At 40.3% G+C, this 144,179-nt stretch overlaps 2 protein-coding genes across 5 annotated transcripts; both read right to left on the bottom strand.

Annotated features, from left to right (window-relative positions):
• Window positions 1-913: 913 nt before the first annotated feature.
• On the bottom strand, window positions 914-19,770 carry C3H5orf47 (chromosome 3 C5orf47 homolog). Of its 2 annotated transcripts, none has more exons than XM_036848663.1 (5): window positions 19,474-19,770; window positions 7,190-7,275; window positions 5,321-5,420; window positions 3,813-3,851; window positions 914-973 (listed from the first exon to the last, which is right to left on the bottom strand). In XM_036848663.1, the coding sequence occupies exons 1-4, from the start codon at window positions 19,763-19,765 to the stop codon at window positions 3,832-3,834; spliced, it is 498 nt and encodes a 165-aa protein (XP_036704558.1). In that variant the 5' UTR covers window positions 19,766-19,770; the 3' UTR covers window positions 914-973; window positions 3,813-3,831. The 2 variants fall into 2 exon arrangements, with proteins under 2 accessions (XP_036704558.1, XP_036704559.1); XM_036848664.1 differs by having other exon boundaries at window positions 921-973; window positions 3,783-3,851.
• A 19,788-nt stretch (window positions 19,771-39,558) lies between these two features.
• On the bottom strand, window positions 39,559-103,349 carry CPEB4 (cytoplasmic polyadenylation element binding protein 4). 3 transcript variants are annotated; one of them, XM_036847101.1, is made up of 10 exons: window positions 100,840-103,349; window positions 84,065-84,146; window positions 65,634-65,684; window positions 56,605-56,628; window positions 54,689-54,862; window positions 50,182-50,271; window positions 49,691-49,809; window positions 48,179-48,293; window positions 46,450-46,631; window positions 39,559-43,973 (listed from the first exon to the last, which is right to left on the bottom strand). In XM_036847101.1, exons 1-10 carry the CDS (start codon window positions 101,962-101,964, stop codon window positions 43,746-43,748), a joined length of 2,190 nt encoding a protein of 729 aa, XP_036702996.1. In that variant the 5' UTR covers window positions 101,965-103,349; the 3' UTR covers window positions 39,559-43,745. The 3 variants fall into 3 exon arrangements, with proteins under 3 accessions (XP_036702996.1, XP_036702997.1, XP_036702998.1); XM_036847102.1 differs by lacking the exon at window positions 56,605-56,628 and having other exon boundaries at window positions 100,840-101,964; XM_036847103.1 differs by lacking the exons at window positions 56,605-56,628; window positions 65,634-65,684.
• Window positions 103,350-144,179: the final 40,830 nt, after the last annotated feature.

Here is a 144,179-nt window from a genome sequence, read left to right as displayed (position 1 = left end):
GAGGAGGCTCACCTTCTCAGTACCCTCAAAAATAATGGATGTCACTGTTATCATCCTGGATAAAAAAGGAGGACCTTTACCTCAAGGAAAGAAGCAAGGAGTGCACGTGGAGCTTGATTAAGGGAAAACCTTTTGTCTCCTCCCTCCCACACTTTCAGTTCCAGCCTTTGATACAATTTAGGGAGAGAGACTGCATCAGCAAAAAGCAGAAGAACTTATGGAGGTACTAGATGATTACTGCTAATATTGAGGAGAAAATAAAGGAACTTCACTGAAAAACACTTCTAAATTATTTTCAGAGTTCTGAATCTCTCATTTACTGATATAAAAATAATGTATCTAATTAAAGGCCTGGAAAGGAGAATGTCTCCTCTGATCTTTATCCAGAAATTTCCCTAAAATACTCCACATTATAATATAGACTGCATAAATTTACTAACTTTCCCTAGGATAAAAAGATGGCTTAAATAACTATTAAACACCCAAAATAATTGTTGCTATGTAAATGGTAGGTCTTTATCATAATTGAGAAATTTAGAAAAAGTGAGGAAGCCAAAAATAATTTAAATGAATCCAAATTTAACTTAAAACAATTAAATCTATATGAAGGGATGAATAAAGCAGTGGATGCAGACTCATTAATAAAAGGGAAAAGTTGGCAATTTTAAATGCATGCAATTATACTGATATGCTAATTTAAATTTTATGTAAAATATTAATTTGAATGAGTATGGAATAAGTATTCATTCTAAAAATAACACTTGTATGCATATAATAACAATATTTAACTAAAATTTTTATTAATTTGCAAAGAAACACTACTAATTGATAAAGAACATAGTTTTTTCTATTCAACTATTAAAGTTCCAACAAAACACATCAAAATTAACATATAATTATGATTCAATTTAAAGTTCCATCTTTAAACTCTTCATAATCTTCTTTGGTAAACAGATCCAAAAATAGGTTAACCCTAAATAAAAGATGACAAAATTGAATCTTGTCAATACAAAATGTCATAATCAGTAGTCACTGAAAAATTTTAACATTTCTAAAACTGCAAAGCAACAGTTAGCCACTCCCTGCCTTTACTGTTTTGATTTTTACTTTCTCTAGTTGACCATAAAAAGCTTCTGATGGACTCAGTGTGTAACTCATATTTTCTTCTCCACTCCAACTCCTGCCAATACCCTTGGTGACTTCAACAGCCCCAATTACAAGAACGGTGCCACAAAAAAGACTATATCACAGGCCTTTACCTCCAGGCCACTTCAGCCACTCACAAGCAAAGTCATTGCTTGGATGGTCACTGTCATCACTTGGAACTTCTACTTTACTTCTAAGTGCCGGAACTCCTAAAATGTTCCCAGCTGATATACATATACTTCTATACCCCTACTTTTTTGTACCCCTATACTCTCACTGAACAAGTTCACTGTCCTCCTTTAAACTGTTGATCCCTTGATCTCCCACAAGCTTCATTTGTATCCCCCCAAACCCACAATCATTTCTCTCATTACTCCTAATTAAGCCCCTAGAATCCCTCTTCGAGGGACTGAGACTTCCTCTTCATCCTAGACGTTGCCTGACATTCTGTTCTCAGTCCTCTCCTCTCCCTCCATCCCCACATTGAGGTTTCATCTGCATCTACTGCTAGAACTACATATGACCTTTAAGCAGTATAGATATCACACTGGATCTGATATGACACTTCCAATTGCTTACAATTTTCAGCTGAATACCTATTGTCTAAAATTGTACGTGCCAAAATAAAACTCAGTAGCTTCACAAAACCAGTTCTTTCTCTTGACTTCCTTATTTCTTATCTGCTCATTCTCAAACCTTAGTATCATCTCTCATATTGCCCTACATCTAGTCATTTGTATCCTCTCCACTCTCATTAAGTGCATTTCACTTTTCCCTTGGACTGCTGTTGCAATCCCTAGATTTTCTTGTTCACCTCTTATCTTGCCTCTATTCCAAACCTTTTTATAAAATGACACTGGATTCTTTCTAAAATGCAGATCTGATCAACCCACTGCTTTAAAATGTTCTATAGTGATGATATACAAGATATTTGTGTAGTTTCTAATTATCTTTCCATAAAATACTTATTAATTACAAAAGGAAAAATAGTAACTATATACAGTGGAGAAATGGACATCTTAACCAATAGATCAAAGTTAACATCCTCAATAAGGGATAAATGAAAATCACATGACTCCAGACGTGATGTTCTGAGAAGGAAGTAACATTACTTATATAATGTTCCAGCCAAAAATGCAAAATATGAATCAAATCATGGGAGGTATCAGCAAGTCCAGAGGGATAGTCTGAAAAATAATTGGCCTGCATTCTTCAAAAATGTCAATGTCATAAAAGACAAAGAAAGGTTGAAGAACTGTTACAGATTAAAGAAGACTAAAGAGACATGACAATTAAATACGATACATGACACTGGACCAGACCTGCTATCAGGAAAAAAATCCCATTAAAGACATTATTGGCACAAGAAAAAACTGGAATATAAACTATAGATTACATAAAAGTTTTATACCAATGTTAAATTTCCTGAATTTGATAACTGTAGTGTAGTTATAAAAAAGATATCCTGGTTCTTAGGATATACACACTAAGGTATTAAGGGGCAATACTTGATACACATAACACACAGAGAAAGAGAGAGAGGGAGTAGGATAATGATAAAGCAAAGTGGCAAGATGTAAAAATCGGTGAACCCAGGTAACAGGTATTCTGGAGGTCTTTGTATTCTTCTTGTGATTTCTATGTACATTTGAAATCATTTGGAATAAAGGGTTAAGAAAATGTTCCATGTTTCTTCATTGCCTACTGAACTGAGTACATATCCTTGGCCAAGTATCCATGTGAGACCATTTGAAATACAGTCTCAGTACACTGTATACCTTTCTTCACTATGACTACCTTAAACAAGCTTTAATCAAGCTGTATATTCCTAAACATTTTCTGTGACTCCATGAATTTTCTCATGTCCATGTCTTAAAGTATACTCCCTTCCCCCACATTCCCACTTATAAAAGTCTAATTTCTTTTTTCCAAAGCCCATCTTACTTACCTTTTCTACTACTTTCCAAACCCCACCAAACTGGGTGTAACCTATTCCTAAGAATTGAATGAGCCCAGATGATTAGTAAATCAGGGCACAATTGAAAAACAAAAAGTGGGGGGATGACATGCTCAGTTTAAACCATGTGGCATTTAAAAGTAACTGTAGAACAGCCTAAAGAAATTCAGAGGCACATGACCAGAGGTCAGAAGTAGGATAGAGATTTAAGGGTCATACACCCAGAAAGAGTAACTGAAGTTATAAAATGGGTGAGTTATCTCAGAATAAATATATAAAGAGACAGCAGGACCAACAATTACTCCTAGGGAAGCATTTGTTATTAGATGGTAGCAAAAGGGACAAATAAAAAATACATAGAAAATATGGTCAGAAAGGTAGAAAGAGAACCATGACATAGTCTTCAGGATAATAAGAAGAAAAATTTGAACAAGTAGTAGTAAAACAATATTAAATGTGGCAGCATGTTCAAAAAGAAAAGAGAACTAAGCAGAGATATGAAAAAGAAAAAACACAAAACTTGGACCATAGAGAGAGTAGTTTCAATAGCATTGTGAATATGAGGTCCAAATGAAGCTTATTAAATTTCAACAAATATTTCAACAGGCTAGAATTAGCAATGGGTATACACTAAAGGTTGGAGATGGTAGGATGTAAAGGGGAAGGAAAAAGTCTATACCTTTTAATTGTTATCTAAGTGGATTCTTACCAGAAGATGACAAGAAGATTCATCTTGTGTAATTTGAATCTAGGAACAACATAAAATATAAAGAAAATTCAAGTTGGTCTCTGGCATTGGCTTTCCCATTAATAAATATATAATAAGGAACAAGAATTATAATACATTTTAAAAATATAATTATTAGTTTCTATAATCAGTTTTAAAATTGTAATAAAAATAATGAATTACAAGGATACCTTTCATTTATAAGAGGCTATTTCTGGAAAACACAGCACATTATTTTAAATTGCTAAATAATCCTTACAAGATCACCTGATATTTAATAGAAGGCCTATTGCTGAGGCACAAAAGAACCCGACAAGTTCAAGGTAATGGCCAGAGCAAAATTAGATGTGATCTAGTATGTTTATTAGAGTAATTGGATCTGGATTAACACTCAGAACAATGTCCAGGGTTTTTGCACATTTCTCTGCCTGTTCAAACATCTTTGTCACCTAAGAAACCACTGACAACTTTTTTCCTCTTAATGCCCTCTGCCTCATTCTCCTTCTTAATTGGATAAGAAAAATAAAAGAGTATCACTAATGTGAACATTAGTTCATATGCCATTATTGCAAACAATTTATGCTATTATGGATGCAATATTACAATAACAGTAATGAGTTTCCAGTGCTACACTGCTTACAAAATGGCATTGTTTTAATTATCTTACAAAAATATTCTTCACAAAATCAAATTCTGCAGATTTACTGACTGTCAAAATAAAAGTTGTCCTTGAGTGACTGTACTAAAAACTTATAGAAGCATTCAGCATGGTAATATATGTATTAGGACATGCATGTAAAGGAAAGAAAATGCCTTATGATTTAGCAATTCATGTTACATAAATTTTATCCAACTTAATTGTTTGAGAATCCAGAACTTCCAATTACTTTAATAAACATACTAGATCACATCTAATTTTGCTCTGGCCACAATATCAACTCACTGATGCAGCTTAAAACATGGTTTAATTTATGAATTGTTTTCCAGGAATGAAATAATGACATCAAGGCCATAACTCAATGGCAGATTTTGCTAAATGTATTAAATTGGACTGCAGCATCATGAAAAGGAAGTGACTGTATGAAGCAACACAGAATGTATACTTTTATAATACAATTAAAATGTTTTTCTTCATCAATATGGATGAGTTTTGTAATCTGTATTAAAAATTTGGCGTTTAAAACAAAAGTTGGCATTAAAATCAAATTTAATAGACAAGCGTGTTCCCTTGGCTCAGTCAGTTCCAGTCAACATTCACCTTCTGCACTCTTCCACTCACACATACACCTGTGGTCTACTCTACACTTAATGCTTTACAATGCTTTGACTTTTCATTACAATGAACAGTGATAATATGGTAGCCTTTTTTCTATAGCTCTATACATTGAATGTGACAATTCGGAAAACTACTGGTCTAATGTAATCCAAAGGTAACTAAACTATTAGAGAAGCCAGTTCTCTTTAATAAAATGAAAATTGTGTTAACTTACTTTCACTAGGTAATTGTTGGCATTTCAGCCTAAGTCTGTATTTTTCATTTTCTTCAAGCATTTTAGAAATGACTTTGTACACTCCATTCCATACTGAAACCTTAAAAAGGTAAGCACAGTTAAGGAACACTGGGCAGAGAATCTGAACTATATTGTGATGTAGGCAATTGGGAGTAAGCCAACTGTGTTGCATGCCAGTTTGATATTATCATTATAAAGCAATATTATACTTAGAGATCTAAAAATTAAACATGATTGTTTTCCCATATTCAGTGAATTCTCTGATATCTTTTCCCAACTTCCTAGCATTTCCTCTCTGCAGTATTTAAATTAACTGTCCTGGACGAAGGCAATGTCTTTCAAAGGCAATATCTAGTAAGTCCTATGGTTTCAACATACTCAATTTTGTTTTGAAAGGTAGTAAAAATAGTGAATTTCTATTCCTATGTCTATGTCTAAACCACTGGACAATGATATGATTCTTAATGTATTTTATTCTATTTAATAATTAAACATTTCTCCTAGGACATACCAAAGCAAACTTACTAGAGAACATGAATATACTAGAATAGGAAGAATGGAGACTATAGAAGCAAACAGATAGATCTAGGCTCAAATTCTGGCTTCACTTAACCAGTTGCTTGACATTGGGCAAGTGTTTTAATCTCATCTAGGAATAACTTCAAATATTGGATTATTAGAATTAATGAAAAATATAGGTAAAGCACTTACCCCAGTGTCTGGCACAAAGTAGTTACAGGTAAATATTGGCTATTGCCCAAGAGGAATTGGCTCTTAGAAGAAAAATTTCTTAGTATAGTGAGAAGATTAAATGCTCACTCAAAATACACTTGCTGCAAGGATTAGTCACTTTGAATGCTATTTTATACTATACATGTATTAGAAATCAAACAAACTCAAAGCTCAAAAATAATATAATTTTATGTGTCATTATCAACTAACAATTTCTTTAAACGGAAGTGTAAAACATATAGTGGTAAACAAAGATTAGTAGAGTAACTGATCTTGAATATGTTTAATTAATTTTATTTATTTATTTATTTTTGGCTGAGTTGCGTCTTCATTGCTGCGCGCGGGCTTTCTCTAATTGCCGCGAGTGGGGGCTACTCTTTGTTGCGGTGCGCGGGCTTCTCACTGCGGTGGCTTCTCTTGTTGCAGAGCATGGGCTCTAGGCACACGGGCTTCAGTAGCTAGCTGTGGCTCGCGGGCTCTAGAGCGCAGGCTCAGTAGTTGTGACGCACGGGCTTAGCTGCTCCGCGGCATGTGGGATCTTCCTGGACCAGGGCTGGAACCCGTGTCCCCTGCATTACAGGCGGATTCTTAGCCACTGAGCCACCAGGGAAGTCCCTTGAATATGTTTAAAACACTCAAAGTTACCATGACATTTGGACAGCCAGACATGAAAATGGTTCAGCATAAAGTTTCATGCTTGTCAGCTTTCCTGCTAGAAACTTGTACACCCCTTGCTTTAAAAGAGCAATGTGACACCAATATAGATACCTTTTTCTTTTCTGTGAAATCCATGATTTTCTTATGTAAGAATATCTGAGTTTGTTATATTCTATGGAACATATATTTTCATGCTTTGAAAAAGCTCACAGTCAGCTACATTTTGATTAAAATGTGTTTCATATCTTCAAACACTGGAAGGACTATTCTTTATGGTTAATAAATATTTCCAAATCCAGTTTCATTACTGCTAAATTAATTTTATTTTCTCATCTCAGTAAATTAAATTTTTCAAAAGATGGCACTATTTTTAATGTCTTGAGTATCTTCACACGTTTGTATTTAGACAGGTTAATCTAAAATTCAAAATACCACTCATTCCCCTTTACAATAATATACCTTTTTCTTTTTCTTCATTATTTTGGAAGCTTCATTCAAAGGTATGGGGAAGTCAAACTTTTTAGCTAAATTCTTCTGGGTCAAACCTAATTAAAAAAAAAAAAAAAAAAGAGCCACAAGGTAAAATATCAAGGTCAGCACAGACTTTAAAGGATTCACTATCCTGAGAATTGACAATTATAAATGTCTCTTGAGGTCTCTTTGGGGATTTTTACACTTGTTGGTATATTTCAGATCACTAGATAATACCAGTTTACCAATTAGCTAATACTATATTGGAAAAAAATAAAACAAGAAAACTAAGGATAAACTACCTTGGCGGTGCCTAGGAGATCTCCCTTTTCTGATTTGAAAGGTGAGCCCCCAAAAGGTCAGCAACAGATCTTGTTCTTTACCCCTCCCAGTCTTTGCACATGCTACACACCTGCCAGGCAAATGTCTACCTGCTCTTCAAGACTCAGCCCACACATCACCTCCTCTCTACAGCCTTCCCTCAATCACCCACAGCCCCACAAACAGCACTGGTTCCAGGAACAGGTTCCAGGGACACTTTGTTCACAGCACTCAGCACACTTTTATAGCATGTATTTATACTGTTTCCTCCACTAGGCTGTGACCTCCTGGAGGGGCAGTGTCACCATGTGCCTTATTCATCTTTCTATCTATGCTACCAGACACAGAGTAGGTACTAATAAAGGTTTGTCAGAGTGATAAGCTTCCTGACTCTACTCACTAAACCATGCTGCCTTCCCAAATATTAACTGTGAGAAGAAAACCTAAGGGATTGTGTGTCCAAAGACAAACCCGTACAACAATGAGCATGTGTTCCCTGAAAGCCTTTATATTTGGTCTCCTTTCGTCTGTAACACTCCATACGTACCCCAACCCTTCCCCACCTCATTCCTGCCCTACCACCACTCTATACCTGGCTTTCTTCTACTCCTCCAATATTTAGCTTTCCAGGGGTGGAGGGCCTTCTCTGATTTCACAAAGCACCCTATGCTCAGTTATCACAGGACTTATCATGTTGTTTACTTGAGGAGTATGTTCTAGTCTTCATTAGAGGTCCAGTACTGTATAAATTATATACACAATAAATATGCTGTTTGCTGAGTGAAATAGATTATGTTCTAAAACGGCATGTCCCTATTTAAAGTGATGAAGGGGAAAAACCTACAACCAAGATTACTCTACCCAGCAAGGATCTCATTCAGATTTGACGGAGAAATTAAAACCTTTACAGACAAGCAAAAACTAAGAGAATTCAGCACCACCAAACCAGCTTTACAACAAATGCTAAAGGAACTTCTCTAGGCAGGAAACACAAGAGAAGGAAAAGACCTACAATAACAAACCCAAAACAATTAAGAAAATGGGAATAGGAACATACATATTGATAATTACCTTAAATGTAAGTGGATTAAATTCTCCAGCCAAAAGACAGAGACTGGCTGAATGGATACAAAAACAAGACCCATATATATGCAGTCTACAAGAGACCCACTTCAGACCTAGGGACACATACAGACTGAAAGTGAGGGGATAGAAAAAGATATTTCATGCAAATGGAAATCAAAAGAAAGCTGGAGTAACAATTCTCATATCAGAGAAAATAGACTTTAAAAGAAAGACTATTACAAGAGACAAAGAAGGACACTACATAATGATCAAGGGATCAATCCAAGAAGAAGATATAACATTGTAAATATTTATGCACCCAACATAGGAGCACCTCAATACATAAGGCAAATAATAACAGCCATAAAAGGGGAAACTGACAGTAACACAATCATAGTAGGGGACTTTAACACCCCACTTTCACCAATGAACACATCATCCAAAATGAAAATAAATAAGGAAACACAAGCTTTAAATGATATATTAAATAAGATGGACTTAATTGATATTTATAGGACATTCCATCCCAAAACAACAGAATACACTTTCTTCTCAAGTGCTCATGGAACATTCTCCAGGATAGACCATATCTTGGGTCACAAATCAAGCCTTGGTAAATTTAAGAAAACTGAAATCGTATCAAGTATCTTTCCCGACCACAACGCTATGAGACTAGATATCAATTACAGGAAAAAATCTGTAAAAAATACAAACACATGGAGGCTAAACAATACACTACTTAATAACCAAGAGATCATTGAAGAAATCAAAGAGGAAATCAAAAAATACCTAGAAACAAATGTCAATGAAAACACGATGACCCAAAACATATGGGATGCAGCAAAAGCAGTCCTAACAGGGAAGTTTATAGCAATACAATCCTATCTTAAGAAACAAGAAACATCTCAAATAAACAACCTAACCTTACACCTAAAGCAATTATAGAAAGAAAAACAAAAAAAGTCAAAAGTTAGCAGAAGGAAAGAAATCATAAAGATCAGATCAGAAATAAATGAAAAAGAAATGAAGGAAACAGTAGCAAAGATCAATAAAACTAAAACCTGGTTCTTTGAGAAGATAAACAAAATTGATAAACCATTAGCCAGACTAATCAAGAAAAAAAGGCAGAAGACTCAAATCAATAAAATTAGAAATGAAAAAGGAGAAGTAACAACTGACACTGCAAAAATACAAAGGATCATGAGAGATTACTACAAGCAACTATATGTCAATAAAATGGACAACCTGGAAGACATGGACAAATTCTTAGAAAAGCACAACCTTCTGAGACTGAACCAGGAAGAAATAGAAAATATGAACAGACCAATCACAAGCACTGAAATTGAAACTGTGATTAAAAATCTTCCAACAAACAAAAGCCCAGGACCAGATGGCTTCACAGGTGAATTCTATCAAACATTTAGAGAAGAGCTAACACCTACCCTTCTCAAACTCTTCCAAAATATAGCAGAGGGAGGAACATTCCCAAACTCATTATATGAGGCCACCATCACCCTGATACCAAAACCAGACAAAGATGTTACAAAGGAAGAAAACTACAGACCAGTATCACTGATGAACATAGATGCAAAAATCCTCAACAAAATACTAGCAAACAGAATCCAACAGCACATAAAAAGGATCATACACCATGATCAAGTGTGGTTTATCCCAGGACTGCAAGGATTTTTCAATATATGCAAATCAATCAATGTGACACACCATATTAACAAATTGAAGGAGAAAAACCATATGATTATCTCAATAGATAAAGTGAAAGCTTTTGACAAAATTCAACACCCATTTATGATAAAAACCCTCCAGACAGTAGACATAGAGGGAACTTATCTCAACATAATAAAGCCCATATATGACAAACCCACAGCCAACATCGTTCTCAATGGTGAAAAACTGAAACCATTTCCACTAAGATCAGGAACGAGACAAGGTTGTCCACTCTCACTACTATTATTCAACATAGTTTTGGAAGTTTTAGCCACAGCAATCAGAGAAGAAAAAGAAATAAAAGGAATCCAAATCAGAAAAGAAGAAGTAAAGCTATCACTGTTTGCAGATGACATGAAACTACACATAGAGAATCCTAAAGATGCTGCCAGAAAACTACTAGAGCTAATCAGTGAATTTGGTAAAGTAGCAGGATACAAAATTAATGCACAGAAATCTCTTGCATTCCTATACACTAACAATGAAAGATCTGAAAGTGAAATTAAGAAAACACTCCCATTTACCACTGCAACAAAATGAATAAAATATCTAGGAATAAACCTACCTAAGGAGACAAAAGACCTGTATGCAGAAAATCATAAGACACTGATGAAAGAAATTAAAGATGATACAAACAGATGGAGAGATATACCATGTTCTGGGATTGGAAGAATCAACATTGTGAAAATGACTATACTACCCAAAGCAATCTACAGATTCAATGCAATCCCTGTCAAACTACCACTGGCATTTTTCACAGAACTAGAACAAAGAATTTCACAATTTGTATGGAAACACAAAAGACCCCGAATAGCCAAAGCAATCTTGAGAAAGAAAAATGGAGCTGGAGGAATCAGGCTCCCTGACTTCAGACTATACTACAAAGCTACAGTAATCAAGACAGTATGGTACTGGCACAAAAACAGAAATATAGATCAATGGAACAGGATAGAAAGCCCAGAGATAAACCAACGCACATATGGTCACCTTATCTTTGATAAAGGAGGCAAGAATATACAGTGGAGAAAAGACAGCCTCTTCAATAAGTGGTGCTGGGAAAACTGGACAGCTACATGTAAAAACATGAAATTAGAACACTCCCTAACACCATACACAAAAATAAACTCAAAATGGATTAAAGACCTAAATGTAAGGCCAGACACTATCAAGCTCTTAGAGGAAAACATAGGCAGAACATTCTATGACATAAATCACAGCAAGATCTTTTTTGATCCACCTCCTAGAAAAATGGAAATAAAAACAAAAATAAACAAATGGGACCTAATGAAACTTAAAAGCTTTTGCACAGCAAAGGAAACCATAAACGAGATGAAAAGACAACCCTCAGAATGGGAGAAAATATTTGCAAATGAAGCAACTGACAAAGGATTAATCTCCAAAATTTACAAGCAGCTCATGCAGCTCAATATCTAAAAACCAAACAACCCAATCCATAAATGGGCAGAAGAAAAAAAAAAAAAAACAAAAACAAAAATGGGCAGAAGACCTAAATAGACATTTCTCCAAAGAAGATATACAGATTACCAACAAACACATGAAAGAACGCTCAACATCATTAATCATTAGAGAAATGCAAATCAAAACTACAATGAGATATCATCTCACACCGGTCAGAATGGCCATCATCAAAAAATCTACAAACAATAAATGCTAGAGAGAGTGTGGAGAAAAGGGAACCCTCTTGCACTGTTGGTGGGAATGTAAATTGATACAGCCACTATGGAGAACAGTATGGAGGTTCCTTAAAAAACTAAAAATAGAACTACCATACGACCCAGCAATCCCACTACGGGGCATATACCCTGAGAAAACCATAATTCAAAAAGAGTCATGTACCAAAATGTTCATTGCAGCTCTATTTACAATAGCCAGGACACGGAAGCAACCTAAGTGTCCATCAACAGATGAAGCGATAAAGAAGATGTGGCACATATATACAATGGAATATTACTCAGCCATAGAAAAAAACGAAACTGAGTTATTTGTAGTGAGGTGGATGGACCTAGAGTCTGTCATACAGAGTGAAGTAAGTCAGAAAGAGAAAAACAAATACCATATGCTAACACATATATATGGAATCTAAAAAACAACAACAAAAAAAGGTCATGAAGAACCTAGGGGCAAGATGGCAATAAAGACGCAGACCTACTAGAGAATGGACCTGAGGATACAGGGAGGGGGAAGGGTAAGCTGGGACAAAGTGAGAGAGTGGCATGGACATATATATACACTATCAAATGTAAAACAGATAGCTAGTGGGAAGCAGCCCCATAGCACAGGGAGATCAGCTCAAGGCTTTCTGACCACCTAGAGGGTTGGGATAGGAAGGGTGGGAGGGAGGCATACACAAGAGGGAAGAGATATGGGGATATGTGTATATGTATAACTGATTCACTTTGTTATAAAGCAGAAACTAACACACCATTGTAAAGGAATTATACTGCAATGAAGATGTTAAAAAAATAAAAATAAATAAATAAAATGGCATGTCCCATTTTGTGAGAAACATGCCACTGATCCTGAGTGGCGCACAGACATAGCACTAAAGAATATTAACTCACATGGTGGGAAACTCATTCCCTTTCGAATTCTTTTTCAATCTTATGATTACAGCTAGGAGAAAGTCTGAGTTTGGAACTAGTGTGTCATTACGACTTTTCTAAGACTTGCTAATCTCTATAACTGCAGCAACCTCCAGCAGACAACCTATTTGGCTAGAATTTAATAATATTGTTTTACCTTTATTAGATTGTTTTTAATTAATTTCTATTTGTGGAAAATGATACATGTTTTCCACTGAGGTAATGATGTAAAGTGTTCTAAAAAGAAAATTAGTTGGGAGGAAAAAAATGCACCTATTTAAATAAATATATTAAGTTAATGATAGTGCAGATGATGTGCAGATATAACATAGGAAAATAACTTAAGTTTGGGAAACTCTGCCCTTCATATACCCATAGGTATCCTTCCCTCTAAGTACCTACAACCTGTGGAATACTATACCTGCATCACTTCCAAATGTTTTCTGTTTGTTAGTCTTACATAACCTACACATATACTCCTTGAGGTCAAGATAGGAGCCATCACGTCTATCTGTATTAGTTGGGAATATAAAATATGTCAAGAAGTATAGAGGATGGGAAAAAGAAAAAAGGCAAAATTATTTCTTCCACTTATTTTGTGTATTTTACTGAGTCTATGGCTCCAGTGTATACCATAGATTTTTGTCCCAGCTTATGCTTCAAATCTGTCTCTCCTCCTCTTTCCATACACTCTGACCCAGTCAAAATATACTTCTCCTTCTTCCCAAATCATTATCCATCCCTGATCCATACAAAGTGCTTCACTAACATGTTTTTCCTACCTGTAATCCCCTCCTATCTCAGGAACATGTGTAAATCTCATGGAGCTACTTCCACCACCATGAAGCCTTCCTTGATTCCTTCATCCCCAAATTATTCACCACCTCCAAAGCATTTATTTGTACCTCCACAACAGCATTCAACATCCTCTACTATATATAAATTATGGGTATGTCTCTCAAGTTCTGTGAGAACAGGGAACCAGCTTGACTTATTAGTCTTGTTTGAAACATTAGAAGAGTTACCTGACTTGGCTGCCCCTGGATTTCTAAACTATAAGACATCTCACAAATGGCTTAAAAGCTTATCTTCCAGAAGTGTCTGTATCTCTGATAACTTGACTCCACCATTCAAAAATCTGCAGTGACTATAAAGTTAGAGTCCCCGAGGCATTCCACAATGTGGTCCAAAACTAATTTTTCATTCATTCAATAAATATTTAGTGTATGCACTATGTGCTAGACACTGGGCTGACCACCTCCTCTTCCCTTAAGCCATTTCTGCTGAGTGTGCCAACATATACTGGGCACCAACTCTACACCAAACACTGTGCTAGGCATTCTGCATGCATTACTTCATTTAAGCTTCACAGTAACTCATTAAGGTAGGAACTATTATCCGCATTTTACAGAAAGGGAAACTGAACATCAGAATAGTTAACTAACTTGGCCAATATTACACTGCTAGTAAATGGGAAAGCCAAGATTATGACTTTCTGACTTCAAAGCCAATGCTCTTGATAATATCCACTGTCTCACTAGCAATTTCTCCATTCATTACCTTGATTTCTTCCTTCTATGTCTCCCTTTTCCTGAACTAGCAAAGTCCTTCTAAGTTGTCTCTCTTACAGCACTGATGCCTACTAGCTTATATTTCCATTATTCACATTATTCATGTATAAGTCCCTTGAGAAAAAAATATTTGTCTGATCTATCTGTGTCACTAGCACCTGACCTAGTGTCTACAGTATGGTAGATGTTAAATAAATGTTACTGAATGGATAAATAATTCACCTTTGTTTCCAACAGAGAGCCAGACAAAAGTATGCAATGAATGTCCACTTAATGTTAATACTAAATACATCCAAGAATGAGTAAAATCATTAAGCACTTAGTGGTTTTACTCATTTTACTTAATGAGTAAAATCATTAAGCACTTAAGCACTTTCTAGCTTGATTGAAATATAAGTCTACCTCAGGACCTCCTTCCCTTGACTCTGTTCTTGGTTCCACAAGCACAGCAGAGTGGTCACCAAAGTTAACGGCTCCATCATCCACCCAGCTGCCCAGCACGTAAACTTCAGACTTGGCCTCAACCCATCCTTCTCCCTCTTCCAGCCAGTCATCAATCCTGTCCATTCTGCCTCCATTGCCACTGTCTTAGTTCAGGCTTTCTATCTTTCCACTTTATTACTGCCTCAAAACTGGTCTCTGGCTTCCAATCTCTCCCAATCCCACTCTCTCCCCGTTATCCTCCCTCCAGCTCTGATCATGTCACCCCTGCCACAAAGGAATGGCAAAAAATTCCAAAATTTCAGGACCAAACTTCAAAACAAACTGCATTATTGTTTGTTTCCCAGAAGAGAAGCCAACTAGAGGAAAGCCATTCTAGGTCAGCACAAACCAGTTACAAGAGCAGAAAGCTGGTTTCACAATCTAAGCTCTTTGCCGTCCTGTTATTTCTACCTGACTTATGTGGGGATCTCCAGCACTAATTCATGCATCCTTTCCCTTCCCCCATGAGCTTCTTCATCTGTTTTTCAATGTTCTTCATTTCCAATCCACTATCTTAGTGCTGGACTATTATTTGTCTCTTTGATCTGTTGGTGCTAATGCAATACCAGTTCCATTTTATTCTTTCCTCACTTCCTGCTCTCCCCCCTTTAGAGGTGAAGAGCTCACCACCACCACCACCATACTCTCTCCAATTCCCAGAGTAAATCTTTTAACTGTCTTTATTAGTCAAAGGAGCTGGAAACCTAGTGCTAAAGTGTCTTATACTACCCCTAAATTTTTTAATCACCAGCACAGGGGTCAAAAAAACCTGAGTGCCTTTTAGCAATGGGACCTTTGGAGGAGCATGAAGTCTAAAATAGTGCCCCTGACGAAGGATCTCTGAAAAGCTTATTCTCAGGAGTCAATCAAGTTACACAGAGTATAGTTTTATACTTCCAAATTATCAAAGTAAGTTTAAGTAAGTTAAATTATCAAAGTAAAATTAAGTAAGTTCTGAAAGGATACCAAAAAAAATATTTATGTATTTTTCAACTTGAGCTTCAGTCTTGCCTGCCTCCAATGCGATCTCCCCTATACAGCATGAACTAAGTAAATCTGACCCTATTACTTCTCTTGTTCAAAACCTTTCAAGGCAGAACTTCTGGGTAGCTCTAGACCATGTGACGGGGTCAGGGTGGGGAGAAGCAGGGTATAGTAATCAACTTCCCAAAATTTCTCCCCAAACAACTTTACATTACAAAAATTCTACATAAAACCACACCCTCAGCATTACTTGAAGACAGAGAATGCTGAAAATGCAAAATAAATGTAAGTACAATGAGAAAAGTCATTACATCGTGGCACTATGATCCCATTTGCTCCAACCTCACCCTAAGCAGGGCTTTGTGGCCAGCAAGGAAGAGAAAGGACGGACTCTAGAAAAGGTGGCTGCGGGAGAGCTGGAGCAACCAACAGCAAGATGAAATCCACCCTAACTCTGAAAACACTAGAAGATAACCAGGCAGATCACAGCACAGACTACAGGAAATAATTTCAATGTATGATTTAAAGGGCCAGACACCAAAAACGTGCACTTTAATGGGACTGATTTGGTTAAAGGGGCAAGCATGATTTAAAGGGATAAAAACAACTTAAAGGGACAGTCTTCCAATCTCTTGGCTTATGGAGGAGAAAAAGAACCAAAAGGAAAGCTCATAAATTAGGTCCCAAAGAAAACATCAGTAACATCCATAAAGTGGAGACATTACAAACAACACTCTGATCACATGCAATAAAACTAGAGTTTACTAGGAAAAAAGAAAAAGAAAAAGTCCTGGAAATTTTTGAAAAATTAAATCTATCAAGCAACTCTAGAGTGAAAGTGATAATACAAACTTAAATTACAAAAAAATATATTTTTAAATAGTGACAATAAAACCACTATATATTAGAATCAATGGGATTTAAAGTAGTGGTTAGAAGAAAACTCATTGCAGTAAACACTTTTATCAATAAAAAGGAAGAAAAAAATTAATTAAATTTCTTGCTCAAAATAAAAGCACAGAAAGAACAAAGTAAACCAAAAGAAAGTACACATCAGGAAATAATGAAGTTTTATCTTTTATTATTTACCTTTATTATTGAGGAAGAGACTAGAAAAACAAAATACCTAATCAACAAATCAAAATCCTGTGTTTTTAAAAAAATTAACAAAACACTGGTGAACCTGATCAAGGACAAGGAAGAAAGCACATACATCAAAAAAAAAAAATGAAAAGGGGGAAATAACCATTGAAACACAAGGAATTTTGAAAAATCATAAGACACTACTTTGCAGACCTCTATGCAAATAAATTTGGAAACCTAGATGAAATGGATAATTTCCTAGGAAAATACAGACTACCAAAATTGACCCATTAGAGTTGGAAAGTGTAAAGAGACCAATTTCCATAGAAGATACAGAAAAAGTTATTAAGGAATTATCCCACAAAAAGCACTAGACCTAGATGGTTTCACAGAAGAATTCTACCAAATCCTCAAACACCAGATAGTCTCAATGTTCTATAAATTATTCCAGAGCACTGAAAAGGAAGGAAAAGTTCCTAATTCCTTTTATGAACTAAGTATAACCTGATACCTAAACCAGATGAAGAAGTACAAAGAAAGAAAAACTACCCTGTCTCAAATTCCAATGCAAAAATCCTAAACAAATTATTAGCAAAGAGAGTCTAACATTATATTAAGAAAAAAGTACATCATAACCAAGTGGGATTTATTTCAGGAATGCAAAGTTGGTTCAATCTTAGGAAATCCATTTGTATCATACACCATGTTAATAAATCTAAGGAAAAAATATTATCTCCATAGATTTAGGAAAGCCTTTGACAAAATTCAACACCCATTCTTAGTAAAAACATTGAATAAAATTAAAATTGAAGAATACATTTTAATGTTTTAAACATACACCCCCTTAGTCTTAAAGCCAATACCTTATTTAATGGGGAAATACTAGAGGGATTTCCCCTAAGATCAGGAACAAGACAAGAATACTCACTATCTCCACTATTATTCAACATTCTATTCATGGTATTAACCAGTGCAATTAGACAAAAAAAAAAAAAAAAATCAATTGCAGGCATAAAAATGGGTTAAAAAGAAATAAAATTATCTCTACTTACAAATAATATGATAGTATACCTGGAAAATCATGAGCATTAATGACAAAACTAACACAAATAATAAATGAATTCAGTGAAGTACTAGGATCAAAAATTAACGTACAAAAATCAATAGGCTAAGTGAAAGAAGCCAGTCACAAAAGCGCCAATATTGTGTGATTCCATTTATATGAAACAGGCAGAATAGGCAAATCCAGAAATTTGCAAATTTGCAAATTTGGTATTTTCCAAATTTGCCTATTGTCCAGAATAGGCAAATCTATGGCGACAGAAAGTAGTTTAGTGCTTGTTTAGGGCTGGGGTTGGGGGCAGTGAGGGGGCATGGTGAATGACTAGTCGCTAATGGGTACAGGGTTTGTTTGAGGGGGTAATAAAAATGTTCTAAATTGATTTTGATGATGGTTGCACAACACTGTAAAAAAAACATTGAATTGCCCGTTTTAAATGGGTAAACTGAGCGGATTGTAAATTACGTCTCAATAAACTTTTTTTTTTTTTTTTAAGCATAGGTAGAGGGATGGGCCCTCAAAAAGAGGTAGGACTTTTCCAGGTGATGGAAATGTTCTAGATCCTGATTCTGGTGGTGTATTACCAGGTGTATAACTTTGTCAAATCTCCTGAAAGTTGTTGGGTTTGTTTGTTTGTTTGTTTTAATCAAGAGGCTTTATATACACAAACAATGAACATCTGGAGGACATTACGGAAGAGGAAACCCCATTTACAACACAGGGAAGATCAAATACCTAGGAATAAATTTAACGAGATACATGAAAAACCGATAGAAGGAAAAATTTTAAATATAAAACATTCCTGAAAGACACAAAAGTAGAGTGAAAATGGAAAGACATCCTCCCCCCTCTTTTCAAAGAGGAAGTGACATCATTAAAGATGTCGGTTCTCCTCAGGCTAACTTATAAATTCAATGAGTCCTGAAAGGAATATGGACACACACGCCAAGGCCCCCGTCATTCTGAGGGACTTCAGTGGCTCCGTCCAAGAGCCTCCCCTCTCGGATTCGGATCTCGGGCTGAACTCAAATGACCTTCGCTTGCACTTCAGCGCCCTCTCGGGGCAACACCGAAGCGCAGGTCGGGCTTGTCTCTCAGGCCCCCGGACGGACAGGAGGGCCGCCCACTGCCCGCGGCCAGGCGGGGGCTGGGCGCGGCGGCCGCTGAGCGACACTACGAGCCCGGAGCGGCCCACCGGGAGGGAGGCTGACCGGAAGCTGACAGGGAGGCCGCGAGCTAAGAAGCCGACCGCCCTGAGACTCGGACCCCAGGCAGGACGGCTGCCGAGGAGGACGGAAAGGCGGGCTGACCAGTCGGCACCCTCCACAGGCAGGGGGCCCCCTCCCGAGTCCCCGCCCGCCCGGCCCTTCGCGCCACCTGCATGTGCCTCCTGCCGAGGCCGGCTCCGCGAGCTCGACGCCCGCGCCGGAGAGGAGGCCGCGGGGGCCCTGGGCGGGGAGCCGGGACACAGCTCCCCGCCGCCCGCGGCCCCCGGCACAGCCGCCCGCGGCTCCTCCCGGCTGCGGCCGGCCCCGAGCCCGGGGCTACACGGACCCTGAGCCCGGCGGCCGCCCAGCTGAAGGACGGCGCCGCACTGGTGCGAGCCGAAGCGAGCCACGTAGACGAAGCGCACCCGGTCCCGCCTCTGCTCCCGGCCCGCCGCCACCATCGCTGCCTTCTTCGCGCAACCGCCGCGCGGTGCCCTCAGCAGCCAGTCCAGCGCGACTGGGGGCGGACGACGCGCGGAGGAGGGGGGGCCTGGGGGCCAGACCACTGTGTGTGTGAAGGGGGGACGGGTAGAGCTGAGGGGCTGGACCACTGTGCACTGTGTAGGGGGTGAGGGGCGAGCTGTGGAACAGGACCCCTGGGGGCGTGGGGGGCGGAAGGTGGGTTGGGGAGAGATGAGGGATGAGGGATGAGGGAACAAGTAGGGGAGTGAGAGAGGCTACAGAGACCGGTCATCCCGTGGGCAGCGGGAAGAGGGGAGTTTGGACCACTCTGCACGGAGGGGGGAGCAAGAAGGTGTTTGGTTGGGGGGTGGATGATGGACCACTCATCTGAAAGGTGGTGTTAGAGTTTGGAGACTAGATCACTTGGGGGTGGGGAGCAGACCATGACGGGCAGATCTCTCTGAGGAAATGAACTGAACCAAGAACAAGGTGAGGGAAAGAGAAGAGACCAGGTCAAGTAGCTTTACCATGGACCATCTCTAAATCCATACAGCATTTTATAGCAGAGGATCTGGGGCTCCAAAATGTAGAGTGACTTCCCCAAAGTAATAGACAGTGACAGAGACATACTCTCTTAAACGTCAAGAAATTGGATTATAAATATGTGCAGAAAAGTGCACGAATCATCAGTATACATATGGATAGATTTTCACGCAGTGAACAAACCCACGTAGTATCCGCTGAGGTTAAGAAATGGTGCACTGCAGAAGCACATCACGTCCTTGCCCAGTCCCAATCCCTTTCCCTTCTTTCCTGATTATAAACAGCATCAATTAGTTTTGCCCATTGTGTTTGCCTTCTTTTACTCGTTACGTTAATACAAGATATTGCATAAGTTTATACATCATTTGAATATACTACCATTTATTCATTCATTCCACTGTAGGTGGAAATTTGGTTGTTTCCAATTTAGGGTAATCATCAATCAGTAGTGCTGCTGGGAACAACTATATATATATAGTTGAATATATGTTATACGATATGTACCTTAGTGTGGAATTGCTTAGGGTATTCATATGTTTAGCTTTAGCAGCTACTGACAGACAGGAATCTGAATTGGTTGTACCAGTTTTCACTCCCACCAGCGAAGTATGAGAATTCCAGTTGCTCCACATGTTCACCACCCTTTGGTGTTGTCAATCTTTTTCATTTCAGCCATTCTAATGGGTGCGTACATTAGGACTCTCGAGAAAAAGAACCAATAGGGTGTGTGTGTGTGTGTGTGTGTCTGTGTAGACAAGTCCATAATCTTCAGGATAGGTCAGCAGGCTGGAGACCCAGGAAAGAGTTGATGCTGCAGTTCAAGTCTGAAGGCCTTCCGCTAACAGAATCCACCCTTCTTCATGAGACATCATTCTTTTTCTGTTTTTCCTATTAAGGCCTTCAACTGAGACCATAATGAGGTCCACCCACATTATGGAGAGTAATCTGTTCTACTCCAAATCTACTGGTTTAAATGTTAATCTTCTCTGAAGAATACCTTCACAGACACACCTAGCATGTTTGACCAAATATCTGGGTACTGTGGCCTAGGCAAGTTGACACGTAAAATTAACCATCACAATGTGGTATTGCTTTCTTATAATTTGCATTTTCCTGATGATGTGTGAAGCTGAGCTCATTGGCCATTTGGATATTATCTTTTGCATTTTAATCTCTTGCCTATTTCTCTTTGTTTTTTTTTGGCTGCACTGGGTCTTTGTTGCTGTGCGCGGGCTTTTCTCTAGTTGCGGTGCACGGGCTTCTCATTGCGGTGGCTTCTTTTGTTGCAGAGCACGGGCTCTAGGCGCACAGGCTTCAGTAGTTGTGGCATGCAGGCTCAGTAGTTGTGGCTCTCGGGCTCTAGAGTGCAGGCTCAGTAGTTGTGGCACTCAGGCTTAGTTGTTCCACGGCATGTGGGATCTTCCCGGACCAGGGCTCGAACCCGTGTCCCCTGAATTGGCAGGTGGATTCTTAACCACTGCACCACCAGGAAGTCCCTCTTGTCTATTTCTATATGGGGTTCTCATAATGTTCGCATTCATTAAGAGGAGTTCCTTACATATTCTATATATTTGCTATTTGTTAGTTGTATGTATTGCAAATTTTCTTCTCAATTGTGCTTCACCTTTTTATTCTCTTTATAAACTCAATAAATAAAAAAGTTTAACTGTAACGTAGTCCAATATATCAATGTTTTTCTTTAGTATTATACTTCTTGTGTTTGGTTAAATAAACCTTTGACTATTCCAAGATGTTCTCCTCTGTTATCTTCTAGGAGCTTTACTGTTTTATCTGCACATTTAAATACTCAATCCACCTGGAATTGATTTTTATGAATAGTATGAGGTAGAGGGACAAGATTAATTGTTTGTCTGTATGTATATCCAGTTGATTCAGGCTAAAACTTCCAATATAATATTGAATACAAATGATGATAATGAACATCCTTGTCTTGTTTCTGATCTTAAAGGAGAGTTTCAGTGTTTCACTATTAAGTATAACATTTGCTGTTTGTTTTTTGTCATATCATTTAACAGATTAAGGAAGTTCCCTTCTATTTTTAATTTGCCAAGAGTTTTTGGTAATAAATTGGTGTTAAATTTTATCTGATGCTTTTGCTAAAATCTATTGAGACAATTCTTTTACTTCTTTATTCTGAAAATGTGATGTATTACATTGATTGATTTCTAATGTTAAACCAAACCTGCGTTTTGGAATATGTCCAACTTGTTTGTAACATATCATCAATTAATATGTTTGACATACCTCTAAATTTGATTTGTTTGTGTTTTGTTTAGATTTTTTACTTCTATGTTCATGAGAGAGAATGGCTTCTTATGTATTTCGTAGAATTCATCATCGAAGACATCTAGGCATGGAGTTTTCTTTGTGAGTAAGGTTTCTGGTAATCATAAGATTATTCAGATTTTCTATTTCTTTTTGGGTCGGTTTCAATAAATTGTGTTCTATGAATTTGTTCATTCCTCCTATCCTTTAAAACTTGATGGCAAAAAACATGTTCAAATATGTTTTCATTATCTTCTTAATGTTTCTAGGAGCATTGTGATATCCCTTTTCATTCCTGATACTGTTAATTTATGCTCTCTTTTTTTAAAATTTGATCAAGACAGTAAGTTATCAATTTTATTAATCTTTTCAAGGAATCAACTTTGACTTTGTTGATTCCTTCTATTGTTTTCTAATTATTTTTATAATATCCTGTGATGGATACTTAAATCATTGATGTTAAGGCTTTCTTCTTTTCTAATGCAAGCAGGTAACGCTGTACATTTTCCTCTGAACATAGCTTTAGCTGCATCCCACAAGTTTTGTATGTCATATTTTCATTACTAGTCAGTTCAAAATATTTTATTATAATTTTTATAAGACCTATGGGTTATGATAAATATATTGTTTCACTTTCAAGCATTTAGGAACTCTCTACTTTTTGTTATTTATTTTTATCTTAATTCCATAGTGGTTAGTGACCATACTCTGAATGATTTCAGTCCTTTGAAATTTTCTGAGACTTGCTTTAGGACCCAGCATGTGGTCCACTTTTGGGAAATATCTGTATGCATTTGTAAAGTATGTGTATTCTGTAGTTGTTGTGTCTAGTGTTATATATATACAAAATTAGTTCATATTTGTGAAGTGTCTTATCTGGGTTTCCTATTCCAAGTATACTTGTTGATCTTTCTTTGATCTATTTGCCCTATCAGATTGTTCTATCAGTTACTGAGAGGGGTATGCTAAAAATTTCCCTCTACGGCTCTGAATTTGTCATTTTGGTTTTATCAATATTTACTTTATATGTCTTTAACTGTTGTTAGATGCCTACACATTTAGAATTGTTTTGGTAGTTTGACTCTCTTATCTTTAGGAAGTGTTTCTTTTTCTCTAACGCTGATTCTTGTCATATATTCTTGTGGTTAGTGTATCATGGTGTTATCTCTTTCATTCTTTTACTTTCAACCTTTTTCATTCTTACGTTTATAATGTGTATTGTAAGCAGCATATAGATGTTTTAAAATTCTAGAATATATTTTAAACACCATGAGACATTAAAATTATTATTGTTTTATATAGTCAATACTCATTTTGATTTTCTGATATATTTACACTTTTCATTGTTTTTTATTCATTCTTACATATCCATTCTTCCAAATGAGGTTATTTTCCCTCTACCTAAAGAACAACCTTTACACATTACACTAGTATAGTTCCACTGGAGATGAAGTCACTTAGTTTTTGTTTACTTGATATGTCTTTTTTTATAACTGTATTTTTAAACAATATCATTGCTGGGTATAAAATTCAAGGTTGCCAGCTATTTTCTTTCAGCACTTTGATACATTCTGTCTTATGGCTTCTACTATTTCTATCAAGAAGTCAGCTGTCCGTCATATTACTGCCCCACTTGAAAGTAATACATTCTTTTTCCCTCTGCCTGTTTTTCAGATTTTCGTTTTGTCTTTGCTTTTCAGACATTTTACTATGATACAACTGAGCATGATTTTCTTTGCATCTATCTTACTTAGACTTCATAGTGCTTCTTGAATATGTGATTTGTTATCATTTATCAGTTTTGGTGAATTCTACTCTAGTCTTTCCCTTCTTTTCTGAGACTCCACTACACATGTTAAATCTTTGTACTCAGTTCCATTTATCTCTTTTGCTCTCGTCTGTAGTCTCTGTCCTTGTTTCTCTTGAAGCTTCTGTCTAGTTATTTTCTACTGATCAGTATAGCAGTTCACTAATCCTCTCTGCAGTACCATCTAATCTGCCATTAAACTCCCTTATTGAGTTCTAAATTTCAAATATTATATTTTTCATTTCTAGAATTTCCATTTCCATTCTGCTGAGTTTTCTTCTTCTGAATTTCTTCAGAATATTTTCTAGAAATGTTGATCAGAGTTATTTTCAATACCATTATGATAACTGTAACAACTTTTTTCTCCCTTGTGTTTTGGTTATCTGATATTTTTTTAATCCTGGTGTGATGGGGAATTTTTTTTAACCAAATGCCAGATATTGTATAATTAAAATTGTAGAGTTTATTGGAGGGTTGGGATGATATTATCTTTTACAATTTACTTTTGTTTCTGGCAGGCAGTTAAGGTAGGGGGAGTTCATCTTAATCCTATCAGAAATTGAGTTGTTTATAGCTTGGCTTCAATCTTTTTTTTTTTTTTTTTTTCACACACACACACTGTATTTTATTTTTACAAGAGATAAATAGACTGACACCAAGCATTGTACATGGATGACCACAACAAAAGCAACAATGATTGCAATTACCAAACACGAAACACACTCATACTATGTCATAATATTGACATTCAGTCCGGTAATCCTCCACTGTAACAGCTCCTTTACTTTGCAGTGAAAATTGATTTGTATATTCTTTTTGGCTTCAGTCTTTACATAGGCGAGTATATATCTTGTTTGGTCTTACTCTTTAGTGCTTAGATCTTCAGGTCTCCCAACTTAAAGTCTAGGGCATTTACTAGGACCTTCCTTGGCTGGCCCTGGACTCCAGGGTTTGTTCATTTAGCCCATAAGTCTGCCTGTAGTTCTTCTCAACTTCTCAGACTCTAGGCTGCCACTCATAAACCAGCAATGTCTGGTGGGGGAAAGCTATGCTGAATATTGAGTCATTGCAGTGCTTTTCTTGTCCCTGGAACCTTGGCCCCTCAAGGTCTTACCACCTCAGTAGCTTTCCAATTCTTTTGAACAGATTTCATTTCCTTTTTCATTCAGAATTTGATCTTTTGCTTGGTGGAAGAGTCAACAGATCTGACACAAACTAGTTCCCCCGGCCAGAACAGGGATGGGACAAATGTAGGGAAGTCTGAATCCACTGCCTCATGAGCCTACTCATGTGGAACAATCACAGAGCTCACTGTCACTGTTCCTGTCACCCGGGGCCTTCGCAGCGCTCCACCCGAGATCAGCATGGATGGGTACTGACGGGACGACCAGCAGGATGACAAGAGAGCCTGGTGGGTGAAAGGGGTTCACATAGCCGGAACCTTCTCACCGTTCAGTTCTCAGCCTATAAGCCCCTCCTGAGAGCGCCCACCCTGGGACCCTCTGTCCAAAGCAGCCCCTGTCCCCAGTCCCTCCTTCATACATGGTCTCCACCATGGCCTGAAACTGTCTTTCTCATTTAGTGGTTTACTTGTTTATTGAGTGCCACCCTCTCCCCACAACCCCACAATTGCTACATGAGAGTGAGGACCTTGGCCCTTTTGTTCCCACAGCATGTACCCAGGTGCCTAACACAGTGCCTGACACACACAGGCCTTCCACTTTCATTTGTTGTATTAATAAAGAAGTACAGGCAGACCCCAGGGATATTGTGGGTTCAGTTCCAGACCACCGCAATAAAGCGAATACCGCAATAAAGCAAGTCGCACGAATTTTTTGGTTTCCCAGCGCATATAAAAGTTATGTTTACACTATACTGTAGTCCATTAAGTGTGCAATAGCCTTGTGTCTAAAAAATGTACATACTTTAAAAATACTTTATTGGTCAAAGTTGCTAATCCTCTGAAGCCTTCAGCGAGTTGTAGTAGTAACATCAAAGATCACTGATCACTATAACAGATATAATCATCATGAAAAAGTTTGAAATATGGTGAGAATTACCAAAATGTGACACAGAGATAGGAGATGAGCAAATGCTGTTGGAAAAAAAAGGGAGTGGATGGACTTGTCCGAGCAAGGTTGCCACAAACCTTCAATTTGTAAAAAAAGCAATATCTGTGAAGCGCAATGAAATGAAGTGCAATAGAATGAGCTCTGCCCGTAACTAAATGAATGGCCAGACAAATTACAAAAGGGCAAGAGTAGAAGGAATGTAGGGCAAAAATCCCACAGGAACCATCTCTTCCACACGAGACCTTTGCAAAGGGCAAGTTTCCTCCCTTCCTGGGTCTTGCTCTCTTCCAGCCCCACCCCTCCCTGTATGCAGCCTCCTGCATACCTCCCAGAACTCACCTTCTCCCTCAGAAAACTCCACCCTGCCCAGGAGGAGCTTCTCCCTCGGTCCCTTCTCGTGTCTTGGAATCCCAAGCGATGCCTTTGGTGTCCGCCAGGCAGGCGGTGGCCTTCTCCGCTCTGTCCTACCTGATGGGGAGGATGGTGGTTGGACTTGAGTCCTAAGAACGAGGGTGGATGGGCGTGTCCCAATCCCAGTTGGGTCTCTCTGTCAGCGCAGCTGTTTCTCTTTATTAAGTCACTTAGCGAAGATGAACATTCATTTTCTGTGGCTACATACAGGTCAAAACTCTATGGAGGAAGAGCTGTTTATTTCCCCTGCTAGCATTAGAGGCCAGATCTCTAATTCTCTCCTGTTCTCCACCTCACCTTGTTGGTGCCATTTCAAAAGAAGCCACCCCTGTCGTTAAGTGTGTTTCCAAGGGATGGCACCAGCTTCCCCACATCAGCTCCACCAGCTTCCTTTGACTTTAGTCTTCTGGTAACAGGGGGAGAGTGTGCTCGTTCATTCCACCATTTACCTAGCCAACATTTCCTCCTGCATAATCAACCCTTTGTACCAGGGTGTCCCACCTCTGCCATTCCACTGACGTGACAAGGTCATTCTCCACTTCTGACCTTGCTCTCCCGACTTAACCTCACCATGGCTCCCCGTTGCTCTGAAGACAAAATGCAATCCCCTTCAGGGGCCTCGTAGGGCCCTTGCGGAGCTGGCCCCTGCCTGCATCTTCACCCTCATCCCAGCTCTCCCTTGGCCTCCAGCCCTACCCAACCTCTGTCAGTTCCTCAAAGGCACTGAGTCTGATTTCACTGTGAGCCACTGCAAGCAGTATTTTAACTCTGCTCGAACCCTCTTTTCCTTGCCTCCGTTGGCTACTCCTTCTCATCCTTCGGAACCCAGCTTACAGCCTCCTTCTTCACAAGGCATGCCCCTCCCCAGATGGGTTAGTTGCTCCTTATGTGCTCCTAGGGCACTGAGGACCATCCTGGAATAAAGTTATTACAAATTATAATCACCCGTTTACAGGTCTAACTCCCCAGCTAGACCCTGGGGGTAAGGACCATGTCTATTTTGCTCTTCGTGTGGTTATTTGCTTGCTTGTGCCTGAATCCCTCCAGACAATGAACTTGATGAGATCAGGGCAATGTTTCTGCTCACCATCATATCCCCAATGCACCACAGCGTGCCCAGCACATAGTAGGTCCAAAGGTGCCCACAGCCCCATGTTTTTCTCCACACCATACCACCAACTAACTTTAACTGAATGCTTTCTGTGCACCAGATTTGTGCTAACCATTTGCATGGAGTGTGTAGTTTATGTCTCACAATCGCTCTATGAGATAGGAAGTGTTAGCCCCACTTCACAGATGAGGAAGTAGAGGCACAGAAGAGGTTTAGCAGCTCAGCCAAAGTCACAACAGAAAAGTCTTAGAGCAGGGAATCAAACCTGGGCAGTGTGGCTCCAGCACTCACGCCCTTAACCCCTACTCAGGACTGTCCCTATCACAACATCCATCCCACTGTGCGGTGGCCAGCCCTCTCCTCCCCTCCACCGAGCTTCTCCGCATGAAAACAATTGAGAAGAGGGAAGAGATGACTGAATGGCTGACTCATTAAAGTCAGCAGCCCTTTTAGTTGCTCAGTCAGCATCAGCCACCAGGTGGCAGTCGCACCTCCCAGATAAAATCATCTCTCCCTTTATTTCCCCCCATTTCCAGAACGAAAGAACTCAATTTTTATATTTACCAAGGAATGAATAGTCTGAATTCAAACCTCGACTCTTTTCGGTTGAGCTTTTTGAAAATGGTGCTTGGAGAAAGTGCGTTTCTAATCCCTAGGCGCTGTGGAGTGCGTGGCCCCCGCTGCTCCGCCGGGCTGGTGGAGAAGTTCAGCGCCTGCCTGGGGCGTGCCCTGCATAGAAAGACCGGGAGCAACTGTGCAAGACGTCTTTTCAGCCAGCAAAAGAGATGATTTGCTCCTCCCTCCCCCCACCCCTCATCAAACTGCTGCAGGAGCAGAAAAGCAAAAGATGCATATTCCTAGTCTTGAATTCCATTTGGCCAGCAGCAGGCATGGGGACATATGGTCCCCTGAGGAGATAGCCACAGATGACTGTCAGAAAAGGGCCTTCCCACCTCATCTGCGCCTGAAATGTTGTTCCTTCCTTCTCCACTGGCTCTGCCACACGCTTCTGGCAGCTTCCACCGTGTTCCTGAGAGGGGAATGGGTTTGGGGTCTGAAATGGTTCTTGCTGCCAAGCCCACCCTGACTTTCCAAAAGCTAACCCCAGGACTTCAAGAAAGAAAGAAGCCCAGGCCCATTCCATAGCAGGAGGAGGGAGGCAAGGGAAAAGGTATACTTTATTTTTAAATGAAGAAATTGTGATACGTTTTAAATGCTTACATCAAACAAATAAATGCTGTTAACCCCCAAAATACAATGTAACAGAATTATGCTTTTCTCCAAGAAATCCCAGGAGTTACTTTTAAGACTGGACTCTTTGTGTTACAAGCAGAGGAATGGCCCTGAGCTTAAAGGTGTGTGATGGCTCGATTCTGTTCTCCTACTTGTCACTGGATCTCTATGGCCATTGTTTAATGTCAACTGTCTCCATTTTTGGCCCTTTGTGAATGAGAGGATCTTGGGTCCCAGGGGACCTAGCCTAACACTCAGTTTGTTGGGACCAAATGGATGGGAGGACTCCACCCTATGGGGAATTGAGAGAGAATCCTCTAGACCTGGTAGCAGGGAAACTGAGCCCTTTCCCCCTCCCCTGCTGCCTCACCACCACTAAACCAACACACACACACACACACACACACACACACACACACACACGCCTCAGCTCTTGGTTTTTGAGCCTGATATCTAAGATTAGTTATCTATGTCCTCCATCTATCTTGTCTTCCTTTCATATACCCTCTCCGAATCAGAATAACGCTTAATCAGAATTAGAGCCTGTTCAATGCCACTAAGTGCCACTCGTTACTTGTTAAAGCAGGATCTCTAGTGCCCTTTCATACAAGCCAAGCATTTCAATTAGACTTCAGAGGACAGGGAGGGGACTGGGGTAAAGACTGCCCTTTGTAATCAATACCCTCCTTTCTGAAGCTTCTGTGTATCTGGGTAGCATTAGGATGGGCCTTGTTTCCTCCTGCTTTCACAAAGGTTTTGCCTTTGCCGAAGTGTTCCAAGGGAGTGGGGTTAGTACTGCATGGTAAATTGTATCTCCTCCAAAAATAGTGCAGCATGTGGGATTTTGCCAAAATCCAAGTCATTCTCAGATATCTTTCTCACTCCCCACATTTTCTCAAGCCAGTGTCATCCACTGACATCCACTGACATTCACCGTCATCCACAACCATCACTCACGGAGATCACTGCCATCCCCTTCCAAATGGTTCTTCTCCCACTCTTGCTCCCCTACAATCTATTCTCCATGCAATTGCCAGAGTGATCACTGATCACTTCCCATCCCTCTGCTGCAGCAACTCTTCAGTGGCTCTCCATCTAATTTAAAATAAAATCCAAAGTTTTTACCCTGGCTAACAAGGCCCTGCCTTATCTGGCCCCTTGACCTCTCTGAGCTCATCTCATGACCCCTCCCTCTTGTCACAGCCTTGATATATCAAGCTCAGTCTTGCCTCAGGACCTTTGCCTATGCTGTTCCCCCTGCCCAGAATACTTTTTCCTCAGATTTTGGCATGGCTAGTTTTTCTCGTATTATTCATATCTCAGCTTAAATCTCACCTGTCAGAGATGCCTTCTCTAATCTCCCCAGTTCAAGTAGCCCCTTCCCAGTCTCCACCATATTATCCAGTTTCGTTTTTCTCATAACACTAACAGTAATAACATTTTCTTGTATATATATGTGCTTACTTGGCGATTGTCTGATTTCCTCTTCTGAATATAAATGCCAACAAGATAGGGACTTTCATGGCTTTGCCCCCATAATATCGCCAGAGTATAGAACAGGGCAAAACAGGGCAAACACTTGGATGAATGATTGAATGAATAAGAAAACTTCTTGATATGATTCTCCTTTGCAGATTGCCACCTTTGGCTAACAGAGAGCAAGTTCAGAATTCAGATTAGTGGTTCTGAGAATAATTATAATACCTTATCTTTGTAAGGCATTTTCTCCTGAGATCCACCCAACAACTCCCAATGCTGGGTGTGGGCATCACATTTCACTAGGGCTCAGATTACTGAAATGACTCACCAAAACCACATAGACACACACACACACACACACACACACACACACAGCTGAGGGCTCAAATCCAGGTCTTTGTCCCCAGAATGTAAATGCCAAGAGGACAGAGACTTTATGTGTCTCATCCCCACAGTATCCTCAGAATAATGTGCAAATATTTGTTGACGAAATGAATGAATAAATGAATGAGCAAACTCCTGGACAGAATTCTCGCTCTGGGACTGAGGCAAATTCTAAAACATAGCAGCTCCCAGCCTCTCGCTGTATCTGGCTGGTCTGTTCTAGCCTCAGGAGAGACCAGCTCTTTGCTCCTCCCCCTACCTCCCCCCGGGGGCCTGGGTCCCCCAGTCTCCTGTCCAGAAGCTGCCTCCATTACCCAGCCAGACTCTCTTCTCTCAGCACACACACTATCCCTGTCCTTGTTACTCCAAGGCTTCCACAGGGACTTGCTTCTTTCTCCAGCCTCCAGCGTGGTCTGAGAAACTTGTTAGAAGTGCAGAGTCTCAGGCTCCCAGGGGGGCTGAACCAGAACCCACATTTGAGCAATATCCCCAGGTGAACTTGGCGCCCGTTAGCATTTGAGGACTCTGAGCTGCCTTTATCGAGCATTCCAATCTCTATTTTGCTTGGGAAATACCTTAGGCTTGGGGCCCCATTGCAGCACAGCCATCCTCTTAGTGGCAGTTTTGAGAGCCGGCCTGGGAAAGAGAACTAACGTCAGGATCCTGTGCGTCATCCACTCAGCAAACATTTATTAAGCACTTACGATGTGCAAGGTGCGTGACAAGTCCTAAGGACACAATATGATTAAGACAGCGTTTGTCTCCCCTACCCAAAAACGCAGGTACACAAATTATATAGCGTGATAATTAGACAGTGTAATAAATGCTAGTCAGAAGGAGCGCTTCTGATAACAAATCAAGTGTGATGATGGTGAGTCGGGGCGGGGGGAATCTTTAGAAAGAGTGATTCAGGAAGTTCTCTCGGAGGTGATGTTTAATCTAAGTCCCAAAGGGTGAATGAGGACCCTGGTCTGTTCTGAGTCGAGTTGAAGCGCGGAAGGAGGCAGAGCAGGGCAGGTGGATAATTTCTCACAGGAGGAAAAAAACGAGCGCGATGACCCTGCGCGAGGAAAGGGGGCTTGCGTTGGAGGAAGGAGAGAGGTTCGTCCGCTGCGTGGCTGGAGGGCATGATGGAGACGGAGAGAAAAAGGAGAGGAGGTTGAGGTGGGAGCCGGGGCTAGAACACGCTAGGCGCCCGGGCCTGGGGAAGAGCGCGGATTTTATCCCCAGGGCCAAGGGAAGCTGTTGGAGGGTTTTAGCAAAGCCTGGCAAAGCCAGATTTCTGTTCCACTCTAGCTGCAGGGGGAGAATTGCAGCAGGGTGAGTGTGGCAGCGGGGAGGGGCCGCCAGGAGGCGCTGCTGCAGCCCGCGGGGCACTGGGCGTTCACATCTCTTGTTCCTCACCATCCCCTCCATACAGAGATGGGTGGGGTAGGGTGTAATATCGCAGAGGGGAAGGGACCTTCCCGAGGTAGTTGCTGCCAGCAATGGCCAGATGTGGGGCAATAATGGTGACGATAATGAGAGTCTCTAATGTTTATAGCTGGGGTGTGTGTGTGTTTATGATTGCCTCATTTAATCCTCACCTCAACCCGATGATGGAGGTATTATTATTTGTCCCTTCTGATGAATGAGACCACAGATACTCAGAGGTTACCTGCTGTGGCCAACGTCACTCAGCCAGCGGTGGCAAAGGGACAGAAATCCTGGGCGTCTCACCCCAGAGCCACGTCCTTAACCCTGGTGGCTCCTGTCTTTGGGGTTTGAGCCCAGCTTTGCCTGACTTCAAAACCTATGTGGTCTCTACTATCCCACTCTGTGCCTGGGTCACTTTGCCTACAGTTTGCCGTTCATTAGGGCAAAGGGGAAATAATCAAGGAACTGAAAATCGTATTTTCTCAAAAGCAGTATAATGGAGCTGTCAGCTGAGAGACCCAAGTCCTCCTTTCCAGCTCGCACTCCTCTTTTCCTGCTTCTTTCCCTAAAGAGAAAGATTCCAGACAACCAGGGTCCCAAGACATAGGCCCTTGGAGTTCATGCTCATGTTGGTAGCACAGACTCAGCCCCTCTTTTGCAGAGTGTGGTCGCCCCATGGGAGGATCCCTGTTCCTAAGATGGGAAGGAAGATAGCAGGAACTGAGCACTGCAGCAGTGGGCACTGGGCCTGGAGTCTCTGCTTTCTCCGTCACCATGGCAACTCTGCCAGGCTGGATCTGGTTGAACCGTGAGAATAAGCAGGAGGTGGGAAAGCAGCATCAGAGGGTCCCACCTGCTGCCAGTGACCCTGCAGCCCACTCCTGCCCCCCACCTAGTACAGGGACTGGCATTTCGTAAGGGTGTAGATAATAATAATAGCACAACAACTGTCATTATGATGCTACTAATAACAGGTAAACGGATTGAGTACTTACTCTGTGATAACACGGCACTAACTCCTATCAAAAAAAGACGTGGCTAGAACCCAACTTTTGAGAATTATGGAGCTCCACTCTCCATATGTAATTCAGAAAAGAAACCATTATGATATAAAACAAGTATAAGGAAAGCCACAAAAGATTCCAATTTCCCCCCTTTACGGGGGACTACAGCGTCACTACAAAATTGCCTCGCCCTGGGAGAGAGAGAGATGAGATTGTGATCAGGAGTGTGGGACGCTGTGTCCTGGCTATGGGGTGTATGGGGGTGGAGGGAGGTGCCAGTGGCTTCTGGACGCTAAGTTGCACCTGACAGCTGCATTCCACTGCCCTTCTCCTCCCATCCTTCCCATTCCCTCCACGCCCCCCTTCACCTACCCTCCTCCCCGCCACTTTCTGACACCGCTCAAGGAGGGCTGCTGACCCGAATTTAAGTCAGACTCTTTTTTTTTTTTTAATTTTCGTTGTGTTGTTTTTTTTTTTAATTATTTATTTATTTATTTATTTATTTTTGGCTGTGTTGGGTCTTCGTTTCTATGCGAGGGCTTTCTCTAGTTGTGGCAAGCGGGGGCCACTCTTCATCGCGGTGCGCAGGCCTCTCACTGTCGCGGCCTCTCCTGTTGCGGAGCACAGGCTCCAGTCGCGCAGGCTCAGTAGTTGTGGCTTACGGGCCCAGCTGCTCCGCGGCACGTGGGATCTTCCCAGACCAGGGCTCGAACCCGTGTCCCCTGCATTGGCAGGCAGACTCTCAACCACTGCCACCAGGGAAGCCCAGTCAGACTCTTTAGGGCACTAAATCTGAGTCCCCACTTGCATCTCTTCCAATTTTTAGAATTTTGCATTTGGTCCTTGATTTGAATTCTTTGGGTGGCAAATAAAAAGGAAGTTACTGATGACTGTATTTGGCTATGGCCTTAGTATCTCCCTCAGAAGGACCGTTGTGCTGCAAATCTATGTTCCAGAATTCTAAGTTGGTTCTTCCAGGCTCCACAGTGTCACATCTGTTCAGGAACAGCTGTTCAGGCTACAGCAATGATCAAAGCTCTACATTCCAGAGCTCCGGTGCTCTAAAAATGGCAAACACTTCTTCTTTCTTTCTACATATATATAAAAATCAGGAACATAAATTCTCTGTAGAAATCTATTTTAATGATTCTGACATCTCAGCCCAGAAGCAAAATATTCAAGTGCTGTTCTGAAATTCAACAGGGCACACCAGTAAGAAAGCCTCTCCCCCGCTCCTTTGGGTTTTCAGGACTATTTTTGTTCTGATTACAGAGATGGTGCAGAGTCTCAAAGGATGAGATTCATGAGGAGGCTTGATTTCTATATAGAATGTGTTGTTCAATTATAGTTCTATAGAAAGAAGTAAAACCCTTTCTCTTTGGTGGGATTTTCCTTGAATCTAAAAGAAAATCTGATGTATAGTTGTATACATGTATACCTTATCTGCATCTATCTGTCTGTCTGCCTACTTACCTACCTACCTATCCGCATAACCATCCATTCTCCATCCGTTCATCCAACCATCTGCCCATCCATCCATCCAGCTAACTAGAGATCCTTCCTTGGCACCCGTGTGATGATGATTGGTTGGACCACTTCTTCGTCACCGGACAATTTAGCGGACAACATAACAACCACAGAGAATAGCCATTACCTTATCGTTAAAGACATCCTTGTCAAACAAAATAAAGGAAAATAATTTTTTGATGGGTTTCTAAAATGGTATGTATCCTTTCGGTATAACGTCTTGGTGATCTCTTAGTCAATGCGGGGCGGGGAATAAATTTTTACTAAAATTTCTTTCTTGTTGGAAACTTACAAGGGGTGAGGAGAAACAGCACCTGGGTGTGAACCCTGATTTTGAAAACTGGTTAACCTTTCTGAGTCTTGACCATGTTTAAAAGGGGCATGCTAACAGTACCTGCCTCATAGGACTGTGGGCAGAGGCAGAGAGGCACGATGCCGGCACCTGGTAAGCACTCCATCGATGCTAGTAGATGTTATCATTATCATGATTCTTCTTCTCACTCCCAGAGCTGCTTGTGTTTCTGGGATCTGGGGGTTCACAGTACTAGAGAAAAGGCCCTTCCTTTTTCCTTGTTTCCTGCCCCCCAAACTGATACGTGTCTTTTCCTGGTGGTGAAGTCAAAGAGAAAGGATATGCACTAAGGAGTCTGTAGTTCCTTGAAGTGAATAGAAATGACATTTCAACTCCCTTGCCCCTACTCCTGGAAATGTATACCCCAGTCTGGCTGCTGAATCACAGACACACATTTAAGGGAGGCCAGTGGAGCAGACAAGAATTGTAGAGGTAAACGGGAGCCCCCCTTGGCCTCACAGAGGGAAGAGCTTTGGCCTCCTTACCTGGCCTCCCCTACCCACCTATATGACCTTGAGCAAAATCCTTTAACCAAGAACCAGTTCTTGGGGAGCAAGTGACCTCATGTGTGGACTCCAGTCAAAACTCACCTTCTCTCTAGTGAATTGCTTCATCACCCTATCTCTATACTTTCAAATACGAGAGCTTGCACCCGGGTTAGGTTTAGGAATGAAATTTTTTGTTTTGAAAACAAACCTAACTTAAAAAAAAAAAAAAAAACCTGTCCATTGCTATTCCAGGGGCAGTGAGGTTTATAGGGGAAGAAGGGATGTGGTAGGTGGGGATTGGAGTCCAGGCTTCACCACATACTAGCTGTGTAAGCTTCCAGGTCACCCAACTGCTCTGGGACAGGACACAGTTCTGTATTCTGTTCAGTGCCTCGCGGGGGGAGGGGGGGAATGGGGGTTAACCTGCCTAAGTACGTAAGTGCCTGATGCACCACAGTCCATCAGCAGTCGCTAGCTTCCTCTTCCAGAACCAAACCATCGATCGCCCTCGCGGTCATGAAGCCATTCCACATCCCCTCCCCCACCCCCCGAAGTTAAACACACAAGGGGCCACTTGTCTTTTCCCTCCAATATGAGAGGTGAATTATGCTTCCATTCGTTCAAATAAGGAGGCTCAAGGCTCAGGTCTTTCCTGGATTCTGTCTAAAACCTTTTATGGTTTCACAGACTTAGGTTACTGCCAGTTCCCTTCCTGCTAACAAGTTTTAAATGCCCTCTTGTGTTTAGTGGGGATCCTTCCTGGATATGTTTGGTTCTTCTCTCTTTTGGTGTTGGGAGTAGGGTCGGAGAAGCGTTGAAAATAGTCTCTTTAAAAATGGTGACATCTGCTTTGATCGCAGTGACATTTTGATGGTGTCAAAGCCCTGCTTACTGAAATAGAACTGCAATGAAAAGGATGAAGAAAGCGCAGGCTGAGCTTCTGGCATTGTATTCACTGATTCACCACCCTCCGCCTCCCACCTACCCACAAGCAGGTTTTTACCGACGCTTAATCAGATTATCTGCAATAGAAAACACTGCGGGTTTGGGCACACATTGGATTTTGACGCTGCTGTTCATTTTTAACTTCCTTGAAACAAACTGTACTTTGCCAACTCTGGTCACCACAGTGAATCACAGTAAGACAAAACAATGACACCCAATTTGACTAGAAAAAGATTCCAAGTTAAAATACACCAAGACTCAGGCAAGCCAAAACAAAACGTTCTCTAATAAAAGAGACTGAATGGGTACTGCTAGATAAGGGGCTCATAGTAGGGTAGAAATATTCGTTTTCTGAATTCTTAGTTTATTTGAAGCCTGTGGTCCCTATTCTCAGAGCATGGGGTGTCGGGTGTGTGCTGGGGGAGGTGGGCAAAGGAAATTTTTGAAGGAGGGAAATGATATGCGTTATCAGAAAGGTAGACAGTGCACCACAGAAGGCAGATTCAGAGCACACGTTGCTTGGGTGACGTGGTATTTGTGGCACTCGTGAGAAATAAGGGCCGATCTGAGTCAGCGAGGAGCATAATGAAAACAGCATTGCAAGGTGATAGTTTCTGCTGCAGAGTAAACGCCTCTTTTTCTCCTGGGGTGGGAGCAGAGGGAGGAGGGAAGAAAGGAGGTGAACTGGAAATGGGACAGGGGTTAGAGGCTAGGCAAGTATGTCAAACCCAAGTTCAATGCAGACCATGGCAACAGCCCAGGATATGACTCAGGCGGGGCAGGAACAGGAGCCCTTGCAGAATACAATCCAAAGTGGGGCTCTAAGGCTGACACCAGCAAACGTACTAACAAGTAGAGCAGTGCACCCCAAAAGTATGTGCCATATGGGATCCTGCATTACCTGGAAACAGAGTCTACGGTCAAAGCAACTCAGGGGGAAAACACCTGAAACAAAGCCAATAGGTTTCTTCACTGTAGAACTTCTCCTTAATAAGCCAATTGCCTATTTTCCAAGAAACAGGATGCTTTATTTTCGATGCTAATTTAATGACAGAACTTTTTATTTTTATTTTTTTTGTCCTTTTCTCGTGGTAAGGACTATCTTAGTGCTCTGAAGATGAGAATCTGGGAAACAAATATTAAGAGTTTCTTGTTTATTATTCTGTCATTACATACTTCAGAAAAATCATTACCCTTTCAATGTGTTTAACTCACTTCATTGACACCTTCAATGTTCCTTAATTTTTAAAATCAGGAACTTATTTTCCCAATGACTTTCTTTCTCTCTGACTTCAAGTATTTCTCCAACTTAAAAAAAAAAAAAAAAAGACTTATTTTCCTTCTGAACTGTGTATGAATACAAACCCATTACCAAAAGAAGTTATGAAATAACTTCATTGTTAAGGACCGTTAAGAATGGAGTAAAGAGCTTTCCTTGTTGGGTGGGTTTAGGTAAGCTACCAGTGAATAAAATAAGAAAATGCAGCCCTTATAACCTCACACAACCTTTCCAGATTCACCATTCCATGACTTAAGACACCAGAAGTACTGCACCTACATATTATTTCAAGATACCATTGTTACATCACTTATAGTTGATATATCACTTGCCTAAAATAAATATTTCCTCAAATAAAGAAACTAAATCTACTCATGTTTTTTTTTTTTTCCCCCCCTCTCCTACAGTGCTGAAACCATGCCAGCATGCCCAGGGATATAGCAGAGGTGGCAACCAAATGTCACCCACATCTCCTATGTCCTTGGGGCTTTCTCAGGGGCCCTTCACTGAACTCTGAACTTAAGTTTTGGCTACTGCCAGCCAAAGCTTCTGTGACCTGTTACTCCTGGGGGGTCCTATGCACTGCTGGTTCAGCCTGAACTCTCAGAAACCCCTACAGTTGGAAGAGTTGTATATTGGGAATATTTAGACAACTTAGAAGCAAAAGACCTCCAGAGTCCGTTTGTCTCAGGACAAGAACTGTTTCTTCTAGTCTTAGGAATACTATACCCAAGGTAGGAAAGAGCAGAAATTAAATTTGACAAAACAGGATATATTCAGTGTTATGTTTTATGCTATAATAAACCCTTAAAAACTTGAAAATGCACTCTAAAATACAAATGACTAACACATCACAGTATTCAGTAGTCCACATGATTTATGGACCAACCCAAAGATAATAATTTCAATTCACATGCTCTACTGATTATAATCCCAGAGGCCACATCCTGTGATGTCAGGATCTAGGGAGGAACCGGGTGGTTAAAATTCCAGAGAGACTTGTTAACAACCCAGATCCTCTTGTTAGAGTGGCCAGAAATCAAGGTTCTTCACTGACAAAGACCCAAAACCAAACCTCTCAAATACTGACCTTTCCTATTAAGTAAACATGTGTTCCCTTACTTTCACTGGACATTTGGCCTTAAAGCAGATGACCGAACGCTCGGATCCTGGGCTTAGGCCTCACACACATGCTGAAGGCTACAAATGAAAAGACCTCTGCAGGGCAGCGTGTGAACTAACAGTGCAGGCCAAAGACGACCACCACTGACATTTATGGGTTTACATAAGCAAGGCACACTTGCCAGGAGTACTTATATGACCGGACATCTTTTCATTTCAGTTTCTTCTGCTTTGGCCAAAGAATACATTCCTCATATTTTTTAAATGTTATATCCCCAACCATGGAAGCATAATCTACTTATGTTGAAAATAAATAAGTATATTAAAAGAAAGCTGAGTTAAAAGTTTTATTCATTCAACATCTCACATTACAAATATTTAAAAATTATATGCATACTGGTATAAATAGTCATTTGCAAACTATTTAATAACATTAATTTTCCACTAGCACTTCAACAAATGAACTCTTTTAAAAAAGGAACTGTGTTATATAACTTAAGAGTAGAACATACAAAAATAGGAACTTAACGTGAAAATGACTTTAATAAAAAATGAATTACCCTTATTTAAAATGCTATAATAAATACTACAACCTCCCCATACACAGTAAAAACTATATGGAAATTCAGCCAAGTAGTACAATTAACTGACATACTTAAATAACTTTTCCTTCTGATAATATGAGCAATACACTGGAAAAAAAAAAATTAGGGATTAGTAAAAACTAGACACCCACTTGCTAAAAGTTTCACTTCCAAAAAATATAACAAAAATCTGATGAAAATTATAAAAACTAATTATACTTTAAATTTTAAAAATATAAAAAATAAAACAGTTGAATACAATATTGTCCCAATTCTTACAATGCTATCAATCACAGTAGCTTTAAAATAAGATAATAAAATAAAGCAAATGACCAAAACCTCTTTTATTCCATTTTTAAAAATAATCTCAAATTTACATTAGTAGAAAGATTGAGTTCTGATTCTTTTCTTTAGAAACACCAGCAAGAAAGAGGATTACTCTTAACAGTAGAAAATGACATTTTTAAATGTCTGTAATTAAAAACAAAGAATTACACTGCAAAGATCTTTCAAAAGTTTGAAATAAGTATTGCACATAACTTGAAGTTAACTTGCCACAATTCATCACATTCAAGTTTTAAATCACCTTTTAACAGAAGATTCAACTCTTCAAAACAAAAAGGGTGAATTATCAAGTCTTTCCAACAGCACTCTCATAAAATGCTAAATTCATTCACTGCAAGTTTTATTTTGCATTCTGCAGAGGTCTGTGTATGGAGAAGTATATATATTTTACCAAAGCTTGGGGACCAGAAGGGGAAGGGAGAGGGTTCCTTTACATAGAAAATAATCAGAAACACTTTATTTTACATTGCAAAAATAACCATGTAATTACTCTGTAACTACATTGTAAGTACATGGCTGGTGCCATGCTAGTGCGCTAGAACTACATGCTTGGTACATTGAAGTGATACCCTAAAATCTGTAAACTAATTACATGTTAATTATGTTTTGAGTTACATGGTAACTCCCAACTACAATCCCATGTAATCTGAAGGACATGTAATCAATAAAGTCCAGAGTAATAGATAATAATTGTTTATGCCCTGTAAATTGAAGTGTAACCAAATAATCTGTAAACACGCTTGTCACACAATCACAAGTAAATATTAGTAGAATAACAATTTCTTACATTAGTCATGCATACTAACATTACACACCTGTCCCACGGCAGGCTATTTTTTTTTCTTTATATATAATTTAAAAGAGCAGACATCTCTGAATCAAACACTTAACACCAATTTATTAATATTAAAAATGGCTAAACATTCACCAAAAATGTCTGCGTTATGAATAATTTTAAAAACTTAGTAAGAAGCTGTAGACAATTTTGTTATTTTAAATTTCTACCCTATGCTTATGCATTTAATTTTTTTTTTTTTTTTTAGGAACTACAGTGTTATCTGTCATTTTCATGCGAATTTTTTTTCATTAATTTGTGACTTTACATAGACTATTTCTTAAATTATAGGTACACCAATAGCTGGTGCTGGGGAAGGATGTTTAAGCAACATGCTTTCTCTTCTCTGCAGACTCTAAAATAGCATTGCCAGTGCACAACATTCATAATTTAAAATGTATGCAGAGCACTGAAATGTATAAAAAGCAGAATATAAGAAAATAAAATTTATTAAAATTATTTATATTAAAAAATGAAGTATATGAAGATCTCTCAGTAATAAAAGTACAAAAAGCTACTCTTTGCAATATGAAAAATTGAGGTATTGCATAAAGAGATATCCCGTCAGTGAAAAGTGTGCCTAAAAATGTTCACTGTTGGAAAAACAAGATATACAAAAGTAGTGCATAACAAATATACATTATGTGCATGACAAAATAAGTTAGCTACAAAAACACTGTACCGAAATTCAGCAGGTCATGTACAAAGGGAAAAATTATTATTCAAAGCTAGTTCTTATTTCTTGTTAGCTCATCACACCTGTTTACTGGGTAGGAACAGCACGATAGCACACCCCAAGCCACCTACAAGCACTGAAAAGAATAAAAAGAGGCAAATGAACATTCCAATTAGAATTATGTCATTCAGGAGAAAAGAAAACAAAGTCCCTGACCAGCTACGCAAGAGCACCCTCCTTTCACATGACCGCTTTCAATATTTGCAGGGGATTCTTTAAAAGCAGCTCCCTTTCTGTATCTATTAGACAGCAAATGCCTCCATTTTGACCTTTGGAACTTAACAGGTATATAGTTCATTAAAGCCTGGATTAAAAATAAAGGACTGCTTTTCCTAAAGGTGATCAGTAGGGGTCATCAGCCAGGTGGTTCCACCGCACTGCTGGGGCAAGTCTTTGGTTTTGAAGGATCCAAGATAGTACTGTTAGGTAGCACAACTAGCAAGATTGCCATTAGATTTTTTTTTTTTTAATGTTTTGCACACTGATGATAATCCTTTTCATGGTGGATAGGGCATTTCATAAGAGAATGTCCATTAAAATAAAAGTTACTTCCATGACCAGGGCTTCAAGAGACTATTTTCAATTTACCCCTGAAGCATACTGTTCAACACATCATAACGCCTTTCAAAAGCTAGTTTTATTTATAATAAAGCATGCATTACTTGATGAAGTTGGCACTTCAAACACTGACTATGTCCCATGCTAAGTTCTGAAACTGTAATGTTATTTTATTTTATAGGAAGAGTAAGATAAACATACGTACCTTTGCACAGATTTACACAGTTACTTAGTTCAACAGTGCAAAACACTTTGCAACTACTTAACTTTTTTTTTAACTTTTTTTTTTTCATTTTCTATGTTACAACTAAATTACAGGATACCCAAAGTAACTTTAAATCTAAAAGTAAAGCCAATCAGCAGCCAATTTGAATATTGGTTTTGTCTTCCAGTTTTGGCTACACATGGTAGTCTAACACAAAATCAAAAATGATATCCTTGAGGTATCTCTAGATCTGTTTTTTTTTAACGTCAAAATGGAGAGCAAAGGCTGACACCTGATGAGTGTTAGTAAATTAGGATATAGAGTTTATATATAACATCAAAAATAAAATTTATATATTTGTTCTTTAGGAGAGGAAATGCTAGTTTTCCCACCAGTTGTCATTAACTCTAGCTTTGGTAGGTTTCCTGGGGCTGTGACCAGATAAGTAAAAGTTTAAAAATAAATAAGCGCACTCCCCTCAGAAGTAAATGTACCCAATTTTTATATTCTAAATTTAAAAACCTGTTTAAAAGAAAATAAACCTAGCTCTGCCTACTTTACTATTTTTTTTTTTCTGATGTGGTAGTAACTTTGCGGCATAATGAAATTACATTCCGCCTCTAAACCCTTAAAATTAGTTACAATGCTGCTTCAATCTTGCTCATGCATTTGTGTTTGCTTTAACACGCTCTTTCCTGTTAATAATTGTTAACTTCTTCCACTGCTGTTAAAAGAATAAAAAGGGGACGGAAAAAAAGAGAGAGGCAAAAAATATGAAAGAAAAGAAAGAGAAAGGCAAAAGCACTTCCCTGGGGGAAACCCCGCGTCAGGAGAGACTGATAGTGTTATTGTTATGTGGTTATTTTAATAAAAGTATTCTTATCTGTTACATTATTAACAATAATTTAATTAAAAACCCAAAATACTCTATTGTTTCATTTCTCTTTTAATATTTCTCTCTCTCCTCTAAGAAAATGTTGCGGGAAGTTTGGATTCTCTTGGACTCCAGCAAAACAAGAGAATGAAACTTCCATGCAACATGATGGCAATACGAAAAAGGAGTTCATACATATTGTTTTCAGTGACACAAGAATCTACAAAACGCCTATATTATAGGTCATTCTTTCCGTTAGACTTATTGTTAAGTTACAGACTGCACAAAAGGACATGCCAGCATGAAGAGGTTGAGGAAGGGGGCAGAATTAACAGAAGAGTGCACTTATTCTGAGGCCTGAAAATGAGCACTGTAGTTATCCTTTAGTTCCAGCGGAATGAAATATGTCGAGGACGGTCACCGCCTTCCTTCACCAGGGGCTTGTGGAATTCCCTGCCAGCGCGAGAATGAATAGCAGCCCAGCAATATTCACAGTAATACTGCAGACAGGTAACATTAGCACAGAAAAATGGAGCAAATTTTCCCCCACAACGGGCCCCCTGACATTCATCACACAGCTGATCGTCCAAGACATATGGCTTAACTTCCACCTGCAATCAAAAATAAAACAAGGGTGTTTACATTTCTCAGTGAATGGACCAGGCAACTCTTATACCGTGTATGTACGTTTCCATCCACTGTCTGAATGAGTCTGTGCCAAGGTACCCCAAAGGAAGGGTCAATGACTCTTTTACTGAAATTAGCTATCATCTTTTAAGAAACTGGTAAGGCTTTTATGCCCATTGTTTTACATTTTTGTCTTATTAAATAAACAGTTTTCAAATGAAAAGCAAGATCCCAGCAGAAAGTTAAGAGTGAAGCCAACTTAACGTTTAAGAACATTATGAGGTTAAACCCACAGGAGAGTTTTCACAGACACAAACCGTCACTTTAATTAGTGGATCTGGATTCTTGTCATATGTGGAATTATAATTTACACAAGACCAACTAAGAGATTCCCAGTGCCACAAAATAGCACTTCAATGTACAAATCAGAGGGAAGCTGCCTGACTTCTGCATCACAAGCCTCTGAGCTGTAATAAGGTTTGGGTCACGGTTTCTATTTACAGTGCACACATCTTGGGTTATAATCACAAACCCCGAACTCCAGGACAACAAGATGCAGCCGTAGCACTCATGATCTAAAACCTTGCTTTGTTCTTTGTCAGGAAGAACGGCTTACTTCAGTCTAAAAGTCAGAGGTGGATTTATAAAACTGGGTCTGTTCCAGTGTTCAATAGGCCAATGTCATTTGAGCCCCTCAAGCATTAAAAATAACCTGGCTATTAATTCTCCAGTGAGAAAAGAGTTGGTTATTTTTAGTCTTGGAGAGACTCATGATTGAAACTCCCTTACACCAGGCTATGACTACCACTGGTGCCATCCACTTCTGACAAGGAATCCTGAACAAAGGTTAGCTGTGAACAAAAAGAGAAGAGTGATACGGAAAGCAGGAAGAGCAGACGTAATCAGAGGATTAGGCTTCTGGCCCCGAGGCCATTCCATAACATCTACAGAACGGCAGGAACACCGGTCAAAGAACTGGATCGTAGAGGAAAACAAATTAAGTCTGAATTTCTAATGGCTAACCTTACAACTCTGAAACCGATATGATGGAATGAAGTGATGAGGCGGGAGTGTCCGTTTACTCAGATGTACATATTTTTTCGTGTGAATAAAAAACAAGGAGGCATGTTAACATATACTGCAACTAATCCTGCCCCCTTCCTCCATGTTTACAGTAGAATCTACACCTTTCTCCTTAATATATTCACAGTATGATGACCACTACCATGGGAAATTTTCAGCTGCCACTGATGTGGAATATACATGAAATGGAACATAAGCAGTAAGTGTAAACCACTAGTGACCTGATAGTTTCTACATACTGAATTGAGAAAGGCACAATACAGTCAATCAACAAAGACTTTTCTGAGCACAATGCCTTGGAGTGTTGGATATCGAAGTCAGCCCTAATGAAAGTGCCAGTCTGCCATGAAATGAGGAGCTGACACGAGAATGTAAATCAACACATTGCTTTCTTCATCAAGAAGGTCTTTCTATGAAAAAATCTCAACTGAACTATAAACACTGTGCTTACTAATGCAGCAGATTCACATTCTGGTGTAAATTCCTATCTCACCACAAACTCCTAACAAACCGTTTACCAACTGGCAGTCGGTTCACAAGCCGCATTTTGAGTAGTACTGGTGTAGGATAGAGTTCCATCCACCAGAACATAAATCCATGAGGACAGGGATTTCTTGCCCTAGGCACTAAAATGTTTGTTGAATGCATGAAACACAAAGATAAGAAATTCGTGAATGCAAAGAAAAAAGACATATAATGGAACACACAGTCTCAAATACAACAGATTAAAAAACAGAAGAGTTAACTTTGAGGGTTTTTTTCCAGCCTTTTGATGCAGAGGATAAACACAACAAAGAGGAATATAAAGTGTGAAAATAATGTTAATCAACTACTACCTAATTTCAGGCAGTAAAATAGATTACAGATGAAAGGATTCTGAGTTCTTCTACTTAATCTGTTACAATGAAATATTGCTTAGACATGCCGTCCTAGAAATGAATTTACTCAATCATTTGTTACATAGGAAAATAGGGCTTGCTGAGGTATTTTTGATACCCCAGGTTTAAGAAAAAACCGTGAGGAGATCTCAAGGGTGTTCATGTTTGTATAGTTGATATAACATAGTACAAAGGATTCGGTAAATATGCACTGAATGACTAACTGAATAAGTGAATGGATGGAGGTGATACCCTAGGAAAGATTAAATGGACTCAAGCAAAGTGACTGTAATGTTCTGGTTAGGCTATTCAGAAAACTAAGAGACAGAAGAAATTCATATGAAGCTCTTAGATGTATTCTAGAGCATGCATCTAATGGGTCCTACAGGAATAACTATCAGCTGTCAATTTATTGTCACATAAAATTCCCCCACTCCAAGCTTGGTAATGACATAGACGGCCATTTCTAGAACTTCCCAGAATGTAGTCCAGGACTTACCCGTTTATCTATCTCTCCATGCTGCAGCTGCACGAAGCGGGCACTGATAGCAGCTATGTAACTCTGTTGATTAGAGAATGCGACTCGCCCAGCTCCTTTTGGGTATTTCAGCTCAGGGTCGGTATCAATCCCAGCATAGCACACGCCTCCATACAGCCGGTCCATTATCATGGCAAGCTCCACTACATACGGAAGGAGCAAATAGGACATTTGGAATCAGGAAAATTCATCTGGCTCACCAAATCAGGAAAATTCATCTGGCTCTTACATCAAAAGCAGTTCATCTGCCTGTCATTACAATAATTATTAAAATTAAACTAGTTATTATAACCAATTGTCCATGTGTTCGTCTTTAACCTGCTGTAACTAAGGGCAGGGACTCTGCTGAGTATTTCACATATGTTCACTTTTAATCTACACAACAACCCTATGAAGTAGGTAGTAATTTTCTGGGGAAACCGAGGCACAGAGAGGATGATTAATCTGTGCAAGGTCATGGGTAGTTAAGTGATTGTACTGCACTTGGCACCCTGGTCTATCTGCTCTACGCCACAATGCACCATATATTTACCAGTTAACAATGTACTGCTTAATATAAATAATCATTTGAACACTAGAAAGCTGATTGGCAGGCTCTTTGGGGGTCCTTCAAGCATATTTCCAACAAAATCCTTTTTACCTTTCCTTACCGTGTAGCTATTTACCAATTTTTCACATAGAAGCTTCAAGTAGGGCTTCCCTGGTGGCGCAGTGGTTAACAATCTGCCTGCCAATGCAGGGGACACGGGTTCGAGCCCTGGTCCTGGAAGATCCCACATGCCGCGGAGCAACTAAGCCCGTGTACCACAACTACTGAGCCCGTGCCCTAGAGCCCGCAAGCCACAACTACCAAGCCTGCGTACCACAACTACTGAAGCCCGTGCGCCTAGAACCCGTGCTCCACAACAAGAAAAGCCACCGCAGTGAGAAGCCCATGCACCACAGCGAAGAGTAGCCCCCCTCGCTGCAACTAGAGAAAGCCTGCGTGCAGCAACAAAGACCCAACGCGGTCAAAATTAAATAAATAAAAAATAAATCAATTTAAAAAAAAAGAAACTTGAAGTAATAAATGTATCTTCTTCTCCATGAAATGTTACAATTTTGAAACTGCATTCATGTTCATTTTATGTTCTTTATCTCACTTATACTATTAAACCTCAAATTATTTGAAGTTGGGGATGAAATTTCTTCTGTAAGCACTGCTCTGAAAACACAATGCACTGCTGAGAACGCTGCTGTATTTCAGAGCTCAGTAAGCAGCTGTTGAGCACATGGGGACGTGGGAAACAAACAGCGAACATCTCGATACCTAACCCATCCCTGAAGGGTTTTTTTCTCTCAGACGATGATGGGAGTGATGAGCATTAGCATTACGAGACCGTGCACTAAGCACTAGGCATCCACAATCTCATCTAATCCTCAGAACAACTCTCCATAAAGGACACACTTATAACTCCACTTGACAGATGAGGAAATGGAGAATTAGAGAAATTAATTTGAGCAGGGTTACTCAGCTATTAACTGGAAGCAGAGCACATGAATTCAAGCCCAGACACTTGGATTCCAGAACTCTCGCTCCTAGACATGAACTCAAATGCTTATGGAGAATCTATCCTGAAAAATCTGTATATTTCTTATGCTAACGGATAAATAGGGTTTTTTGTTTGTTTCTTTCTTTGTTTAATCATACCAGCTCGCAATGGTCGGGGAACACCACCAACAAATATAGTTTTTCGTGGGTCAAGAGGCTGTGAACCATCCATCACAAAGTCACTGTCACTGAGATTCCAAGGCCGAATCTGTACCTAGAGAGTGTGCAAACCAAAATGTCTCATTCTCAACACAGACAATTTATGGAGAAAGGAAGTTTAAAATTATTACAGAGTATTTTACTTTTAAAAGCAATAATCCACGTCATTACAAATCAAGAGAATTGGAAAACTAGAAAAGATTTACAAGTAGCATATTCCAACCTTTCATTTCATATTTAAGAGTAAACTAACCAAGGTGGAAAGTTCAATTTAATTGCCTGTTGTAACCCAAATCACTTAACATTAACATGCCCTTAATTATCTGTAAGTTAATTAACTATTTTACAGCTTATTTGGGCCCCTCTCCTACGCAACATCCCAGTAGCCATATAATTTAAATTTAGCACGGTATTATTGGATGTTGATCAGTATTCAGTGCTATGTGAACTAGGACTGTCTGTCCAGTCCTATGTCCAGGAAATGCAAACTACTCCTGATACTAACCAATCTGTTACACTGTTTCAAAAAGCATTTCAAAATAAAAATATTGATGATATCTGCAGTAAGCTTTTTATGATAAAACACATCAGTGTGTCCATTACAACAACCAAGGATCAAGTACCTCAATTCAATTGTTTGCGTGTATTAACTGTTACCAATGCCCACACCAAAGGCTAAGGGGTTGATAGTGGGGTATTCCCAACAGGTACACCAAACCAAGTCCCAAGGCCAGAATGTCCCAAATTTAAATACCTAAATTTAGGGACTGGCAGGGAACAAGCAAGTCAAATAGAGACTAGCCACATAAGAATTCTGGGACAACCCTAAGACACTAAGAGGAGCTCCACAAATCACTATTTGAGCTGAGCCCACTGGCGCCTCCATTCTGAACTGGACCCCGTCACTAGGTACTGGCTGAGCGATAAAAGATTGTTGGTTTGCCAGATTTGTCAAAACAGGCTAGTTGCTGCTATTCCTAAAGACTAAATTTTATAATAAAGAAAAACTTCTTCAAAATGAAACAATATGCAATGTACATTTATGTATATACGTAATTCATTTTACTTGGCGAGTACCATATGCAAAAAGTTAAGGATAGTATTGGGTAAAATCTTGATCAAAGAGAGGAAAGAGAAAGACCTATTTGTGATTTGAGTTCTATTATTCAGAGGAAATTCAGCTACTTTATATTTATCAAATGCATTACCAGGTAAAGTCTTTTAATAGAAAGATTCATCAATATTTTAACTAACCAAAAATTCAATGTCAAAATAATGTGCACAAATATACAGAATGTCAATGTTAGGAACCTGACAGAAACAAAACTTTTTCATTTCGATTCTACTTACAAACGTGTCAATTAACAGAAACATTAAGATGTCTGTGGGTTTTTCAGAGCTAACAAATAGAGGCAAAAATGAGAAGTTATTTTCATGCTAGACTGCACTTACTGGCTTGTCTTTGATAGTGGGACTTGATACACACAGGTAGAGTTTTCCATCTTCTTCAATACATGCATCAATGAGAGCCTGAACAGAGCTTTCATCTTGAAAGAGCAGGAATGCATAGCCTAATAAAAAAATTATAAAAAGGCTTATATTTTTCCTATTTTTAAAATAATTCTTCGAGGGAAAGGAAGCATAAAACTAAGGAAGGGAAAAGGTGTAGAAAAAAATGAAAACAAACAAACAAACAGAAACCTCTAAAACTTAAACCTCACCCTAAATCTGATAATATCAACATTAAGTTCAGTTTGGTATTATCTTGAAACCTCTTTTAGAGTAAAATTAAATCTGAATTGAAAGTACATACTAAATACAAATTTTAAAGACATATTTAGGAAAATGTAAGTTTAACAATGAAAAACTGTACGGTGAAGGTAAACATTTATGAAAAGAACATAAGGATAAACTATGCATGTATATTGAATATTGAAAATTACCTTTAGGAGGAAAATAGGATTTGCTCTCTGCTTTATGAGGCCAATCCACAATCAAAGGGCCAAAGCGACGAAAACTAGCTGTGATCTCATCTAATGAACAACAAACCAAAAAAGTAGATTTAAATATTTTTATGTTCATTTTTGGGAAATAGTTTAGAAAAAAGTTTCCAATCTACTATTTACAAGAATAGTACACCAAGACCTCCCACATCTCCTTCATCTGGATTCCCCTTACTGTTAACATTTTGTGCGTTTGTCTTCCGCCTCTTCCCCTTCTATCTATGCACAAATCTATCTATCTATCTATCTATCTATCTATCTATCTATCTATCATCTTTTTCTGCCATGATGCTCTATTACCCCCAAACACAACTACTGGCACCTGCTCAAAGCAAGGTCACTCCCTTATGTACCACCAAACAACGCCGCTTCCAATCAGGAAATCAACATTGATACAACACTCTTTCCCAATTCACAGACTCCATCCCAATTTTAAACTATCACAATATATCTCTTTTTTCCTTTCTGATCCAGAATCCTATCCAGAACCATGCTACATTTAGATGTCATGTCCCAGGTCATCAGTCTTTTTCAGTTTACAGTAGTTCCTCATTCTTTCCTGTCTTTTACATGCTTAGTAGCTTTAAAATATACAGACCATTCATTCTGCAGGATGGCTCTCAAGCTGGGTCGGTACTGTTTCCGCATGACCTATGCATTCCAAACAGGAAAACCACCATAATGATGCTGTCATCCTGTCCTTTCACTAGGTATGTTAATGTTGATCAGCTGGTCAAATTGACACCTGCTTAGTTTCTCCACCAAAAAGAAACCATTTTCCCCTTTGAATTTGATTAGTATTTTGTGCGGGAATATTGTGTTATCCATCAATATCCTGTTCCCTCATTAGACTTGGCATCCATTGAAGACTCCTACCTATATCAGCTACCACAATGATTACTGCCAAATGCTGATTACCTATTTCTATCGATCCTTCTACATTTACTAGTTAGTATTATACAATAAGGAAGAGTTTTCCCTTCTCCCCCATTTATTTAGTCATGTATTTATTTATATCAGTATGGACCTATTTTATTCAATGGGTTGTAATCTGATTCTCTCCTCATTTATTTTGATGTTCAATTTGTCCTCAAAATTGTCCCTGATTTGGCCAGAGGGGGTTCCTACGTCCTTTTGACCTATCCCCCCATCATCCTTCAAGGGCTTCCATACTTCCTGGCCCAAGAAGATACTCCAGGCTTTCATCTTGTTCTTTCTCTGCCCTACCCTTAGAATTAGCCGTTTCTCACCCCCCGCCCACTGCCCCTGCCCAAGAAATCCTCATTCCTTTCAGTGACAAATGGTATTTAGAAACTAAGATTTAGGTATTCCATATAGTCATTGCTAGTGGATATTTATTATTTCTAAGACTTCTCAGAGGACAAAGCTAGAAAATATATGAACATACACACAGATATATTTATAACTGTTTCTATATCTGTGTACATTTATAAAAATGAGTTCATACTGGTAACTGCAAGTCCACTCCAACATCTCATGTTTTTTTCTAGCCTTCCCCCCTTCCCATGTTTGTAAATTCCCTTCTCGCTATGAGAAACCAAGTTCTCATTATCCTCAATATGTTGGCTTCCTTGCTCAACGTAACCCATCTTTCAGCTAGCTGCCCTGGCAGTCTCCTCTACCTTCCACCTCTGCACCCTAGCCCTTATTGCCCTGATTTACTGGGCAGCATGCACGCTGCTGCCGAGGCCTCTGAGCAGGCCCCCTCCATGTGTATACCTACACACGCCCTCCACTTGGCACCGTCTTCCCCCTCACCAACCATCTTCCTTGGACACCAATATCTCTGAGCCTTATGAAGAAGGTAAAGGAAGCGCACATGGGATGGACAAGGAAGACTTGATCATATTTTCCTATTAATGTAAACGATACCAGTTATGCTATATTATATATTTGGAGAACTACTGAGTAGACTATAGGAAAATAAATTTCCAGGGAACTTCTAGAAAGAGTAGGTAAGCACGTGTAGATAAGACCTGGGAGTAGGGCAGGAACAGAAAAGAGAGATGAGAAACACGTTCAAATTTCAGTCTGGTAGAACTGTTCTCATCTCCTCCAGATTGTGAACCAGTAGTCTGTTCGAACAGCTATGATGCCTGTTGCTACGGTACCGTTCAGCTCGTGTGAGATTGATAAATAGGGGAATGATGTCAGTGTAACCTAGACATTATACTGGTTCACAAATGACTTTTCCTAAGCAAGGTGAGCTAGCATAGTGGGAGAACCATAACCTTCGGCAGGAAAGGAAAAAGCCCCCAGCTTGGGTGATGTGCAGGCAGAAGCCCCCTCAGCTCTATTATAAGAAAACTAAAAATGAGCATAGCAACCAAGCCTCTCTGGTCAGAGAGGTGTCCCCCCAACCTTGCAGGGCTCTTATGTCCTGAGAGTTTGCATTCCTCAGCTGCTCAGAGGTCCACTTTCATCTGCATTGCCTCCAAGATAGCAAGCCAGAATTTCTGCTCTATTGGTTTTGTGCATTTTCAATATTCCTTGAGGCAGTCTCTAACCATACTGAGCTGCTTGCCTGAATTGTCCAAGTTATTTCCAAGGTACTAATTCTCTTTTTGTTAGTGCTTCTGGTACAAAATTCATTAGGTTCTAAGTGATCTGCCTCTAGCCCCTTTTGCCCCATAAACCCTGTGATTCTTAGTGCACAATTCCGCAGAACACAGTATTCTTCAGGAATACATATTTCACATTTTAATAGAAAGGGCTGCCTGCCTAAATTGCTACCGACTTATCATCATACGTGGTCTTGAGGATAAAGCAAGATGACTAACACAATTCCCATTAATTTTGCTCAGTGTAAACCACCTCCTTTGCCAACTTGGTCAAATTTACCTGTGCCTCTAAGAATTTTAGGAACGATACATTTAAGATTGCTTAGTAATTTTCCTAAAAGATACAGACTAACTAGGCCAGAGAAGGAACTTATCCCAAGCAAGGTCAGATAAAATTCAGTCTTCTCTGTCTGTATATAAGCATATAATTTCCTCATTGAAGTCCATCCAGGGCTCAGGAGTGTTAAAGATTTGACCTCTAAAGGCTCATAAAACCTAGAATCCATGATGCTAAGGAAAGTGAGGATTCCAGCTAGAGAAAAGAAAAGGTCACACCCAGGAGCTTACTGGAGTGAACAACATCATGCTGAGGTGTTTAGCCCAGGATGAACACTTTGAGCAGAAGCTATGCCTTCTGACGACAGAACGGAGATTGAGCCAGTCTGGCCTGAAATTTCAGCACAGCTTCCTCCGGGACGTTTTATCATAGACAAAAAAAAAAAAAAAAAACAACCCTGTGTTTATTTCAATCTTTGGCTGTTTTGAAGCCATTGTTGTCTCAACCTTCCAAAAGACTGATCATCTTAAGGAAAATGTAGTGGCTCAGTAAGTTTAATCTCAATCTAAATGGGAAGTTATTAAACCTCATTATTAGACCTTATAGATTTTTAGAGAAAACTCTTCTATCCTCCGTAACATTTCTTTCCATTTCCATTCAGGAAACCAAGACAAAATAGATTAGGAAAAAAAAGCAAGCAAGGATATGTGGTTGCTATATGGTCGCTACTTTGATTTTTGTCAGGGTCACTTAGACCCACAGGTGAATAAAATACTTCTGGACAATAGTCCTCTATGTCTTTTTGCATGACTGGCTCCTTATTCAGGTCTCAGCTCAAATATCACGTCCTCAAAGAGGATTTCTTTAACCACCTAATCTCACAAGTCTCCCTTCTGAGACTTCACTATATCACATCAACCTGTTTTCTTTTCAGTACTTATTCTCTAATATTTTCACACATTTTTTATCTCCCTTCCCCCACTAGAATATCAACTCTATGCGAGCAGGGGCTTTCTATCTTGTTTACTACTCTAAACAATCCTAAGAACAGTTTATAACGTTCAGAAAGCATGTAAATATTTGACAAGTGAAAAAATACTCAGAAAATGATATAACTCTTAAGATTCCCTAAGACTCTAGGCTATATTTTTCAAAAGTTCAGGCTTATTCTAAGATTTTAAACTTTTAAACAATTAACTGTACATTTACAGAGCACTCATAAAAGGTAGAAAATAGGAAAATGAATAATTGAATTTGGCCAAGGAAGGACACACAGACAAAAATGCAGTTAGCGTCTGTGTTTGCCCACAACAGAATCCTTGAGAAGTTTTCCCAATGATGTTTAACTCTTTTTGATTTAGTCCAGCCACTTGCTTCAGCTGGTTCCCAAAGTCCCGCTCCCTTTCCTTCTGTGAACTAACCTTACATGCTGTGTTAGGAAGACAGGACAAGAGAACAATGCAATCACAACTGAACACTTGGAGCCAGATAAGACTGTTATTATAATGACAGCAACCATTACCTATGCATTACCTACTATGCACCACAGTCTGGGCACCATGTTATAAACGGCTCTTTCTAAATATACCTTCATCGATGTCAGGAGGTAATCCGCCCACAAACACCTTGCGAGAATATCGTTCTACTCTTTCTCCATTCTGGTGAGTAAAGCAGTGAGGTGAACCCAGGCCACTATGAAGAGGTTGATCCCCACGGCCATCATCCAAGAATCCATCTTCCATTGGAAACAGTGAAGACTGACCTGGAACAGAAAGCAGGAAAAAAAAAGCTAACAGAAAATGTTCCTTGCCACTGATTATCTTACACGAGAAACAAGGAAAACAGCAGATCCAATAAAACTGCTGCTTTTATTTTTCTCACTGAACAACAAATCACTTAGATATGCTCTTGAATTTCCATCACCTTAAGGTCCCAATTGAGTCAGGGAGAAAGTACATGGTTAAATAGAGGGCTGCTCAACCATCCCACTGGGATCCAGAAACTTGAGCGAGGTGAAAGTACAATAGGAGGGAGCACTCTTTTGAAAGCAGTTGGCAGCAGACTGCACCACCTTGGCAGGGCCCCATGGCCACTGGCAACCTACACATGTACACTAAGTATTAAATTTGACTATCAGATGCTAGATCACTTAAATTTCTTTAAAACATCATATAATATAGCCTGCCCAATTTCCTCTAAGAATGTCCCTAAAATGAACAAGTTGATTTTTAAAGTGAGCACTCAGTTTACCTTAACTAATGGGATGCCATCAAAATCCACTTGATGCTGTTATCCAATTTTGTTGGCTAGTCTTACAGAATTTAAGATTTTTAGGCATGCTAAAGATAAATTTTCTTTTAGTTGAGTAATTATCAGCTGGTACAGGTAGTGTCTAATTCTAAAAACTAGTCATTACGTTTGCTGTTAAAAAATCCTATCATTCAGAATATAAAAACAGAAAAGACCAGAGATGCCAATGTGGTTAATATTCTTCCCATACTTACCTGCCAGTAAAATATGAACTTATAAATCATAAACAAAGCAAAGAGCTACAAAGAACTGTAGAATCTCTCAAGCACTGTATTGTCACTTTTCAGGCTGCCAATTTACTTCTAGGTACTACATAAGGAATTCGTTAATGGATTCTGCAGAAACATATCTTAAGTGCTCTTCCTTTACTGAAACATTCCAATATCCTTTTGTCACCACACTTGTCTTCCTTTCAACTTTCATTATTAAACACAATTGACAGTATATTTGTTATGAATTTACCCTATAAAACCACAGTTCAAAAGAGTTATATAATGAAGATAAAAAATGACTCTAAAATTGGAGGTTATTTCTGGATCTTCAAAAGTCACTTATATTTTAAAGCTACGTTATTTAACTGTCTAACTTACTTTCTTATAAAAAGGCAAAACTATAGTACAGGAGGCAAAAATAAAGTTTATTCAGGCAGACACTCTAGGAAATGATTCTTTGAAATTCTCTAAACTGTGTAGAGCTTTACCCCCCCCCTCAATGTTTGAAATTTATAGGATTAGTCATCTATTTAGTCTCATTTTAAACAAAATGCAGTATTATGCTCAGTAATAAATAGACAAATATATAAAAATTTTTGAAAGTAGATTTAAGCTATTCAAGCATAACTGAACCTCCAATATAATCAGGTATTTTGGGACCAGTCATACTATATTTTCCTTTTTAAAGATTCTTAATTTTGTTCTCCTAAGAAATTCCTTTCACAAAGGAAAAAAGGGAAACAAATCTTCAGATATAAATAAGGTGAGTTTGAAATTATTTCAATTCAAATCCAAATCCTACCATTCTGACTCCTTCAAATTAGAATGTCTATAATGTTAACTATAACACATAAAGTATGTATTGATCACAGCTATGTTTCATTCCCCCTACCCGCTTCCCAACAAGGGTTAGAAATTGAGCAAACTTGGGTCCTCTCCAAATACAACTGATACATTCAAAAGTTAGAAACAATAATGTTACCTCTCCTTCGCCCATATGTCCTTGCTGCATGTCAAATGAGAAAACAAAAAAAAACAAAAAAACAACCTTTCAAACATTGTCAAAAGAATCAACTGTGATTTCATCTACCAGCTTTAGAAACTGAAAAAAATTGGCTATATTCCTCATTTCCTGGTAAGCATCTCAAAAAAATATGGAATTTCGATGGTGAGAGGTCAATTTAATGCATTATTTTTTTTTTAAGTTCTTCAAGGACACTGTAAAAAGTGTATTGAGCCTTACTTGTTTTAAGGGAAACTTCCTGCTCTGTCACCCAAGGTCCAAACTAGTATGAAACTAAGGGATATGTAACATGATCTAAACCAACTCCTACCATATTGATCTTAATTTCTCCCAGAATTCCCTGCTAACTAGCCATTCAGTAGATATTTCAATATTTAATTCATGACTTTTTTGCCACTACAGGATAAACAGCAGTTTTATACTATTTCTCAATTATTCCCTAATAAAGAAACTCATAACAAATGAAGTCTTTAGGAAATTTATAAACTTCCTTTTAGCCAGTTTCTTGTCCCTAATCAAATCTTCCACCGTGGCCCAAATGTTGAAAAGTAAAAAGTGTGGCATTTTATCACAAAGTAGGTTCCAACCAAGAAGAGAAGAAAAACAATATAATATAATATAATATAGTATAATACAATATAATATAGACTTATATAATTATTATATGTATATACTTGAATACTCAGAAAATGGCAGTATAAATTTCAAATCAGAAAACTTTTGAGAAAATGTCTTCCCTCAAACAAACTGGAACTTGTATGTGCAGTTTGGCCAAATACCCTAATTCTATTCAACAAACATTTCTTGAATGCATGCCTGATCTTGCTAAGCACATGTGCTTGCTAAGCACATGGGTCTGACTACATGGAACTTAAAGGCCAGGTGGCCACATAAGCAAATAACGGTAATGTAACCATTACAGCAATAGGCATGTTAAGTGTTAGGTGCAACAGAAGCAGAGGAGGAGGAGAAACTCGTTCTGATTAAAGAGACAGAGAGGGGAGGGTATGGCTCTGAGATGGACCTTAAAGAGAAAACAGAGAAAAGGCACTGCAAGACCTGGCAATGGCATGAATAGGGGTGCTGTAATGCTCAAGGAAAGATGCCGAGAACAGCAACATATGCAACAAGTGAGGTCTCTTGACTGGAGAGGAAGTTTAAACAGGAAGCTGGGATAGGTTTTCCAGTTAGAAATTATAGCACATTTTAAGAGATCACTACACGAACTGGTCAGGGTTTTCATTCTTAGCCTTCTCGATAAATGCTAAGTAAGTACAGCTTAGTTATAACTGAGTTACAAATATAACTTAGAAGTACCATGTACCTATTTTCCAAAATAAAATTATGTCTCATACCAAAATAATGTCTATCATTACTAGATAACATTGAATTTCACCAAAGTACTTAGGCAAATGGATTAAAACCAGTAAAATCTCCCTCAGCTGTTAGATTTTCACTTTAGTAGTTCTTAAATTTGGGGTGGGGATGGACGTATTTTCTCACTTAGTGAACCTGACAGAGGTTAGAAAGACAAAGATGTCACAGAAGTAGTTGTTTAAGAACATTCTATTCATACAACTGCTTCAAAGACAAGGGAGTTTGGGGAAATTAATTATTTGAATATCTTGGTTCTGTCAATCTTAAAAAGTTGATTGATGCTGCTTGGATTTCTGAGAAAACAGATATTTGAAAAGAGTGGGCTTTTAAAAGCTACAAAATTAACATTAAAAAATCTCATAGCTTCCGCTATTTCAATAGTAAGTACAGTTTCAGGAACAGTAAAGGCTATAGATCAAAAGCAAAAATCAAATACTCTCAAAGTCTTCAAACATGGACTTTCAAACTTTGATTCTGTACCACAAAATTAAGCTGGTTAATATAAAAGAATCCATGATCAAATTCCACGATTAAATTCTAAAAACTATATTTAGAAACATTTTCCCACATTTAGGGAAAACAGGTTACAGGTGTACAATGCTTATAGCTACAAAAACTGCCTAATCAAATAGGCAAATTAATATAAAGTAGTACCAAAAAATAAAAACAATGACATTCTGGAGCACAGAGAATGAGAATGTTTAAATTTTTTATTTCCACTTATTATAATGCTATACATTATTTTAATATAGATTTTGACATATGACATATATACAGGAAAGTAGACAAATCATAAGTGTACAGTTCAATGAACTTTCCATAACATGAACACACCTATGTAACCAGAACCCAGATATTAACAGAATGGTAAGTGGTGCCACTTCATCTATGTACAAAAGAGGTACTTAAGCACAATTCTCTCACCTATTTCAAATTATACTTGGGGAAGCATATTATGATGAAATAGTTATAATACAGAGCTTCACCACTTTCCTGAGGAAAATGTCAGATTTCCAATCTCATGATTATCAAGTGTTGCACATTATTTGATGTTTTTCAAATACTGGAGGAAGCGGCAGTTAAAAAAAAAATCACTTTAAATATGTTTAAAGAAATCTATATTTTGAAAAACTTCTGGCTAAGTCAGCTGAAATAAACCCTGCTTAGAATTGTTCTTGAATTACCAAAGAGTATACACTGTTAAAAGTTTTCAAAAATGCATACTATTATTGAAGAAGAATCTTCTAGTTCCCATCAGAGTTAAGATTAATACTATTTATATGTTTATCTTTTATATTTATTACTTAGTTTTGATTTATATAATTTAATGTTCAGTATTAAAATGATTCAAGAATTTTTTAAATGGGCTGGAAACATTATGGCTATAAATTTTTATAACTTCTGGATGCATGTTGTTATTAGATCTATGATAAATACTTTATTTCCAAAGTGTCTTTACAAGATTGCTTAAAAATGCCCTATATTCATCAGTAAATTCCCTCTAGTAAAATTCCAGTAGTCTGGCATTCTAGACTTGCAAAAAGGTACAGAAAGACTGACCGGGTCTTTTTCAATACACATTATATATATATATTTCATTATAAAAATGAAAATATCATTTATTTATCTCTTTAAAAGTATCTTTTTCTCATGTTATAATATTTGTTAGTCACAAAAGGAACAAATTATCCATAATAGTGATATATTCATAACAAAAAATGCAGCCATTTAAAAAATATGGCACATATTCATGTGTTCATATTAAAGCTCTCTAAAATGTAGTTTGCATGAGGTGCCAAAGTGTGTATTGTATGATTCTTATTACGTGAACTTAAAAATAAAGGAAATATAAACAGATATGTGGGAATATACACAAATGTTTTTTCTAGAAACAACCACAAAAACCTTTGAGGATAGGGACTGGGATGGGGAAAGAAGGAATGATTCCACTTCTTGTTTTATCCTTTTCTGCACTATTTAAATTTATTACTACTGTGTACACTGTATTACTACTGTGTACACTATATTACTATATTTGCTAATGGACCCTTTTGGGTTTTCTTCTTGGTACTTACATTAAAAACAAACAAATGATATATTAAAGAAAAGCATCCTTTCCTACACGAGGGCATCTAATCAACTCTGTAAATAATAGGACTTTAGGCCATAAGGAGTAACATATGACTAGCTTTTAGTGGGCAATGAAAGACTGATCCTATTCACACTACCTCTGGCCTACCTCAGGCTCTCCATCTACCTCTCACTGCCCCCATGTTGAGAAGGCAGATAGCAATGCTACTTGGAAAAACAAGGGGAGAGGGCTCAGATTAAAAGATGTTATCAAATAACTGATTTTTCCAGTGGAACCAAAAAAAAAAAAAGTATGTGGGGGAATCAAATTAGTAAGTCAGTTAAAAAGCTATAAATCAAAGGCTGGAAGCTAAAAGGAGTTGATCTGTTAACAAAAGAATAAAGGTGGTAGAACCCAAAAGCAGACAATCATTACAAAGACCAAAGCATACAATTCAACAAAGATGCGAAGAATCATTTTAAATGATTTTATAAATCACCTCCTAATTTATTAATGGGCTCATGGTCACAACATTACTTTAGATATATGCTTAAGAGAATTTCCTATGTCACATTGGCTTCTGTTTATACTAGCCTGCTGGCATTAACAATATTCAAAGAATGTTGATAAGGTATAATAAAGATACGAGAGGATTATTTATCAAGAGCTATCTTACAGAAGGGCAGAGTATCAATGTAATTCTAGTTTCTGTATATCCCTAATCCTCAGTTTCTTATTTATAAAAATGGAGAAATGAAGAGAGAATCACAAAAGATACCACATGTATATATGATGGTCAGACAGTCAGACAGACGCTCAGTAAATAATAATTTTCTTCCTCAAAAGTAAACTCATATGTATAAATTCTTAGATTAGTGTTCAACAGTTACTTTCAGCTTTCCATTACTATCCCAAGGCTAACAACTGTAGAGCACTTTAGAGTTTACAGTATGTTTTCATATTGTCTTTTTCAAGAAGGGATCTCTCAACATGCTCCTTACTGTAGCAACTAGAACCATATTATATACATTTTCAGCAAGTGACTATAATCTACATTTCTCCTGGGTAAATTTTCCCCTCCCTTTTCATAGATTTCTGTCCCCCGTCCCCTTTAAGCAAACAATCTTCTCCCTTTCCTTCCAAAGAACTATAATTAAGAGGTGTTGTTCTACGCTAACCTTTACTAATCTTCTCTTCTGGGACGAGCAAATATTTTAGCTGATGCTTCTAAGGGAGAGACATACACAGAGGCTAGGAAATACATACATACATGCATCTGTTCGAAACTAATTTACTGGCTTGGCCAAAAAGTTCGTTCAGTTTTAAGTAAAAATGAAAGATGCATTTTTCATTTTCACGAAGAACTTTATCGAACAACGTGTTCACTGACTGAATGAACTTTTTGGCCAACCCAATATTTTGCTGTTCTATAACTTTCCCTGCCACAAGGTTCATTTTTGAAGCAGCTAATCCTAAGGGCTAAAGCAGTGAAATGGGAAGTTAGGGAAAAAAGTACCATGCACGAGCACTTTTATACAGAGGTAGTGGTGGTTAAATGTTAGTTTTCTTGGACAAAATAAAGCTTCAGGTTGGGTAAAAAGAATATTAATCATTTAATCTGATATCTATCTCAGAGCTAAACCAAGACACACCAGAGGAATATAGGGTGAGTTTGGCCTATGCTTAGCACTCCTTTCGGACTTAGCTGAGAAACTGAGCAAGTTTCAGCCTTGCTTATCGTAACATAAAATGGATATTCTAACTATCTTCCTACTATGTATAAGATTAACTAGGAAACGGCATCTGTTACGGGATGAATAGTGTTCCCTCCTCAAAATTCATACGCTGAAGTCCTGAACCCCAGAACCTCAGAATGTGACTGTACTTAAAACAGGGCCTTTAAAGAGGTGGTTAAGGTTAAATGAGGTCACCAGGGTTGGCCCTGATCCAATATGACTGGTGTCCTTACAAGAGATTAGGACACAGACTTGCACACAGGGGAAAATCATGTAAAGACAAGGAAAAGACAGCTATCCTACAAGCCAAGGAGAGAGGCCTCAGAAGAAATCAACCTTGCTGACACTTTGATCTCAGACTTCCAGCCTCCAAGACTGGAAATAAATTTCTGTCTAAGCCACTCAGTCTGTGGTACTTGTTAACGGCAGTCCTAGCAAACTAATACCATATCCAAAAAGCAGCTAGAAAATTGCTTTTTTTTTTTTTTAATCATTTAAAATCCAAGGATTTTCCCCAAGAATGCCCCTCAAAAATATCTCTATGACTAATAGCAACAATAATAATTCCCTAGAACATGCAATTATTATTTGTTGAATTATACTGGCAGTGTCTTTTAAAAGTCATGAGTGGTAATATGAAGGTAACTGCATAATCTGAAAACTGATGACTGAGCATAGCCAAGGGGAAAAAAGAAAGCAATCTGAATCTGATCCACTGGATAAGTAAGCTCTTTTTATCTTTGTACATGCAAATTCCAATATTATTCCAATATAAACTGCTGAAGCTAGTAGACTAACTACTCTGAATCTTTTTTTCTTTTAATTTATTTAGGATTTAAACCCCACTTCTTTCCAAAAAGCTTTGTGATTGCTTGAAATTTTCAAAACAAGTTATACAATAAAAATCATGTCAAAATTCAAATGTGCATGTGAGAAAGAGAAGAAACAGCTCTTTCACATTTTTATTCAAACAAAGCAAGAAATGGTTCTCAACTCAACAGAGGCTTGGAAGAAAAAGCTCTGAAACTTATAGTTGAAGCAAAGTAGAGTATAGCTATATAATCACCTTTCTAAAGGTTTTTAAAAGGCTGAGTAGACTATTTAGGTGGACAGGAAAGAACAGCTCCTGATGGTTCCTTAAAGTCTTAAAATGGAATAATGAATATAAAGCAACACAACATATTAGGCTTTTATTTTCAGTTTTAAGAAAAAGCTGAATGGATGTAAGATGCAAAGGGACTGTATTTAAAAGTAAATAAAGTTTCAGGTTATCGCTCTTAATAATAGACAAAGAAAGCATGTTCATTCATAGACAATCATAATCCCTTGTTTCGTGTTTTTTTCCCTTGTAAATTTTTAGCACTAATATTCCCAATCCCCCCAAAATGACATTCTAATTATTTAATTTGACTACATGCCAGGTGCTATGCTAAATGATTGTACATGCACTTAAATCTCCACCACAGTCCTATGAAATGGGTAGCATTTGTGATTTTTGAGTTTATCTTCATTAAACACAATTAATGGATCACACTAGATTTTCAATATGGGGACCCCCAAAACCTGAGCTATACTGAGAACAAAGCTACTAAGAATCAACATATGAATGAGATCAATTTATCTATAGAAGCAATCCACCATAGAAGATGGTTCATAAATTTGACTGAAGAGAATGGGCAATGCCTAAGCCTAAATCAAGGTGACTAAAGAATTGTCTTAACATCCCTCCACCCCCACCTTGCTTTAATTTCAAGATTTTTAAGCAGTCTTCCAAAACCTGGACTTTGCTATCAGAGAATGGGTCTATCAGTAAATTCTAGCATCTGGTCTACCCAGAAGTTGTACTCCTCATTATGAATGCATAAATTGGCATCCGGTCCTAGTTGGCTTGTTATTAAGAACTAGCACTTGATCAAATCTGACAAAATCAAGTTCCGGGACCTTGCAAAGCTGAATACTGGATCTGAGAGCATGGCAGCCATAACCCCATATTCTGGGTCTTGCCTGAGGAGCCAGCAAGTTTCCCCTCTTTGACATCTTTTTGTTCTTTATCATCCTATCTTTCAGTCTGAGGTAATGTTAACCTCAGTCAGTATACTTCTATAACAAAATTTCCATGTCTACAACAGTAAAAACCATCTAGTCTCCTTCTAGAATCTATGGGCCAATAAAATTTCAAAACATAAACATTCAGAGGGGAAAGTTATCTTTCTTTTTTCTTTGCCAAGTAAGGGTTGTTAAAAAATAATCTATTCTTAAAAGAAAGGATATTAATGGGGGTGGGGGGGGAGGTAAAAGGAAAGAATCTCATAAAAGACTCAAAAAAAATTAAGTGAATTGGGCTTTAAGGAAAACCCACTAGAGAGTGTTTCTTTTTCTCATCTCAACAAAGATGACCCCAGGGGCAACTGGTCTAATTTAGCGACTTCATGAAGCAACTGGGACAACAAAGAGTTGATCACTTTGCCTAAGATCACACAACAGTATCTCAAATCTTGGTTTGCTGCAATTTCCAGCACTTGACTCTGGAACTCGTTCCACAGGAAAAGATGAAACCATGCTACAATGGCAAGCCTTATATTACTCCCCCTTATCCTGATGTCACTGTCACCACTGTGTTTGGTTTTCGGTCTACACACATTTATGCTGAAATATTATATTTTGGCATTATTTCTGACAAATGTAGCATGAAAAGACGAAAGACTAATGAACAAGTGAGGTTTTTACAAACCATATAGTCTCCAGAGGATCTAATGCACCCAGTAACTCTCATAAATCAAATCTCCTTCTAACATTTCTTGGCTCAACAGTCTTACATTCTACAGAACACTGATTTTAAACACTAACCAAAAAGAAATCCAGTCATAAAAGCAATTTTTAATTCCTTATTCATACTATAGCATGGACAAGGAGTAGGATTTTTTGGTTTTGCTTTGTTTTGGGAATGAGCAGAATATAGTTATTTGGTCAAGAATAATTCATAGAAGTGGTGGGACTTAAAATGAGTTTTGGCAAATGGAAGGCATTATGAACACACAAATTTGAAATCCATATTCAACAGTAAAAGAGTGGTAAAGAAGTAAACAAGACTTCTGTATTCCACCCAATTATTTTAAACTATAGTACTACAAAAAAGACAATTTTTAATTCTTTAATTCCTTCTGTGAGTAGATGGCCCCTCCTTCCGTGTGAAATTTAGTTTGCTTCAGAATACGCACATAAAAAGAGAACTCAGCAGCGCAGTGGTAATATTTAGAATAGGCAAGGAGAATTTACAGAAGGCACTGCAAAGGCTAATAAAACTTCATTTTTCTTGTTGTCATTAGACAGCAAACAGTGAATGACCTTGTCCTTTGCAGTGTCAAGCCCTGTGGTCTCAGGCTGTTTTGTCTGACTTTCGATCTCTGATTACCTTGCCTTTCTCCTGGAACACTATTCCAGCTACATGGAAATGGTTTTTATGTTGACATTTCAAAGGTCTTCTGTAGAGTGCTACAGAAGCTAACATTGGATTAAGCCATTCTTTATGTGTCATTATGGGAGTCTCATTTATTCTCATTGTCACCAGTTTCAAGACAGCAAATTAGCTGGCTCTCAAAGTTTAAAAAAAGTTCCTGCTCTAAGTTGCAGGAATAATAATTATTCATAAAATAGGTGATAGATTAATAGCAACTTGCATATTCATTACAGAGCAAACTAATGTCATTTCTCCACCTGCTGAAGCTTAACTACTGTATTTTCTACCCAGTACTAACTTGTTACAGTTCTATGAACTTCACTAAGGTGAATCAATTATCACTTACCATTAATAAGCAGAGAGCTATCGGATCCTGGATATGAATAGTTTAGACGACCTGAGGGTAAAAGAAGGCCGTTACTAAATTTATTTTTTTTCATAGATGGTTTAAATGTATTCAACAACAAAGCTGAATTAATTGCTTAATAGGTATTTAAAAAGCCATATTATGAAATAAAACTTAGCTGTGCTAATAAACACAAAGAGTCAGTTGACATATCAAAACAGCATGTTCACAAACATTCAAAAAGGGAAAGTTTCAAAGTGGGAAAATAAAATATCCCTTATATTTTTAACTATTCGGTTATTCTAATTTCCAAATCCCCATCCAAAGGAAATTTTTTATACCATTATGTTCTAATACCAACTCATAATAACAATCTTCATATTTTTTCCCCATAAATGTGCAATTTTTCTTTCATGTGCAGTTTTTCATAGCTTTTTAGAAGTATGTAGTTAGCAGTAGCATTTTTTTATATAATTCATAACAAAAGTGCCAGTCTTATGCCTACATGTACAGACACACTAATGGGTTTAAATGCAAATTTCGGGGAATAAGTACAGAAGGTAAAGAGACACATTTCATTGTACTTACACATGAAGAAAATATCAAAGCACATAGCACAATGCCCAGAGGCACAGTAGCATTCAATAAATGCTGGGTTAATTTCCTTCGAATTTTGAACCTAAAATGGGCACCCAAGATACCCTCGAGAAAAGGGTTTGTGAAAGTCTAAAATTTTGGGAGGATGCTCCATCTTCCAAATTGGTAGCCACAAATAAAGGGGGGGAAATGCATTTCTGTTTTGGAAGAGTTTCTACATGCAAGTTGAGGTAGCTAGACCACACACCATGTAACTAGTTCTATGCTGTAAGTTACAAAACTCACTATGACAACATTTTCATGTCTCCATATTCCCCATGCCCTTCATAAGAATGGTGGAGAACCCTCAAGTCTTATTCATCTAAGGAATGGACAGGGGAACTTCACTGTTAACTACCCACCACTATCTAGCACTCTGCACATCAGGAGTAGTGTGAGAATTTAAAATTGACTCAGAATTACAAACATTCCAATTAGGAAACAGCAGTCTAAACTCTGACCCCACAGAACCACAACAGACTCTGTAAGACAATGAAAAGGTGGGTAAGCAGAGGCTCTCCTAGGCCTGGAGGCTGGGGCAAGCCTTTCAAGATGCCAGGAAGACTCCACCTAGTTCCAGTGAACACTGTGGGAGCCAGAGGTAATATGTGGTCCTATCAATCCACCAGCCACACATTTACAACTCTTTAAAAAGGAACTTTAGACCACAACTATCCTGCAGTCTCTCAAAATCCTACTTCTTTGAAATAGTCTCCACAGAAATAAACTCATGCCATGAAAAGAGAAAACTGTTCTCTGTTGCTAACAGCTTTAATTAATCCACGTGCAAACCTTGGAGTCTCATGTGAAACAAAATCTGAACTTAATTTTTCTACCATTTAAAACCAAATACAAGGATTTAAAAAATTAAGTTGTTAATTGCTCCACTTAAAACTTCACCATGTTCCTATTTAGGGAGGAGAGGTAGGGATGAAGACGGGCAAGGAGGAGGTGAAAATTAATTTTGATATTTCAATTTCTTCCTAAAAATTGGCTTCATTATTTAATGCTCATATACACACAGTCAAGTATCCAAATCCAGTGAATTCCAGCTGAACTGCTTTAACTACAAGCCCAGATCATATGACCTGTCACAAGTATTATCTTTAAAAAAGCATAGACTTGAGTTGCTGGAACAAGAACATGACCTTAACTGTTAAAAACTTGGGAGGGAGGGAGGGAGTGCTGTTTCTGAATCACTTAACTCAAAGTAGCAGCTGATTTTCCATGATGGAACATTTGCATTAATTTTGTAGCTGTAAAACCCTCTGGTAAATGAATTAACAGCTATCACTCATACCATTTTTATTTATCATAAAACATTTTTTAAAAAGACGATATAAATCAACACAGAAACAAAAATATTTAACAATATTAACTGAAGTTAAGAAAATGTTTCCCTATTTCTAAGAAGATACTCTAATTGAGTATCTAATTGAAGATACTCTAACATTCCAATTGAAACCAGGGCTGTTCCATATGAACTATAATGCTTCTTACTTGATACTAAGGAAGGATAATTAACGATGAGGATCCAGAAAACAAAATTCCCAAACTAGCTGGCCCAGTTTAACAAATCAAATTCCACCTTATCAGAAACTCACCTTTGGGGTACCTTTTAAGGAGAGAGAGATAAGAATATTTCAACTTGACAGGCACAAAAATATCCCTTAACTCAGTTCTCTCAGAGTCTGCCTCAACACACACCTCCTAAAGAGATGCCACCCTCCACCTGCAAGGTAGGTAACCTTTGAGACTTTTTCTGATCCTTAGACTTCTAAATACAGTAGTTCTAACCTTCAGCTAAGACAATAGAGCACTGAAGAATCAGTGGCAAAATTCACAGCTTAACTCTCAAAGTGATACTTGTTTTTATTTTTCGACCTGTTCTTATGAGTCCTGTTCAGGCTGGAATCAGTTCTGGCCTCTGAGTAGTAAAGATACCTATAATATTTTGTTAAACCAGCAGCAATGCTTTCTAGTTCAATTTTAAAATATTAGCAGTGACATTAAAAAACCTTTGAAAAAAACTTTCATAATGCTTCCCATCCTACCTGCCCTTTCCTTCTATAAATTTTTTCTGTAATTAAAATATCTAGAGTCATCCACTCATGACATCTATTATGGAGAACATATATTACTTCCTTTCTGGAAATTCTCTGAAAGCTCCCATTTATAAGTGCCACGGGACAAGTGCCCTGTCTTCTACAAGCCTTTCACCTTCTCCTTGTACCCCTTTTATTTCTGCTCTAATATTCTCTCTGCTCTACGGATGCTAATTTTCACCGGCATTTTTGCATTTTCTATTCCATGGCTAGATTACTGACAATCCCCTCCCTCCCTCTGAGACAGTGGTCCTCTTTCTTTGTTTCCAATGGAGGATATTTTCAAATCTTTTTTTGTTTGCTTGTTTGTTTTTCAAATTTTTTTCCAGGGTGCCTTTCCCCAAAAGGAAACCCCCTTGTTATATTAACTCACCAGATTTTATTTCTATCTATATTGCAACAGCCAACCTTCTCACGTAATCATTTCAGCTACTGGCTAACTTTCTTATCTCTTTTAAGTAATAGCCCCCTTTAGGAACTAGAGCTTTTTTTTTTTTTTTCCCGGCCACGCAGCTTGTGGGATCTCAGTTCCCCAACCAGGGATTGAACCTGGGCCACGGCAGTGAAAGCCCAGAATCCTAACCACTAGGCCACCAGGGAACTCCCAAGAGCTTTTTTTTTTTTTTTTAAATGTAGGTACTTCGAGTTTCCTGTTTGGGCACCAGGTAAGCATTCAATTAGTTCATTCTCCTGAACTTAAAACACCAGCACTTCACAAATGAATAAAGTGAAGTAAAATAAAAATCCCTGAGATATCTAAATATGAATATAACCCAGTGTTTGTGGGTTTTATTTCATTGGTTTTTTTGATAACTCATCTATCTATAAACATAACTCAGGTTTGGGCACATTTAGAATTGAATTCCTCAAGGGAGAAGGGAGGCATTAGGATTTCAGGCAAGTGAACCTGTTTAGTGGATAAAATTCAATCTTTGGAGGCTCTTGGTATTGATTGTGTTATAAATGCAAAGACATACTGCCAGATCAGCAGTCCTAACCTTAAGGGACGCAATGACAGGAAAAGCAGTCATCTCTGGAGGCCAGCTGTGGCATTTGGAGCCAGAAGCCTGGCATACATCATGCAGAAGGCATAGACTATATTTGGTGACATGACTCAACCTAGCCAAATATAGGCAACTGATACAGTGTGACTCTGGGGAACTACACTACCAAATTCTACAGCCTAGAAAAGATTCAGACTCGAACTAGGCAATTCTATGCTAAGTATTTGCGAGTTGGAAAGAACCAATATTTATCAACCAGAATGACTAAGGATTGCTGGGGGGAGGAGGTGCTCAAAAGAACAGTGTGTATTATCATATTCTTTTAAGACACTAACGAAAGTAACCGAGTTAATGAGATGAAAGGAGAAAAGACTAGAAAGAAATACTCTAATATGTTTCCATAATTTTCAAAATTAGGTAAAGTAAGTTGTTTTCTAAAAATTAACCCAGATACTATTGCTACTGATGATTCAGCAGGAAATGATACAATAAATGTTGCCATTTCAAACACACAAGCAATGAAAAATATCAAATGGACTATAGTGCTATTAGATTTCATGCTATGGCCTTCTCTTTTTCAGTCATGCCAGCATTGTTGGGGTCATGGTACAGGCCAAGGAATGATAACAGGGGATAACTGCAAGGTTGTCTAAAATAGAGCCATGCAGTCCAAAGAAGTGACAAGAAGCATGAAATTCTGGGTTAGTATTTTTATTGACTCACAGTATAAAAACCTAGATACTCCAACGAAAAAGGAGAGGTTTTCAGTGGACATCGTTAAAAATTTCTCATAGGGAAAGGATAGGCATGGACTTAGGTCCATTTCTAAAACAGATTAAAAGGTTTATGCACACGACACAACACACACACACACACACGTACATACATACACACATATACATTATTTGTTATTGTTTAACTAGAGATGTTTCTCCTGATTCTGCTCCTGCTAATTTTATTTAGTTCATATCTAAGTAATCCAAAGCTATACTGCCATAAATAATTTTTTAAAGGAGGTGCTGTAACTGCCTTTCTGCATCTGCTGTTTTTACCAACACTGCCTGAGACTTGCAGCAAGATGGCGCTGTGGGGGCCTGGATGACGCAAGCAAGGTACAAGAAATGTGGAATAAATTCAATTTCTGAATACCAGCTTTATACTTACACAAACGCAGAACATGTATCAATGTGAACGAATAAAAATGTGTTCATTATGTTCTATCATTTAATGATACAAGGATAATCGTTTTTAATAATTTCTTCCAATGACCTAAAAGTAACTCCCCAAATCATAATCAGTAACCTTATTCTACCCCCTGACCTATCTGTGATACAACCGACTTCCAGTAAAGACGTTTCCACTCAAAATTATGAAGGAGACACTGGCTGGGACTGACATCAACTGGATGGAGAGTCTTGTCCCCTCCAAAAGAGCGATTTAAATTACACACACACACAGTTTAGGCTACACAAAACCCCTCTCCAGGACAGATTTGGCTTTCAGTTTAAAGACCGGGGCTTGTAAAAAAATACTTGAATTCTCTTGCTTACCTCTCTAGGTTCATCTCTCACACTGCCATTTCCCTTCCCACGTGAGGTACTCTGCACGTTCAGAACTACTAGCCCATTAACTTTTACTTCTGGGTCCCTCCGTCCATCTGAAATGCCTTCCTTTCTCTCTGCCCCCAGTGTTTCACCACTCAAGCCTCCGCCCTTCTGTCCAGGTAGCTTCATTCTTAGGCCTCACATCCTACGGAAAGTCCCTGCCTCAAGCCACCTGCTCCCCGGTTCAGACAGCCTTATGGGCTCCATACAACACGCTTTACACTTATTATACTATATTTAAATCACCTATCTCTAAACTCTCTTCCTAGTCTAGAGCAACAAAATCTTTGAGGATAGATTTTGCGTCTTGCATCCCAGAACTTAGAGCAGAGAAAGGTACTCAATAAATAGCTGTTGAATAAGTGAATAAAACAAAGCTAGCAGCTGGTGGTCTCTCTGCCATGAAACACCCAGTGAAAAGTGTAGAGCTGGACCAATCCCATCTTGTAAGCTAGGTCAAATTACTACTTAGTTTCTCTGAAGTAAAACAGAGATATTTCTATTTACATGTGACAAATTCATGAGATAATTTTTGCAGAATGCCCAGAAAACTCTCCCAGTATAGAGTATGTGCTCAATTAATATTAATTCCTTTTCCCTCACTAACTTATAAGCCACAGATAACCAACAGCTTTCTATTTGTGAGAGAAAGAAAGAGGAAGGATTCCTCTTAGCCAAATAAGACCCAAACTGGAACCTTGGAGAAGGGAGTGGCTATCTGTGGGATTTTTGGCTTCAGAGAAATGAGAGTTTGCTAATGTTCTGAGTTACAAACAAGGATATCATTCTTCTCTGGGGGAGAGAAGAGAAAAAACCTAACTCTTTACTTTTATGATAGCCAAACAGGCAAAGTAGCAGAAGTATTTTAGGAAATGAAAACTTTGAAAATTCAAAGGAACTTAAAAGTGTTCCTTTTAACAAAAGCCAAGGAGGATCTCTCTTCTGTACCAATAGCTTAGATCTAATTTTTCAATTGTGATATGATAGCTGAAAACCAGAATGTATAGTGGCCAAAAAAAAAAGAAAAGAACTTCTATCTTTAAGGTAAGTAAAGTCAACGGGATATGTTTCTACAGGTTGAGGAAGGGTTCGTAATAAAAGAAGGTTTCATAATAAAAGAAGGTTTGCTTTGACTATAACTCAGGGCAGGTGCAAAGATGGAAGATCTAAAAGCATCTAAGAATTTCAGGCAGAGGGGAATGTCTACAGAGACACTAGCAAAGAGCTGACCGAATTAAGGAATTTGAAAGATTTCCTACTGCCAGTAAATCTAACAACAAACCAGCAAGCAGGAAGGCTATTTTTATCCCTGCCAGAGGCCTTCTGACTCTGGATGCTACATTTAGAGGACAGAGCAACAAGATAACTTGCCTTAAGAGGATGTTATGATACCAGTGATTAATGGCAATATTTTAAGCTTTAAAAAATTAGGCATAGTTTTTATCCACAGTAAACCAGCCAAAGCCAGTTAAAAAAAAAAGAAAGATAATATAATGGAAAGAAAAGTGGAAAAACAGACCAATGGATAGCAGAAAAGCTTTAAGTAATCCAGAAACAAAGCCAAGGCAGTAAATTAAAATTCTACCTTGCAAAAAGTTTGATCAAAAGAAGCATGTGTGGGCTTCCCTGGTGGCGCAGTGGTTGAGAGTCTGCCTGCCAATGCAGGGGACACGGGTTCGAGCCCTGGTCTGGGAGGATCCCACATGCCGCGGAGCGACTGGGCCCGTGAGCCACAATTACTGATCCTGCGCGTCTGGAGCCTGTGCTCCGCAACAGGAGAGGCCGCGATAGTGAGAGGTCTGCGCACCACGATGAAGAGTGGCCCCCGCTTGCCACAACTAGAGAAAGCCCTTGCGTGGAAACGAAGACCCAACACAGCCATAAATAAATAAAAATAAATAAATTTTAAAAAAAAAGAAGCATGTGTTATAAGAGACATATTTTAAAAGAACCAGTGAATAAAAATAAATAATTGTAGAACTGGCCAGAAGGTAAAGATGATGTTGAGAAATGGCTCTCTGTACTGACATGAAGAAGACCAAGACGAACTTAAGAAATCCTTAGGTACTATAAACTAAGTTGCTTGCAAATGATTGAGAACTTTAGAGATGAGATAAGCCATTCTTAAGGCTGGTTACTTAAGTCCAAACCCCTAAAAGCAATCAGCAAAGTCAGTAGTTGGCTTTCTGCATACATACCTATCATCAACCCTAATCACTTACTTAATATAAATTCTGATGATTTTATTGAACCTTCATGAAGAATGCACTTGGATTTCATACCTAATCTGATTTCATCTTTTGTTGTCTCAAAAGGCCAGTTCTTATTTTCCTTTATCAATACTAAAGGCACTGAGTCTTCCTCTTATTAATTAGCCCTCAAAACTAAAAAACAGGCTGTTCAAAGATATCTGCAAATTATTTGGAGGATAAGTTGCATGAGGCCAAGAGTCTTAGTTTTTATTTCCTGATATATCCCAACAGCCTAAAATAGTGCTTGATATTTATTTGTTTTAAGAACAACCTCCCACAGCTTCAGACTTTACATATGTATCTAAAGTGGTTCTCAAAGTAGAGTGAGGCTAGGGGTGAGGAGGGAGAGAGTCTATCTGAATCACTTCCAGAATACATATGCTTAAGTCTCATGACAGACCTGGTGAATCAGAATCAGTGAAAAGAATAAGCCAGCTTGGAAAAGTTCCCTCAGTGATTCTATTTTGACCTCCACCCGCCAAAAGGCACCCTTCAATAAGAAATCAGCAGGTGTGAGATCTGAATCTTTTACAGAAGATTATGATAAAAATACAGATTTTAAATTCTGTCCCCAGTCTCCTACAGAGAAATTAAGAAACCTGAATGCCTGCTCTCTGTCTAAAGTATACTAAGACAAACTTTTTTAATGTTTGTTTCCCTCACAAATGCTACACAATAAATACCTAAGCTATTGAACCAGAAGCCAGAGGCTATGTGTTCCTATCTTGATTCTCTAGGCACCAGTTAGTCGAGTGACTTTACAAAAGCGGTTGTATCTCTCTGAACTGCAGTTTCTGCAGCCGTAAATTGGAGATTACAAAACTCACATGGAAGGTTATTATAAGGATTTAAATTAGAGATAATTCTCAGAAGGGGCAAAGAATAAAAGCCAGAGAAATGGTATCAGAAGTAACTGCCCTTTCACTTGAAACTGGTTGTTAACACTGCTTCCTATACAGAATGTCCAGGTCCACCTCAAAAAAGAAATATGTAGCTCAGCATCAAATGTGTCCTGTGGTCTACTACTACTCGGGACATGGAATACACTCAAATGTGTGTGGAGCTGGAAGATAAGCAGAAGCTAAAATGTAAGGTACTTCCAAGCCATGTGGCTTGAAGAAAGCCATCTCCCCCTCCTAACAAGGGCTACCATGTTACCCCACTCCAGGGTGCACCCCTCCTGTCACAGGGCTCCCCCTGCCCCCTGGCACTGTGCCAGATATAGCCTGACAAGTCCACACTCCTAGACATGCCTCAAAAGGCAAAAAGATGGCTTCAGATGCCAGAGACAACATTCCAAAATGCTATTTGGTGGAGATGATAATCTAGGATGGGATAAGTGACTCCTCCTCACTCCTCTCTGTCCTCGTCCTCACTATTTCCTCTATTAAATTCCTTTTTTTGTTATGTTCTTTTTTGGTTATGGGGAACATTCTAATGGTAGGAGTTTAAAGCGGAACAATTAGAGAAGTTCTCTACAGCAGTGTTTCATAACCTTCCGTGATTATTAAGACCTACTTCAATCAAAATATTTCAGAGAGGCTCCCCACCATAACACCTGAAGCCCTCAAGCCCCACGCCAGTGGATACTACAAGTAAAACAACCACAACAAAAACCCTTAATAATGAAAGGCTACTATGAATTCAGCAACACCTTTAAATATATTTTCATTGTATTACATCAGCATCCACGTGCTTCTGGAAGATAATCATGCAACACATACATGACAAATCTATCATCTAACTAGAATGCTTGGTTCTAATAGGTTCCTAGACCCCATCAAATAATTCCCATGGCTGAAGAGGCCCGTAGTCCACAAACTGAGAACAGAAACATTACATCAAGCCAAGTTTAAACAACTGCTTCCTTGACATAGTATTTTTAGGCCTATCTCAAAAAGAAAAAATGCAGTCTAGAAACAAAGCCTTCACTCAACTGAATAAATTTGATTGATTTCTGGTTACATCCCTTGTTACAAGCTACTCAATATTAAATGCTGCCACACCCCAACTCACACGAAATCCGTATGTTACTTTCAGTCATTCAACTATAAAAACCTTCAACTTTGTCACTGAGAAATACCATGCCAGAGAGACTGCGTGGAATTGCTGATAGCAACTTAAAGATCACTAAGTTCAATCCCTCCATTTCCTCCTGCAGGTAGAGAAACCAGGATCTAGAGGGAAGTGACTGACTTAAGCCATGTAACTGTTAAAACGAGGTCTTAATACACTCCTAAATGCTTCTCTTTATTTCTAACAATTTGGGAAAGTCTATTATAAGCTAACAACTTCTGATCTTTTACAATAAAGAGACCAAGTGGCTGATTTAAATATCTCCATTTAATTAACCATGCCAGACATTTATTATTTGGAATACTATAGCCAGTAGAAGTTAGATTTTTTTTTCTTTTTTAGATTCTTTATACTAATTAACACTAATTAATCATGGCTGCTCTTCAGAATGAAGATCTGCACTTTAGTGCTGGTTTCTCAAGAATTAAAAAAGGGTCCTCTAATTGGTTGATTCCTCCTTCTCTTACCCAATGTATAACAACTGGCATCAGCCCAATTGGATTCCAAAGAGATTATGGAACTGCCTTCCCTTCAGAGTTCCACTAATGTTCTTAATTGACTGGTTACCAGGTAATACCCAGAATAAAACAAAGCCTTGCTTTTAGAACAGAGTGTGCTAGTGTGGGACTGAATTCAGACTCAGTCTCTCAGACAAGATAATGAAGCCCAGAGGCAGCCTAGTCATCTCCATATCTGATTCAAAAAGTAGTAACTAGTTTAAAACTAGCTAAAAGGTATTCCTTTTGCAAATTTTTACTGCTGAACAGCAACAAATTCATCAAGTTTTTTCTCTTTTCCCTCCTGTAACTTAGGTAATGAGGATAGTGGCAACATGAGGGGAAAAAAATAAGGAGTAGTGAATAAAGAAATTCACAAATCAGGTATACACAGCTGCTAAGTGGATCAACTGCCTACAATATTCAGGTAGAAATTCCATGCCTGTCAGGAAGAAATAATTTTGTGGCACAATTGTGCAACTATTCTGCTTCCTGTTGTTAAATTGAATGCAAAGAGAATCCTGCATATTTTTATGACAGCTATGAATCAGGTGGCATTGCTTCAACTCCCTTAAAGTCAGCAAATAACATATTCCAGGATTATATAACAGGATTAAAGAAAGTCTTAAGACCTTCACAGACAACTCACCATTGTATTACTCCATAATCAAAAGGGCTTTCATTATGCAAATTATTAGCATATAGGGCTGTTCTAGTAGCTGTCAGGAAATGAAACAGCAAGTCACCTCTCTACAGAATTTTATAATATAGAAGGAAAAAACAGAAAAATAATAAGTGACACTATCAAAAGGTACAATATATTATTAATTTGGACATGGTGCATGAACAAAACGGATCTCTATAAATGTTCTGGACCTCCTTCTACTTTTTTACACAGTAGGGAGGGCCCTAATATTTGACACTGACAAACTGTTGACAAAATCTGAAAACCTTACTACTTAAATTTATTCAGATTTCACTTCTGAATGGAAAATAATATTGTTATTGCCTGTCCACATGGTAATATCTATACTTACTAAGTTGTACACAGTACTTAGTGTGAAAATGTACAAGATTACAGAAAAGCACTCACTAATTTGCTACCTGACTGCTGCTTGTTTTTTGATTTGGTATTTCTAAGTGTTAACTGTCACATATAGTTTATTCCTTTCCCAATCCCGGCCCTGAATGTGAGTCTAACAAAATCAAGTTACAACAGCCATAAAGTACGTGAGCCTTAATACAGTTGTAAAGGAAAAAAAAAAAGTTAATGAGTTAAAAGCATCTTTGAAAGAAATGGTTAGGCTCTTCAACCTTCTAATAGCATAAAAAGTTTACTGTCACTTTCCCCTCTGCCCCTCTGTACCCTCATCTCTCACCCAGGTACAAGCAGAGTTGCAACAATGTTTTAAGATGCCTACTCAATTTTCCTGGGCTCAAGACTCTTTGTGCTCAATGTTCAGGATTAAGATAAGGGACTGCTTGAGTAATTATGGGCCCACATCACGGATGACAAAAGACAAATTCCCCCTTTGTGACAACTGCTCGTGTGATTTTCGGAACAAATAAGAACAAGGGTCAATATTCTATCACAAACACATGGAGGGCAGAGGACAGAGGGTCACTACTTTGTACTTACCGGTACATATTATATAAAAAATCGGGCAGATGAGGATCTGGCCAAGGCACAGGAGCATTTAGTATCAACCAAGTTGGTTTCACTTCAGAGCCTAGAGTAAGGAAGACTTCAATCCAAGGCTACGAGCACATCCGTGTTCACAAACATCACATTTTGTCCTCCCAGGCATTTCCCTTTCCCCTCCTCCCCTTGAAAAATTTAAAACAAAATAAAACAAAACCAAAAACAACAGCAATCCTCAACGTGGAAAAGTAGTCACACAGTTTGAAACCGACACCTCTGTAAACTCTGCCTACACTGTGCTGTGAGGAATCAGAAAAATCCTGACCAACAGTAAACCAGAAAGGAGACAGTGGGTCCGAATTACGAATACACCCTGCACCAGTAATACACAGAAAATCATGCCCCACCACTTTGCCCCCTTCTTCCTCACAAAGGAAGTTACCTCAGCACAGAAGCCCAGGTCCCATCCTACGGCACAACTAAGCCAAGCAAAAGAGAAAGACTGTTTAGGATGTTCCATTTCAGAAGTCAGGAAAGGGAGAGTGCAGAAGGAGAGGAAACCACTTCACTTCTAATAGCCACACGCGAAGTTCAACTGTAGCCAAGTTTATGAACTGTATTCTTTGCTGTGTGCCTTACTCCATTACTCATGAAGCTTCTAAAAGTAAGGCAATTTTCTGCTCCCCAGAGACCTCAGCCACTCCCCTGCTATGCTGCTTTGAATTACTTGGTATCATCCAAGCAGAGCAAGAAAGAACCAGCCGAGTTCAGGAAGGCTCCAGCCAGGTTTGCAGGGCAGCTGCCTGGAAGACTCGGAATCTTCAACACTTGTAATATTTAAAGATCCCCCAATTCACCAGAAGACATTTGATACCACATAATGGTAATTTGCTAGGAAGGAGAAATTTGATTATGAATCCAAGTAAAATTTAGCCATTTTGCTTTATCCGTGTCTTCTTTATGGTACTTTGTATCATGGCCCATTAAATATCCCTTGAAGAAAAACGTCCATCTAATCCTTTAAAAAGGTGACTGGGGAGTGGGGTGCAGAGCAGTGCATAGTTGTCTTTCTTCAAATTGCCACAGGCAAACTGATTTAAATAGAAAAAGGTTAAATACTGTAAGAGATTACATCTCCCCACAACTATTTCAAATAAATCATTTAAATAATATTATAGCAACAGAACTTATTCGGTAAAAGTCCCTTTCATTTTTTAAAACTGTATTTACTCTGAAACTCAAATTTATAACTGAATGATATTAAATTTAGTCCTATTGTCAGCAACTCTCATGGAAGGTTTCCAGAGCTATCTCGGTGTACACAAAGTCAGTATACAATATCTGTTCAAAACATCTGTATCGGTATACAACATCTGTTCTTGAAAATACTGAGCTAAGTGACTGCAATTTGGAGTATAGGAATATTAAAAGAATTGTGGATCGAAGGAAAATTTAAGGTTTTCTGCTTATTATTTATGATATCTTTTTAAAGCAGCACTAACTTTATTCCTTCCCCCTACTGTAAAGATACAGAATTTAAATAATTATCCCAACAGTCACTCTCTCCCACAGTGACATAAAAAATCTTACAGAAAATTAACAAAACTGGCTTTGTGTACTAAACTTTCAACTGAGTTTCATGATTTTCTTCTAGAGAGATTATAATAAATGGTTCTGCTTAGCAGCAAAGAAAAGAGGCACAGATGGAATCATCACTTGCCCACTCGCTGAAGCATTTGTTTCAAACAAATTCACAGCCATGAAAAATAGTTTGGGGAGGGCCCCTAATTTAATGTGTAGATAAGAAAAGAAAAATCTCAGAAGTATTTTAAAATGCAAGGTCACAGTACCTTCAGCAGTCTGGAATTAAATGCATAGCATTTTTGGAGTAGGTCCAGCTCTTAAAATAAGTTCTTATTAAATTAATGCATGAGGCAAGTGAGGCAGTAAGGTCTAACACACTCCCACTACTTACTTGACTGACATATGCAATAGGTTTCTCGGGCACCACGGGAATATGTAAAAGACTGGCACTTTAAACAACTTGCATTTCTGAATGCAATCATCATTGCCCACATGCAAATTAAGTATTTAAAATGCCTGAAACTCAGAGGGACTGGGGTAGATATGCTGAGCTTCCCCTTCCAAAAACTGGAAGCAAGATACTTCCTATAACAATATGAAGAATGGAAGACTCTAATTTCACAGTATTCTGAGGAAAAATAAAATGATATTCTGATTCATAATTTAGTTAATTAATATCTGAAGAACAACTATATAATGTTTTGACAATTTACAGATTGCCTTTGTTCTCTCAATAATTTTGCTGTCTCATTTGGCTTTCTAGTGAAATGAAGCAAACTGGATATTAAATTGTTTTCATATATAGGATTTAAAACACTCAACCACTACTATGAAACTGTGAATTGTTCTACTCTGACATCTGATAATTTTCAAATACTAGTTTTTGTCTCTTTATTCCAGTGCTGTCTCCCTCTGCTTCCATTCAATGAACTACTGCTTCTTGGTTTATACATATATTCCTTTATTCCCTTCACATACAGGAAAGAAAATTTAAAAAGTCTCCTTAATTTTTAGAGGTCTCTCTTACTGTACACTGAATGTAATACCACTTCATGAATCTTTATTTCACTGTGTCCAAACTATGCTTCATAAGGGCTGAAAACAGATGCACTCGCACGTGTTTTTAATCTATTTCATGCTGCTCCATTTCTAAACAATAAGTACCAATTTCACAGGCAGGAAAAAACATAAATAACAGTAAGATACAATACTTCCCAAATAATCATCTCAGCATCTACAATAGTAAAAGATTTTCCTGTCCAGGTGAAGAAAATACTTGATAAGCTTAACAATTATAGTAGCAATGCACAAGCTGCCGTCTCAGAGATCAAAATTCAAAAATTGGTCTACAGAGCAGGCTCTTAGCTTGTAAGACCGGGTGTGCAGTGAGGAAAATGAAATCGTTCTCTGGGGAAGAAGTGCTACAGACTGTCACTGGTGTTAGTTATGGAGAAGGCAATACATAATTTCGTGGATAAAAATACTACATACAGACATGCCAGCTCATCAGTGAAAGGACATGGAGATAAGGCAGAGGGAGGACCCTTTTCTTCTCAAAGAGGTAAACCTCTGTACATGGAGAAAATGACAGTAGCCTTAAAATTCTTAGAAAAACTATTTTTAAATGAACTGAAAAAATATATATATATAAATTATGAAATGAAGGCTAGCTATTCTGTTTGCACATTTCTTTAAAAAAAAAAAAAAGGTTGCTAAACAAGCCAACTGGAATCAACAGCACATTCATAAAAAATAAACTCAAAAATTATATTTGAAAGTTCCTAGGCATATTAACATCTTGTCTGTTGATGGCAAAAATAAAATAAAATTTTAAACCCACTTCATTAAGGGAGATTTTTTTTTTTCCCAAAAGGAAAAGGCAAATTCAATTTTGGGGTGTTTTTTTTAATTTAAATAAATAATACAGCCTTAACGACTCCATTCAATTGACAGGTCTTGTATCAATTTTAGGCTTCATTATTTAAACACATACACACAAACCACATATCTATGAGGAATTGCAAATGAAAATAAAAATAAATGAAGTCATTCATAATATATTTTATAAAGTTATTTTTAAGATAAAATGAACCCAAATATAAAATCTGCCTCCATATGATAGTTTTTTAAAAACAATTTTCAAATTAATTTTTTGAAAGGCATGTTATTCTATACTAGTCTCATAGAAATAATGCCCATTTTCTGTTTTATCTGTTTCTAAGGAAGCAGAGCACATGAAGAGGCTATTTATTCATTTTCAAAATGGACAGGCAGTTTTATATACTTACTTTAAAAGGACAATGTGTTAGACTTTTTAAAGATATTCAGCTTTTATTATCACCTTTAAACAAAATTTCACAATAGAACCACTGTTAAAATCAAACATAGTTTTCCTAAAATAGCTATCTAAATCAGAGGAGAGTTTGACAAGAAATAAAGTATTCCCCTGAGCAAAACTGCATTGCGATAGACTACAATGGTATAAAGTTCATCATCTTGGTTTAAAAAAAAAAAATCAAGCATAACTGCAGTCTGGCATTTTAGGACCATGAACTCATCTGTGAATTCCTTACTTCTCTTAGAAGGAAAAAAATACACAAAGTTCATTTAATATGCTTAAGTCACCTTGGCAGTCATATTGAAACCGGTTTTCTCATTTGATAAGCAAGAAAACAGACTTAATAGATGTTTAGTAATACTCGATACCATTTATTGAGTGTCTTCTCAATGAACTGGCAGTATGCTGGATTTTATAGACACATGATATCATTTAATCCTCATAAACTACCACAAAACTGTAGTGGCAGAATGGCAATTTAAATCCAGGTCTATGTGACTCCAAAACCCATGTTCTTTCCATCCTGCCACACTTCCTCTTATATGTCACAATTTCACAAAACATTTGTGTTCCCACGTTAGGTCAATCAGAGTTAATTTTTTCTGTCACCAGACTTAACTTTTAATTATCTCTACAGAATCAGCCTAAAGAAACCTAATTTAGGTAAAAATTGGTAAGAAGAAATTTAAAAGGGAATATAGAATAAAGGCAGAAGTTTTACACAATGAGCCACTTAGCAAACTAGAAGAGAAAAAATAAACCTGAGTTGTCCTCACTGTATCCGATAAACCAAGGAAATGTTGCTAATCCTATTAGAATAATGTGTGCAAACTCTTACATAAATACTAGCTAGAAGCTTACTTCTTAGAAGCATCACATAATAAAGTGTTTATACTGCTGCCACTTGTAAACTGTTTTCTCTGATAAAAGACATAGGCACTTATCATGAAAATGAGTTCTAACTATTATCCCTATTATCTAGTACATAAGAGAAGAGGCTCTCAAAAAAAAAAAAAAGTTGCTGAGGAAATCAATTAAGGAAAAAAAATGCCCTTTAGAAACTTTTTCTGTACTTAACTTTTAATTCTGAAACAATCATAGATTCACATCAAGTTACAAAGAGTAGTACAGACAGATTCTGTGTACCCTTTTTCCAGTGTCCTCAACTGGGAACATCTTACATAACTATAGTACAAAACCAGGAAAGTGAGACTGTATAATTCACAGACTTTATTCAGATTTCTCCTTTAGCTACTTTATTTTAAAGTGTGCAGTTTTTCTGGTGCTAGAAAGGGCCTTAGACTCTCCTAATTTTTCTGATGGGAAAACAAAGGTTCGAAGAGGCTGAAGGACTAGCCAAAGTCAGAGTGCTAAAAAGTGACCAAAAAAAAAAAAAGCCAATTCTGAGAGATCCTCTTTCCTCAGAAACAAAGTATGCAATCAGATTAGAGGCCATCAGAATTCCCTGAGGAATTCAGTAAAGACCTTCAAAATAATCCCACTTCAAAGTTAGTTCATCAGATGGACACATATTTTTTCACATATTATTTTTCATCTCTCCAGACCTCAAAAAAATGCCTCATAAAAAAATTTATTGTTATAGGTTTGCTGAAAAATAGTTTTACTGCATCAGTAATATGATAAACCAAACTCAAAGGAAAACTAGGCCAAGCTGGTTACCACTTGAAGTCACAGGCTCTTTGCCACCTTTGATCCCAGCGCAAAGCTGTGTTGGCACAAAGCAGGCTCAGAAACATTGGATGAATGAATGAATGAACAAACGAACAAACAACTTGTGACAGGACCAAATATACCAAACAACCCAAATGTCTTTAAAAAAAAAAACAAAAAAACTCTTCAGTCTAGTAAAACGAGATTTTTTCCAGAAAAATATTTTATTTTGTGGGGTAGTTTTCACAAAATCAGAGCTAGAATGGCCCTTAGAGAACATCTAATCTGTTCATTCTCAACTCTGGCTACACATGAACATCACGTGAGACACTAAAAAATATCATAAGCCCCACCCCACACCTGGGATGGGGCCCAGGCACCTGTATTTTTAAAGCTTCCCATTATTAAGTCCCTTATCATAAGAGTGGTTCTAAGTCCCCTATTAAAGATGAAGAAATTGAGGCCTAGTCAAACTGCAATATCTTATTCAGGGTAAAAGAATTGAGACCAGAATCCAAGTGGGAATAGCACTATTTTTTTTTAACATAATACAGAAAAAGTATTTCAAGAACTACAAAGCTTCATTTTAACTTTGAAACTGTTGGCCATTTTAAAAAACATGAAACTAGGCCAAAAAATCTATCAACATTTGAATTCTTCCCAGTGTACAGGCACTGTCATTGGTGAACAGACATGAAGGTTCTGCGGTACTTAGCAGGTTTTGCCTGAGAGATAAAAAAAAATTAGGAGTATGGTTCCTATCTTTCCAGTTAACTGCCCTCCCTTAGCAATTGGTAACTCTTGTAGGTAGTTCCCTTAATTGGTATTGTGAAGGCCTTACAGTGGATGCACATAAAATATGTCTGTTTTTGAACAAAAAGAGGTACATGTATAAAATTGATGGAACTGACTGGATATAAAATATGAATCTATAATATTTGCCATATTGCTCATCACGTCACATAGATAATACACATTTTAAACTATTTACTAAAATCAAATAGTTACATTTGGAAAATTACCTTTAATCGAATCATTTTCAGCTCTCATTATGTCAATGAGTGAACTCTCCAGTGAGTGCATGTCAAAAGTCCTGGGGCGATCCTGTAAACACAAACAGCCACAAACCACTTTTAAAACAGCATTTAATTATAAAAGAGGATAATAAGCTGTATTTGATGGGACACATCAAAAAGTGGCAATTTTCCTCCCTCTCTGCATAAGGCACATTATTACTACATTTTATTTTTAACACTTACAAAACACCAAAACCACAAAAGTTAGGTACCCAGGGCTCAGCAAAGATTGATTTGATTTCTAATAATAATTTCAATAAAAGCATAACTTTCATGAACAAAGCAAAAACAAACTAATTTTCATATGGTTAAGAATATTAAATAAATGTAAAAATAGAATTCATAATCTTTCTCTGTCACTTAAGATTGCAGTCATGTGGCAAAGCTTCCCAAACTTGTTCCAGCAGTAATCTACTAAGGTGGCATCTACATGTGCTATTCAGACTAGCTATATTTACTTATAAGCCAAGATCTGAAAATAGTCATCAAATGTCTGTAAGACCACTAAGTGGCAAAGTATTCTTGATTTTTCTGCCATTAAAGGAAAGACAGGGTGTGGAGAACACTGCTGGTCTAAACCCCTGCTTAACGAAATGCACTTCATGAGTGGGTGAGGAATCTGAAAATATAAAACCACCCCAACTGCTGGGGCATTCTTCAGGATAAAAAGTACTAGAGATAACTAAAATTAAAGTTTAGCTTGATAATGAAAAGTAGATGAAAAAGTTTTCAAATTAAATACTGAAGGGGAAGAAGTAATACATGTTTCTGACCCACCTTAAGAATAAACAAACACATAACACATATAAAGACCACAGCAAGGGTATTAAAGAAAAGGGGGCTTCCAAAGCCCTCTTTATTATATTTTCTCTCTCATTACTTTTTAACTCAAAGCTTTGGCTTTGTAAAAGGATTCACCTCATTTTACCCCTTATTTTTTTTTTCCACACTTGTTGGGATCTCATTTTTCCACCTTCCAGCTTCTCTAGCACTTTAAGGTTGATAGGGCATGTCCTCTATCTTTCGATCATCCTGACATTTCTCCTTTGTCCTTCCATAACACTACTCACCCTGTACTATTATTATCCTTCCATGAAATAGGGACCACTCCTCCTGACCCCACCCACCACACAGATATCCAGTAATATTCACTGAATTGTTTTAGGATACAAACTTTTTTTTACTTCTGCAACCTGAGGGGTCCAAGGGCAGTTACACTGGGATACAATCCACATTTAAAGTAGAGAGTATTAGAGGTTTTTTTCCCCGGGGTGGTGGGGGATGAAGACGGGAGGGGAGTAGATGCCTTAACATGCTCTTCGGCTCCAAACTGGTATGGCTCTTCCAGAATATCTTTCCCACTTTTCCTCCTGATCCTTTCCTCATTGTCCTCATCTTCTCCATACGGTCCATAGAGAGGCAGGAGGACAGGTGGCCAGAATGAGAATTTCTAAGGTTAGTGTTCACAAAAAGGAAAAACTCTTCTGTTTTTATCCTTCCTCATCTCAAGCCCTGAATTAAATCAAAACTTTATTGCACATTCTTTCGGAAGCCACGTGGATTTGAGGCATAACCAGAGAAACAAGTTAAGACAAAATTCCGCTATCTCATTCTGCAGTAGCTGGATTTGTCCTCCCTCCAACAATCTATGCACCACACTCAAAATCAGGCCAGCCACTATCTCTTCTCCACAACAAAACCAGTCTTGGAGACACTAATGCTCAGTGTCTGTTCCCTTGCCTATGTTCTCTGTCAGTTTCCCAAGGGTAGGAAGTATGTCTTACATCAAAAGTTCCCAATGTTCATAACTCCCAAAGGGTGATGGTGTGCCAAGATATCATCTCCTCAACCCACAGGACTGCCCAGAGGGCCTGATGTGGCAGGAACTCCCTGGCAGATGATTTCTATTTCTATATTATCATTTTCTATGCGTGCCATGATGTGAAACAGGTTGAGAAGCCTTGTTCCACATATCTGTTATCACTGTGCCTCACACAGGGCCTGGCAGCTGAGAAAGCCTGCATATGTTTCCTCAGTTGAGGAATGAATGAATTCCTTCAAGTAATTTATTTTAAATATTGAAAATATTTCTTTTCTCCTATTTCCTTATCTTGAGGTTTGTTTTTATACATCCCCTTTCCGGCTATAGAGTTGTAGGGGGTTTTTTGGGTCAAAATAACTGTAATGGTGGTGGGGAGAGATGGAAGAGGAGACCTCAGCCTTTTTTTTTTTTTTTTAATGCAACTAAAGTAGTAAGCAACCTGTGAACTTCCAGAACTTGCATTTTGCCAATCACTGAATGACAAGAGCACCCAAGAGAATCAGTCGATAAAGAATATTATACAGTGTTTTTGTTTTTTTTATGACAGCTGTTTCCAGTAAGAAGCCTCCTTTTCACCTATAATTTAGCAAAGCCACTTCATACCGCCCCCCCAGCCTATTGCCTAGAATATAAAGATTTTTGCTAAAATAACCACTGACTTCTAATTGGTATAGTACATTAAAACTAAAATCCTAAATGAATATTTAAATTTTCAGTAATGCTTTGTGGGATTAAAAAGCAAACAAACAAAAAACCCTCTATCCTTTTTACACTTATACTAGCTTTCCTTTCATTTGTCACGATTTAATACAAGGATGATAAATAAATACCAATATACAAACTCTGATCAACTGGTACTGACTCTCAGATGCAACGTGTTGAGAAGAATTTTCAGGCTCTGAATGGAATTAGAAGAAAACAGTGTCTCAACAGACATTTGTAAGTGCAAGATACAGACCCAATGGCACAAGCACCACATTTTTGCCAACCCTGGTCTAATATGTACTCCTCCACACGATCCAACCTTATTCGCAATTACAATTATTATAAACTACTTTACATTTGTATAACACTTTGTTTCTTATGATGCTATGGTAATTCAGAGTTCCAAGCCACATATTTTGTCAAGTAAACATTCTGTTCTCAGAGAGGGTCCAAAGTTTATTATTCTTGATTACTCCCTCACTGACTTTTTTCTGTCTATTTTAAGTATCTAATTTTACAAAAAGGACCAAAATATAAATGTCTGTGTCATTAAGAAGTAGGTGGAGGGGTACAGACACAAATAAACCCAAGGAATAAGAACAGCACAAACAATGTTGGTTTTCCTGCCCAAGAACCAAAGTGTCAAGTCAAGAGTGCTTTGATTTCTATATTTCATTCTTCGATTTTTCCTTTTTGGCTTGCTAATTGGGCCAAATATCATAACCACTTACCTATTTTCTAGAATCCATTTCCCAGAAAGTAAACTAACTATAAAATAGAAACCTTGTTAAGTGACAGCTCTTCTTGATTGAACTTGAGCTGATGATCAAAATATGAACATCAGCCTAAATCAGTGGAACCGAGCATTAGGCACTAGGAAGCCTGGAGTGTCATGTGAGCTTGACATTTTCATCCTCTAGACCCTTTTCCTGATCCGAAAAAGGAAAGAGTTTGATTAGATCTCTAATATTCCTTTCCCAGAAACAAAATACACTTGTATTCTAGCTTTCCGATATCCTAAGATAGTCTGTGCTCTTTCAAGATTTGCAGTTTAAATTATGATGAGTATGGAAGGAATCAAAGATGTGAACAAGAATGACTGATCAAAGTTTATGACTTCTTGCCCACAAAAAGGTGGGGGGTCAATGACTGATTAATAAGAAAATGAACTCTTATAGAGTCTTAAAAGGACAGTCACTGCGTTTTCATTATGCTAAACATAATGCAAAATAACAAGCATCTTCCAAAAAACTTACTTAAAACAATTTGTTGAAGGGGGATGTCCTGATTTCCAATAAAAGTTCAAAGACTCTATTATAAAACAAAAAAACACTCCATCTGCTTCAACCCACTGCTGCCAGTTTCTCTTGGAAGACTACAGAGATAAAAAGCAGAAAAGCAGAGCTACCCTTTATTGAGCATCTACTGAGTACCTGACATTATTCTAGGTACTGTTTAAATACTGTCTTAATTAATGTTCAAACCTCCTTTTAAGTTAGATTGTATTATTCTCATTTTAATGACAAAAACTAAGACTAGAGAAAATCCACAGTTTACTGCACAGACAGGTTACTGCCTAGTTCAGCAGCTTAGTCAGGATGCAAGCCCAAGTTTCACTCCAAAGCAAATGGGCTGCCTTGGGTAAAGTAATGGTCATGGCAGTCAAAAGACCACACTAATTAAGATATATATTAGAATAAATGAGATACTCTGCCATAAGGGTCCTAGAGGCAGGAATGTGCTGGCTAGTACCTGGCAAACAGTAGGCGCTCAAATATAACTCAATAAATGAAAGGAAGAACAAAATGTATGTATAAGAGTAATATAGGATAATATCGGAGATACTAAAAACATAAGAAGAGATAAAGAAGCCTTATCTTCCTTCTTCCTGTTGAGATGACAGATAGATGCGGTCCACAAATTAAAGACCTAACACAAATGCATCTCTAGGTTAACTACGGCCAACCACAGGAGCAGAAGTGGTAGTAATAGCAATAATAATAGTACCAGCAGCTAACGTTTAACAAGCTCTAATGCTTTACATGCATGATCTCATTTATTCCTCACAAAAATCCTATACAATTAAGTGTTAAGTTATTATTCCATTTCACAGATGAAAAAAGTGAACCTTAGCATGATTAAGTAACTTTACCAACGTCAGGTAATGGAGAAGGCAGAATTTGAACCCAGGCCTTCTGACTCTAGAACATGTGAGCTTAATAATCATGAATGAAAATAAAAGACCACCAATTATTTTCAAGGCTCAGCAAAGCAAACTTGATTACAATGTGCAGACCTCTTTTTATTTTGTAAAAATTAATTGTATTTAATATATTGAGTTGTAACTTGTTGGTTTCAGTTTCTATCATCTCTACTTCACAGGACAATTTCTAAAGGAAAAACCACACAAGCCGCTATGAAAATCAAAGTTGATAAAAATAACCTTCTGACAAAACAAATTAGTATTTCAAAGAGCAGGACCTGTCCTTTTAATATACACCTGAATAATCCTGACTGCCACAGCAAAATAGGAAGACCTACATCAGCAAAGAACTGATGACACGTCTTTTTATAACATCCCAGAGTAGCCACAAGAAGCACGTGAACCTGTTGGTCTATTACAATCAGGATGAACAACCAGATTGCAATTATGCCACAAACCAAAATTATCATTTTGTAGCTTTTTAAAAAAAATCCAGATGGATAATGTAAGCCAGTGTTTCTCATACTTAAGAGTATATCAGTATCATCTGGAGGTCCTGTCAAAACATAGACTACTGGGTCAACCTGCCAAGTTTCTCATTCAGTAGGTTTGGGTGGGGTCCAAGAATTCACATTTCTAACAAGTTTCCAAGTGAAGACAGGGACCACACTTTGAGAACCACTGAGTTAAGCAATTCCATTCCACAGGTTAACTTCATTAGATACTTGGGGGTGTGAGTTGTAGCTTACATCCTGTTGACAGCTGTGATGCAGTCCAGCTTAAACATTCTACATCAACCATTTTAAGGTTTCCTTATGAAGAGAAGGGCTTTGCTCTCAAAACCCAAATCAAAGCCCTCTCTTCCAAGCTCTAAGATGCATAAATTGGAAAAAAGATTACAGTTCAGTTCAATTTCAACAGAACCACCACCTTGACCACTCCATTAATTGTTCCTGTCTTCTTATACTTGAGTTAGTATGTTTTAGCATTACTAGACCTGGTCTAAGACACAAAATGTACTAAATTGAACATGCCCACATTATTAAGAACCAAAGCCAAAATTCAGCTACTCCCTTTACTCATTGTCTTCCTATAAAGACATACATTACTGTGAGCATCACTTCTCAGACTGCTAGGTACCTGTATCAGCTTATGGAAGTTTCTCTTTCCGGCATAAACTTTCCCTGGTGAAGAAGGGAAAGGAAAATATTTTGGTTTGAAAGGCAAAGTCTATGCCAGTGTATCAGCTGCCAAAATAAACAGGAAGTTTGAGATGCCAGCAGAGCCCATAATTAATCAAAGGTAACTCTGGGAGTTTTAATCCAAAATTTGCCAAAATGTAAATATTTTTCTTGGATTAAGTATTTAAGGCCACAGATATCAAAAGCTGGCAATATAGTCAGCTTTCAAGATTCCACTACCAGATGACCCTTCCATCCCTGTGCAGGCACAAGTCCCTTTTTCCCCATATCCCCCTAGCACGCTGACAGCCCACATGATACTGACAAGTTCTGTTACAGCTACCCACCCCCTCCGCCACTGGACTGCGAGCTCCACTCATCTCCACAGCCACAGACTGTAGCAACTGTGCAGCGTACACTAAGTCCCTCATCATCGTTACCATCATCATTAAAGTGGCTAACATGTCCCTCCTGGCTCTGTGTTGTGTCTCAGATGAATGATGTATGATTTATGTACCTTAGTTCCTCACAACCATCGTGTAAAGTGGATACAATTATCACCCCCATTTTAGGCAAATGAGTTCTGAGAAGTTAACTACTTGCTCTCAAAGTCACCAAGTAAGTGGTGGAGTCTGACTTCAGAGCAGAAGCTCAGAAAAGTGGTCCATTTAAATGAGCTTTGTCATGACCTAGAAATTCCAATCTATCAACACTTGCAAGGTATGAAATCCTTCACTGTATACAGGGTCTGAATGCAGAGAACAAGTGTCAGAGGTTAAAGTGAAAGAGGTAATTACCTGAAGTGGGAGAAACCACATTTAATAGCATCTCATATTTCTTAGCAGGATCCCTCTTCAGTCAGTGCTTTCTCATTATGACTGCTTTATAATGAGGCAAAGAGTCTTCCAGATCTTGGGCTACCAAGTGCTTCCTAATAGAATAATAAACTATAACAAAATGAATCAATGTCTTTGGGGTATTACCCTGACTAGATCAATAGCCCCATTTTCTTCCACATGAACTGATGAATCTGATCTCTCCAGAAAGCCTTCGAGAAAATTTTCTTTTACCCCACCTTCACTAAATAAACCACATTCATGTTCACCATTAGCAATCCTTAAAGTGGTAAATATTTTTTGTCACCACTTGACTGTATTAAAAACACAACTTGGCATTCTGGACTTGATTAGTCAGTTCCTAAATCAATAGACCCCTTCCTCTTGTTAACTATGTGTTCATTTTCACCTTGCCTGGCAGAGGGAAATAATTAAAATCTAGTCCAAGACCTGCATTTAAATCACCACTTAGGAGACAACTGATCTTGACACTGCATTGTCTCTGAACCTTGATGTCATCATGGAAATAAGGATCGCACCTCCCTTATAAAACTGGGGTGAGGAGAAATGAGACAAGGTACGCACCACGCCCGCCAGTTAGGAGATCCTCTCAAGAAACATTCCCTCTGCCCTTTCTCTCTCTGGTGAAATGGCAAAAGAGCCCAAAACTAACATATTAAATTAGGTATTGTTTGTATCTGAATAATTCAGCTGTTCTGTGCTATTTCCTGTAGCTCATTGTCATAGAGAAACAAAAAAGGGGAAAAAAAAGATATTTCCTACCTAATAAGCGATTCGGGGCAAGAGGTCATCAGTTCAGGAAAGTGGGAAGAGCTACTAAAACTAGGCCCTGAGGAATGACGTCATTTGGACCCTCCGGCCACTCCTCTATCTTTGGCTGCTGACTGGCAGTCAGCAGTCCTCTGCTATACGTCTGCTGGGCCTGATCAGGGTCCGGAGCCAGCAGAGAGAACGGTCACCCAAATACACAATCTTTATTCTTAAACTGAGGCTTGTATCTTGTAACCCATAACATCCATAATGTCTCTTCTCTTTCATGAGCCTTGACAGCAACATCAAAAGGCAGCCTTGTGCCCAGTGTCAGCCTCTGGGCCCTCACAGCTCCCCCCCGCCACATCCTTAGCTCTCCAGAGTCTCCAGTGCAGAAGGCACTTCTCAACATGCAGGTACAGAGCAAGAGGTCACTGGACTGTACAGTTCACGAGGAGCAGCATGTCTGCCTTGGTCATGTACTCCTAGCACACGGTCCATTGAAAGCATCAAACATTTGTGGGTTGAAAAAGAGCAAGAGATGAAAAAAAGTGTGATGCAGCCCAAAGGCCTGCAAAAGACCCCAAACCTTTAAATTCCCCTTCGGAAAAACAAAAACACATTAACAAACAAAAATACAACCAAAACGCTCTCAGTCCTGTCCTGTTCTCTCTCCTTTTGGAGATCCTTCCCCCAAGTCCACAGAAGCCTGAACCCAGGAGAAGGCTGAAATGAAGAGAGGAAAACTGAACAATCTCCTCCCAAATTTGTGGTCATCAGCTGATGTTTTGGTGTCTCGTTGGATCTCTTTTTTTTTTTTTTTTTTTGACGGCCATGTGACCACCAGCACCCTTCTTGACCTAGAAGGGAGATGCGGCCAATAGTGGTTTCTTTAGAGATTAGCACCAGGTTGAGTGGTGAAACAGGCTGAGCAGGTACAACAGAAATGTGGGCCTTGCTTCAATTTCTCACTATCTTTCTTTAAAAAACAACTAGAATATATTTTTGTATGTTTTTAAGGGGGAAAAAAGACTATCTTTTAGAGACACATACTAAACCATTTACAGATGAAATGATACAATACCTGGGAAATGCTTCAAAATAACATGAAAGCAGGAAGAGACAGTTAGGAAGACAGATGAAAGAGGACTGTCCAGAAGCAGGTCATTGTTAGAAGCCAGGTGACGTGTATGTACATGGGAGTTTGCTATACACTACTCTATTATTGAATATGTTTAAATTTTTCCATAATAAGAAATGAAAAAGACCTGGGGGGAAAAACTTTATCCAAAGAGGAAACAAACAAACAAACAAAAAAACCAGTTGGTCACTAAATTTTCCAGCAATGTTCAAGAAAATGGGAGCATCATCTAGGCTGATTCCCACTATTAAGTACACTGAGCTTATTAAACAAAATTATAGTTGAGCTTATAAAATTCCTCTTTAGAGTTAAACTCAAATTACCATACACCAGTTACACAATGGTTTGTACCTTTTAAGAATCTGTGCTATTTGCAAAATTTTGAATTAATATTTCTATTTGATGACTTTCTTATACCAACAGAATCTTTTGGAAGCCAAATATTAGGCATATTTCATTTTACTTCAAAAACACTGGACAAAAGAAATGTGAAAATGAAGGATTAGGAAAGTTGAGGAGCTTGCCTTAGGTCACACAGCTAGTAAGTGGCAGAGCCATCGCTGAAACTCAGATCAACTCAGATCTGACTTCCATATGATAATTAGGAGGTTTTTCTGAGTAGCAACTGTTCTTACATTGTTTGGTTCTTTTTAAGGTTCTTACAGACAGTAAGGCTACAGCAGTTATTTTACTGACTAGCGCCAGATACATTCCTCAAAAACACCTGGGAAAACTATTATTAAAAGTATGTTGCATAACATTTAAATATAAATATGGCTTTAAAATGTATAATACTGAGGAATTAACTATAACTTATTTTAGAGCTAAAAGAAAGCAATGACTGGGATATATCTGGTAAATATGCAGCAAATAGAAATTGCCCAATTTAAATACTCTATAATATGAGAAGTACTTCTTTAGCTTAAGGCTTTAAACTTTAAAAATTCAGTTTGCAAACATGAGGGAGGACCTGTAAGTGACTGATGGAGTTTTTTTCCTTGACATGTAATGAGACCTAAATTCTGCGACCCACAGGCTAAAGTTTGCCTTTTGTAGTACCATTTTGTCACAGAACTTAAAAAAGCACATGTTGTGTACAGGTGTATATTTATAAATGTGACCATTAATAAAATATTTGGAACTGTCATTTACACACTGTTTCTGTTATACCTAAAGTTGAACCTGTTAGTTTGCCTTGAGGTTTAAACAGCTCATGGATTAAAATGAAATATAACTATTGGGCTAGTTGCTAATTTGTTTACAATGATAAAAAATGCATGTTCAGTATCATTCAAAGATTAGCACAGGTCAGAAATACATTATGAATCAAATCAAAACAATTTTTATGAGATATCTACCTATGCCTAGTCCATAACATAGCAGGTGCTCAATAAATACATGCTAAATAACTTAATTAAAATATAAAAAACAGAACTTAATTCCAGGATAAAAGCTAAAATATATTCAATTCAAATCTATGGTACCTTTTCCTGTCTTTTAACCAACAAAATCATAAATTCTTCATTAAAGTACAGTCTCCTAAGTGTCCATCGACAGATGAATGGATAAAGAAGATGTGGCACATATATACAATGGAATATTACTCAGCCATAAAAAGAAATGAAATTGAGTTATTTGTAGTGAGGTGGATGGACCTAGAGTCTGTCATACAGAGTGAAGTTAGTCAGAAAGAGAAAAACAAATACCGTATGCTAACACATATATATGGAATCTAAAAAAAAAAACAAAAAAAAATGGTTCTGAAGAACCTAGGGGCAGGACAGGAATAAAGACGCAGACGTAGAGAATGGACTTGAGGACACAAGGAGGGGGAAGGGTAAGCTGGGACGAAGTGAGAGAGTGGCATGGACATATATACACTACCAAATATAAAACAGATACTAGAGGGAAGCAGCCGCATAGAACAGGGAGATCAGCTTGGTGCTCTGTGACCACCTAGAGGGGTGGGATAGGGAGGGTGGGAGGGAGACGCAAGAGAGAGGAGATATGGGGATATATGTGTATGTATAGCTGATTCACTTTGTTATAAAGCAGAAACTAACACACCATTGTAAAGCAATTATACTCCAATAAAGATGTTAAAAAAAAAAGTACAGTCTCCTTTAATGTATACAAAAACAATCAAATGTTCTAAATTTCTTAAAAATAGGCAAAATCTTTCAAACTACTGAAAGATGCAGGCTGCCAATGCTAATAAAAGTTTAGGTATATAAACAATTATAAAACTTCTCTTCAAGAAAACTGATAATTCTGCTAAATGTTTTATCTGTCCTGGGTTGCATCTAGCTTATTTAAAAGTAGTACTCTGAGAAGTGGAGCATATATGATAAGATAAGCAAAACTAAGGACTGCTCAAAATCTTTCATAGATACCCAAGCTTTTTGTAGTTATTTTAATTTCCTGATTTTACTCAATATTAGAGATTTTTAATTTTATTTTAAATTAAACAAAAAAATGTAAGCTACCTAATACGGCCACATACTTAAAGTACCTTACAATAACCCTTCACTGCTAAGTCTGTGTTCTCAAATTTAAGTGACTTGCTCAAGGTCACACAGCTAACTAGAGTTCAGATCAAACTTAAGTCTGTTTGGATCCAGGGCCTGTGCTTCAGTCTACTATATTTTTGGCCTCACACAATAATAGCCTTTCTCAGTAATTATCCAAGTGTCAGCTTCAGAAACTGATTAAAAACAGGATCTATAGATCCTTTATCTTTCTATTGAGAATTTTCTGAAAACCTGAAAGTGTAACTCCTTCTGTTTCATATTATACAATATGATGAGAATCTACGCTAACTTTGAAGTAAAAAATTCTATACTGCTATAAATTTATCATGGTAAAAATATACTTTAATTTCCGCAAGAACAATTTTCTTCGAACAATTAAATACAAAATGACTTTTGTCAGGAAAAATTAAAATGAATGCTCATGTTACAAGCTCCCTGCCTTAAAGAGAAATGCATTATATACATTATCTCATCTGTGATGGGACCAAAAACTGAGGTAAAATATAGTGCTGAAAAAATGTGATAATGGAACCTCAAGCTTATTTTCCTTAATAGAAAGAGCAAGAAAGTCGTAAGGAAAATAGATTTAGACTGTAAAATTCAAAATAGGCATATGTTAACTTTAAGACTACTTTTCCATTTCTTTCTCGTGAACACCAACAAAAATTATTCTCAAAAGCATAAACTCATGAACTAAACAGCATCTTTCTAGTTGCAACTAGCAACAAGCGCATTCACTAGGCTTGCAATAACCAGGTTTTTCCTGAAAGATGTTGGAACAGTGTGTTGATCATATTCCATGGCTTCCCTGAAGACACATCAAAAAATAATCAAAAAACTACCCTGCCCAAGTTTCAATTCCATCAGAAAAGCAATTAAACCTAGTTAAAGGGCTTTCTACAAAAAGGTGTAAAATGGTATCTGGTAGCCTTTTCCCAAACTTTTCCAATATTTCAATTCTGCTGGAGCCAGAACCATCCAATCCATACTTTACAGTTAAAAAAAATTAGTTTCCCATCTTCTAACATAGATTAATACGAAGTCAAAGAAAATGTTTCCTATATCCCTCTTGGGACTATATGAAAAAAACAAAAAATGTAATAACGTTGCACTTTAGATAATTTTAATATTGATAATTCACCATGACTTTCAGACCTGAAGCGATGCAGTAACTTTCTGTTTTCAGATATAAGATGCCATATATAATTTTGAGGATCAATAAACTGAAAACACAAGGAGAGTTATTAAAGTAACAAATTATTTGCCTGGTTAAGACAACTTAGCAAATCCATGGTGACCAAGTAAGAGCAAATGGGCTCCAAATCCTAAAATGTCTCCCTATCAATCAAGTTTTAGGATCATCTTTGTAACAGATTTTGTCTCCCCCCTTTCCTTTTCCTTTTCTTTTTTTTTTTTTTTCCTTTTTGGTCTACTTCTTGGTTCTTAGCTAATGGAGATGGGGGCGTAACTGAGCTGAATATAAGAGAGTACTAGGATATATAGCATACAATTCTCCTTTACATTCCTGTAAGGACAGAAGATCTAGGCACCCCTCCAAAGAACTGCTATATTCAAATTAATTATTGGCAGGTGCCCCAATATATTATTTGGTTTGGACATCAGGATTCCAGGATGTGTTTGGCAGGATGGGTAGGATTTTTCTCCCCTTAATGTAAGGGTCAAATCATGCCTTTAGTCACATAAACGTGGCCCTTGTTTCTTCATTTTGAAATTAAGACAATAAAACTAAGCCTCATAGGGTTGAGAAATCCTATACACGAAGTGAGATAACATATGTGAAAGCACCTAGCTCACTACCTAGTATATAGTACGTACTAAAATCAAACAAAAAAATATTGATTTGAATATTATTTGTTTAATATTTTAAAGTTGATAAATATATTCTATTAGTTTCCACTTTTAAAACTTTATAATCAGCTTTTGGTCATCAGGTATCAATGATTCACTGTAAAAACTTTTCTCTCATCTTACATGCTTCCAGAAGGCATTTACCTCCCCCCATCTGTAACATGTCTATGTGAAAAGACACTGTAGTATAATGGTTAAAAGCCAAATCTCATGTGTGAATAGTAATAATAACAATAATAATAATAATTTCTACTTCATAGGATTGTTGAATGAATTAAATGAGTTAATACATGTAAAACACTTAGACTATCATAGGCATGTTAGCTATTATTAAATACATATTAGTTTAGTTGTATCTGAAAACTGGATTTCAGGCATGTTATCTGCATTCACATAATGAAAACTTCAAGCTAAGCAAAAATAACTTAAAAACAAATTTTAATACAAAGAAAATCCCAAAATATAATGCCTGTCATATCAGTTATTTAGAGGATTATTCACATATTTGGAATCTTTGCTCCTGCTCCATAAACATGGATAAAAGAGAAGGTTAAGATTGGCCCCCAAAATTAATTTAAAATGTCATCATGAATTTTAATTCACTGTATGTACCCAAACCTGTATTAAACAAATGTAAAAACCATTCTGATTCATTTCAAATTAAAATAAACACTGCCCAGTATTAGTTACATTTCAGGTAAATTATTTCCTTTTAATATAATAATTCCATGCTAAACTTTGATTTAATACCAATATTATAATATAGCCATGTAAATTCTATCCTGTAATTTCTGTGGTAAATTTTAAGATCCCTCTATAACAACTAAGGAATTCTTTCTAAAAGCAAGGGAAATTGAATTACTAATCTATAAAATGTCTTTCCTAAAATTAATAGTGTTTAAGGTAATAAATTTAAATAAGATAGCAGTGTTTAGAAAAAAGTATGGACTGTGATTGCAGCAGTTTAAATTTCACAGTAGCTTACTTTAGAATCATAAGGAATTTAGGAATCACCTAGGTCACCACCACCCCCAATTTTATGAAGAAACTGAGGTCCCCAAATGCTATGACACTGATAGAGCCAAGCCCACAACCTAGGTGTCTGGGCTCCCAGTCAAATAAATGTTTCTTCAAATCTTTTCATATCAGATTTAACCAAGTAATTCATATCAACTCAAAACAGTATTTTTGCCAAAAAATTATTCAAAAGAATAAGTCTCTAAAACACACACACACACACACACACACACACAGAGAACTGCATTCATTTAAGTAAGCACCACGGTACTCAGTTTACTAACTTATATTTTCAAAACCCTATTAGGAATTTCTTGTCATAAAGATTATTTTCAAATCACTTATTTTTATTGTGACTTTCAACTCAACCCAATGCTTGCTCTCAGCTCCCTACCTCCCAACCTCTCTTTTTCTCTCTCTTCACTCTCTCACACACAGAAATATACACACTCTCCTAAAAATGGTGGGGATGGTGAACAGAAATCAACAACTTAGTTTCTAATCCTACCAAATTTGAGCCAGGTATATTGACTCATCCATTTTCCATCCTCAGCGTTAATAGACAACAATTCTAAGGGAAGAGTTAGTTTCTAACAGTATCTTTTAGTATCAACCTTAGTCTACTATTATTTCATACACCAGCTTATTCTCTAAGAAACCATCTGGTTAAAAAAATTTCACATGTTAAACACATCCCATTAGCTCCATAAAAATATTAATAATGTGCATATACATATAGTTTATTCATTTTCTGAAATTTTTATTTTTCCCAAAGCAAACCTTTATCAAAAGTCAGTAAACTGAGAATGGAAAACAAACTATGAGGTCACATAAATTCATTCTGTCACTTTATAAGTAGCAAAATAAAAAAGAAAAGTATTTTTAATTTTGAGCCAATCTTAACCCAGTTAAAATATTGAGAATGCCGTCTTAGATTTTTTCAATTAGGAATATATAAATAATTCATAAAAGTTACCTTTGCATTAAATTTCCCTTAAATTTATGTTCAAAGGAATATCAAAACCAACTTTTTAAAAATAGACTTCATGGGATTGCCAATGTCTTCAACAGCCTTTCACCTGACCACTAAAGCATGATAACTGCTCTCTTCAGTTTGAGTAGAAACCCTTTCTAAAAACAAAAGCCAACAGCTTTTTTTATACCTGGGCAAAAAAGTTATTTAAAAAAATTTTTTTAAACTAGATTTCACCAAATATTTTAAGATACATCCTAATCATTATACCTGAATCCTTAGAGAAGGGATATTTAATTCCTTGGAATGACACAGGGTTCTCTTAGCAAACTTCCCCTCCCTCTGAGCAAATTATTAATTAAAACAGATAATTCTACTTATGTTGACATCATATATGGAGACATTGCACTTATTTTGAAATCTGTTTGAGCCTTTGCCGAAAGATCTCTAAAATAACCCTCTAGATATAGCACATGTGTATGTGTACACATGTATGTAGCATTTTTTAATCCTTGCTTTTTAACCTAGAGTTTGTACTCTTACCAGCTGTGTGCTCTTGGGCAAGTTATTGTATCTTGCTGATACTCAATTTTCTCATCTCTAAAATGGGGATAATAATAGAACTTATCTTGTGGGGTTTGTTCTAAGGACTGACTCAATGTTAGCTTATAACCCATATAAATTTCCTAAACACATATAAATGATCATACCCCCAAAGTATACAAATTTAGTGGGGCATCTGATGTTCAATTAACTATGAAATTCCCTTTATCCTACGTCTATCAACTAGACTGGCTGCTCATTAATTAAAAAACATGAAACAATGTGACTCTTGCAGAATAAGGATACACTGGTGGCAAGAAAGACAAGTGATCTTTCCCTGGATCTATTTTTAGGAATGGTTTAATTATCTACACCCCCAGTGTTAACACTGGAAAATAAACAAATGGGTGAAAGGCATCATAAAAGAGTCACTCTGAGATCAACAGTTTCATAGTATTCAAAAATAATTGGGGATGAAGAAAATATTTAGATCATTTCTCTAGCAGTCCTTACTGACACAAGGCAGGCCAGAATTTGCAAAAAGGTTTAACAGGAATTGCCGAATTGATGAATTCAAACTGTTCAGGCCGCAGGGTTCAGAGAGGTTTCAGGTTTAAAATATAACCAGTGAGAAAACTATAATTCAATAGCTGGTTTTCAGTGAATCACTACCTTACAGTGGAGAAAAATTAATTTGCGAGGTTATATAGTTATGCAAACGGGTAGAAAATGCTCATCAGTTTCCACAATGAAATATATTTATATCTACATTATTTATTCTCACTTAAATAAGTAGGGAAAAACCAACCACGATTCTCTTGGCAGGCTGGAAAGGTATTATGGTTAATAATCATGACATCACTAGCTACCTGGTATTCATAATTATGCTAATTTATACGATTATCTAAGGGAAGATAACAATTAGAAATTTACCAAAAAAAAAAAAAAAAAAAAAAAGCTGAATATTTTGTTCCAAATTATACTCCTCTCCTGCCAAAATAATGTCTGGTAATTTTCTAAGAAGAGCTCTGATATGAATACAGACAATTCAAACTCTCTTCGTTACATAGATATTACACCCTGCTGTTTCCTTATTTCATCTTAATCTATTAATGGAACATAATCTTACCGGAAAAGGAAAAATGTTGTCAGCCCTGTTCAAGCTATCTTCCATCCAGGATTTAGGAGCAAAGGCAGAGCTGGGGCGAGCGTACTTCTGGAGCTGAATATGATTGCTTGCAAAATTTTTCTTCAAAGGCGAGATGGAGTTCAGGGGCGTTATTCCTCCATTCAGCCCTCTGCGGTGATCTCGGCCTTGGGAACCTCCCCAGCCACCATATCCACCACCTCCTGGGCTCCAGGAAGAAGACGGTGTAGGAGAGGGACTCTGGTAGCTGCTCCATGGAGAGGGGGGCTTGTTAAGATTATTCGCCAAATGAGGCAGCTGGTTAAAAGCAGCATTTCTATGTGTGAAAGGTGGGGGATGGGGACTGGCAGGAGACCTCCTTTGCTGCTGATGCTGGCTGTGATGATGCTGGAAATGAGGGTGATGAGGGTGGTGCTGTGAGAGAGGCCCGATCTGAGGGGAGAAACTGCCTCCAAAGCCAGGGCTGACATGATGGGGAAAATTTTGAAACAACAGAGCACCGTTATTAGCCGAAGCAGCCGGGACCCCTCCCTGGTGAAAGAAACTTGCATCTTCATTGATGATTGTAGAGGAAGAAGGCGCTATCGCTGCTGACCAGTTACTGAAACCAGTAAGAGACGATGCGCTAGATGTCAAGGGTTGGGCTGAAGTACCTAGCCCCGTGGCTTCTTGATAATCAAACCCTGTCAACACTGGTGACTCGATTCTTATTTTCTCCTTCCCGTTGCCATTTTCTGAAGAATTGTCCCCTTGATTTTCTTCAGATTTTGCCTTCTCAGTTTCAGGCAGTATTCCAGCTTCCTGACCTGGACTGGGGGAGAGCTGCTGCTTTTCTAAAGGGTCTTGCTGTTCCTGTTGCTGACTTTTTGCCTTTTCTGATCCCAAGATCTCATCCTGAATGTTATGGGTAGCCGGGGCAGGAAAGAGCCAAGCTGACCCGGCACTGCTGCCATTGGCAGCTGTGTTATTATTTATAAAAGCAGCGGGGCTCGGGGTGGCATTTTGGTGATGGTGTGGAGGCTGCAGATGTGGATGGAATCTGACTGGAAAAGCAGATTTATTCCCAGTATTGCTTTGCACTAGCACTCCAAACCCGTAATCCCCCATTTATTATTTTTAGGCCCAGAATCTTATGATAAAAAAAAAAACAACAACCTGATGTCTCACGCCTTTGTATCCTCTACCCCAAATTTAAGTTGTTTGTTTGAAATGTCTTATTTTTAGCTAGCTCAAAGATCGCAGCTTATCACCCTAAACAGTTCAGATTTGGAATTCTGGTCTCTGAAAGAAAAAAGAAAAAAACTAAAAAAAAAAAAAAAATGTCTTAAAACATTGACATGAATCCAACTTATTCTAGGAGGGAATAAAAACGAAGAGGGTAAAAATCAAGTCTTTGGTTAGTAAAATAGGCGCTTTCTTTTTCCAAAGGAAAACGTACATGAATGACAAAAACACAGCTTCTCAAGCATCTATGGATGTAGAAGAATAAGCATTGCGCGAAGTAAAAATATATATATATATAATTTAACAATCACATATGGTCTTCTTCAGCAGTTTAGATTCACTCACATAAAAATTAGAATAGGGCTAAGGGGAGAATACGTTCTTTTCTTGGCAGCTTGGTTAAAAAAATTCAGGAATAATTTAAGAACATTATATATTATATATTTATATATATAGATTATATTAGGTTATTTGGGGTGGGAGGCGAATTCCTGGTTGCGGGAGAGGAAATCAGCATGGACTAATGGAAAGATGATTGCAGGGAAGTTTCTGCTGTTCCTGGTCCTGTTTCTGATCTTTCACGGGGTGCAGTTTTGGCCTCTGGGGCTGTTCCTGAAGCTCTGGGTGCAGATCTTGCTGCGGTCGCTGTTCCTGGGGCTCCCCCCGGCCTCCTCTCCCCCATGAAATGGGTTGGAAACACCCGTTTCTCCCTCTTGGGGGTGTCGCGATCAGGACGGATTAGCGAGACTCGACGAGGACAAGCTGGCGGCCCCGGGGTGCGGGGACCAAGGGGGCGACCTGGAAGGTCCTGCGGTTTCGGCCTCTACCCCTCTCTGCGGCTCCGGGGTTTTTTTCCCTCATGGGACCCAGGGGCGGTTTGTTCAGTTCTCTCAGTTCGATTCTCCGCAGGGGGGAAAAAAGAGGAAAAATAGGAAAACCCCACCAGCGTAGTTACTCTAAAAGAGAAGGGCCTTCCCCCCTTTGCTCGCTCTCTCTCTTTTTTCCCCCAGATTTTTTTAAAAACTGTAATTTAGAAGGCTTTTGTTTCTCCTCACGGTTGCTGGGCCGTCGTCGCCGCCGCCGTCGCTTTACCCCGGTCCCGCAGTCCCCGCTGTCGTAGTTGCGGACTCCGCCTGGCTCTTCTTCTCTCCTCCTTCCTCCTCTGCTGTCGCCGCTGCCGCCGCCGCCGCCGCCGCTGCCACCGCCTCCCGGTGCCCGGGTTCAGCAGCCGCGGCTGAGTCCTTCTCCTCAGGACCGAGCCGAGTGAAATGACAACCAGCTGGAAAGACCGAGAGACACTTCCGGTTCGAAGAGGGAGGGGTGGGTTAGGGCAGACACCCCGCCCACCTGCCGAAAGGCCAATCAGATGCCAGAATTCAGATGAGGCCACGCCCCTCGGCTCAGGCGCCCTCCCAGGAAGGTCGAAAAGTTATCTCGAGAGACGCCCCTTCCGTCTGCGCCTCGCCCAGTGAGGCCTGGCGCCTGGAACCCGCTCCCCCGACCCAGAGTGAGCGCAACTGGTCGCCATCTTTAGTGTGGGCAAAGGACTCCTGCGCTGTTTATCTCACCTAACCACGCTCTGCAGGAGGAGTATAGCGGGACGCGTGGAAGAGAACGGATTCCTCTAGTACTGCGGTAAAGAGTCCAGGTGTGGGAGATCGGTGGGGCAACCCCTGAAACCGCTGATGAACGGGAGGACTGCCCATAGTAAACGTGGTTCCCCAGGCATCACGTGCTTTGACCGGAGCTCCTCCCCAGAGGGATCTGGAAGAGGAGGCGGGTTTTCCCGGCAGCTGTGCGGTGCCTGGATTTGCGTATGTCCTTGTCCTGAATGTAGACCTCACGCGGGACTCTGCCTTCACCTTCCACTCCTCCACCCCCACTCCTCCTGCTTGGTTTAGGCTCTCATCTGGTGCAGTCTCCGGCACAAAGATACAGCTGCTGTAAACGTCCGTGGTTGAGCCCTCATCCCCATCCGGCTCTAGTGCACCCTTCCCGCTTACTAGAGGAACATTTCCAAAACGAAAAGCTTGTCAGGGTCCTCACCTGCTCAGATCTCTCTGCGATTGCCCACTACCTCCTTGAAAAAGACCAAACTTTTTAGTCTGGTGTTCAAGGCTTTTCCACTCTGGGGGCAGTATATCTTAACACCTCGTCTCCCTCCAACCGCCACACACCGAGGTGCTCCAAATATAATCTCAGCGCCTTTTTACCTTCCCTTTCCTCTCTTCTCCACCTGGTAAACTCCTATTTAGTTTTAGGAATCGGTTCAAAAGCTACCAACTCTGTCTTCCGAGTTCCCTCTTGCGAACATCCATGGCCCAGTGTACGTCTCATGCTTCTTTATCACCCTCTATTGTAATGGTTGCTTATGTCTCCTGGACCTGTTGTCAACTGTGGGCTCTTTGAGGAGAGAACCTTGTAGATAGGAGTCATCAGTGAATGAATGCTGAAGAAATGAGTGAGCAAACCAACTACAATGAAATCTTTCCTGAACGACAGTCCCTTTTCCAAATCTGCATAATTTCATTCCTTATGCCATTTGGTTTGGGACCCACATCTCTCAAACTTTAATCATTTAGGTTATTCATTTGCTGCTCAAGGGCTCCATGTCTTGTTCATATTTGTACATTCTCACCACTATGACCACCATCAGGACCTAGATTAATGCCTTGCTCTCAGCATTCGCTCTAAAGATGTTGAATAAGTGAGTGTTTTCCTTTAGTAGAAAATGAGAAATGAAAAGAAATCAGAGGAGAGCCACAAGTGACTATGGCAAGAGTAGGGAATAAAAAAGGGAGAGATCAAAGGCTTTTAAGAAGAATCTCATGAAAAAAGGTGGCTTCCATTTCATTTCCCTAGCCTTTCCTCAATGCCCCAACTTCTGCTGCCTGAGTTTATCAATCCTCCCATACTTCCATGTAGAACACCTGTTTGGGACCTTAATCGATGATTTTTTTGTCTTTCGTTGTGTCATGAACATGAGTCTTGTCTCTGTAACTCTACTTTGAGTTCCTTAAGTGTTAGGGATTGGGTCTGATTCTGCTGTTTATTCCCCACAACTGGACATACCTTGAGACTTAGCTGGTTCAGTTAGGTGTCACTTCCTCCAAAATGATTTCCCTGACTGCTCCTTTTTGTAGCATCTTATAGATTCCTCTCATTTACTCACTGCTGGTTGTCAGTGAGTTAGTTTTTTTGCAAGCAGAGCTTGTGTCTGATTTATCTGTGTGTCCCCAGTGGCCATCAGAGGGTCTGGCAGAGAGCAGACTCAGGACATGTTTACTGAATAAATGAATGAATGAATCTTCAATGCACAGTAGATGGTTGAGAGTCTTTTGGGGCTGCCAATTCTTAGTGACTAAAATGGCTGCCGTATTTGAAGGAAAGAGGGCTATCTTTAGAACCAAACAGGTAATTTGAATCCCAGATCTGCTACTTCCTAGTTGTAGAGCTCTGGGCATCACCTCTACAAGCCCCTGGTTCCTCATAGATAAAATGTGAATGATATTCCTCCCTGGCTAGGAGGTGGTAAATTACATGAGATACAAGTGAAGTGCTGGGCTCATAAGAGGTTTTCAAAAATGTCAGTTCCTTATTAATATATGAAGCGCAGAGAAGCACTTCTCAAGTGTCTTTTGCCTAGAAGCTGCATGCATGAGTGAATCCAGGAACCTATGTTGGTTTGTAGAGGGAGGAGACACACCAGAGCCATAGTCAGGGTGCTGCTAGGTCAGCCTGATCTTTTAAGGCTAAATCAAGCATGGGCAGTAGGTTTGGGCTGGGCTGAAGCTAAAATGATCTCTGCAGACGTCAGGTTCCTGGCTAGGGATTAGGAGCATGGGAGAAGGAAGCAGGAAGCAATTCTCTTGAGTCAGTTGCCTACTCAGAAACCCAGGATACCCAGCTTAGGGCTGCCCTCCTTGAAAACATTCTGGCCTCAGAAACTGTCCCAGGTAACCATGACAACAATTCAGCAGCTCTATTTAGGATTTCCAAAGAGATCAACAGTTGCAGATGAGTGCTGGCTTGAACACTTTGCTGGCAGAAGAGAGCGCCTCCCATGAAACATGCTCACTGGGAAGCTTTCAGGTTGCAGAGAAAGCAAGCTCTCCCTGAATGTTAAGGTGCTACCAGATTTTTTTTTAATTAAAAAGATTTTTTTAAAAACCCTCCCTCCCTGTCCATTAAGGGCTGACACACCTTCAGAAAAGTTGTAGGCTAGTGAATGGACCCTGCTGGCTACAGCCCAGCCCCCTCTGGGGTTTGAGGTCAACCACACCCCAAAGTCAGAGCCTCCCAGGAAGCAGGGCCCTAATATTTCCTTCATCAGCCTCTCTTAAAGCTTGGCAGGCGATATAAATCTCACTCCATAATCACACAGAGTGAACTCTTCCCCACGCTAGCTAATGTCCTCCACCACTGCCCTTGAAGCACACTGTCTTCTCCCAACAGCACACACCCAAGCTCCCCAGGGGCCTGTCTAATGACTTTAGCAATCAGGGCCACCACCCAACGTTGCCCAGGTTGTACACTGTGCAACTCCATAAGGCACCACAGACTATGATGTGAATGCCCATCCCCCTGTTGCACAATGCAGTGGCCCTGCTTTGGTTCATTTCCATGAGACACCGAGGCACATTATGGAAATATGACACTCATACACAAAGCCACCAGGTACTACCATAAATTACATGAACACACGCTCATCACATGGAGAAATATGTAAAGCAGTTGGTCTTTTTAGATTTGGTGGCCCAGGAGCTTTCTGTAATGGAACTGAAGGACACCGTGTCCTTGGTGTTGTTTTGGGTGGGGAGCTGTAGTGAGAAGACAAGTCCGGGCAAGTACATGGTCCAGTCCCCTAAGAGATTAATACCCAGCAGTTATTTTGCTTAGCAGCGTTAATAAGAATTCTAATATAGTAGAGGAATATATATGTTACTGAAACGAAAAAAATATAATATTAATATTCAAAAGCAGGTCTTGTGAAGGTAGGGGAAGAGAGAAAGATGGAATTACTTTTGGAATATCCTCTTTTCCAAAACTACCCGAAAGCTCACTACCAGAAGGCAAGACAGACAGAAACAGAACCACGTCCTGAAGGCAGGTTTCATTAAACCCACCTCTGATCTTCACCCTGTTTCAGTGTTGGAAAGCAGGCACATTTACTTAGAAAGCACCATTGGGTTTTTTTTACAGTTAATTGCTGGGTTACATTTTCTCCTTTTGTTTGTTGTTTATAACCTGCACAAGCCCTCTGCATTTTAAATACTGTTTTCTTCCTGCTTTCCCACTTAAGGTGTTGTCATTAACATGGAGTCCATAGTTAACAACCCATTTTGGTGGGGAGCAGTGAAGTCAGTTCTTCCAACGCAATGTCACTGAACAAAAGGTCTGGAAAGGTCCAGGACAGAGACGTGCTTCACTTGATTTCGCCATATCCCGGCAAAGATTTAGGTGAGCTGGAATGGAGGGTTGACCTTCCAAACTGTGACATGTATCACATGGGATGACTTGGATTCTTTTGTGGTTCCAGCCACATATGTGGATGGGCTGTTGACCTAGATTACCCCTGGCTGTTTTGATTGGACACACTGCACTTCCCTGTATCAAAACCATGGCCAGGCTGCCAAACAGCTGCCATCTCACACTCTGTGGCTAGACTAGAGGATCTTCACCTGCGATGCTGGAAAAAGAAGAGCTTTTTGGAGCTCACAGGGAAGCTGCAGAGTCCAGAGATCAGAGATCTGGGAGTCAGAGACCAAAATTTTAGCCCCAACATAGCCTTGAACTCACAGGCACTGGTCCAGTTTGTCCAATGATTTCCTTTCAGCCAGAATTTTTACTGCCAAAGGAGTTTCACTTTGGAACCCGTAAGCAATAAAGTTTCAAAGAAAGTCATCTATATAAAAAAACACTAAAGATGGTCCTTTCCTTTTATGTCCAAATTTCTTGCTCCCCTATTCTTGGAGTATATATATATATAACTAAAGAACAATTATAAGAGTTGATTCGTAAGCATCCAACCTCAAACTTTAGCATGCAGTCCCCATGGGAGCCCATCAGACGCAAATTCCCAGACCCTGCCCCCATGATATTCTGATTGTTTTCTCATAGTATTTTCTCATAAAGTTATAAGGTACTAAAGATTTTCTCATAATAATGCAAAAGCACAGAAAATCCAAATGAAAGATGCCTAAAAAAGTGCCTTTCTCACATGAAAGAAGTTTGCAAGAGTCCATATAGCGCTGGTGGGGTAGTTTCAAGAAGTCATCAGAAACCAAGGTTCCTTTTATTTCATTGCTTTTCCCTCCTCAGAATTCAACTTCTACCTAGGATCTAAGATAGTTGATCTAGCTCCAGCTATCACGTCTGTATTCCAGACCACAGGAAATAGAAAAAGATGAAGAAGGACACAACCGTTCTTTGAGGGAACTTCAGAAGACATACACGTCACTTTCGTTCTCTTCTCATTGGCCAGAATTTGGCCATATGGGCACACCTAATGGCAAAAGAAGTTGGGAAGTATAGTCTTTATTTCATGCTTCATGTATTAAGCTAAAAATGGATATTCTATTATCAAAGAAGCAAAGGGAGGTGGATATTGGGGGTGGGGCATGTAGACCAGAGAGGTTTCATGACTACCTGAGGTCTAATAGCCAAGTCAATGCCCTCATTTTGCAGTTGAGGAAACTCAACTCAAGGCCCCAGGGAAGGGCCTTGTCTAAAATAACTCAGTTATTTTGCCCAGGTATCTTGACTCAAAACTCTTCCCTCTACTCGGTGGTCCTCAAATTTTAGCAAGCATCAGAATCACCTGGAAGACTATTTAAACCAGAATTTCTGATTGAATAGGTATGGGGTAGAGCCAAGAATTTTCCTTTCTTTCTTTTTTTTTTTTTTTTTTTTATTGCCCTATTACTTTTATTTTTTTAAATTTTTATTGGGGTATAGTTGCTTTATCATATTGTGTTAGTTTCTACTGTACAGCAAAGTGAATCAGCTATTCAGCTATACATATACATATCCCTCTTTTTTGGATTTCCTTCCTGGACTTGCTCACTGAAGTTTTTTAAATAGAGAATCTAAAGACCTTACTCCATTGCTTAAATACTTTCAAGTGGCTTCCTTATGTATTCAACTCTATTTTTCAAACTTGAGTGATTTTCATTCCAGCATCCCAGTTTTTGCCATATAGATGTAGTTCCTGCATTGTCATTCCTTTAACATTTTTTATAAACTGGTTTATCTTTAAAAAACAAACAAATAAATATGCAGTCAAGACAACTTGATTAGCCACCTGAAATGCTATAACCAAAAGGTAATTATCACATTTAAAATAATGAAAACAAAATTATGGTATTGAATTGCTCCTGGATCCTGTAAGTATATCACAGGCCCTAAGTCTGAGGCTTTCTTTCTCTTTGTTAAAAAGGAAGATTAATAAGGTTAGAGAGAGGTGCTAAAGACACTAGCCCAACCTGGAAAGGTCATCCTTACATAATGAGAAGGCCTGAAAAGGAATGGAAAAGGAGCGAAATTTCTCATTGTGTGATTCAAGATTATATACTGTCTTGTCTGTGTACCACCTACAACTATCTCATATACCCCACTGGGAAGGGACCTATTGTCTGGAAAGCACTGCCAGACTCCTGAATGTGGTACCCCATGCACCTGATGAACTGGCACTTGCCTAACGTTTTAGCATCATCTCCTGCCACTCTCTGACAGCACTGTTCCGACCATTCTGAAAAACTTAAGGTTCCAAGAACTTACAATGTCATGAATGCTATTTGCTGGAAGTAACAGGATGCATGAGTAAGAGTGACAAACAGTAAGTCGTGATTTTTCTCACACATCAAGAAGTCTAGAGGTGAGCAGTTGCTGATGCTGGCCGGTCAAGTACGACAGGGCTGTGGGTTGGAATCTCCAGATGTTCTTGGCCTCACCTTCAGGGTCTTAAGATGTCTGCCACAGCCCCAGTCATCACACCATGACATTCAGAAGCAAGACACAGAGGGCTTCAAAGAGCTGAGAGTTTCTGGGCACGAGCTTTCCTCTGATCAGGGAGGAAAGGTCTTCCTCAAGGACCCTCCAAGCACACTTCCTGTTATATCTTTTTGCTCAGGGTGGGGTCACATGCCTTGATCTAGACGAGACCTGGGCCCACCTTCCCTGAGACCAAAGGACCCCAATGTGAAACAAGCAGAATCAGAATTCTGCTAGCGAAGGAGCAGGAAAGTCTTTGGAGGAATCAGCAAGTGTGTCCTATGCTCACCACACAACTTTCTTAGGCCTTTCAGTGTATGTCTGTCTGCCAAGAACAGCTATCTCGTTTGCCAGGGGAGCTCGGACTCAAGCACCCTCACTGCCTTCTCTGACCCCCCAGCAGAGGTGGGCATCTTCTCCCAGGTTGGCACAGACACTTGGCCACATAACTGACTATTTATGTAATTGGCTATTTAGATCCACCCACTGGAGTTGCTCCTCCGGGTCAGGCACTTTTCTGTTGTGTATCCCCTAAGCCTGGCACTATGCCCAGCACACAGTAGGCCTTTAATGAGTGTTTGTTGAATTAAGGGTGAATTAATCAGTTTTCTTTCCTCTTGATATACAAGTCATAAGGAAGTCGAAGTAATAAATGGTAGGTTGACTTTAACAACAAGCCTTGGAAAATTTGGGGAATCTCCTAATAGCGTACATCAAGTTTCTATTGGCATAGCATAAAACTTCTACCACACTGCTGATCTTTTGGCAAATTAGTCACTGTAAATCCTGGCAAGTGGCTTTATAAACTTAGTAAACCCTTTCAGTCTTGTGTAAAACACACTGTACAGGGTAATAGCTTCATTTGGCCAAGTCATCTTAGGTGCAGTTCCACGATTGCATAAAGCTAGTCTTTATTGATATACCCTCAATGTTAAACAGCCTGTTAATGAAGCGGATTGCCTTGAAGCCGTTGAATAGTGCACATACACACACGTACACATACACACACACAAAGTTACCACCACCTGAAAACAATGGCAGAGGCAGTAATTATGTAATATTAACGAGCAATATCACATACAATTGGATGTGCCAGTTTCTAACATAGCTGAGTTAATTCTCAGTAATGGGTTTCTTGAAATGACCTGGCCCCCACAGAAGTACCTTCAGGTTCAACAGCCCATGTAAAATATAATAAATGGATAAATAATTTAGCAAGGGAAATAGGTAGCATTATGGCCGCACTTCTGTGCTGCTCTTATTTAAAAGCCTGGCAGCTTGGTAGTTATAAACCACTATGTCCAGGGGTGTTGTAATTCACCATTTGCTTGGAGTTGAAATGAGGCAGAGGAGAGCTCCAGGCCCCTAGCTCATTTCTTATTTAGAGGCAGGGGGTTTTTTTGTTTTTTTTAAAAATCCATTTGGCTATTTAAATTCCAAAAATAGAAAGAGGAAGAAGAAACACGCTTCAAATTTAGAAGTTTAGAGGCTAGTTGGAGTCCTCTTAGGCAGGCTCTGGGATGTGTTTTTTTAAGCAAGTGAGTTTAAAAATTAGTTTCATTGTGTGTGTGTATGTCTTTTTAATCCATATATGGCAATTGATGAGGCAGTGTTTTTCAAATTCTAGTTCTTTTTGTTATCTCAGACACATAATTTTTGCTTTATTGTTGTATGACCTATCTTATTTATTATCCACCCAACATTATTTGTAAATGGACCCAATTTTTTAGAACTTAACTAAATAAGTTGGAAAGAAAAATTCTGTTATCACTAATGTAAATAGAAAAATCAATACACCATGCTATAAATGGATGCTGTCATTTATTTTTTCCTAACCCACACTAAAATAAATGAGTCAAGCAAATGCCTAGTAATAGAAATAAGAGTTCTTCTGTGCCATCTAAAGACATCTCAAAAACCGTCGGTGGCACTTTTAGGGAAGCCTGGCTTACTGGTTGAGTAATACGTACCTTTTGAATCAGGCAAGATTGGTTCAAGTCCCACCTCTGACATTTGCCAGCTGAATGACTCATGGGCAGGTCTTTTTGTCTCTCTGAGCCACAGTTTCTGCATCTGGAAAACGGGGATAAAATATTGTTGAGCAGTTAGTTGAGAGGATTATATAGGTAATACATGTAAAGTTCTTAGGATGGTGCCTACCTATAGTAAGTGTCCAAGAAATGTCACCTATGATTATTAGTCATTTGTGATTGGGGAGATGTGGGTCATCACAGAGAACCAACCACCAACAAATTCAGTCCAGAACAAACAAAATGTGCTAGGTGTCTACCATATGACAGGCTCTGTGGTAGGCCCTGGGGACATGGAGGTAATTCTTGAAGTGACAGACGTGTACAGAGCGAATGACAGTGGTACATGGGAAGTGCAGTGAGAGGTAGGTTCCCAGGTTATTACGGCAGGCCAGAGGAGAACATGATGAAAGTCAGTGTCAGGGAAGAAGAATGTGCAGATCCCCAAATCAGGCCTTTCCTGATAGCTTATGGGGGACATACATCAGTACTAGGAGGTACCAAGTAAATTGGATTTCTGCTGGGGAGGAGAAAGTGCATGAAATTGAGACGTATATACAGCAGTGGAGACATACCATTTACTTATGGGCTTAAGTGACATTAATGAATTGGTGAATATCATTTTCAAAACTAAATGGTGGTCAGGCAACTTGTGAATCGAATTTTAATTTTCTTTCCTTTCATAGTGGTCACAGTGATTCACAGATATTTTTTAATTTGGCCAGCTGGATGATTTTTGTGTTTTTTTCATTATTATTATTACTTGCTAACGTAAAAATTATGCAGTTGCATAGGAAAACCCAGATTTGTGTTCTCTGTTTAAAACAAGTGGAAGATGTAGCCATTTGAATCCATTCCCCACATATGGCAAGTTAGGGCTGGCATTGAGTAGGTGCTGTTGTTGTAAGATGGGGCATTTGCTCTACAACACTCCCAAGGCGACGGTGCTGCCCTAAGACTCCGGCAAGTGGGGCCCCTGCCCTTGACCCCATGCAACCAAGGGATGCCTGCACTGCCTCTTCTAGACCATGCTGCTGGGCCCTGGAATTCCCTGACCACGTGACCCAAGCCTGCTTCCAGAGCCTGCAGAGACCTCTTTCCCAGTGAGTTCTCCCAAGGGCGAATAGCACTGCTAGGGGGTATACCCCATGCCCAAGGGGTGGCCAAGACAAAGCTGGAAGGAGGGAAGGGACTGAAGCTTGAATGTGCAGGCCCTGGTGTCCATCCACCTGTACAGAGTTCCTTGCTGTGGGGGATGGAGTCAGGCATGGGAAGAGAAGAAGAGCAGAAGGTGTGCTGAGCCGGGTGGGGAAGCCCTTGGCCTGGGGACCAGTTCTCCCCATCATCTTCAGGTAAGGAACCCTGAGGAGTCTGAGAATTCTACATTGAACTTGGCCTTCCAGGTCATTATAAAGGTACATTTGTCAGGGTAGGAGACTAGAAGTTACTTCAATTTGTTAACTCGATTTATAGCTTGAAAAGTATTTAGGGATCTGGTAGATGGACTTCCATTTAAACTTTTTCCCAGGGCCTGCAAAATATGAGGAGTGGGCCTGCTGGTGGATTTCACTCCTTTCTCCCTGCTGCCTGACCCCCATTAGTGCTGAGTTTGTGGTTCCCCGTAGACTGTGAGCTTCGTGAAGGTGGGAAGTGTACCTGATGTTTACACTTTATCCCCTCACCCCTAGCACAGTCCTCGGCTGTGGTACCCAATTCATACTGAATGAGTGACTGTCTAACCTGAGAGTTGATAGTTCAGGTTAGTCCCCTTGGAATTATCTTCTGTCATAGATGTCCACACATCACAGATTATTTAAAATTGTTTCCTTAGCAACTTCATTAATTGCTAGAAATGATTTTGGTTATTTCTGTTTTTCTGATGTAAAATGAATTTATGTACACGGTAACATAATCCGAAAGGTTTTTTAGAAAAAGTAAAAAGAAGAAGAAAAGAACATCACATATCAACCTAATTCCACTGGTAAAGCCATTATTAACATTTTGATATATTTATTTCAGTCTTTTTTCATATGTTTCTTTTCAGAGTTGAAATCCTACCCAGAGATTGATGACAATAAGCTGCCACGTTCCAAAATTTGAGCAGCTTTCTGGCTGCTGTTTGTCACTCCCCGTGATGCATTTTAAAAGATAAATTCCATAAGAAACTTCTAGATTTCATGGAGAAATATTGGTGACGAGCATTACAAACATTTTCCCAGGAGGTGAATGATGTGGTTCTAAATTTTTGTGCGTGCGAGAGTCTGTGATTTACCCTACTTACCGATCATTCATCATTTTTATCAACATCATAATCACTGTCAAGGGTCAAATATTTGCCATCTAATTTTTTACAGCCTTTTTCTGTTAAGCTCGATATGAAGAATGCTGCACACACTTGGCCCCCTCTCTTTCAAAGCCAACAGACTGCCATGCACACATGCTTGCTGTGCTGCCAGCGGTCCACAAACACTGATCAGGTGATTCCTAAATACCATGCACACTGAAATCCTGAGACTATCCAGCATAACAGGGGAGAGGTGACTAAATGCCAAATTGCAATAAGCATGACAAGCCAATAAATAAGGGTGCCATGGGGACACGGAAGAGAAGCTGCCTTACTCAGCCTGAGCTCCAGGGAGGGCTTCCAAGAAGAGGGGATATTTGAGAGCTGTCTGGAAAGCTGAGCTGGGGGTTGGCAGCTGCAGAAAGGAATCGGGTGTCGGGTTGAGGCCCCTTGAGGGTGTGGCTGGTGCACAGGAGAGGACCTAACCAACATTTAATGACTCTGCACTATGTATCAGGGGCCATGCTGGGTCCTCAGAAGACAGAAATGGCTAGGCTAGTGAATGAATACATGAACAGACCTTCGGGTGACATCCTACCTGATAGGATACTTCAGAACTACATCCTGATAATTAAGCCCAAATCCAAGGCATTCTAGAAGATCCCTAGTTAAAGTAATTTAAAATGTCCTCTACAATTTGGCAATATCTGTTAAAATAAAAAGTGTGCATATCCCATGACCCAGAAATTCTACTTCTTGGTTCCTACTGTAGAGACAAAACCTGTTCAAATCACTTGCTTGTGTAAAAGGGTGTATATTGCAGCACTTTTTGTCAAAATGAAAAACAGTGGGGATCAACCCAAATATTTATGCATAGATGAATGGCTGTCAAAACTAGGCTGAATCTATCCCATAGAAATGTATGGAAAGTTAGAAAGAGTAAGGTTGATTTATATATAGACAGTAAAGGCTATGAGACAGAGCTGAGGGAAAAAGTCACATAATACGCATACAATGTGATATCATTCACGTAAAAAAATTCCACACACAAAAACCACCATGTTTTCTATAGTTACAGAGATATGAGAGTTTTTATTAGTTCATAGATATACATTTTACATAAGCACACAGATAACTAATTAAATGCATTGATTAAGGGCTTTTTAACTGAAAACAGTGGCTGCCTTTGAGGGGTTCAGAGATTGGAGGAAGTGGTGATAAGAGATACAGGCCTTACCTTTTAAATCTTTTTACAAGGAGCGTGTATGCTGTGAATGACTTCTGCAAATAAAGGTTAACTAAAACGGTGAAAATGTTCTTTCAGGGTAAATCAGTACCACTTATTCAGAATCGAACTGAGCAACATGAAACAAGACACTAAAATGTTCCTACCCTATGACCCAGTAATTTTCCTCTTGGGAGTCCAGCCAAAGGAAATAACCCCCGAGAGTTGCAAAGATTTTCATATAAAGGTGTTCAATGCAGTATTATTTATCAGAGTGAAAAAAAAAAGGGAATCATCTGAAATGTACAGTAATGGCTGAAAGCTTAAATGGTAAGTTTGCATAATGGAATGCTGAGTAGCCATCAGAACCTGTTGCAGAAGAATTTTGTTGACTTGTAAAAATGTGACCAAAGTCATATTAATATAAAAAGGTGAAGGTAGAATGATCTCAAATATGGTATAAGCACAAATGCACATACACAAGACCCATGGGGGTGGGGTAAGGGACCCAGGAGAGCTATTTGACTGCGCCTCATGTCCACCTAAGGTCTCAGATTTAGACTTTTGACATCATCTCTAAATGCAGTTCTATAAATAATCACAGGGATACTCTGAATACTCGCACATAGTCACAGATATACTCTTGCTAATATCATGTGACTCTGATTGTTGCCTGTAAATATTTAAAATACAGCACAGTTTTTTTCCATCCTGCTTTAGCACTTGCTTCACAAGTAGAGGAAGCCAGACTGCTCTCACTGGCTGAGAGACCCGGTTCTGCCACAGGTACAGAGGATCAGAAGGAAATACCCCAAACGGAAGTATACAAGCTGGTTGTCTCTTGGCAGTGGGATTTAGATTTTTTTAATGGCGAGTTTTCTGTTTTTCCTAACTTTTCTACAATGAGCATGATAAATTAGGAGCTTGGAGTAACATATACACACTACTGTATATAAAATAGGTAAACAACAAGGACCTACTGTAGAGCACAGGGAACTCTACTCAATATCTTGTAATAACCTATAATGGAAAAAATCTGAAAAAAATAAATTTATGTATATAACTGAATCACTTTGCTGTACACTTGAAACTAACACAACGTTGTAAATTAACGATACTTTAATTTTAAAAAAATAGCTCCTAGAATAAAAGTTTTGAAAACAAACGGGAGAAAAACAAAACAAAACAAAACAAAAAAACAGAAGAGGAAGCGTCCTCCTTTAAAACACAAAAGCAGCGCCTGGCTGGAAAATGTGCCACATCAGGATGTCCCCGGGCGGAGTCCTCGGCAGGCTGGCACCAGGGCTGGACAGAAAGAATGCGGCTGGACCCTGCTCCAGTGTGTCACGGGAAGGCCAGCGCGACTCCGGCCCCCGCCGCTCCGCCACTCCGCCGTCCTGCTGGGCGAGGCCAGAGCAGTTCCGCAGACCAGAGGCGCAAGAGGATTCGGGTTCAAAGCCGGACCTGGGGTTTCGAGGGGGTGGGGAGATTGTCCCGGCTCCTGATCAACCAGGCGAACCTGCGTCCGTGGCTCTAAATCAGAGTGCGCAAGAGCAGGGAGGAGCAAATTTGCAGGAACAAATGGGACACTCAGGTCGGGCCGATAAATAAATCCCTTTATCAGGGGACTTCAGAGCGGAGGATTTATTTGCATAGCCGACAAGCTGCACGCTGGTTGGCAGGCACAACAGGGTGAGAAAGACAAGAATTACTAGATTACGGTGGAATCTCTTATTAATAGATTTGGGCCTTAACTCTTGACAGGTTCAGGGTGTGTGTGTGTGTGTATGTGTGTGTGTGATTGTGTGATTGTGTGTTATAGTCAACAAAAGTGAACACTCCTTCCCACCACCCTCCGCCCCCAGGCTTTTACTTCTCACTAACAAAGCGGGTGTAACTGGTTCCATCAGTCGAACAAACACAAGGCCATCAGTTCTTCCCCTGGTGAGGAAATCGCTCCTGCGTCCTCACCGGAGGAACACGTGCTCTGATAGGTCAGGGAGCACATTGAGTGTCTGGTGGTGAACAGCTGGGACCAGGAGCCAGCATCCTCATTAGAGGAAGCTGCTACTGTTTCCAGCCTGCCTCTATTCACTGAAAGCAGGTCATTACAAACACAGCGCGTTTTTGCATATTAGCCAAATTAAAAGAATAATATGTTCTCTCCTTTCATGTGCTATACTGATAAATCCCAATTTATGAATGAAACATGCTGATTAGTTAGTTAAAAAATAATTAGTCCCAGAATGTGTTTCGGAGCCGGAGACTTAATGAAAGCACACACAAATACTGTTTCCCAAGTACTCAGTACATGTCTCTGAAAGAAAAATATTCATAAGATGCATTCATGAGAGACTAATGATGAAGTAGCCTGATTTTATTTTTACTTCCTTCTCACCGTGTGGGTTAATATTTGGATGTTATTTGGTGCCTGTCAGGCTGGGTCACTTTAGAAATATGGGTCCAGGTGATGGCTGTTATCCTTGATTGAATCTTGATGTTCAGATTGTCAAGAGAAAGGGTCTCAGCTCAGAAGCTCCATCTTGTTCTGGAGAGAACCTTCCAACCCTGCTATGGAGCCTTCATTTCTGCGTCCAAAGGTTAATTACAGAAAGACTGACAGTGGAGAACCAGGGGGTAGCATCTAGTGGAGTCCATTAGATTTTCATTGTGTTCCCACAGCTGGGAAAACCAGTATTGGGTTTCAGACAAAATCTGAGTGTTTTGGCCACAGAGAATCAGAAGGTTCCAGACACTCCAAGGACATAGGGGCATAAGGATGACCGCCAAGCCAAGGACCTTTAACCCAAATACCAGCTGACCATTCCTAACCCTGGAGGCTGTACACAGCACAACTGCACCTTGCCATATACTACAGCTTGTACTACAATGTATATTATAAAAACCACCCTTGCAAATGCCTTCACTTGCCTATCCGATGTATGTGGTACAGTAAGATGGTTTAGCTTCCATTTTTGGACCAGATCACGGTTTCTTTGATTGAGCCCCAAAGGGAGTATATGTTTGCATTTAGGAACTTGGCTGTGTGGAAATCACACCGAGATGCTTTGGCCATGAGAGGCCTGTGGGAAGAGAGATGAATCAGGCTTCACCCCATAGTTACTTCAGGGCGCAGTCCACCGAGAATTAAAATGTGGTGTTTTTTTTCAAATATGTATAGTGCAATTTACATAAGTGAAGCAGTCCTACTCCCCTGCAGGGTATGGGCTAAGGGAATAAGATTTGGTGTCAGACAGGCCTGGCTGTCCAAACTGTTATCGTATTTCTCTGAGTTTCCACGTGTGTATCTGTAACTTTGGGATAATAATAACTAACACCGATATAACACTTACTATGTGCCAGAGGATTTTAGGTGATATGTCTTCACTCCTCTAATCTTGGCAATTCATCTCCCTCTGACAGGCAGCAGGGAACATGTAGCAGACTACAATAAATGGCAGCTCCATTATTGTCTTATTGCTGCTCTTCAGTTTCATCCCCTGTGACTACCCATCCCACGGCCTCCATTTCATTCATTCATTCAACAAACATCTCCTGACCACTCTGGGCCTCTAAGGGACCAGAGATAAAGAGGTCTCAGTAGTCCCCCTAACTGACTGTCTCTCCTGTCCCCGCTCTTGAAGTTTGTTTGCCTAATGACCAAACCCTCACAACTCAGCTCAGACATCTCCTCCTCTGTGAAGCTCTCTCTCAATCCACCACGAGCTGATATTCACCCAATTCCGTGTAAAGGCTGGAATCTGTTCTGATGGGTTAGGCAACCATTCTGCCTGGTACGTTAGTACCAGTTGTAAAATATCTGGAAAATCCCCCCGACCTCCCGCCCCATCCCTCCTTCCCTTACTCCACTCTGGGGTCCCACAGCACTTTGCATGCATCTCCATCTTTACTTTATTATCCTGCATTTTCATTGTTGGTTTTTCCTCTCCTGTCTCCCCTACCCGACTGTGAGCCCCTGGAGGGCAGGTTGGAGTATCACTCATCTCCAGGGCTGGCCACTAGAGAATATCAATAATGGAGAGAGAGGGAGAGGAGAGAGCAAGATGGATAGAAGATAAGAAACATGGGGGGAAAGGGAACTGGTGTATTTTTGGCCCATGTGCTGATCACCATGTAGAAGTGGCCACAGGCTATAAAGCTGTCTTTATAGACACCTCCCCCAGCCATCTGCCCAAAACTCTGGCACAAGAAATCTCTGCCTTTCCTATAAAAATGTCAGCTCATATGCAAATTGTATATGTGTTGAGTATTATCTGAGTTTTACATTTGGAAAGGGAAAAAAAAAAAAATCTCTTGCTCTTGCCTGTGTCTGTTTCATTGTCCAGCCCTTTGAGGCGCTGGTCTGTGAGTGTCTGTGCCAGTGTGTGTGGCTGAGAATGGACGCTTTATGTGCAAAGGAAGCGAGGCTTTTCTTTGGCTGCTTCTCTGAACCCAGCTGCCAGTCACAGGGCTGGCTGCCTCGATCCACTTCAAGGAAGTCTCCCGTCTGTGTTTTAGCTCTGTATTGAGGAGGCTTCTGCCTTTTCAGGCAGGCCTTTAGGATATCCCTTGAGTCAGGAGTGTCCTGGGGCCGTGGAAGGCCCACAGCCCAAGTGCCAGGTAGCACAGGGCAAGGGCACAGAGCCCTGATATGCCTTCTTCCTCGGAAAGCTGTGCTACAGTGGAAAGGAGTCAGGCAGATAGCACCAATGTGGCTCTAAGTCTCCAGCTGAGTGATCTCAGATAAGCTCTCTGACCTCTCAGTTTCCTCATCAGAAAAATGGGGAGAGCAGAATTGCCACCTCGATACAGTTACTGTGAGGAATAGGTGAGATAATGCATCTGATCACATTTGGTGAACGCAGAGGTTAGATGCACACGTCAATTTATTATTAACAGGAGGTTCAAGTTGAAGTTCTAGCTGAGGCACCAAGGTATGACAGCTGCTGCATTCCACAGGAGGGGCAAGGCCAGCCAAGTGCAGAATTTACAAAAGAAAATTCCAAAAACCAGTCAAACCCTTCTCAAAGCTCTTCACCACTTTGGAAGGTAGAAGAGGGGTGGGCTGTTGAAATTTCGGGAAGGTTTTGTGAAGCCTTCTTTGGAGAAGGAGTTTGTGCTTTCACCCTGAGCCTTAGCCCACTGGGACTCTCAGAGAGCTTGTTTTGTGTGCCCTGCAGCTGGAGGACGTGATGGGCCTGGGCCTGACCTGTGCTCAAGGGAGCTACAGTGGCTGGTGGCAGCAGAGAAGGGGAAGAAGGGACATGGCCCTACGATGGCAGACCAGAGATAGGTGAAATGGGGGCCAGGTATTGGGGACTGGGGGGCTGTCACATTCAGAACCGCAGTAGGAATGTCAGCCTGGGATCTTTGTGAAAGAGATCTTGTCCTGAAGGAAGTGCTGGAAGGGAGAGGCCAAGATGGGGAATGGCGGGGACTGGCCAAATGGAAAGCCTGGACTTGTCATCATGGGTGGTCCAGCAGGGACATCTCCAGAAAACCTAAGTGCAAAACTGTCAACTTCAAACATCTGTCAGACTCAGAGAGGGCAACGCCAGCCTTTGACAGTACCAAACAATTGAGAACTTTCCTATCCCCCTTACTTTCCTTCTCTATCCGCATGTGATCCTTGGAGGGACCAGAAACTAGGTTATCATGCTAGTGGAGGAGCAGAAAGACCCAACCCTCAGGATCCTGCTGGCAGCAGGCCCTGGTGGAAAGAGGGGAGAAGAAGTAAGTAATGAATTGAGGCAGTTGTCCCTGACTTAAAGTGACCACATGACCTTTTATTACCTAACAGTGATTAGAAAACTCACGGGACTGCTCATAATCTCATTCAGGAGTGAGGAACATATTACTTGCAATGAATAGGTTTAAAGGGAAACGGGAGACAAAAATCAAGTTGTTTTTATAAGAATCCTGCTTGTTCAATGTATTGGATACATTATGTTTACTAAGCTAGCACTAACCATGTGCTAAGTACTGTGCAAAGCACCTTATATTTTCAAAATAACCACAGAGGTAGGTGCTATTATAATGTCCATTTTGCAGGGGAAGAAATTGAGGTTCAGAAAAGTGAGATAATCTGACCCAGGTTGCAGGATGGATGGGGAGGAGCCGGGACTGGGAGCCAGGCAGTCAGGCTCTAGATTGCCATCCTGCATTCCCACTTCCGTGTCTCAGTAGGCAGATCAGACAAGGGCTAAAGTTGTCCAAGTATACGCAGCTAAAAATACTTCAAGGGTTCACAGGAATTTTCACCAATCCCTTTGGGGAAGGACTTCAAGGAGACATGTTTTGGTTAGAATGACTTGGTTTTAAGTCTCAAGACCCACTCAAGCTAGCTTAAGGAGAAAGCGGGGAGAAGAACATTGTCATAAGGATACAGGGACATATTCTGGAAGCCTGTTCGGCCCTCTCTGCCTCCATCCCTCTCCCTTCTAGTTCTTATTCCTCCTCCTTTTCCCTCTGCACAGTCCTTAATCCTTTTGCAGATTGTGGCTGCCTCAGCTCTCGGGTTAAGGGTCCCTCAGTGCCAGCCCTGCAGAGGACAGTTGGCTGAATCCTGATTCCAAGTGCAGAGAAAGATTCAGTTCAATATGTACTGTGCCTGGCATAATCTTAGGCACTTGGGATTTACCATTGCACAAAATAGGAAAAAAAGAAACGAAACAAAACAAATGCTGCCTTTGGTGGTGGTGTCCCTTCCAGTGAGGTTCTGATTGGCCTATCTCAGGTCAGCTGACCTCTTCCCCCAGCCCAATCAAATGTGCCCAGGGGCGGGATCACAGAGGATAGCCTCCGTGGCTGGAAGCCCAGCCAGGAGGCTGAGCTGGATGTGGAATCCAGGGCATCCGGTTCCTGAAGCCAACCCAGCCAGAAGATGTCAACCTGCGTTGGGTCTGGTTCTAGCAAGGCTTCAGCCCTCCATAGTGGCAGCTGCCCACTGCTAGGTCCTATTGGCTTTCCCTTTCAGGAGGGTCCCTCCCTCATCAGCCTTGTCCCCAGTCTCTTTCATGCTGGGATTGACACACATTGTCCCCCTTTTGTGTTGGATAAAGCCAGAGCTTATTTTCCTCTTGCTTTTTGTCCATCTCTCCTCTGTGAGTGAAGGCCTTTAAGGAGGAAACAGGGTAGTCTCCCCCTGCCCTGGTGCAGACAGCCAGGGGAGGCAGAGAACAGACTATATACTGGGGCTCTTGTCCCCCCAGATGGTCTCCTCTGAGGCAGTGACACTGCTGCGTACAGCTGGGCCTGGCTGTGGGCGCCTGGCTGAACCGGGCCTTGTCAAAGTGCCCTCATCCTTCATTGTCCCGCAGGCAGGGATGGTGATGACCTCAACAGTTAGGGTCCTCCCCGGCTTCCTGTTTGACGGCCACCGTGATCAGCTTGGATAATACCAGCCACTGCTTTTCAATTGTCTGGGGTTCTGGGCCTCCCGCCTTCCTACCATTTCTACAGCCTTTTTTTTTCCTTTCTTTCCTTTTATTTATTTATTTTTTTTAATGTGAGCTACTGCACATTCAGTAATGGAATAGATTACATCAGATGCTGTGTTTGCCAGCCTCAGTGCTAAGCTACGCATCTCACTGCTGCAGCAGAGGATGATGCCAACCTCGTTTATATTGGGATGGAATTCACAGGGCAGAATCCCCCCAGAAAGGCTTCTGTAGGATCCCTGAGTTTTGTCAGTTGAGAAGCATGGTACTGTCTTCTTGGTGGTTAAGAACGTGAATGTCTGAGTCAGAGCAGACCAGGATTCCATCCTGCCAGAGCCACTTAATATGCATGACCCTACGTGTGTAACTTAACCCTCAGTGCCCCAGTTTCCTCGTGTACAATGAGGTTAATAATGGTTTCCTTGTTGCATCATTGGAAGTTGAAATGGGGATAACGTATGGAAGGTGCTTAGCATAGTTCCTGACAAGCATGGTAATGACCCAACACACGGTAGCCATTGTTAATATCTTCGTTACATCCCTTCTCAAGCTCTGTCCCCCAAATAATCCCTATGGCCATAGAAACAGTGTGCTGGAACCAGGCTTTGGAGTCAGACAGACCTGCAGAGCTCTGGCAATCACATATAGCTCCTAATCCTGTGAGGATAAAGTAAGTTTATAATCATAATAAGCATATATAAGTGCTTTACACAGCTAACTCATTTCATCCTCACAACAAATCTAGGAGGTAGGTACCATTATCATATACACTTCACATATGAGGAGACAGGCATTAACAGGGGCCTTAAGGAACTGGTTCAAGGTCGCAAGTTGGTAAATAAATAAGGCGGGGAGTGGGTAGAGTCAGCATGTCTAGTCACTCCATCAATTCCACTCTCTACCATAGGAGTTCAAAAAAATGTGAATTATATTTCTACATGTTGCAGATGTAAAATGACAAGGCAACAGAGCAGAATGGATGTTTGAGACAATGTCTGTGTGAATCTGTGAATCATTAGGGAATATAGGCAAGCCGATGATACAACCAAATGAGGTTAAGAGTGCCTACTGTATACCAGGTGTTCTCCTGAGGGCTTGGCGTGTGTAGTTGCAAGTTAATTCTGAGAACCACCATGCGTGGTAGATGAATAGGCCCTGGTGGCTTATGTGAATTCTGTCCACACATACATTTGAGGTTCCTGATCTCACATGAGGCTTGAAAACCACTTTTCCTTAGAGCTGGGAAGAAAAGTGACTGGCTGGTCCAAACCAAAGAGCAAACAGGACGTGTGCAAAGATTCGGAAGGGCAACTTCATCATGGCCAAATTTCCAACCTTATTTTCCACGTGGGCCAGAAAAATATATGCGCAGAGCAAAGTGATCTCCAAGCTGAGAACCTGGAGGTGTCAGTCAGGGGCTGGCAGGAAACAGATGGCATGCTCAAATTAGGCAATTCGAGGAGCGTTTAATGAAAGAGCTATTTACAAAGGTGTGGGGGAACCACAAAGATAGCCCAATTCCCTGGGACTGGTAATAACTGAGTTCTGTCACCTCCCCTAGGCCTGAAGAGAGAGGGGAAAAAGTGGTGACCAGAACCGTGAGACAGAGTACTGTGTGGAGAGTTCCACCTGGCAGGAGCTGTGGCCTCGGGTAGAGGGACTCAGCCAACCCACAGAGGCCCAGCAAGGCGGAGGCAGGGGAATAAATACCGCAATCTCACTTTCCTCCCACCTTCCCATCTCCTGTTCAGGCTCCCCATTGTTTGAGCCTAACCAGGAACCAGAGGGTAAGGGGCTCCATTGATTGAATCCACCAAGGTCAGCCTCCCCAGGGCAGGCACAGAGCAGGGTGAAAGTGGGCGGAGTATGGGTCTGGATGGGCACAGGGAAGATTTCTGGGACACTGGTTCTCAACTGGAACCACAGAGAGGCCGTTGCCCCCCTGGGACTGGAGATTCAAAAGCAAAGAGAAGTTTAGGATCTTAGGGATGGTGGTCTGTTCCAGGGAATGTGGAGTTGGATGGCTGGTACCTGATTAGACTCGTGTTGGCCAAACTGGGAGCCTGACATCACCTTCTGTCCCTGCGCACTTTGGATGGAGTCTCTCCACCAATTCGAATCGAATCGACTATTGAATCTCATTTTTCTCTATGGCTATATGCTCTTAAAAGCCAGAAGTAGCCAAAGAGGACTTTGCAAACATAGGATGTCTCTGACTACAAACCCATTTGTGTCCTTCAAACGTGGCATAAATTTCCCTTTTGTGATGTCTCTCGTGATGTTTGTGTGCACGTGTCCCACTATTGAAATACAGACCCCACAATGGCATGTTTTATTCATCTCTGTATGCCTGGTACCTGACACGAGACTGACATACTGTAGGATCCCAAAAATATTCGTTAAATCTTTATGTCCCTATAGTCCTCAGCAGATTCCAATTTAACCGGCATTTATTAAACCCCTACTACTTTCTAAGCACTGCGTCAGGTCATTTTCATATCAGTTCTCTAATTTAATATTCCCAACAGCCCCTGTTATTCTCCCCATTTTTACAAATGAGGAAACTTAGGCTCAGAGAGATGAAAGAGGCAGAACCTGGATTTGAACAGAGTTCCACTTCCCTGGCCTAATGCTCTTTCCTTTCCTGCTCAGAAGGTGTCCTTTGATTGGTCATTGAACAGTAACTTCATGCATATGCATGAGCTGACTGCATGAATGAGCTCAGCGGAGGCTATGTGCGTGTATGTGGTTTGTGAAGCTCTGAACATCACTGATGGTGCTGACCTGTTCACAGTGTTCATCCCAGGTTGATGGCTGCTGCCAAGTAAAGCACTCATGGATATCCTCCCTGTATATTCTCCCGAAACCCACCCTGCAATATGACCATGAGGTCGGGTCAGACGGATGCCGCCCCTGAACTCAGCTCCAAGTTGGATGCAGGAACCTGGCTCTCTCATAATCGGCTTGCTCCCATTGATTCAAAGCACATCTATTTCTGACAGTTTCCTCTGTCAAATACTGAAAACGTGAAATTGTCAAGTGCCTACCCTTCAGTTGTTCTGCAATGGAGCTGCCAAAATTCTCATTGGCCAATAAAATCCACCTGTCTCAGAAGAGCCCCAAACACACCCCCACTCACCAAAAAGAGAACAAAAGTTAAAAGCTGGTCCTTGTTATGCATATTCCATATGCCCTGAACTTGCATATAGTTCTCTCAATCCTCATAGCAACCCTGAAGATAGCACTATTTATTGTTAACTGTGTTTTATAGGTGATGGGCCTGAGGCTTCCAGATGGTGAGGGGTTTGTCCAAAGTCACACAACTAGGAAGTGACAGAGTGCGGACTCAGGGCAGATCTGGACTTCTGTCTCTTGCCCATGGATGAGACCAGCCCGAGGGAGCTTTCTGCTGCTTTTAAGCCTGCTGGCCTCAATCACAGGTAGTATCACCTCGATTCCTGCTCATTACCTTCTGCCCTATTTTACTGAAGATTCAGGCCAGATTTGAATCTGGCCTAGAAAAACATCTTCCTGACCCCTCAGAGAGGGAGAGAGAGAGAGAGAGAGAGAGAGAGAGAGAGAGAGACACGAAGGAATGTGTTTCTAGGCTGTTCTATAGAACCTAAGGCATTTCCATGACAATGCCTGCTAGTCCTCAGGACACTTTAAGTGCCTCTTCCTATGGCCCTTGTCACAGTCTGCCTTGTTGATTTCAGCCCTACCTCCCCTTCTAGGCAGGGAGCTCTTCAAGGGCAGCGTCTGCATCTGATCCTTTTGTCTCTGCTCACACTCAAAGTCTCAGCGTCCATCAACATTCACCGAGCACTTTCCACGTCAGACACTTTCGTGACTGTAACCATCTTTCCTGTTTGTGGCAACCCATGTGGAATCAATTGTACGATTAACCCATTTTACAGATGAGGATATTGAGGCTGGGAGTGGGGAAAGAAGTTGCCCAAGGCCGCAGAGCTAGTCAAGGGCAGAGCTGGGAGTTGAGCGCCAGCTGTGTAGCCCCACTATCAGTGATCTTTGTGCAACATCAGCAGCTACAGCTGCTGAGCAGGTGCTCCGTAAATGTCCTCCTTGAATGACAAAGGAAGGAGGCAAGGAAGGAGAAGAAGGAGGGATATTGAAAACAGTTGAAAATAGCAAAATAAAGAGAAATAACAGAATTTTTCAAAGCAGTAAATTGATGGAAGATTAGAGAAATGGGTCTAGGGTCTAACTTCCTTTCTTCTAAGGCCACGAAAAGACAGGCACACCCCCAAGATCAGAGAAAGGAAAGCACAGAAGCAGCTGGAATTTGAACTTCCGAGTGGACCTTTCACTGGGCTCTCTGTGGGGATAGACACGCTCAGAAGGTCCACCTCACGGCATCAGGATATGCCTCTTAGCTCTGTGTCCAAACAGTAAGATTCTGTTCAATGAACTTGAGCAATTTATAGATATGATATACATATACCTACAAGTGCAGTGAAGTTAGAGGTCTCTGCCCTTGGAGTTAAGTGACCAAGGATCAAGTTCCAGGTCTATCCTTTCCTAGCTGCCCAGCTTTGGATAAAACTTCTTATGTCTCTTAACCTCAGTTTCCTCATTTGTAAAATTGGCATGACAAGATTCCTCATTTCACAGGGGGCTAGTAAATCAAATTAAGTAGTGAACATAAGCCCCAAACAGGGGCTTTAGTTAAATGTTTCCCACATCATTCTATCTAATAAATTCATTTTAAATGAGGAGAGACAAAGTAGCCACCACTGCTGCAAGTTCCAGCTCCCCACCTCGGTTAGCACATGGAGACAGTCTAGAGCGGAGAAGGTTTCCAGGGACTCTGGAGCCAGACTATTGGGGTTTAAACCTGGCTTCACCATTTGCAAGCCAAGTGACCTGGGACAACTTACTTAACCTCCCTTTGCCTCAGTTTTTTCACCTGTAAAGTGGGAATAATTATAGGACTTCCCTCTTAGAGTTCTTAAGAAACATGTGGTCCCTTGGAACCCTGCCTGGCACACAGCAAGTGTTCAGAAAATGATAGTTATGACAGTATTGTCATTATTATTACTCTGTGCTGAGTGTTTTTCTTATGGCTGTTGCATTGCCCCCTCCCTCACTTCCCTCATATTCCAACTGCGGAGCTGCAGGACCCAGATCTGCAGGCCAGAGAGGCCTTACTTAAGCGAGGAGAGAGCCTCTTCATCTTTCACTGATGTCAGGAGGGCTCCTTATCAATTATTGAACAGTTTTTCCAGGAACCCAATCTAGAGAGTGCAGTGCCCTGGCTGCTGCAGAGCCCGGCTGGCGGGGGCTCCCGGAAGGCTCTGGGCACAGTGGGGATTGTTATCTGCCTGCTCTGTGGGCGGAGGGGTCTGGTGGCTGCTGGAAGGACTCCTGCTGCAGGGTGGGACTCAAAACTCAAGCCTCCCAGCAAGGTCCTTGATCTTCCCCCCCGGGCCCCGCCCTCACGGACCCATTCTAACAGCCCCAAAATAGAAGACCTATTCTGCACCTGGTGGGTTTGAGCCCAGAGCCTGGAAGTCATTCTGAACACCTTCCCCTCCCTTGCTGCTCACTTTCAGGCCATCCGTAAGTTCTGATAATTTTGTTTTTCAGCATGACCCAAATCTGCCCCCTTCTTCCATTCTTGTTACCACATCCTAGTCCAGGCGTGCTGGGGCTCCCACAGCAGCATCTCTCTGGCTTCCCTGATCCCCACCTGCACCCGCCATCCCCACCCCCAGTGCGTGTACATGCATGCGTGCACACTCACACACACACACACACACACACACACACACACACACATGGCGGCGGCAGCAGCAACAGCTGTGGCGGCAGCTAAGAGTAATGTTTCTAAAATGCAAATCTGGTCATGTCACCTCCATGCCTAAAAACTTCAGTGTCTCGGTGTTGCTCGTAGGAAAATAGTCAGCCCCTCCATGTGTCCTCAAGGCCTGCGGTTAACCCAACTTCACCCCAAGCCCTTCTTGTCTTCATTCATGACCTTCTGGCCACACTACCCTGTCCCTGTCACAGAGCCTTCGCACCTCCAGGCCCTCCCCCGTCCTGTTCTCTCTTCCATATCTGCCTCCTGCTTATCATGCAGTTCTAAGATAATGTCACTTCCGCAGAGAAGCCCTCCCTGACCTCCTGTCTAAAGCAGTGACCCCACACCTTCACCCCTTCTTCCCTCCACAGACCCTGCATATTTCCACCATGAGACTCATCCCAGCCACAATGATTGTCAATTTATCAGCTGCCTTATTTAGAGTCTCCCTCCCCCACTAGAAGGTGAGCCCAAGAAACACAGATCCTGTCTGTCTTGCTCACAGCTGCATCCTCATGACATCCAATAGCTCCTAGTGCCTGGCAAGTGGGCAGCAAAAATTTATTACATGGGTACACGGGAGCTAGGCGGTCATGTTGTGTTATGGGGTGAGTGCTGGACCCGGGTCCAGAGCCTTGGGTTTGAGTCCCAGCTCTGTGACCCCTGTGTGCTGTTAAGCCCATCCTTGGACCCCTCTGCAGCTGCAGTGGAGTCAGGAGACCTGGGGTCTAGCCCAGGCTCTGCCACTCACAGGTTACATGAGATTGGACAGCTCACCTTATCTCTTTGAGCCTCCGTTTCCTCATCTGTCAAAGAGGAGAGTACTGTCTACCTCACAGGGGACTTGTCAGGATTCCTTGAAATGGTGTGTGTGGAATCTGGGCAGGTAGACAGAGACTGACACATTCTGGGCATGATGGGAGCGGAGCCTAGGGTCTGTCAAATCCTACGGGCATTCTGCACTGCTCGGGTAGACGGATCCTGTGTTCATGCCAGGGAAGCCACAGCCAGAGGGGTAAAAAGCAACCAGCCCAAAGCCCGGTAGATGGTGCCCACTTCAAAAGAGCCAAGCCAAAGCACCAACACCCTCCGGACTTCACCGAATTTCCCTTGGAGAATGGGCTGCCAGGGAGCTCAGAGAGACCTTGGGCCCTCTACCATAGACTTTTCTCCTGTAGTGTGAGTGTCCATTGTGCAAACTGGCTATAATCCGATGGATTATTTACGGTATACAATTGGCCTTACCGGGCCCCCTGAGGGAACCACAAGGGTGATAGGTGAATGGCTTTGAAGTTGTAACATTCGTTTTGAGAGGCTTCGTCATAACACTGGCTGAAAAAGACGATAAAGAGGATAAAAAAATACCTAAGATGCTTTGCCCCGATGTCAGAGCTGGTGGCCGTAAGGGGAGTAGCACATGATGCAACACCGCAGGAGCTGCTGACATTTAGGTTTTACGGCTGTGAACACCCAGCTACAGAAACACTTTTACTGCTGGGACTCCTGGAGAAAAAATTATTTGTGTTATTGCCACGCTAAAGCTCTCTAGTCCAAACCCCCTTATTTTTTTCTGCCATCGGAACAATTTATTTTATAACCATGGCCCTGAACTCGGGGCTGTGCTGGCATTAAAACCAGAAATGGGCCACCAATGCTTAGTAGGTCTGCTTTCACCTGCTTGCCAGAGCATTCCTTTTTTTTGTTTGTTTGTTTTTTCCAATCTTTGGAAAAACATTAATGTGGGTAAGGCACTTAACTCAGGACCTGCTATATAGTAAGCGCTCTGTAAACATTATCTGTATTATTCTTACTCCTGTTTTATTAACAGGAGTGTATATAAACACACTATGTAGTCAACAGCCTCAGATCCTTTTGAGGGGGAATGAGGTGAATGGTAAAGAAATCCTAGGAGTCTCGAGTAGGTTCTAAGTGTGTGGATGGAGTGAATTTGGTTCCATTGCCAGGTGACCCAATATCCATCAGTTAATGTCTAGCTGTCTCTTAAAGCTGATCTAGGTAAGAAGCCCCACATTGGATGGGAGGAGGAAACTTACATAAAGTAAGAACCTACCAGGTACCTCCAAATGACCTTATCACATTGAGACCTCATGGCAACACTGGGAGGTAAGCCTTATTTTCCCCAACTTACAGAGACAGAAGCCAGGTCTCAGTACTACTCAGTAACTCGCCAGGGGAATAGAGCCAGAAAATGGCCAGGCTGGATTTGAACCCAGATCTTTATGACTCTAAGGACGGCAATCCTCTTCTCTCTGGAATCAGTTCTCAGGTCTCAGCCACTGCTTTAGGAGTCTGCAGCAAGTCTGAACTTGCAAAGTTTGCATTGGTTGAAAAAGTAGCACCCTAAATTGCAATTTCTTTCTAAGTGTTCATTCTCCATGTTGCAGGCAGCCCTGCTTCAGACCTCAGACTTCTCTTAGCTGGTCAGACCTCTCATCTGTAATCCAATCCACGATCCTGGCAGAATCCAGTCAAAATAAGTTATCTGCTGTCAGGGCTGCTTAAATATTTCATGGTGGCCTGGATCAAGCTGGAGGACAGATCTCTCTGCTATGGGGGCAGGAGAGGCAGCTAATGGGTCAGCTGCAGGCACCAGATGTCCGGGAGCTGGGAGACATGGCTCGTCAGACGAGGCAAGCAGAAAATGGATGCTTCAGGTTAAGCATCTTTTAAGGACAGGGATGCATGTTTATAAGAGGTCAAATTTTTAAATGCCTGGTTTAGATGGACATTGAAACTGGCCTTAAAGAAGAAGCTGCTTTAGTATTTTTATAAGCATTGTATCAGCCCTTGTATGATCTTCTAAGAAACACACACACACACACACACACACACACACACAAACACACACACAGAGCCATGAGGCTGGCTGAGCGCACTAATTGGCAGATGGGTAAACAGAGGCTCACAGAATTTAAATGACGTGTTCTAGATTACCCTGGACGTAATGGCAACTCAGGGGTCTGATCCCCGTCTTCCCTGTCTCCATCTAAGAGAAGTAACAGGTTATTGAAAAGATCTTGAAATCTGAAAAGAGAGGAAACTGAGGTCCTCTTCCACTCACTGCCTGTGGCCAGATCATTTTCCCAGTCTGAGCTAAAATTTCCATCTTCTGAGGAATTCTTGGGGTCCATTGACAACGTGACCTTTTCCCCACTGCAGCAGATCAGGTGGGGGCTACTGGCAGAGAAGGCAGGGAGATGGATGATAGAGCCATTCCAATCCTGGGCCCGGCATCTCAGTCTAGGGACCATAGGCATCAATCCTGGGCAGAGAAACCAACTGCAGACCAGGAAGCTACTTATGTGTCGGTTGTCTGTTTTTCAAGGGTTCAAGTGCAAAGGGAGAATGCTGATCATTAGGGGGAAATGCCAGACAGGTTAATCAACTGGAACTTGCCTCTGCAAGCTAGGGAGCCCACGCTGCTAGGGCAACAAGGAGGCTGAATCCAAAAGGAGGGAGGGGAAGGGTTCTGAAAGGTGGTGTCTCGCAAGGTGGGAGGTGCCTCGGATTAGAATGCCAGCTCTCCACTTCTCATTCACCCGGAGATGATTTCTTGAGTGCTTACTACATTCCAGACACTGGGCTAGGTCCTGGAAAGCGAGATGAATAGCCCTCATGGGCCCTATGTTCCAACACAAGGGAGGATGGTGCTGTCCCTAAACAAGAGAGGTTTCATGAATTCCCAAGGGTTCTGCAGGAAACAGAACAGGATGGGATGGGGTGACTGGCAGGAGGCACATCCAACAGGGGAGTGACGGGGAGTGACCTCAGAGGTGGACCTGAAGGCTGGGGTGGAGCCAGCCAGGGGGAGAGGGTCAGGCAAGAGGAAAAGCCTTGAGGCTATGCACACATTTTCAGCTGAAAGTAACGGAAAACCCAACTCAAGGTGGCTTAAATGATAAGGAAGTTTCTGACTTCCCTGACTGGGAGTTCTCAAGTCCAAGGGCGAAAAGCGGGGAACACAGCAGTGTTCAAACACGTCATTAGAATGTGGGGTCTTCTGCGTGTCACTGCTCTGCCAGTCCCAGCATCTCAAGGCTGGATCCCCTTTAGGGTCCCAGGACAGCTGCCTGTAGTTCCAGGCACATTCAGACCTGTGTCTAGGAGAGGGAAGAAAACTTCTCGTGGGTCATTTTGAAAAGAGAAGATGATTTCCCCGGGAGACCCCCCCCCCCACCGCCGACACACACACACAGTACACTTTTTCTTAAACCAGAACTGGCTCACAAGCCCAACCCCAAACCAATCACAAGTGAGAGAAATGGCATTATCCATGAATAGACTGGGCATCTAATTGCGATGGGCTATGATAACCAGCCCCCACGCCCCACGGGTGGGCACGTCTATCCAAATCAGGATTCTGTTAGCTGTGGTGGGAGGTGGAAAGAGTGTTAACCAGACAACCAACAGCACCCAGTATAAATAGGCACAAGCTTGTGGTGAGAGGTGGGAAGAGAAGGCAAATGTAGCAAGAGGGAGGTGTCCTAGGAGGAGGGGAGGTCAGGGGGATGGGCAGGAGACCCCTGATTCCCTTGTGAGCAGGCTATTACTCATCCATGAGAAGTGAAGGTGCTAATCATGTATTTCATAAATAAAGGCACCAGCAATTACGAAGCACACCATTATTTTATGAACTACTAAGAAAGAATCACCACTGTCAAACTGTGACATGCTATTAATTGTAAATTATGCTCTGATCTCTCAGATGTTAAAATGCGGGAAAAAAAAATAAGTGTGAGTTCAAATCATTGGAATATGGTGGTAGCAACCTCCGGGGCAGAGGCAGAACTGGAATTTAAATCCAGGTCCCCTGTGTCTCTTCCTATGTGGTGGTTTGATTTCTGTTTTTCTTCCAGTATGACGATACAGTTCCTGTAGGGGTTGTTATGGCCACATCTTAAAAGTAGGGCCGACACGTTTGACTCACGATGGGGCGGAAAACATACACAGCAAAGAGTGAAAACAACCTAGGTTTGAATTCTTCTTGGGCCACTCAGCTGTAATGGGACCTTGGACGAGACCCTTGCCCTCCCTGGGTGTGTTTGCTCTTCTGCCTCTCCTCGTGCTATGAGGATTCACAGAAGCAACGTGCAGGATCCTTCTAGCCCATCACCCAACACGTCTGCAGGAGCCCACTTTATCTCCCTTCCTTTCTCTCTTGCAATCGGGTAGACTCAAATATAATTCCCCAGAGACAGAAAGAGCCTTTGCTCTCAACACCCCTTCCAAGCCCACTGGCCCTAATGTTGCATTTTGCCCTTGAGTCCACAGTGACCGGAAATGGACATCCCCATAGACTCCTCTGGATGGTGGCTGAATCAGCTCTGTCCAGCCTACCACGTGCCACCAATGCACTTGCTATTTCAGTCACAGTCACTAAGTGCTTCCATCTAAACCTCTTGAGTCTACAAGGTACCAAATGTTTTGAATTAATTGGCTTCTATTTTCTTCCCGTACGTGTGCCTCGGTGCCTTTTTAGGGCAAGATTGACTAGAGGAATCCTTTCTGAATTCTGGCAGCCCTGATTCAACTTGGAGTTAATTATCTCTTATATGCTATACAATTCCCTCTGTACTTTTTATGACACGGAGTGGAGGCATAACTTATCCAAGTCTATCATTTGAGACTTTTTTTTTTTTACAAAAAGAAAATTATTACGTGTGTGTCTTATAAAAATATTCATTCTGCCATCACTGTACATTTACGAGATGTTTATGGAGGACGCACCTCTGTGCCGAGCATTGCGCTATGTCCCTTATAATTCGTTACCAGGTTAACTACTCACAAGCCTATCAGGTCAGTGGTCTTATTCCCCATTGGCAAAGGAAAAAACTAAGTTCAGAATGAAGAGGGAGGTCTGCCAGGAGCTGTGTCCCTCCATGACTAAAATTTCCATAACCTCCAATAACTCATTTTCCTCCCTTTGTCCTCCAGCCCTAGGGCTGGTCCCAGCTTCCCTCTGTTGCCTCGGCATCCCCGCTTGTCCCCTAACCACGTGCTGTGTATGGTCTTTCCTCCAGGGCTCTGGCTGGTCCGCTTGTCCAAGAGCACGCAGCTGATAGGTGACTCTGCGATCCCACGTTCTCCCTCTGTCTACCCTCTGCATTATTCTGCCCTCTCGCTCCCTGTTATCCTGAGAACTTATTTTTTGAGGATAAGAAAAAGAGGGCCGTGTTGCATCTTCGAATGTCTCTGTATTTTTGATAAGACATTTAGAGGAAGACAGACCTTTTTAGTATCCAGTGAAAAGTGAATGTGTTTCGCTTCCAAAATTCTATTCAAATTGAGCCAATTGACATCTATCACCTAGTTCCTTTTGAAAGACTCTTGTTCAGTGGTAGATTCGAAGATAACTATGGGGGGCTGTGCTGAGTTTCCCAGGGCTGTCGTAACAGAGTACACACACTGGGTGCTTAGAACAAAAGAAATTTGTTCTCTCTCAGGTCCGGAGGCCAGAAGTCCTAAGCCACGGCATCAGCAGGGCTGTGCTACCTCTGAGACTATGGGGGAGTCCTTCCTCGCCTCTTCCCAGCTTCTGGTGGTGGCCAGCAATCTTCGGTGTCCCTTGGCTTGTAGTTACAGCACTCCAATCTCTGCCTTCTCCCATGTGTCTATGTGTCTCCTCTTCTTCGAAGGCACCAGTCTTATTGGATGAGGGGCCCACCTGTGCCAGATTGACCTCATCTTAACTAATTACATCTTCAACAGCCCTATGTCCAAATATGGTCACTTTCTAAGGTCCTGGGGGCAGGGGTCTGGATTTCAACATATCTTTTTGATTGACACAATTTAACTGATAACAGAGCTGTCGCGGAAGACTGGGGGTCAACTTGGTAGGGGTCTGACTGCCACTTGGAGATGGGTTTAGCAAAAAAGATTTACGAAAAGAAAAAGATCAGGAGCCACAATAAAATTTAAGGGCAACCTTTTTTTTTTTTTTAATGACCTTAAGCAGTGTTTACACACTTTGGCTCACACCCATTCCTATTGGAGAGGCGAGGATGGTGGTGGTGGAGACCCCAAGAGGTGGGCGATTAGACAGATCATTTTCATAGAACTCACAGGACCTGAGGACACATGCAGTGCTGGGTGGGGGTAGCGGAGGGTGACTGGGAGATGACAGTAGGCTTTTTAAAAATCCCCTTTTCTTGTGTTTCAGAGTAACATGTACTGATCTGCACCAGTCAGTGGAATAGGCAAGAGCAGGGGACTGCAAGGGGAGAGGGGACACGGGAAGCCTGGGGCAAGGGGCAAGGGTCTGGAGGAAGAGAAGCTTTGGAGAAGCAGCCTACAAAAAGGCAAGAATCAGCACCCCTCCCTCCCTCCCTCCCTCCTCCCTCTTTCCTTCTTTCTTCTCTTCCATCCATGTTTCTTTCCGGCCTCCTCTCCCTTCCTCAGTTGGCTCCCAGTATATCCCACATCATGATCTTGCTAAAAAAGGTTAGGCATTAGGCTGCCTGAAAGTTACAGATTAGGATCCAGCCAAGCAGAAGCAGGGGCCGCCAAGGAGGGTGTGTGGCGAGGACGCCGTGGGTGTGTAGATGCATCATCTCCGGCCCTGATGGGACACAGCCCAAGCTGTCTGCAGGCTGAACAGGCACTTAATGAACAAAGGCAGCAGCACTTCAAGAGCATTATAAAACAGCGATTCCCTTTTTATAACTTTATTTTCTGTTTAAAAAGGCTGGAGTTCTGATTGCAGCAGGAACCCTCACTAATTGGAGCCCCTGCCCTACAGAAATAGAGGGTCCGGGAGGAAACTAAGTCAGGTGAAGAGTCCCACTCTTTGTGCTCTTTTCAAGACTTCTTGTTACAGGAAAAATGGGATTGATCTTCTTTGTGTTTAGCTGTGAGTTGTATTAATGACCAGCTATGTGCTCAGCAAAATAATCATGACCAAGGAGAAATTTTTTCATCATTTGAATTTCCCATGTTTAAATTCTTAATTTTTTTAATGATAAAGACTACATGTACATGAGGAAAAATATCTAGACAGTGCCAAGGAGTAAGCGCTAAAGCACAGCTTTTCCCTCCATCTCTAATTCCTGGTCCCCCAGAGGCAACCTCTACTATGGGCTTTCTTCAATGAACAATCTTTATAAAGTAAAAAGTCAATGTTTTCTTTGCTGATAGTGTTCTAACTGTTCCAAATGGATTGCTTTAAAGTAACACAGGAGGTTTTTTTGTTTTGTTTTCTTTTGTTTCTCTTTTCCCCAAAATAAACTTGTTTCTCTGGAGACTAAGCTTTTCTTCTACTAGGTCATACCACCTCAAGATTAACCAACAAGGCTAGGACATGACCAGTGAAACCTGGAAATACCTTGTGAGGTGGGTGTTGTTATTCTCATCTGTAGGTGTAGTTATCCCCATTTTACTGATGAGCAAACTGAGATCCAAAAAGACTAAGTGACTTACCTAGGGTCATAAGAGAAACAAGGTCTGACCACAGGTCTGCTGAGCTCTCTTCAGTATATGGAGCTGCCTTCTCACTTATTCCAAGAAGACTGTTAATCTATTTCAAGGTCAGTGATTCCCAAATAAATAAATAAGTAAATGATGGAATCAACTGATCGCTCAATTCCCTATCTTACTCCATACAGGTGATTCAGGAGGTTATGCAGGTAAGGGATGGTGCATTCAAAGATGGCTGCACATTTTTTTGCCTCTTCTCCCATGAAGAGTCTATTTCGAATCTGGATTGACGTGTGACTTGCTTTGACTAAGAGAATTCAGCAGAAGTGATCATGAGGCTGGGCTTTAGGAGATTTGCAGCTTCCACGTTCACACCTTTGAAATACTTCCTTTTGGAATCCAGCTGCCCATGCCACATGGAGAGACCAATGTAGAGAACAGAGTAGTCTGGTTGACAGCCCCAGCTGAGTTCCCAGCTGACAGCAAGGACCAACGACCAACCTCAAGAGCAAGCCATCTCAGCCGAGCTGTGCCTCTAGATGAAAGTAGCCTCTGCCAACACCGTGTGGAACAGAAGAACTGCTCAGCAGAGTAAGTCATGTCCTTCGCCACATGACAGCTTACAAACAAACTTCTGATGATTTCATGTGCTGCACTATATCCTTTTTCTAAATTTATCTTCTGTGTAAATAGGCTGGAGCTCTGATTGCAGTAGGAACCCTGACTGATGGGAGCCACTGAAGGCATTTTTTGCTAAGTGGTGTCAGGATAAGTCTGCATTTTACAAAGACCACTTTGGCTGTGACTTGGAGAACGCCTGGGAGAGGGAGAACACCAGAAGGCAGGGAGACCTGTTAGGAGGTCACTAAGGGTGACGATGATGTCAACTTGGCAGTGGCAGGGAGAAAATAAGCACTTTGGGAAGATACTGAGGATGTAGTCTTTATATGTCTTGGTGATACAGGGGGTAAGAGAGAGGTAGGAGGTAAGGAAGATGTCCAAGTTTCTGACTTGATCAACTGGATGGACGGAAGTTCCAGTTACAGAGATCAAGAACCCTGGAGACAGAAAGGTGAATATTAGTTTCCACCTTTCCTTAGTAGGCAGTAGTACTGAGCAGTTGCTGGCTTCAGATCCACACTCCAATTTGTCCTCCCACCTTAGGAGATCGGAAGCCTGGGTGATCATTCCAGTAAGCACGTCTGATCGTGACACACTGATACTTAAGACCCTTCATGGCGCCTCCATTCTTTTAAGATGAATCCACAGTCCTCACTGGCTTGCTCCTTACTCTTCCAACCTCCTCCAAAACCTTTCTCAGCAAGTTCCAAGACCATGTAGGTCCCACTGTGCACCGTGCTCTTGTCTATTTCCAGACCTTTGCTCCCACGATTCCTCTTGCCTGGATCATCCTTCTCCTCTTCTTTGCTCTGCTGAATCTTTTGTCAAGATTCAGTCATCACCTCCTCCAGCAGCTTTCCCATCTCGGGGTAGGCGTCAATCCTCCAAGATCTGAGAATACCCTCTGTTTACTTTTGGAGCCGCCCTGCTCAGATTCCATTGTCATGGCCTGTTTATGTGTCTGGCTCTCCCACTGGACTGAGAATTCCCTGAGTATTTGTGTCCTCAGAGCTGGCTCAGAGCTGGGCTAGGACTTTTCCCCTGCATTACCTCATTTCTTAGCTATACTACCATCAGCAGCATTTTTATTATTGTTCGTGCTTCTCCTTTGTAAGGGAGTGCTCTTGGGGCAACCCTGTCCAGATGAATTCATAAGTGTACTTAAGAAAAAACAAACAACAAACAAACAGCATTTCAGAATTGAACAACTAAAGAAAGAAGCCCAAAGTTTATACACAACTTCCTGTGGTAGTGGTTTCAACAAGAGGAGAATGAGTCCCCGGGTAATGTTTTACAACTCAAACAAGTCCCAGGGGACGTATGGAGAGTCTAAGGCATGTGAAATCGCACAGGAAAATTGGAGAGCTTCAGCAGAATCCAGCTTCTGGGAGCTAAAGCAGCCTGGCTTGTCCCTACTTCTTTGATCCCAGACCCCTTGCCCAAGCTGCTCGCACCCACACCATACACCCGGGGGGCAATGCCCAAGGCTTCCTGCCTAGGGCTGTGTCTTGGGCTGTAGAGCAGTGCCTGTGAAGAAGTCCTAGAGACCCCGTACTGTTGGTCCCACAGGAAAACTCAAATTCCCTGCAAATGCTCCCACTGTCCCATCCCTGCCCTTCTTCAAGGACTCTTGGCTACAGATTTGGGTGGTTGGAGTGGGGAACAGATGCCATCGGATCCTACCATCAGCATTGCAGGCATCAGATCCGTGGGGGAGACTGCAAAAGGCCAACTGGGACAAGGCCAATGACACAAATAGGTGAACTGGCCAAGCGTAAGGCGGTAGAGAAAGGTGGGGAATGAGGCAAATCAAGGTGCCCTGCTCCATCCAAATGCAGCCGCTGCTACCCAGCTCCCAGTGACTTTTGCCAGGAGGGAATGTCAGGTCAGGGATGCCAGATGTTCTCATGTTTCTTCAGCTATACCCAGAAATTGGAATTTTAATGTGGAATCTCTCCCAATGTTAAATATCAAACATGAATTTATAAAATTTAAAAGATCTCTTGCCAAGCAAAGCACAGGCAAGGTGTCCAGTTGGTGACCTCTTTTCTACTGACAGCATGTGTCCAAATTATAATCTGTATCTGAATGTTTTCTACTGCAGGAACTTTCCCAGGTCTGGGTTATTGATAAATCCACAGGTAGAACAAGGCAGTGGAAAGATTTCTGGGGGTCAGAAAAAAAATGTGTTTGAAACTCAACTTCATAATTTTCTAGGTATGTGGTCTCCACTGAGCTTTACTTTTCACATCTGTAAAATGGGTGCAATAATTGTCCCCATTGCAGGCTCTTGGTTGCCTGCAAGCGGTCATCTCCTACCCCCACCCCCTGATTGGCTCTTCCTAATAGGAAATAATTTTGTTCAGGCATTGGAGGGGCAGCAGTGAGCTTACTGCACATATATGAGAAGATTATGCCCATTCTTGGAGATACCTTATGTATCAAGCAAAGCCATAGTGCTCAGGAAGACCTTAGTTTCTTTCGTTCTGTCTTTATTTTCATCTGAAGACATCTGAAAAGGTGTTATTGTGCACCCAAGCCAACCTGATACAGGTCCAGCTTGAACTAACAGTCTGAAATATACCTGGAGGGCTGCTCTCAAAAAATATTCATTATGCAAATGGAAAGGACAGTGAAATTTCCCCTGCGTAACTTCCCATAGAACCTCTCACCTCCAGCATGTTTGAGAAGCCTCCATGAAATGTGCAGTATGGGACTGGCTTCTATCTTCAGCACAAAATGTCAGTTCAAACCTTTGGCAAATGTAATCATTTGACACACAGCTCTGATTTTGCAGTGGAAGGGCTTGAGATCAAGAATTTCCCTGTACAGCTCTTTTCAGAAGCCTCCCACTTGGTGACTTTGGACTTCTCTCATTTACTAAACACCCACCTAATCATGCCCAGAAACCGGTGTAACTATTTACCATTATCTCTCATCATAGTGGAGTCTCTTCAAAGCTTCCCTCCCCAGACCTGCCTCTTGGCTTGCTGTCCCCTTATGACCAGGCTTTTTCTTCTGTTTTCCTTTTCACGTCTCTACTCCTGCTTCCTATGAATCCTTTTCCTATTCCCCAAGCCCTGCACATTTTCCCTTTTCAGGCTGTGCTGGTGTTTTCTGCCCAGCTGAAAGGGCTCAAGGGGAGGCAGTGTGGATCAGTAGAAACAGTCTGGCAAAGCCTCCCTTAAGAGGGACCCCTGCCCAGCCCTCTCTCAGTGGAGTCAGTGGGTCCAGGGGCGTTTGGTAGCAGCCAGCTCCTCGAACTTTAATGTCCATATCCATTGCCTGGTGATCTTGCTAAAAGGCTGATTCTGTCTAGGGTGGGGCCTGAGATTCTGCAGGTGCTGTGAATTCTGTTGGTCCCCAGACCACACTTGGAGCATCAGGGTTCTAGATCTGCACTGCCAAACAAGGCAGCCGCTAGCTATTGAGTGGCTGTCAGGCATCTGAAATGTGGCTGGACTTAACTGAGATGGGCTGTCTGGAATTCAAAGACTTAGCACAAAACAAAGGACGTACAATTTCTCGTGAATATTTTTTTACATTTGCTTACATGTTAAAGGGAAGGTATTTTGGATAGATTGAGTTAAATAAAATGAATTACTAAAATTCATTTGCCCTGTTACCTTTTTCCTTTTTTTTCCTAATGTGAGCTAAGAGTGAATTTTATTTTTTTAAAATAAACTAAACCTATTTATTTATTTTTGGCTGCGTTGGGTCTTTGCTGCGCACAGGCTTTCTCTAGTTGCGTCTAGAAGCGGGGGCTACTCTTCGTTGCGGTGCACTGGCTTCTCATTGCAATGGCTTCTCTTGTTGCGGAGCACAGGCTCTAGGCACGGGGGCTTCAGTAGCTGTAGCACGCGGGCTCAGTACTTGTGGCTCGCAGGCTCTAGAGTGCAGGCTCAGTAGTTGTGGCGCACGGGCTTAGTTGCTCCGCGGCATGTGGGGTCTTCCCAGACCAGGGATCGAACCCGTGTCGCCTGCACTGGCAGGCGGATTCTTAACCACTGCGCCACCAGGGAAGTCCCAAGGGTAAATTTTAAATTCCATACGTGGCCAGCAACTATAGCTCATGTTATATTTCTATCAGATAGTGCTTTTCTAGATCATGCTCCATGCACACATACTGGGGACCATGGAAGCCTTGCCCAAATGGCTAAAAGCCCAATTCCGGGACCTGCATAGACTCCTTCCCCCATCTGTCCTCCCAAAGGCTGAGCAAGCTGCCTATGTGCAAACCTGAAAGCCCAGTGGAGGTCAAAGGGCATCTGTTGGAGAGGAGAGGGTGTAGGTGATGGGGCTTGGACATGAGGCTGGGCTACTGTCAGGTGTTTGCCTGCACGAGGCCCATCTCAAAACAGGACAGAGACCAGGGTGGGGCAGGGGCCAGGCCTGGGGCTGGGGACCAGCTCTCCTAACGTCATCAGACTGAGGCACAGAATTGAGGCGTCTGAGATTTCTCAATTCCATCTTAGCTTCCAGATTGTTAGGCAGATGTATTTTTCAAGGTATGTGGATAGGACATATTTTATTTAGCAGTTTGTTAGCTTGATTTATAACTTTCAATATTTAGACCTATGATATGTGGGCCTCTGTGTGTGTTCTTGCCCTGGGCAAGTAAGGTAATTACCACAGAGCTTCGTAAGGGCTGATGCGGGATGTCTATGGTGCAGTGGGAGCCCAGAAGAGGGCCATGCTCTGCCTGCTTCACAGGGACCTTGACGAATGTTGAACTTCAGAGGGAAAAAATCATAGCTGAAGGACCACTAGGAAGTACAGTGGGAAGAAGTTGAACCCATTTATTTTTCCATGGCAGAAAGGCAGGAGGAATGTCCTGGGCATCTAGCAGCTGAGCTGGGGATCCCGGTGAGCCACACAGCCAACCAGCTTTGCTCGTCTCCACTGCGTTACATTTGCAACCACAGGGCATCTGGTTACAACACCATCCATCTGCTTCCTTAGGGGAAACAGAAGATTGATTAAGTACTGTGAGGGCCCAGGCTGCGAACTTAGTTCTTTGAAGCCTCCTGACAGCGGCATCACATGCAAGATGCAGGACCACTGGGATTTGAATTCTGGGTTCCCCTCTCTGAGTCTCAGTTTCCTCATCAGTATAAAATGGGCTTGATAATACAGGCAGACCTCAGAGATTTGGGGGGTTTGTTCCCAGACCACCTCAATAAAGCGAATATTGCAATAAAGAAAGTCACATGAATTTTTTTTTTGTTTCCCAGAGCGTATAAAAGTTAAGTTTACACTATACTGTACTCTGTTAAATGTGCAATAGCATTATGCCTAAAATAACAATGTACATACGTTAATTAAAAAATACTTTATTGCTAAAAAATGCTATCATCTGAGGCTTCAGCCAGTTATAGTAGTAACATTGCTGATTATAGATCACCTTAACAAATATAATAATAATAAAAACTTTGAAGTATTGTAAGATTTACCAAAATGTAACACGGTGACACAAAGTGAGGGCATGCTGTTGGAAAAATGGCGTTGATAGACTTGCTCAACTCAGGGTTGCCACAAACCTTCAACTTGTAAAAAAACACAGTATCTGCAAAGCGCAATAAAGCGAGGTATGCCTGCAATAGTACCATAAGTGGGTCCTTAAGAAGATGAATTGAGATACTACTTAGAAAGGACCTAAAACAGTGCCTGGCTCTGCCTAAGCACTATACAAACACTGGTTGTCACTAAGTCCATCTTACAGATGGGACAGCAAGGTGTAGAGCAGTGAGGGAATCTTGTTGAAGGACACCTAGTTCTGTGGCAGAGCTGAGGTCCAGACCCAGCTTTTCCTGCGCTTCAAAGCCCATGCTCTTTCCTGCCGTCACGTTGCCTCTCCCACGTGAGTGTTTCTCAACCACGAAGATAAATGCATCTCCTCTTTCATGTGGGGTGCATTCGCTGAGCTGGAGAGAGAAGGCTAAAAATACCACTGGGTGTAAATCTGATCCAGCGAGAAGGGGTGAGTTTGCTTGGGTTGTACATGGAAGGAAAGACCCAGCGGACAGAGCATGAGACCTTACAGTGGCTCTACCGCTCCCTTCAACCTCCTCTCCTGCGGCCTCCTTCCGGCTTGCTCCCTGGGCTCCAGCCCCACAAAGCACGTCCCTGATCCTGGAACAAGCCAAGCTGGTGTCCTCCCCGGGACCTCATGCACATGCCCAGACCCAGATCTTCCCAGGGCTGGCTGCTGGCTCAGATGTCACAATCAAAGTGGCCCTTTCCGACCACCTTC

The sequence above is a fragment of the Balaenoptera musculus genome, chromosome 3 (genome assembly GCF_009873245.2).
Source record: "Balaenoptera musculus isolate JJ_BM4_2016_0621 chromosome 3, mBalMus1.pri.v3, whole genome shotgun sequence".
In the NCBI taxonomy this organism is placed as follows: domain Eukaryota; kingdom Metazoa; phylum Chordata; class Mammalia; order Artiodactyla; family Balaenopteridae; genus Balaenoptera; species Balaenoptera musculus.
This window is presented reverse-complemented; position numbering and strand designations above follow the sequence as displayed.

Bases quoted from the DNA above. Each gene is read 5' to 3' on its own strand.
- C3H5orf47 (XM_036848663.1), bottom strand. From the start codon at position 19,765: ATGGTGGCGGCGGGCCGGGAGCAGAGGCGGGACCGGGTGCGCTTCGTC. The intron at 5,421-7,189 runs GTATATTATTGT...TACCTTTTTAAG, and splicing joins TAATGAAGAAAAAGAAAAAG to GTTTCAGTATGGAATGGAGT. The intron at 3,852-5,320 runs GTAAGTTAACAC...TGTTGTTCCTAG, and splicing joins CCAACAATTACCTAGTGAAA to ATTCAAATTACACAAGATGA.
- CPEB4 (XM_036847101.1), bottom strand. From the start codon at position 101,964: ATGGGGGATTACGGGTTTGGAGTGCTAGTGCAAAGCAATACTGGGAAT. The intron at 84,147-100,839 runs GTAAGATTATGT...TTGTGTTTACAG, and splicing joins ACAACATTTTTCCTTTTCCG to GATCGCCCCAGGACTTTTGA. The intron at 65,685-84,064 runs GTAATTTTCCAA...TTTTACCCTCAG, and splicing joins TGAAAATGATTCGATTAAAG to GTCGTCTAAACTATTCATAT.